This window comes from Pelodiscus sinensis, chromosome 26 (genome assembly GCF_049634645.1).
Source record: "Pelodiscus sinensis isolate JC-2024 chromosome 26, ASM4963464v1, whole genome shotgun sequence".
Lineage (NCBI taxonomy): Eukaryota > Metazoa > Chordata > Testudines > Trionychidae > Pelodiscus > Pelodiscus sinensis.
In genome coordinates this window covers 18,034,373-18,178,551 of record NC_134736.1, presented here as the reverse complement: position 1 = coordinate 18,178,551, position 144,179 = coordinate 18,034,373, and the positions used below count along the sequence as shown (strand labels likewise).

General features: G+C 44.5%; 1 protein-coding gene across 5 annotated transcripts; it reads left to right on the top strand.

Annotated features, from left to right (window-relative positions):
* Positions 1–23,314: 23,314 nt before the first annotated feature.
* On the top strand, positions 23,315–143,452 carry LOC102443365 (ubiquitin-associated and SH3 domain-containing protein B). Of its 5 annotated transcripts, XR_012897781.1 has the most exons (16): positions 23,317–23,987; positions 94,921–94,974; positions 96,158–96,344; positions 99,887–100,085; positions 101,456–101,625; positions 103,381–103,589; positions 116,610–116,745; positions 119,234–119,354; positions 120,966–121,088; positions 123,116–123,208; positions 125,499–125,643; positions 128,848–128,954; positions 134,669–134,778; positions 136,061–136,300; positions 138,478–138,582; positions 139,045–143,449. XR_012897781.1 is itself a non-coding variant. In XM_075909793.1 (14 exons), exons 1-14 carry the CDS (start codon positions 23,951–23,953, stop codon positions 136,196–136,198), a joined length of 1,833 nt encoding a protein of 610 aa, XP_075765908.1. In that variant the 5' UTR covers positions 23,315–23,950; the 3' UTR covers positions 136,199–143,452. The 5 variants fall into 5 exon arrangements, 2 of the variants coding, with proteins under 2 accessions (XP_075765908.1, XP_075765907.1); XR_012897780.1 differs by having other exon boundaries at positions 138,478–143,450; XR_012897779.1 differs by having other exon boundaries at positions 136,061–138,582.
* The last annotated feature ends 727 nt before the right edge of the window (positions 143,453–144,179 follow it).

Here is a 144,179-nt window from a genome sequence, read left to right as displayed (position 1 = left end):
CTTCAGGATGGAATTCTTAAGCAGAAGTGAAACAAGCTTTGTTCCTGTGGCTCACAGTATCAACAAAAGTTCTTGCAAGTAATATTCCGGCCTTATTCTTTCTTGCATGCTTTCCCTCCCTCTCCAGCAGATGGCAAAGTGGCTCTATAAATGGCATCCTTAAACATGCTACTTGTATGCATCACTTGCAGGCTTTAAATCAAAATACACTTAAGCCAAAATAGAAACTATTATCTCAATGCAGAAATTATTGGATGAGGTTCTTTGGCCTGTGTGATGCAGGAAGTCAGATAACCATAATGATCCCTTAAAAGTCCACCAGTCTATGAAAGTGATGGTACAATACGTTGTTCTGTGGCAGATAGATGGAGTCCATATCACTACCAGATACATCAGATAGGATAGGACAGACAGCCCCACTAACCACCTTAAATGTATGTCACATTTCTCCAGGAAAGCCAAGAACATTTTGTGCTGATGTTTCAGTATTTTGATGCTGGTCCAAAGTTGCCTGGTTTCTTATTCTTTTACATCCTGCAAGAATTTGTATATGGACAGGAAAGGAGTATTTGAATGTATACAATACCAAATCAAATGCTTGAGTCATCCCTGATACTATTTTAAAGACACAACCTAAGTAATCTCTTGATGTTAGACTAGTGCGGGCAATAATCTGGTGATGGTTCACCAGGGTTAGCCCCAGCAGGCTGCCGCTGCTATATTTACTTGTGCCTCCACAGGTACTGGCAATTGCAGATCCTGTTGGACACAGATCACTGTTCCTGGCCAGTGGGAGCACTGGGAAGCAATGTGGACCATTACACAGCTTCCTGCAGCTCCCATTGGCTAGGAATAGCGATTTGCAGCCAATGGGCGCTGCGATCACCTGTACCTGTGAAGGAGCCTGCCAGAGGCTAACTCAGGTGGACCAGATCTGGCCTGTGGGCCAGTATTTGCCCACCCCTGTAAATTCTCTGGGGCAGGGAACTGTTGTTTTGTTCTATGTTTGGAAAGCATCTAGCACAGTGGCATCTTGACCCATGATTCTTAGGCATTACAGTAATACAAATAATAAATCATAACAGCAAACAGAAATTCAGTGTAGCTCACTGTGATGGCAAGGTCAAGGCCAATCAGAAGGAGGCCAAGGGGGACATTGGGCCTAGGACTCAAGCTCAAAAGGGGCCTCAAATGTTAACCCTAACTCTGGATATTTCCCTTATTTACTGCTAGCAGAACGAGTACCTTCTCCCTTTTGTTAGGCCACGATTGCGTCTTGGAATATTAAGAAGTGCTCCTTCAAGGGCTGGCATCCCTTTCTGATGGCAGTAAGAAGAACAATATGATCATATCAGACAAGGACATATTTACATTGGAGCATTACTCTGTTAGAAGACAGCTAGTAGGTATGCTTGTTTTAATCAAGCAGAGAGGAGAAAGGCCCACAAACTCCCTACTCAGTAAAGTAAAATCTACATGGATCTGAATCTGGCCTCAAACCCAATCTTCCTTCTCTAGATATTCCAAAGGGGAGGGAGGGAATGGGGCTTTGGTTCTGCTTCTTGTATGCACTATCCAATAATAATACCAGAGAATTTGTATGGTGCTTTTCACCAATACATCTCAAAGCACTTTACAAAGAAAGTCAGTATCATTACCTCCACTTTGCAGATGGGGAAACTAAGATAGAGGGAGTGAAGTGACTTTGCCCAAGGTCACCCAATAGGCCAGTAGGAGATAAGGGAGTAACATCCAGGTCTTCTGAATCCCAGCCCAGTGCTCTACCCAATAGGGAACACTGCCTTAGATGCCAATATCATCCTTCCCTTGGGGCACATCTTCATTCACCACATCAGAGATTGATGGTCTGGCATTCGATTTAGCGGGTCTATATAGACCCATAAATCGAACACTGAGAAAAGCTCCAGCTGGCGCCTGTACTCCTCACAGTCACAACGACTAAGGGAAGCTGATGGGAACGTTTGCTCCCATTGGCCTCCTGCTTTGTAGACAATACCATGCTCCACTTAAGATAAGGCAATTCCAGCAATGTATTATAGGTAGCTGGAGTTACATACCTTAAACTGACCTGCTTTGGAGACTTGGCCTTGGAGAGCAGGGGCAAAACTGAAATGTCTGTAATGCATGATGTCTTCTGGTGCTACTTCTGGTGTCACAAAACATATAGAATACCCACAAATGTGCTAGGTAGGTGTCGGGGGGCTCGCCCCTGTCTCGGGGTTGCCACCCCCATCTGGGGCCTAACTCGGCCCGTCTGGGTCCAGCCCTCAAAGTACACTGCCCCTCTCTTAGGGGAAATACGGCCCACTGGCCTAGTTCCAAAGTACAATGCCCCTGTGCTAGGGGAAATACGGCCTCCCGGCCTAGTCCTCGGTTTGCAGGCCCAGCGGCCTAGTCCTCAGTTCAGGGTTTGTTACCCTGCCCCCCCCTTGCCAGGGTCTCGGGCAGCAGGGGTAGGGGGGTCCGGGCCCTCCCTCCCCACTGGACCCAGGGCCCTGGTAGTGGCGGGTGGTTCCCACCACTGGCTCGGGGGGGCTCCTCCCCGCAACGCCCCGAGCCCTCAGGGGCTTCTCCAGCTCCCCGCCCGGGGTCGCTTCCTACCCCTGCTGGCAGCCGGCCGCGTCCCACCTGTCGCGTCGGTCGACGGGCTGTCGTGGTCCTCCCCCTGGCAGCCGCAGAGCGGGCGGAGTCCGGTCCGGCGCTCGGGTCGCGGGCGGGCGGGCGGCGGCTCCAGCGTTGGGGCCGAGCCCGGCTGAGCCCGGCAGCAGCACGCTCAGCTCCCCCGGCGACTCCCCCTCTGGCCAGTGGTCGCTAGCTCCTGCTCGGGTTGGAGCGTGCCCAGTAGGGCTGTGTGGGTGGGGCCCTCTCCGCCCCCGGCACCAGGTGGTTTCCCTGGGCTTGAGTGCGGGGCGGGGCCGCCCCGTCACAGTAGGACACAAAATAAAATGTGGTCTGTCTTCTAGCAAGTTTAAAATCTTATCAACAAAAAAACAATACATTTCCAACAGCAATTAACTTTTCTCAAAATAAATACTCTTTTGTGTGGGGAAATTTGTTTCTTTTAAAATTTTCTGGTTTTCACAGTACAGGCAGTCCCCGGGTTACGTACAAGATAGGGACTGTAGGTTTGTTCTTAAGTTGAATTTGTATGTAAGTCGGAACTGGTACATATTGTAGGGGAAACTCTAGCCAAACATTTCTCCAGAGCTCAGTTTTATTCTCCCACACCTCACTTCCCTCAGTCCTTTATTCTCAAGCTGAGGTGTCTGCTGAAAAAAGCCGCTCTGCATGTCCCTGGTCTGCTGGGGGGGGGGGTTAGCTTCGTGTCTCCCTGGTCTGCTGTGGGGAAGCAGCTAGTGCGGGGTTGCCTCACCCCGTTTGTAAGTAGGGATCCGATGTAAGTCGGATCCATGTAACCCGGGGACTGCCTGTAAATCTTTTTTTAAAAAAATCAGTTTTTTCAATTAAAAGATGAGCATTACTACCAAAAAATGCATGAGAGGAATTAGTATTTCTTTCAAAACTTTTCAAAGTATTTGACTTTTTACCAGGTAGTTGTTTTCAAACTAAATAAATGAATCACTAATTCTCTCTGTATGTTTTTAGTATACACAAGCATGAGTCATAAATAGTCTATGTAAAAAGTGAATTTCCTATGTGAATGGCTTGAACCTGCATTTAAATGTGCTGAATGCTAAATTACTCACCAAGACAAGGTGGGTGAGCCAATATCTTTTATTGGAATAACTATTGTTGGAGAAAATGATAAGACCTAAAGAAGAGCTCTGGAAAGCTCAAAAACCTGCCACTTTCACCAAAAGATGTTGGTCCAATAAAAGACATTAACTCTCCCACCTCATGTCTCACATATCCTAGGACCAACACAGCTGCTACATCACTGCAAATTATTCACAGTTGCATTGTAATGACTGTAATAGAAATGGCTGTGTCTGTGCTTTCTTAAAGCACAAAATTAGATGCTGATGAGGTTCACCAAGATCCAGTTACAGCTGCCGCTGGAGCTCCGGAGCCAAGTTAACCTCTGCAATCCTAGATGCTTCTAGAAAATCTGAGCAGGGAGGAGCTTCCTGTGGGGGAGATTGGATGTAAAGTTGAATGAGCCAAAAAAGCAGATTTGGGTTGGCTGAAATGTTTTGCAGTTTTGTGTTGAATCTCTACAATCATGTCAGTACAAAAAAAAATTAATATTAAAATTCCCCCCAAGTCCAAATGTTCCCGGAGCACAGATCTGCCCTCTCCACACTTTGCCCGGAGGCCCCGCAGAGGCTGTTGATGCCCATGCTCCCCTCCCTCAGGTATGTGACTCCATTCCCCTGCCCACGTCTAGTAGATTGTTTGCTGTGTTGTTGTAATTGAGGTGGTCCCAGGATATAAGAAAGAAGTGGGTGAGGTGATGTCATTTCCTGTTGGTGGAAAGAACAAGCTTTCGAGTGGAAAGCTTGAACGTTTGTTGGTTGAAACAAGATACTGCTTCACCTACTTTGACCGCTGACATTTGGCACCCTAAGGCAAGAAGCAGGGGAAGATGACTCCTTCAGATATATCATAGTTCTTCCCTCACTGTCATGATTCTGAATGACACAGAGCAATCCCCTGGTTAAAAGATGAAAACCACAGTTTATAGCCAGAGATAAGCCCTTAAGTTAGGATGAGTTTTTGCCTCCTGTGAGAACTACTCTCTAGGAATGGTTATCCCACCAGTTATGCACCAACTTTATAGTAGCTCCATTAAGGCCAGGTCTATACTAGTCTTGGTCAGGTTAAGAAACATAACTCCAGTTACCTAAATAATGTAGCTGGAGTCAACATACCTTAAGCCAAACTTAGCGCTGTCTCCACAGTGGCAGGTTGAGGGGAGCAAACGCTCCTGCAGACTTCCCTTCCTTGTCATGAATCGAGGAGTAAAGACGCCAACCAGGGGCGGTCTCAGCATTCGATTTATCCCGATAAATCAAATGCCAGAAGATTGATCTCCAGTGTGGTAGGTATGGATGTGGACCTAGATTGCATGTCTCTACTTTGTTAATGAGAAGATATGCTATAAAAAGCCTTACTAAAGTCTATATATACATCTACCACTTCCCCATTATTCACAAGGCTTGTTATCCTGTCAAAGAAATTATTAGGTTGGTTTGACATGATTTGTTCTTGATAAATCCAGGCTACTATTTATCACCTTGTTATCTTCTAGATGTTTGCAAATTGATTCCTTAATTATTTGCTCCATTATCTTTTCCTGGTACAGAAGTTAAGCTGACTGGTTTGTAATTCCCTGGATTGTCCTTATTTCTCTTTTTATAGATGGGCACTATATTTGCCCTTTTCCAGTCTTCTCAAATCTCTCCCATCTTCCATGACATTTCAAAAATTATAATTAGTGGCTCAGATATCTTCTCAGTCAGCTCCTTGCATTTCATCAGCCCCTGGTGATTTGAAGACATCTCACTTGTCTAAGTAATCTTCAACTTTTTAATTCTGTTTTAGCTTCTGGACCTATTCGATTTTCACTGGCATTCCCTACGTTCAGCATCCAATCACCCCCAACCTTCTTGGTGAAAACCAAAACAAAAAAGTTATTAAGTACCTCTGCCATTTCCAAATTTTCCCCTCTTCATTGAGTAACAGGCCTATCCTGTTCTTGGTCTTCCTCTTGTTTCTAACATATTTGTAGAATGTTTTGTTGTTATCCTTTATGTCTCTAGGTAGGATCAGAGGAGCATAAAAGTGACTTCCTGAGTGCAGAGAATGCTCCTTTGCCAGAGCTAGAAATCAAAGCAAATCAAGTTGTTTTCTATCAGAAGCCTTCTACTCAAAACAATTTGCTTCCCTCTGCACATAGAATAGCCCCGTGCTGCCAATGAATACCTTACGGAAGCAACAGCAAAAGAGTGAGCATCATTAATCCCAACAAACCATAAAGAAAATATTTCTGCTTCCTTATCCTATTTGCACTAGATTTTTCTGAAAAGCAGACTGGAGTGGTTTTGGCTATAGAGTCTCAGTATTCATTTGGCACAGGCAGTCCTGTAAGAGAGCCAAGTAATGGCCTAGTCAATTACTGCAGCAAGTGAAAAATCAGTCTGTGTGAGCCTTTAATCATGACACAAGGTCTGGAGAGGAAGTCATTTGCCCACATGTTTCTCTCCACTCCTCTTTCCCAGCAAGCACAGACTGGGGAAAAAAAATCACAGAACATCATAAACCTTAGGCCACACACAGTCAACACCGGACACAATGGTTACATTTGATGGGGCCATTCAGTGGAGAAACCATGACTCCAGGAAAGAAATTACCCTATGTCTTCCTCAACCTCTAGTAGAAAGCAGACACTCTCCTTTCAAGCTGTTCTGACCCAGTCCCAGAATACCATAGCTATTCAAACATGGTCAAAGGTTCCTTGGATATTCAATTTGCTCAGCCGCTTTGACACACACACACACACACACATTTCCCAGCACCAACCCCTTTCTTCTTCTTCTGTCCTATAATGATACCAGTGGATTCATTCAGCTTTTGCTGTTGGGATATTCTTAGCTCAGTACCGTAAACCCAGAGCACAGCATGGAACTCTACAAGCTGCATTGAGCAAACTCTTCTCAGTTGAAGGGAAAAAATCAAGGAAATCATCTTTGCTCATGAAATACTTTAATTGATCAGGAAATTGATTGCTGAGCTCATTGGTACCCAGGGAATGTATAATTCCAAAAGCAAGATGAAATATTAACATCAAACACAAGAGGGAGCTAGAGCACCAGAATATGATGTTGGTGAGAAAACATACTAGACATTTAATGCCTTGTTGAAAACCATCTGATCAATAGCCAGATTTTTTAAATAATTTAGAATCCTTACCTAGATAGAATGGTATAAAATAAACTATTTATTTCACTGTAGTTGTTTTGCTTCAGTTCCTTAAGACAGACCGCTGCATCTGTAAGAAATTCTATTAACTTCAAAGCAATTCCATCTGAATAGAGGTCCACTCAAATAGATTACATATCAGCATCACCCTGCGTGCCTGAAGTCCTGCTAGGTATGGTCCCAATTCGGGAAAGTACTTAAGCACATGCATGCATTTAAGTTCCGTGGGACCTGAATCAGGAATCTATATGAAACATTAAAAAAAGATACAGTTTAATTTTTATTTGTCTATATTATTATTATTATTATTATTATTATTATTATCGATCCTATTTATTGACAAACTGGCTTTAAACACATTGGCTACGTCTAGACTGGCGTGATTTTCCGGAAATGCTTTTAACGGAAAAGTTTTCCATTAAAATCATTTTCGGAACAGAGCATTTAGATTGGCATGGACACTTTTCCGCAAAGCACTTTTTGCAGAAAAGCATCCGTGGCCAATCTAGACACGCTTTTGCGCAAAAAAGCCCCGATCGCCATTTTCGCAAATCTGAGCTGTCTACACTGGCCCTTTTGCGCAAAAGTTTTGCACAAAAGGACTTTTGCCTGAACGGGAGCAGCATAGTATTTCTGCAAAAAGCACTGATTTCTTACAGTAGGAAGTCAGTGCTTTTGCGGAAATTCAAGCAGCCAGTGTAGACAGCTGGCAAGTTTTTCCGGAAAAGCGGCTGATTTTCCGGAAAAACTGGCCAGTCTAGACACATTCATTATGTTAACACGGCAGTATAACTAGAAGCAGAATCTGGCCTCTTATTTTGATATCCATAGCACTGTCTGGAGGAGTCCTGTATGCATTGTTGTGGGTTACATCAGACAGCTCTATTGGATTTTATGGTGAAAAACAGGGGAGTTGGACTGCCCTTTACATTTAATACGAAGTTTTCTTCCTCCTATGAGCTGTTATACAATGATTGAAAAATGTTATTGTAAGTTTATCCTTCTCTATTAAATGTTTTAGAGTTCACTGTAATTTATGTAGAATTGTATTACATTTCTATAGAACCCACTGGCTACATCTACACTGGCCCCTTCTTCGGAATAGCCATGCTAATTTAGAATTTTGGAATAGGGAAATGCGCGGGGGAATAAGAGGTCCTCCGGAATAGGGCTTTATTCCGGAGGATCGCGCCAGTCTGGATGCTCTTTTCCGGCTTTTCCCCAAGCCGGAAAAAAAGCGGCGGCCATGTTTATTTAAATCCCACGGGGGATATTTAAATCCTCCGCGCATTTCCCTATTCCAAAGTTCTAAATTAGCATGGCTATTCTGAAGAAGGGGCCAGTGTAGACACAGCCTCTCTGTTCTCAGAAGTACAAAGGACTTTTCCATATGACAATGGGCTGAAGGGCATACAAACAATTCTCCTGAGAAGTTCCTTGGTGCTTTTGTTGGAAGTTCAAATTTCTCATGCTTCATTATTACTGCATTTACATCGCAGTAGTGACCAGAGGCTTCAGCTATGGCCGAGTCCCACTGTGGCAGGCACTGTATACATATGTGTACATTGACAGCCCCTGCTCCAAAGATCATCTTCATTATTAAACAGATGTTTGGGGCCTCATTTTAATTTCCCTGACACTGCTATGAAATCAGCATAACTCAATTGTTGACTTCAGTGGGATGAATGTTCATTTACAATGAAGTGAGATCAGATCACAGCTCAAAAGCAACAAAATAAAAGCATTCATCTCAGAGCTGCACACTGTATTCTTCTCTAAACTAAGGAGTATACAGTGCAGAAAATTTCTCTGGAGTCAGACTGAATGAAAAACAGATGGGAAATGATTTACCAACAGGAAATCGGGTTTTTGTTTTTGTTTGTTTTGCTTATCACTCAAAATCCTAATCAGAAAAAAAGAGAATACGACTGCAAGTCACTTTATACTAAGTGCACTGTACAAATGAAGATACAAAACACTGGCAAAGTAACACATTTATGTCTATACTATGTGTTGATGTTGAAAACATATTTGTATGCTTAACTATGCTACTTTAATAATATTCCTCCAAGTACTGAAGCTAAGCACATGCACACTTTTTCGAGAATCAGAACCTTAGTCTGAATCTGGATACAGCTTTTTGCAGCTGAAAGTGCTGTGTTTGTGCAGGCTACTAATTTTTCAAGATTAGTGCCCTGGTCAGAAAATCAGAATGTGTTTTATCCAGAGCATTGCTTGGTCAGATTAAAGCAGTAGCAATGGAAATCAGTGCATCTTGCGGATTTAGGTTCTATGAGCCATGAACAGAAATGTCATTAGAACTACGACTAAAATGCTGTGTGGGCCCGGTGCTGGCTATCTACACATGGGAGAATGTCACTCAATATTTGGTGGATCAAGTGACACTCTTCTTTATATCTCTTAATTCAAATGGTATTTAAATGGATTTAAAGCTTTATCTACATTTTCCTCTGTGTACACATAAATATACACACACATGCTCAACAGACATACACATATTTTTAAATAACCCTTCTTCTGTATGTGCTACTGGAATCTTCCATTACCCAACATTGCTCGGGGCCTTAACTCGATTAATTTTTGTTTTTTGTAAAATAATATGGGAAAAATGTCCATGCTTCATTTAAATCATTGCTCTGGGACGGAGCTGGGGACTAGGAGTTCAGTACAGGAGGTCCCTGAAATACGACTGCCCGAGTTGCAACCCCCACGCACTTACAACCATTTTTTTAAGTGCAGAAGGGGCTGAAAACCCCCGACTTAAGTCCTCGACCCACATTTGCGATGGCGCACAGCGCCTATCGTAAATGAGGGCTCAAGTTATAATGCCCCTGACTTGCGACGCTTCCCCAGGAATGGATTGCTTCACAAGTCGGGGGCCTCCTGTATGCAGGCTGCCCCAGGGAGAGAGGACAACCCCAGGCCTCTGTCACCTTGGGACCAGGTGAGAAGTGCCTCTCCATGGCTGCTGCTGCTCCAGAGAACACAGCTGGGGGAGAGGAGCATGTTCCCCAGTTGAGGCAGGTCCAGGTACATCTGCCCCTTATGAGAAATGCAGCAAACTGTGCACTTTCCCCTCACTCTGCAACGTCAGCAATGTTCCCATATGAACCAGGGGAGGGAGCTTCAGCCACCTCCCCAAACCCAGTCTAAAGGATGCCTAGGGAGTAGGAGGCTCGGGGCTTGGGCACTCCCAGACCCTTTCACCTGCCTGTTGATTCTGTCTCTTCTTTGTATAGTCTTAGCAGAAGCAATCCCATTCCAGGCACAACTAACCCTTTACCTTGCTTTAAGTTATGATACGAGGAAGCCGTATACTGTATTTGGTGGTCCTAGCTGTTACCGTTTAGGAGGAGTTCTTGAACAAAGGACAGATGGACAGACAGAGAGATAAACTCTTTCAAATATATAGAGTAGATTATATGGTAGTTTCAAGCTAAAAATTGCGTGGTAGCTTTAACAACTACTCGCTTGGGTTACTAACCACATCCAATTACTAAAACCGAAACATTAAAAAAAATATAATTTGCATGGACCTTCCTCATTTGTTGCTGTTTTATTTTACTTTTTTTTTCTTTTCATTTAGATTGCCCAGTGAAACTAGATTAGTCATTTTTGCTATTGCATATAGTCACATTTTCACTTTCTACTTTTTGTGTATTTACACAATGGCATTGTATTCAAAACTGCAGATGAAAATGTTTAAGAAACTCGTGAAAATGGACCAAAGTTATCTCTAGTGTCACTTCCCTGACTTCAGTTTATTATTAATCTCACGGATGTTAGCATAACCCTAGTGATCTCAATGGAGTTAACAGATAATTTCCAGTAATTCTGTTCCTTTAAGAGTTTGTTGTTGGTTTTGGATTCACTTTTGTTTTTGTTTATCATTCCTACTTTTGTTGTTTTAAATCTCCAAAATCTATTATTCCCTAAGGGTACGTCTACACTGCAGAGCTATTTCGGGGTACTGGGAGTATCCTGAAATAGCTATTCCGTGTCTGTTGAAGCAGCCCATTGTTTTGAAATAGATTTTAAAATAATGGGCAACTTATTCTGACATCCCAGTAACCCTCATTCCACGAGGGTTAAGGGGAATTTCAGAATAGCAAGTTATTTCAAAATAGCATCAAAATAAGCTACACAATTTGCACAGCTCAAATTGCCTAGCTTATTTCAAGCTAAGCATGCTGTGTAGACACACCCCTAAACAATTTGAGGAGGATCCCTTCGAGCACATGTAAATGTGATCAAAGTCATCAAAACAAAAATAATAAAACAGAAAGCTACTGTAAAAATAAAAGCCTTTGCAGAAATTCTGCAGCCTTTGTATTATCTCCTGCCAATCAACATATTTTGTCCTGTATATGGCTGAGAGTGGAGGGGAATCCCGGCAGCTTTGTTATTTGTTATCTCACACCAAGCAAATATGTAAGACAGCAATAATAATAAAGACCTGCATGCATACACAGAAACAGACATACAAATATAGCTGATGAACTAGCTTAGGTACAAGATTATTTTTAGTTCAGATGTTCATTTTAGAACTGGTGCAAATAATTTAATTGACGGCCACTGTCATTCTGCTAAAAGGGATGAAGATTTTAGAGCAGAGCATGACAGGAACTAGAGTTAAGCATGCATCTCAGCCCAGTGTAAATGGATTTGATCTTGACATCCTAACTGGTGGCTTCAAGGAAAAGATTTAGAGGGCCTGACCCTGCTTTCCGGAGGAGTTATGCCATAACATTTCTGTAAGAGCAAATATTAGGCTCACAGAAAGCTGAGACATACATCCCCTAGCAAAAATACTACATTCTGCAGAGTACTGAGAGAGAACAGTTTCAAAAATGCTACGGATACACAGACGTAGAGCAAACACAGTACTTTTTTGGCATGCTTGCTATAGCTTGTTTTTAGGGCTGCCTTGATATAAGCTACAGAACTGAAGAGCAAAATAATTTGGGTTGGAACTTCTGTAGAAGCGTAAGGAAGTTAGGCACCCCTCTCCCATTGTATTTCCATGGTATTTGGGAACTGGTGTCCCTTATTCTCCTTTGAAAATCAGAAAAATTTTTATTTAGTCAACTGGCACAGTATGGGCTTTTTGCCCACACTATCTACCCTCTCATCCTGACCCAGGAATTTGTTCATTGTTTATAACCCATTCGATCCTGGGTGTGCCAGCTGTTCCCAAATGCCATAATTCTGCCCCCACTTACACTGGTCCAGTGCCACTCACACCAATGGATCTGTAGCCATGTACCATTGAGGAGAATTCAAGAAGACTCAAATCCACAAATCACTTCACACAGGCACACCAGAAAAGAAAGACTCCAGCTGCCTTGACTCGCACAGAACTCCTCCTTGCCTTCGAGCCAAAAACAGCTCAACCTGCCTGCCAAAGGCTTTTTAAATATTTTAATCAATGATTATGATTATTTATTAGCCAGGAAGGGGATATAGTTGAAAGTTACGCAAGTTCAGAGCCGCACTACACAGCAGGATAGTTCAAAATGATTCAGGTCATCCCCTACCCTGAATATTCTGAATGCGCTTCTTCACAGATCTTTCTTCTCTCGTGTCAATGTGTCTGACGGGAATGTTAGCCATTGAATCATAACTTACTTCAATAGTGAAATCTGTGATTTGCATCTTGACTGCCTGCTCAGAATCCCAGTCCTAGTCAGGATCGGTCTGCCTTTCTCTTTTGGGGGGCAAATAGAGCAGGGTTTCCCAACCTCTGAGTTGGGACCCAAAAATGGGTAGCCATTACATTTCAAAAGGGTCACCAAATGTCTCCCCAGGTGGCTCTGCCCTCCCTCTTCCCCCCAATTTTTGAATCGCCTTGGGTCACCAAGTCTTCCTGAATTGTCAGAATGTGTCCCCACCTGGAAAAGGTTGGGAACTGCTGAAATAGAGGGATGGGAGGATTATTTTTTAATCAGGAAAATATCTCCCCAACTTGGAATAAACCCAGGAAAGTACAATCAAGTTCTTTCTTTTTTTTTTGTGGCCTGTGTGGACTCTCAGGGCCTGATCCTCAACTGTTGTCATAAGAACATCTTCTTACTAGATATTTTAGAAATGTGCATCCATCTATTCTTCTGTGAATCTGTTTGTTCAAGAACTTCCAAAACGGTAAGATTTAGGACCACCAAATTTGCTATGAAGTTTCCTCTTATCATAATTTAAAGCAAGGTGAGAGTTTGGCTGTGCCAGGACAGTGGAATGTGCCTGGAATTCAATTGTTTCTCATAAAATGGAAAGTAATGGATCTAGGATGAGGGACAATTATACTTCAGAATGACCACAGGGGGCAGCGAGAGGCCAGAGATTAGGACTGGGACAGTTATAACCCCAGTGGGCCAGCAGGGGGCAGCAGTGGAGAAATCACAGCTGTATACTATACATTTGAGAGTTTATCTGTTTGTTCGTTTGTTTATTTGTCTGTCTATGTGTCTGTCTGTCCCCCAGCCGGGAGACAATGTGCTCCATCTCCAGCTGTGCGCACTGCAGCTGCAGAGCCCATGGAGAGGCCCTTCTCACCTGCTCCAAGAAGATGCAGTGAGAGAGGGCTGGGGTTGTCCTCTTTCCCTGGGACAGGCTGCATACCCTGGGACCCTTCAGCCCCAGTTCCACCCAGGAACAATGATTTAAATGAAAATCAAAACCTATCTGTGTTAAGGACCTGAGCAATGCCGGGTAAATCTTCTAGCGAGAATATAAGAACGTGACATTATGTTCTTATGAGGGGGTGGATCACTTGTCCATTGAAACCAATAGAACAATGGCAATTTTACACTGGCATTGTATTACATTGCTCTTTCCCTAGTATTCCTGTTGCAATGCCTGAGGCCAAAGGCTCAGTGATCTCAAATGGCATGGTTTGATCTTTAAAGGTGAGTTCTAGGGGCCTAAAGAAACCTGAGTCTCGGGGCAAAAACCTGCAGGCATTATCCTTCCAAAACTTTCTGGACAAAATATCGGTCCTTTGTCTCCTATTGCAAACTAGAAGTTATTTTTGTGTATGCTGGAGGGACTTGGATATTATGGTGATTGGGGAGAAGGAACTATAAATAGTCAAAACAGCGGGATGTCAGGAAAAGGAAGAAAAATCTACCCCCAGGCAGAACCCTATTCAGCTTATAATTTATCATTTCAGGCCAATGACTGCAACATGGAGAGGTGTAAGATCTGGACAAAGTTGTCTTGGGCTCTGAAGCTAATGGGCTTCAGGAATGCAGCTCAACAGCATTCCCCAAAGAGCAGTACGGCTCCAAACTTGCCCAGGTGTGCACGCAAGCTGCTCACAATGTGAACTATACCATGGCACCCAGAAAGACAAGGTTTGAATTACAGAGAAAGCTGGCTAAAATTTGCTGAATTTCTAGTGTTTGGTCAAAAAAAAAAAAAAACAACAACCCAAAGCATTAATTTTTGACTAATTGTTCATAATATTTTTGGTATTTTTCAATCAATTTTAATGTTGACTAAATTTTCCATTTAAATGTAATTATGATGGAAAATGCAAAAGAAGCTTTCGGCAGTTGTTTTTTGCTTGGATTTTTCAACCACATTCAGTCTTTATGAATGTGCATGCATACATACATGAATACCTGTGTCAGTAAAATTACTCCAGTGTGCAAGTGGTTCTAGGATCAAGCCCGAAATTGCTTAAATCACGTCTTATCTTTTAATTTACTGGTTTTTAGATCAGGATTAGACATCAGGCTCATTGGGGAGGGGGTCATCTTTTTGTTCTGTGTTTGTACAGTTCTTAGCACAGGACTTGGTTCATGATTGGCACTCTGAGGGCTACATCTAGACTGAAGACTTCTTGCGCAAGAAGGTTTTACCGGAAAAGATCTTCCGCAAAAACTTCTTCCACAAGAGCGCGTCCACACTGCAAAAGCACATTGAAAAAGCAATGCACTTTTGCAAAAGAGAGTGTTCAGACTGGATGGACGCTCTCTCAAAAGTAAGCTCAGAACAGCCACCAGGGCACCTGTGCTTTTTCCTCTTTCCTCTTTTTGTGCAAAAACCCCCTCTTCCTCGTCCACACACACCTTTTTGAAAAAGAGCTCTTACGCAAAAAGGCGCTCTTCCTCATAGAATGAGGAATATCTATGCCGGAAAAACCTCTGTTCTTTTGTTTTTTTGCGCAAAAATGCACTTGAGGTGTGGATGCGCTGCAAGTTTTTTAGGAAAAACAACCATTTTTCCGAAAAAACTCTGTAGTGTAGACATAGCCTAAGTTGCTGCAGCAAAGCAAATGAACAATAATTATCCGCTGCAGGAATTTTAGAGCTGTGTTGGCCCTAGGATATTAAAAAGACAAGGTGGGTGAGGTAATATCTTTTTCGGAACAACTTTTTTTGTTGAGAGAGACAAGCTTTCAAGAAGGTTTTTCTTTTTCACCAACAAAAGGTGATTCTATAAAATACATTACCTCATTCAGCTAGTCTAATTAATAAGTAAGTAAATAAATAAATAATATTCAAAAGCAGGCTCTTCTATGAGCTTTTTTGGAAACTTCCGGGCCCTTTTTAAGAGGAGGAAGTTGTGAAGGAGGAAGATAACCCCCTGCTCTTGTGGTGCTTATTTCACAATATTTCTTTTGTTAGTCAGTAAACCACTTCACTAAAGCAGAAAGATGGGTAGTTTTGACCTAAATTTTTTAAGAGCATGATCTTGTTCCTGACTAGGCTTATAGCAAAACTCCCACTGACTTCAGAGGACTTCCACCCAAAATAAATAAAATATAACTGGTTCAGTAGCATTTCTTCTACTGTGGAAGGGACTCTAGTCCCCCTTTAAAATGCTTTTCCTGTAGGAAGTGAAGGGATAATATTTATGGTTCACTGAGGACCCCTGCTGTAACATGGTAGTAACATAGCATTTTAGCAAGCTACACACATGAGCCCGTATGCTGCCCAGGAATACATGCATGCATTGTGAGTGGTAAATCAATAGAATTACTCTTAGTGCATAAGGTTAAGCACTTGCATATGTCTTAGCAGGCTTAGGGCAATAGGTGGACGCACAGGTGGAGAAATAAAATAGGCTATGTGTGAAATTTTTCTAACATAGTGAAATTCTTTTAATGTCACACGTTTTGGAAAGGAGCGATTTTTCAGGGGTTTGGAATTTTCCACCCAAACCAAAAATTATTGAATGTGTCAGGATATTTTGGGTTTTCCCTTGTTATTTCTACGTTTTCCCTCATTTTTCCTTCCTCTGTTTTGTCACTGAAGGTCTCGGAAGAAAGAGGGAAGGAGAAACCAAAAAAGATAACAAAATTAAACCATTGGAAATGTTTTTGTTTTCAAGTTTCATAAAAGAAGTATCTCAAAAATTTAGAAAACAGTAAATATTTTGGTTTTGTGTATGTGTGTGTGTGTGTGTGTGTGTGTGTGTGTGTAAAACACGAAACAATGTTTAAAAAAAATTCAACAGAATATATCTATCCTACGGTCACAGAGTGTGATTATAGTTCAAGGAGACATACCCGATCTCTTCTGCAAAAAGCTTCTTGCACAAGAAGCCTGCAGTGTAGACATAGCTGGAGTTAGGTAGATTGAGGCTAGCTCAGGTATGCCTGCTTGAGCTGCTATCACATGATCTCATTGCAGTAGAGACGTACTATAATAGAGAGGCACTTGCAAGCTTTCCATGGCACTGCTAGGTTAGGTGAATATTTAGCTGCCATTACTCTGATCCACTATGACTTGCACACACAGCTAGTCTATGCTGAACCAGCCTGCTTCTTTTTCACCCAGCTATTATGTCTTCCTTGCAGCCCTGATCCCATGATTTGTAGTGATGCCATAAACCTACCCAAAGATTTTGTACTTGCTCAGAGTTCCATAGGCCACAGAGCTAAGAGGGGGCCGTGTTCCATGTCCCATTCTAAATCAGTCCCATTTTAATATCTTTACTTGAGGGACACCGCTAGTTACCTCTCTCCATTCTGAAAACTGACCATTTATTCCTACCCTTTGTTTCCTGTCTTTCAACCAGTTTTCAACCCATGAGAGGACCTTTTTTCTTATCCCATAACAATTAACTTTATATAAGAGCCTTTGGTGAAGGATCTTGTCAAAGGCTTTCTGGAAATCTAAGAACAGTATATCCACTGGATCCCCCTTGTCCACATGCTTGCTGACCCCCTCAAAAAACTTGAGTAGAGTAGTAAGGCATTGTGCCTCCTTTGTCCCAACCTTTGCACCATGCCCCCAGGCCCAGCCTCAGTCCTGTGCTTCCAGCATGCCCCGCCACACTACCCCTGGCCCAGCAAGCTTCACCCTCTTTGCCCAGCAACACCCATGCCCAGTTGCCCCTCTCCCTCTTGTTAGGCACCCTGAGCATGGGCCCAGTTTCCCCGGCTCTAAGGCTGGCCCTCCACCCTTATTGACTTCAGTGGGGATGTGTTTGGGTGCAACAATCTATCTACAGGCGGTGAATTGCTGATGTCATGATTATGAGGATTAGCCAGCAGCGTGGGGATTAAGGGGTTAACTACACCTAGCCAGGTGGAGTGACCAGTAGGAATGTAGGTGGGACTTTCAAACTGGGACAAAGGAATTTGGGTTTTTTCCTTTCTCCCTTTTGTCTCTCTGGGTGAGCGCTCTGCAGCTACAGAGAGGGACAAGCATGTCTCTCTCTCTCCAAGACACCATTCTTCATTTTCTGTAAGTAGGGTAAAGTTTAGGTAGTTTCATTAGGCTTTATTGTTTTAAGGGTTGGGTATGGGATCTGAGATCTGGCACTGTTTAAAAGATGTTTTGGCTTTTCTTTGTAACTAAGTTCCTCTTAAAATCAGGAATAAGGGACCTTTCGGAAAAGGCTTTATTTTCCGAAAGATCCCGTCTAGACTGGCGCTTTTCTCCGGCAAAGCCCCGAGCCGGAAAAAAGCGGCAGCCATGTTTATACAAATGAAGCGGGGGATATTTAAATCCCCCATTGCATTTGCAATTCCGACTTGTCTCATCTGCATCCCTTTTCTGGAAAAGGGGTGCAGTGTAGACACAGCCATGCATGAGTATATTTTGTTACCTTCCTATCTAGTCATTATGCTTGCAACAGGAATATTGTTGTAATAATAAAAGTTCTTTCTTTTCTTTTTATTAACCTGGCATTGGTTAATTGTGTGCCCTGATTTTTATTTTAGGGGTGAGATTTCCCAAATGATCTTCCCCCTGATTTCTTTATCAACATTTGGGTGGTGGCAGCGGAAGTTTTATTCCCAAGATCTAGGTTTTTAAGATTTTGGGGGAAGTTTTATACCAAAGCCTGGTAGATAAGGCTTTGGGGTACACTTGCTGGCCCCCACTTCTGCATTTATCATGCCAGAGTGGGGAAGGAGCCATGACATGGTGGCATAGTGGTGGGATTATTGTGAGAACCCAGGATTTTTAAAAGGACATAGGTTTTTCTTTGAGTGCAAGCTTTGCAGTTTTTTTCTCTTGCTTTTTTCTTTTGTTTTCTGGGCTGCTTCAGAGGGGCAGACAGAAGGTAAAGCTTAAGCCAAAACATCTTTTAAACAGTGCCAGATCTCAGATCCCATACCCAACCCTTAAAACAATAAAGCCTAACGAAACTACCTAAACTTTACCCTACTTACAGAAAATGAAGAATGGTGTCTTGGAGAGAGAGAGACATGCTTGTCCCTCTCTGTAGCTGCAGAGCACTCACCCAGAGAGACAAAAGGGAGAAAGGAAAAAACCCAAATTCCTTTGTCCCAGTTTGAAAGTCCCACCTACATTCCTACTGGTCACTTCACCTGGCTAGGTGTAGTTAACCCTTTAATCCCCAGGCTGTTGGCTAACCCTCATAATCATGACAGCTGAATGCTATAAATGCTACAGTGCATGGTCTGCCGTTGACTATGCATTTGTGCTGTGCCCTGACCCGGGTAAATCCTCTGGGAGCTACTGCAATAACAAATTATTATTATTTCAAGGTCAAGCAATACATCTGGAGTAAAGAAAATCAAGCAGTACCTGGAGCATATCCAGATCCAGTTGAGAAACACAGTCATCTGTGCAGATCTTAGCGGGCTAACGCCAAATCTTGCGCTTGTTGTATTTGCTTATCAGACTTTTCTAGACAGCTGTTTGCAGTATTTATTTCGCTATGGGAGTTAGGGAGTTTGGGTAATAGAAAGGATAGAAGTTAACTTGGGCTTTTACATTTCATCCAGTCCAGCCATGGATCCAGTACAAATGGAAACCTTGGGCAATGCCTTGCACAATGGGGACCAGATCTGTGAGGAGGGCTCCCCGGTGCTCTGGTAAAAAAAGAAGAAAACTGAAACAAAAGGCAGGACTCTGCAGCACTTTAAAGACTAACACGATGGTTTAGTAGGTGATGAGCTTTCGTGGGCCGGACCCACTTCCTCAGATCAGTCTGTGGAAGAAAATTGGCGCAACCGTATATACCAAAGGATACAATCAAAAAACAGTGAACACATAAAATTGACAAATCAGATTTTGGAACAGAGGGGAGGTGAGGGGGGAAGGTCAGTGTCTATGAGGTAATGATATTAGGGGTGATAATTGGGGAAGCTATCTTTGTAATGGGTGAGATAATTCACATTTTTGTCGGTCCTGTTGAAGTCAACAGCAGACATCCAATTGACCTTGAGATCTTCAACCAGGAGATCATTCATTGGCTTGAATGGAATTCCTCCTGATTCAGACCGACCTCCTTGTTTTGAGAACATCAGAGGGGTTCAAAGTGACTTCAGAACAAACATTGAATTGAGCAAAGAGTGTTTTGCATACAATCCCCACTTCAAATGTAATGGGACTTTAGCCTTGCTGTCCCTGTGAGTACACAGACTCCAGTTTAACTGTTGATGGGCTGATCACAAAATGCTGCTCTCTCACACCATGATTTTGGATAAAGCCCTAAGAGAAACACACTGCTGGAAACTTCCCTGCTTTGGCAAGGAGCTGGAGTGGGAGAGCTGAAGGTTCTTTTCCAGCTTTTCTTTCATGTATTTTGTGCCTTGGAAGAACTGCACATGTAACATAAAATTAACAAAAATATTTCTTTTCAATTTCTTTTTAACTTCTATTGATGATGTTGGTAACAATCCTGCCAACCCCAAACATTCAAAAATCATGAGTTGTTCCCCTTCTCCAAGTCCTCCATGACACTGACTTAAAAAAAATCACATTTATAAAAAAATACATATAGGGTTCTTTTTATTCGCCTTCTCCTTAAAGGGGCCAGCCTTTCACGCTTTTCTCTGAAACCCTAAGAATGAAAATCTTACTCTTATTTTTAAATGAAAATTGAGATTCTCACGTAACTCTCTCCAGGAGCTAGCACTTCAAGAAAAACATGATATATCACAAGATTTGGCAAGCTTTATTGGTTAGGGGTGTGAAAGAAAGGGTGACAAATGTCTGGAGAGGGACAGAGAAGCATGTGTGTGGGAGGGGGAATAAGGAGAAACTAAAGGAAAGGAAACAAAGGAGAGATAAGGGGAAGGAGGATGTGCATAGATAGGGTATCTCGAGAATAATCTAACATCCTGCCATCCCTCTCCAGCCTCTGACAAACAGAGACCAAGGACACCATTTTATCCTCTGGCTAATAGCCTTTTATGGACCTAACCTCCATGAAATTATCTAGCTTCTCTTTAAACTCTATTATAGTCCTAGCCTTCACAGCCTCCTCTGGCAAGGAGTTCCACAGGTTGACAACACGCTGTGTGAAGAAGAACTTTCTTTTATTAGTTTTAAACCTGCTACCCATTAATTTCATTTGGTGTCCTCTAGTTCTTCTATTATGGGAACTAAAAAATAACTTTTCTTTATCAGCCCTCTCCACACCACTCATGATTTTATATACCTCTATCATATCCCCCCTCAGTCTCCTCTTTTCTAAACTGAAAAGTCCCAGTCGCTTTAACCTCTCCTCATATGGGACCCGTTCCAAACCCCTAATCATTTTAGTTGCCCTTTTCTGAACCCTTTCCAAGGCCAAAATATCTTTTTTGAGGTGAGGAGACCACATCTGTACACAGTATTCAAGATGTGGGCGTCCCATAGTTATATACAGGGGCAGTAAGATATTCTGGGTCTTATTTTCTATCCCTTTCCTAATAATTCCTAGCATCCTATTTGCCTTTTTGACCGCCGCTGCACTCTGTGTGGAAGTTTTCAGAGAACTGTCCACGATAACTCCAAGATCTCTTTCCTGATTTGTCGTAGCCAAATTAGCCCCCATCATACTGTACGTATAGTTGGGGTTATTTTTCCCGATGTGCATTACTTTACACTTATCCACATTAAATTTCATTTGCCATTTTGTTGCCCAATCACTCAGTTTGGTGAGATCTTCTTGGAGTCCCTCACAGTCTGCTTCTGTCTTGACTATCCTAAACAGTTTGGTATCATCCGCAAACTTTACTACCTCACTGCTTACCCCTTTCTCCAGATCATTTATGAATAAGTTGAAAAGGATTGGTCCCAGGACTGACCCTTGGGGTACACGACTAGTTACCCCTCTCCAATCTGAAAATTTACCATTTATTCCTACCCTTTGTTTCCTGTCTTTTAACCAGCTCTCAATCCAAGAAAGGCCCTTCCCTCTTATCCCATGGCCATGTAATTTACACAAGAGCCTTTGGTGAGGGACCTTGTCAAAGGCTTTCTGAAAATCCAAGTATACTATATCTACTGGATCCCCCTTGTCCGCATGTTTGTTAACCCCTTCAAAGAACTCTAACAGATTAGTAAAACAGGATTTCCCTTTACAGAAACCATGTTGATTTTTGTCCAACAAATTATGTTCTTCTACATGCTTCACAATTTTATTCTTTACTATTGTTTCGACTAATTTGCCCGGTACTGAAGTTAGACTTACCGGTCTGTAATTGCCAGGATCGCCTCTAGAGCCCTTTTTAAATATTGGTGTCACGTTGGCTACCTTCCAGTCATTAGTCTCTGTGGTCCACCTACTGCACCCCTCAAAGTGTGATCCCCTGATCACAGTAGAGGACAAACTTCAGAAATACTTGTCCCACTGGCACTAAAGAGCAAATCACTCATCCTGTTAAAGAAAAAAAAGTGTGTGGGTGGGGTAGGGGGAGGGAAGGGCAGGTGGGTGGAAGAGAACAAGAGTCCTACAGAGAGCAGGTATTAAAGGAAAGATGGAAAGCCACTGGGAACAGACGTGCCATGGACAGTATATGAAAAGTGAGGAAGGATGAGGTGGACTGTGCAGGATGACTCAAAAGCTACAACAAATGGTCTGATAGCACTGTATAGACTAACAAAACATGTAGATGGGATCATGAGCTTTCTCGGGCACAGCCCACTTCTTCAGTTGACGAGAGTTCTGAGTTTAGGATGTGCAGACCCAAAATAAATAGGAGAGAAGGGGGGGGGGAGAGGGGGATGGGAGACAGGAAAAAAGCTACAAACAGGAGTTAAAGTAAGGTGGTGGAGCACTTGGAAATTGCTCTCTCCTTGGCATTGGCCACTCTCAGAAGACACGCTACTACTAGATGGACCATTGATCTGACCCGGTCTGCCTGGCCTTATGTTTCTCTCCTTAGGGGAGAAGCTTAGAAGAAGGGTAAAGCTCCCCCATTCCCATTCTAAAGCCAACGGGGAGTTCCCTCTGCTCTGTTGGGCTTGGCCCTTCCCCCAGGAACCCTCTCTGCTCATTGGCCAGCATGAGAGCTCCCCAAGATTGTTTCCATCTGCTTTCACCACTGCTTAAGAGTTACCTACTGTCTCTATGACTACCCCAGCAAAGCCTTGTCATCTGATTGTCTTAGGCAGAGTGCTGAAGAAGCGGATGATGACAAAGTGCACATTTGTCTAGCCTGACCTATTCCGTGTATTTCCACGGAAGGTGATGGGCAGTTCTGCATAACTCAGGTCCAAGCCATGCAGAATGCGATTATGCTGCTTACAATTATTATTAAAGTCCTCATTTTGATACTGTCCCGCAATTGCTGGGTTTAATTCAGTGGTGAATTGGCCAGGGTGCATGTGAACCACTGCCCTCTCTTGGCTGGAATCAGAATTGCACAACTGTGGGTCATAGATCATATGTGTTAGGAGACTGAGATGTTCAAGCTGTGGGCCCTGTGTTTCTGGAGCAAAGGGAGCTACGGTCTCCCCTGATGTTGAGAATCGTCTAATACGCAGCCTTAAAATGAGAACAGCAAGCCCTAAAATGGCCACGGGTTTGCCAGAAGTAGCAGCCAGCGCTGTAATGTTCGGGTTTTCCAAACAAATGGCCCCTAGCAAAACTTTAATTCTTGCCAGGTTGGGCTTGGATCAGAAAGCAGAAACAAGTCGTGGTAGCTGACACACTGGAGTGCAGCTGTCCAGTGCAAACAAGCCGACCACGGAGGGATAGCTGGAGGAACGGGCATTTTCGGTTCGCCCCCACGACCGGGATCACGGCTGGTTCAAACCCAGCAGTGCTCGTCCAAGCCCTCGGCCACGCACAGACGGTTCAGTGTCTGCTGCCTGGGATAGAATCCACCGCCTGCAGCTTTAAGAGAGGGGAGGGTCCCAGCCGAGGAAAAGGCGAAGTCTGCCCACAAGGGCTTCGTTCGCCTTCCCGCTCCATTCAGAAATTCCTCCCCGCACATTCCCGGCGCCGCGGGGGCCTGGCTCGCCTCTCCCGCACACGTGCGCCGCGGAGCGGGACCGAGCCGGCTGCGCGGCTGACTTTGTGAGCTGCTGGCGGGGGGAGGTGGCTTTACACCAGGAAGCTGTTTGCTGCGCTTCTCCACGCTCAGCTGCGGAGCCGGGCTCGCCCCGATTCAACAGCAGCCTCTCGCCGGCCGCGGCGCGCGGAGCGAAGCGGGGAGGGGGACGCGTTGTTTTTGCGCCGCGCTGCGCGTGTGGCGATGGCTGCGTGATGGCCCAGTACAGCAACTCCGCGCCGCACGCCATGGCTGCCAGGGAAGAGCTCTACAGCAAAGTCACCCCCCGGAGAACCAGGCAGCACCGAGCGGGGACCATCAAGCACGGCTCGTCTCTGGATGTCCTCCTGTCCATGGGGTTCCCCAAAGCCCGGGCGTAAGTCGGCGCGGCGTGATGCCTCCCCCTGTGCTGCAAGGGCTGGGGCGGGGGGGGGGGGGGGGGGGCATTTCTGCACGTTGCTCCGGGAGGAAAGGCGCGTGTGTCGGACCCGGCGCTGGGCAGGCGGTGCGGGCCGGGCTGGTGAGTGCGCGCGGAGCGCAGGTGCGCCCTGCTCCGCGGAGAGCTGGGGGCTCTGCGGATCCCCTGTCATTGCCCGCAGGAATCGCCGCCTGCTTTCGAGGAGAGGCTCGGCTGCCGAGGCAGAGCCACCCACTGCCGTGGCTCGGAGGCGGGGGGTCGCCTGTTCCTTGGCAGGGAGGGGACCGGCTCGGGCAGCGGTTCGGCTCCAGGGCTGCCGAGGCAGGCGCCGCAAGGAGCGGTGCTGGCCGCGGGCCTGGCTGCTGCGCTGCTCCGCTCGGCTCAGTCCCGCTGCGGGCTCGCCAGGCTCGCGATCTGGCTGTCAGGTAGCAGTAGGGGCTGAGCTGCAACGTGCAGATCAGCGTGTTCACGCGACTGTGAAAACGGGGCCAGGCCTCGCTGCTGGAAGGATGCTCCGGTGTCCACCGGCCTGTCTGCCCTTCCGGGGGAGAAATTGCTTCCGAAGTTTCGGCTCCCGCTAGGAAGGGAATTGGGCTTCCACAAGGAGCAATTAGAAACCACGTTCCGTATCCATCCCCTTTTTATTGTTACAATCGTTAGCGCTTCACTCACCTGAGCCGATCGCTGTCAGGGACTTGCAGGTGAGCTAATGGAAGCAGCGTTCAAAAACCCGGCCCTTGGAAATCCAAGATCCGGTGGGTTTTTCGTGCACAGTTTAGCAAGAGTCCTTTGTAATATTTCTTTGCTGTGCTGAAGTCATGAGGCAGCAGTCCTCAGTAGAATGACCCTCCTGCCCTTGTTAAAATGATGGCTGCTGAGTGGGGTTATTTTAGGCTGTGAAACAAACCAGAGGAATTGGGATGACTGCTTGATCTACCTAGATTTTCCTTCTGTAGTTGAGGTATCAGAACTTGGGCTATTTTCTGTACAGTTTTTCTGTATGGGTACACAGATACGCAAATGATGATAAGGACAGACGTCATCTGTGGATTCATATGATGCTATGGCTTTCACTAGAACATACACACACTCAAAATCCAATGTGTGTTTTCCATTGTCCTACTTATTCTCTGTGTCTGTGTGTCTGATCTATAGCCATATATAGAAAGTGGGATGTAGCACTGAAACAGGGATGCTTGCATATTGGCATACTGAGGAAGCAATGACTTAAAGCACCCGGATTGGATGGAAATGCACTCGCTTATTACTCAGCCTAGATGGGGGAAAGAATTCTTGATATGAAAGATTAAAACAACTATTACCTTTTGTTACCTATTTGTTAGTCTATAAAGTGCTACCAGACCATTTTGTTGTTTATTACCTTTGTGACAGTGATGTCTAGTTGGATAGCCTGCTGTTTTATTTTTCAGTTGAGTACCTGGTTACCATATAGTTCAAAGCGTTGCTAAAATGGAAGTTTGCTTCATAGTTGCGGTTCATAAAAAATGAAAGAAAAGCCTAGATATACCAGCCGGGAGATGGTAAATACAAAGAACAGGTAGCAAAAATACTCCCCAAATTTCCAGGGGGGTATTTGGGCTCTGGGGTCAAAACAGCTAGTTCTTTCCCTGCCACATGATACCATAATAGTATATTTAACGGATAAACTTTGTGCCGGGATTGGATGACTCAGTGTATAGTGTGGCTCTTGGCATTGTATTCCAGTCTGCTGAGAATGTTGCAAATAAATGGTTATTCAAATGTAAGTAAGAAGCAAAACAAAAATAAAAGCAGACTGGTAAGTGCTGCTGCCAGTGGTGTGCTATTATGGGCTAATGCACAGGTCGGGATTCCCAAAGTGCAGGGTTTATAAGCAGAACAGAGCATGCTATAGGGATTATTCCCACAGGATTGCTGTTTCCCAGAAGGCGGCTTTTATCCAAATGCTCATTTTGCTGCAAGTGTAAAGGGAGGAGACAGAGGCTGAGATTTTCATAATCAAGTTTCTAGGTACAGCCACATTATAAATGACAAATGTAGTGACACACTAAAAATATATAAGGCTTAATGTCATTGCCATGGCCCTGGGTAGGTCATTTGGCTGATTGAATCTGGGATCACTGGTTCTAAAAGCATGTGCCCCTGCTGCCAAAGCCAGATCTGTTAGCCAAGGTTGGAGCAGGTGGTAGCTCTGCACTTCTAGCTTTTACTAAGGTAATACACTACTGAGTGTAGCCCTGGTGGTACAGGTGGGACTAGCCACCTTGAATCCGTGTTCATCCGAGACAATAGGCACATATTGAAGGCCTGACTCGGAAGTGTAGACATAAGAGAACAGAGCAGGACACTGAGTTTCATGTGGAACATCCCATGTGGGACATCACATAGTTCACAATGGATCCACGAGGCGTCCATTCCACTGGATCAGTTCCGCTGCTTCCCCCACTGTACATGACCCCAGGTTCCTGTGGAGAACACCAGCTCACCCAGGGGGCCAAAAGAGGAGTCAACACACAAAGCTACACAGCTTCCTGTCGCCAACCTCAGCAGAACCAAAAGGGGTTTGGGGGCCCTCGGTAGCTCCGGAGTCCCTGCAAGAGTTAAATGCTGGGTATTTTTCACTTCACAAAGATCCTCTCTTGTGTTCAAACTATGTGCTGTTAAAACATATTTGCTTAGTAACAGACAGAGCAACCTAGCAGCATTTCAGTATGGAAAAAGGGTGTGAAATCTTCTTATGCTTCTAGGGTTTGTGCCAGTGCTGGAAGAATACTGAGAAAAAAATAGAATAGAATCATAGGTGTGGAACAGATTACAGGAATCATCGAGTCCAACCCATGCTAAAAGCAGGACCAACCCCAACAAAATCATCCCAGCCAGGGCTTTGTCAAGCAGAGACTTAAACACCTCTAGGGATGGAGATTCTTCCACCTCCCTAGGGAACCTGTCCCAGTGCTTCTGCACCTCGTAAGGAAATAGTCTTTCTTAATGCCCAACCTAGACCTTTCTCAATGCAACTTGAGACCATTGCTCTTCATTCTGCCATCTTTCTCCACTGAGAACAGCCTCTTTCTCCATCCTCTTTGGAATCCCTCTTGAGATAGTTGAAGGCTGTTATCAAATGCCCCCTCACTATTCTCTTCTATAGACTAACTAAGCCTGAATCCTTCAACCTCTCCTCATAAGTCATGTGCTCTGGCCTCTTAATAATTAGCCTCTCAAATAAATCCACTTCCCACATGTGTTTTCCCCCATCGCACTAGCTTTCTGCAAATATTCTAGGCTGAAATTCATCCATGTCCACGTGAACAGCACAAGGTCTGTGCATCACATAAGCTCTTTGGGCATCAGGGAGACTTAAGGAGGATTCAGGTGGTGCTTTGAGCCTGTGTTGGCCTTCTACACAAGGCTGAATTCCACCTCTAATAAGTTTATTCAAGGGAATCTTCCTTGACAGAGCAATTTTTGAGGGCTTGTTGGAAGATAGTGAATTTCAAATTTGTAATCACGCTAAAGCCAATCACATCCAGCCATGGAACAGAACCTACTGGTACCAGGCCCACAAGCTCTTTGGGGCAGGGACTTCATTTGTACAGCACTCAAGATTTGTTCCTGGCTCAAGGCTCTGCAAGCTACTGTAATACAAATATTCCTAGTACCACATGTCTAATCAAAATCGTTTCCATTTCAGTGCAAACCAAGGGAGTATTTGATCAACAATTTTAAATAGCAAATTTGTTGAAGATCACAATCTGTTCACTCAGTGAACAGTAAAAAAAAAAAAAAAAAAAAAAAAGCATAATTAATTGAATAAGCAATCCCTTACAAATTACTCATCTAGATCTGCTTTTTTTCTCTGCAATGCTTATTTTTTCCCCTTTGAGTACTTATTTAACTGGTTTGGGAAGTAATGAGACATAAGGCTTTTTGCACACTCTGGCTTTTAACAGATGAAATTTTGCATGCTGGCTTGAGTAATTAAATGGTCTAGTTCATGTGCTGCAGATCCTAGGTTCAGCATTGGGGCTTTGAACAATTGTGTACATCTGTGCTGGACCAGATCCAAGAGGGAAGCATGGGGCTGTGCTTTGCACTAGAACACAGATACTGCAATTGAGTTAGCAGCTGTAGGGAAGGAACACTGGAGAAAGGCTTCAGCAAACATACATGTGGGGACCATATCCCATTAGCATTCCACAGATGGAATTTCATTGACTCCACTGCAAATCCTGCTCCAGGACTGAGGGCTTATTATTATTTTATTTGTATTATAGTAGTGCCTAAAAGTCCCATTGTGTTAGGCATGGAATAAACACATAGTCCAAGACAGCCCCTCCCTATCTCAAAGATCTTTATAGTCCCGGTAGATTACATCAGCGGGAAATATAGTTATCCCTATTTTAGAGATGGGGAAATAATGCACAGAGAACTTAAGTTACTTACCAAAGATGCATGGCAGAGCTAAGAATTCAACTCACATACTTGAGGTTCAGTCCAGTATCTTCGTATTCTTTGTGGAATGAGGTTTACCACTTAATTCAATTTAGGGGCTTTATTCTGGAATCCCGTTTCACTGCCACGTGTAGACGCGGGCAATTACTTCGGGCTAGTCAATTTCTAAAATGGCGACTGGCCGGGAACATGCAAATCAAGCGCGGGATATTTAAATCCTGGGCTTGATTTGCAATTCCGGTCACCCTCATTAGCCTCCCTAGATCAATCTAGGGGGCTAGTGTAGATGTACCCTGAGTAACTTAGAAGCCTAAGTCCTATTTTCAAACACATTTTAGGAACTTAAGTTCATTAAGGCCAGATTTTCAAAGGAATGTAGGTGTATGAAGATGCAGATGGGCACCCAGTGGACTTTTCAAAAGTGCCAAAGCAAGCTGGGTACCTAACTCCCATAGCTTTTAGTGCATTGAACATCTGGCCCTTAGTGAAAATGGGACTTAGGACCTTAATCACTAAAACACTCCTGAAAATTTTGCCAAGAATCAGCAAGGTCAAATTCAGAGAGGTTTTTAGAAACTAGGAAGGACAGTTTGTCCTGAAATGAATAGGGAAGCCAAGCGAGTTGTTTGAAGATAAGACCTAATGAAGTAGTCTTATTTTGATAGTCAAATAATATTGACAGAGACTAAATGAATCTATGCTCTAAGGATGGCCCTGCAAAGAAAAAATTATTTCGTTGAACTACCTCCATATAATCTGCATATTACCCTGATACTAGCACTTCTGAAGTCCCGTATAGCTGTTAGTGGGTCCACTACTTATTCCTGAACAATGAAGCAAGGAAGCCACACAGTACAGTTTTTAACATGTCAAAGAAATGGTAAAGCTATTAGTGCATAAAGTCACTAAATATTACAGAGTTGTTTGAAAAAAATATGATTTTATATTCAAGAGCATTTTTCAATTGAGAGTACCTGTAAAAGGCAGCCATCTCTGGGTTCAAACACAGTGGCTGTTTAACAATGCACCCTAATGTTACACCAGCATTTAGGAAAAGCAATTCAGGAAACTGTAGGAAGTTGAAATTGCGAGGAAATGTAGGAAGACAGATTACTGCAATCATCTGTGTTTCATTATGGCCACAACATTAAATATGACATCCCTCACCGTTTCTGAAAAATCATAGAATACTAGAACTGGAAGGAACCTCGAGAGGTCATCAACTCCAGTTCCCTGCACTCATGGCAGGACCACACACCATCTAGATCATCCCTGACAGATGTTTTTCTAACCTGCTCTTAGATATCTACAATGATAGAGATTCCCCAACTTTCCTAGGCAATTGATTCCAGTGTTTAATCACCCTGACAGTTAGATTTTTTCCTAATGTTAAACCTAAACCTCCCTTGCTGCAATTAAGCCCATTATTTCTTGTCCTATCCTCAGAAGTTAAGAATATTGTTTTCTTCCTCTTGTACCTTTTAGGTACTTGAAAGCTGTTCTCACGTCCCCTCTCAGTCTTCTCTTTTCCAAACTAAACAAACCCAATTCTTTCAGTCTTCCCTTATAGGTCACATTTTTTAGATCTTCGGTCATTTTTGATGCTCTTCTCTGGACCGTCTCCAATTTCTCCTCATCTTTCCTGAAATGTGGTGCCCAGAACTGGACACAATACTCCAATTGAGGCCTAATCAGACCCAAGGCCTTTAATTACAAGCTGTCACTCTTTGTACGTCTCATTCAAAAGGCCGTGACTCCCCCAGGGCTATCAGACACTATGCTGGGACACTATTTCTATACCGGACTAGACCCAGTCCTGCAGCAAGCTCTTTGAATGCAGACCCTGGTACTTTGGGGCCCTGGGTGGGTGGTCACAGGCATCTCTGGCACACAGCTCATTGCTGTACCAGGGCCTTAAAGAGAAGAGTGACTCCTATTGAATTGCCATCACAAGTTTTTGCAGTGCTTGCAAAAGAGGCCATCTGATTAAAGTGCTGGCCAAGCCTGTCCCTGTGATAAGATCACAACCTGAAGCGCTGTGGCTGCAGCAAGGCTGTATCTTTACTTGGAGATATTTTATACCTAAACCGCAGCCTAGCCTCTCTTCACATTAATCCGGTTTCTTCAGGAGGCGGGAGGGGAGTCGAGAGGTGTGAAAAAAAGTCATTTCTGTGATCCTGAGAACCAGGACACTTTTGCCTCAGAGACTGGGGAATCTGTTTAAAGATGGTGCATCCTTATGCAAAGGTTGCTTATAACACCCATGCCAAGGTCAATGAGTCATTGGGATATTTGCTTTGTAAGTGGTGGTAGTGCAGAATGAAAGCTTCCCGGTGGAAGTTTTTCTTGCACGCCCGCCTCATTTTAGGGGTGGGGGAAAAAGCTGTATTGCAGTTTGCAACCGTTACTGGGATCCTGCAATTAGGTGTACAAATCGAATAGCATTATGTGGTAAGTTCCTTGTTCCTTGTGTCCTAGAACTCTATATTTCAGGGGTGTCAAACCTTTACAATATCAGGGAGACATTAACAACTTGAGAGGGCCCAAAGGAGTTTAGCCAATATTGATATTAAAACAGGCAACATAACATTTGTTTGTTCCTGTCCTTCCCGCTGTTGATGTGTGTTGGGGGCTAAGGGCTGACTGTGTTCCCTGTCACTTTACCAGTAATTGGAGCAATTAGGCTGGAGTCTGGGCGAAGTGCCATGGCTCTTTCTCAAACACACCAGCCACAGAATAAAACTTTAAACAGGGAGCAGTTTTGTTTGGTCAAACAGATTTTGTTTATTTGTCCCCCTGCACCCCCGATTTGTCAAATGTGTGTAAGACTGGGGGTTCTAGTGCGATGTTTCATGCCAGCATCAATGTTATGCGAGTCAACCGTTGTCAACTGGGGAGGGATCATTGTGGAAATACTGACAAAAGGTTAACTGCCACTGAGCAAACTGGAGGCAAAGTTGAAGATATGTAACTCTGATAAACAGCGAGACCTTTAATAGCTTGACACCGAAAGAGGTTTTAACCATATTTCATTCACATTCTTCCCATCATTTTGCAATTTAAAGTAAATGTCATTTCTTCTTACACAGTAAGAAGTAGGCACTGCAGTTCATGATAGTTTAGAATTAATCATTTGGAGATAGTGACTGCTAAATTATTTCTGCCGACGAGGTGGGAGTGCATTAGATGTATTTTCCCCCCTCTCGATTCTTAAAACTTATTATTTTCTCCACCCCCATCCCAACAAAATATAGACAATTCTTACTCAACGCACTCAAGTCCATCCTTAACTTTGAATGTGAGTAGTTGCTGAGAGCAAAGTGCTCTGTAATTGCCTCATGATTGTAGAAGGGATTTTTTCAGTAACATTGGGGACAGCTGTGTTGCACAAAGCAGTACATTTATTTTCCTAAACTCTACCTTACTCTGTGGGGACAGATGGGATTTTTGCTCCCAAATTTTATTTGTCTTGTTTTGCACTAATATTAAACATTGTTTTATTGACATTGCAGGAGCCCCTCATATCCTGATCATGGCCCGCAACCCGATAGGTGCAATACAAACACGCAATAAAAAGAGTGCCTGCCTCAAAGAGCTTACAGTCTGAACAGACAAGAGGCAACAGATAGATCCAGACAGTCAAACACAGGGAGCGCACAGGAAGCAAGGAGACAGTGTTGGTCAGCATTGTATCCAACAAGAGATTTTAGTCCCAATTCTTCTCATGAATAATACATTAGTGAAATTCACCCGTGTTGAGAGCTGGTGCAAAGGTCTCGCTAGGGGCATCACTATTTTGAGAGTAACGTGGAGCATAAGTGCTGCATCCTAGCCCCTGTACAAAGCTCAATTCCATCCAATGCATGTCTGTACACAGGGGGGTGTGAAGGGTGTGAACACCCTCCATGGTCCCCCAAGTAAGCATGAGAGGGCGCCGTGGCTTCCTTTCTGGTGATCCGCGGATTGAGCTCAGCTCCCCACCTTCCCCCTGCAGCGGGGAGCCCACGCTGCACTGCAGCCTCGCCTTCCTGGGTGGTTGGAGTGCCAGCACCAGCTTCCCACTGGGGTGTGCGGGAAGAGAGAAAGCCCCGAGCCTCACGCGTGATCTGGCTCACGGGGAAGAAGTGCTCTCCCTCTCCCAGCTGGGGGAACAGCAGCATGCAGGCGCTTGTGTGCCAACCGAATCCAGCCAATGGGAGCAGTGGGAGGTAGTGCCTGGGACTGGCGTGGGGTGCAGAGGCAAGTAAGTGTCCCCCACCCCCTCATGCTCAGACCCCCGCACTCCCAGCCTGCTCCTGCATGGTCCCTCCTGGCCAGATACCCCACTCCCAGCTTGCTCCTGCACCCTTCCTCCCTCCCAGACCTTGCACCCTCACCCTCCTTGCATCCCACCTCCTACCCAGACCCTGCACCCTCACTCCCTCCTGTATCCCATCTCCTACCCATACCCTGAACCCTTATTCCTCTCGCTGGCAGCCTTGTCCTGCACACTGAACCCCACATTTTTGTCTCAACCCCAGAGCCTGGGAGGGTCCACAAAATCCAGTAACCCTGGAATCCCAGAAGAGTAAATCTAGCCAATAGGAAGCCTTGAACCTCAGTCCTCCCTGTCCCTCCCCCCCTCCAGTTGTTGCTGGAGCTCCAGAGGAGTCAAGTGTCTCAGTTGGGGGCCACATCAGTGAGGGTTGGGGGTTTGGGGAGGGTTGTTTTTGTTTTGTTTTTTTGCTTCTCATGTGTGGTCTCCCAGGGTATGTCTACACTACCCTCCTAGTTCGAACTAGGAGGGTAATGTAGGCATACCGCACTTGCAAATGAAGCCCGGGATTTGAATTTCCCGGGCTTCATTTGCATAAGCGGGGAGCCGCCATTTTTAAATCCCCGCTGGTTCGAACCCCGTGCAGCGCGTCTACACGGGACTCGAACTAGGGAGTTCGGACTAGGTTCCTATTCCGAACTACCGTTACTCCTCATGAAATGAGGTGTACCGGTAGTTCGGAATAGGCACCCTAGTCCGAACTACCTAGTTCGAGCCCCGTGTAGCCGCGCTGCACGGGGTTCGAACCAGCGGGGATTTAAAAATGGCGGCTCCCCGCTTATGCAAATGAAGCCCGGAAATTCAAATCCCGGGCTTCATTTGCAAGTGCGGTATGCCTACATTACCCTGCTAGTTCGAACTAGCGGGGTAGTGTAGACATACCCCAACTGATTTTTCTGTGGGTCAGTGGCCCCAGACCCAAAAAAGATCCCCCCCCCCCTTGCCATAAATAAAGAAAACATGGGAACCTTTTGTGTTGGACAAAATATTTTACTTTAATATTTTACTTTCTTTAAAATGAAGTTTGATAAACTAACATGAGAAAGTTAAAGTGCTTAGTCTGTCTAATAATTTACATTAACATTTCCTTTCTTACTGGTTAAATTAAACCGTTTGCCCCAGCTGCAGCTCTAGCAAAACGGCTCGGGCATAATTATGTAATTAATGGCGAGTTTCCATTACCAACTGGTGGTCCGTGGAAAGGTTTGCATTGAGCCAGGTGGGCCACAGGCCAGAAAGTTTGAGGACCACTGTGTTAGAGGGATGAGAGAGTGCTGTGTTGCAGGGGGATGGGCAGGTGGGGCTGGCGGCAGCGAAGCAGGGCCAAAGGATCGGTGCCTCCCACCTGCGAGAAATCGCCCGGGCCTGGCCCTGCAGGCCAGTAGCTCTACCTGAATTAACCCCACGCTGGCTTCACCAAGCAAGGAGAGCAGCAGAGGAGGCTGAGGGAGTGGGGGGCCATGGCGGCCGTGCTGCCCGCCATGATCCCAGAAAGGAATTTCTATAAAACCTTTATTACTATCCACATTTTTAGTATGTTCTAACTAAATCATTTTACCAATCACTGCTTCCACTCAAATTTTTCACTAACCTCTCTCATGCACATTTATTGCATGACTATTTTGAACTCCTTTATATTTAAAAACATTGTGGTCCACATTTACAGAAAAAGCACCCCCACAGAAATTCCTGCATACGGGCCTGCTATGTATGTGTAATACTAGATAATAGTTAACGTTTTCATCATCATACGAGATTAAACATAAATGAAGTAAGCTTCCCAGAGCCCATGTACAATGAGTGAGCGTTCTCTCCATTTTACAAATGGAGAAATTAAATCAGAGAGGAGCTTTGACTGGTTTGAAGGCAAAGACGTAGACTTAATTAATTGTTTGTCAAGCTTTTGGAATAAAAGATGCTATAGAATTACTCAGTAATATTCTGATATCTCTAGTAAGAACCACATACCTCTCCACATAGGATTTTATTAGCTTATTTTCCACAAACAACATTTCCCTTTATCACATGCTTGAAATGAGAGTGGTTGGTAATTAAGAGTACGTGTCAGATCACAGTACATGATCAGTGGGTAAACTGCCATCATTTCTGAGAGTCAGAATTCAGACAGTTCTCAAATGTTGGGGGAGGTCCGATTCTCATTGACGTTGTCAGCGCACATGGAGCATTAAAACTAGCCAAAGTGCGTAGTATGTCTAGACCCCAGGATGTTGCACCTTCACGCTTCTTGTAAGGCTCCAATACTCTGCAGGCATAGTATAAAGTGGCCTTAGTGTATGTGAGCATGTATCCTCAGCAGGTGTAAATGGGCAGAGTGCCATTGACTTCCGTGAGAAATGCTGATCAATATCAACTGAGGCGCTTGCTCACAATTGACATCGTTCTGTTTGCACCAAGGCCCCTTTATGCCACAGTGCACTAGCCTAAGGGGTTTCAGAGTACATAAGAATCTGTCCCCAGGCCTTTGGGGGGAAAGCTGTGTCTCCACCATCTCTCCCCCCGCAATATGTTTTACACCAGCAATGCAGCATCTTTGTAAATTGTGACTCACTGCTTCTGTGCCTCACAGGCCATTATCTGCACACCTACAAGATGCCCATAACTGCCCACTGCTCTTCGAGCACCTGGGGGTCTGAGCACACTTTAAAGAGTCACAGTACATAACAGAGAATGCAGGGCTGTTTCCCAGACAGCGGCTGTGCAGCTGGCCTCCTACATGCTGTGATCATTCTGGTCTGAACCATGTCAGTGTAAATTCAGCCAAGTGCAGAAGGCTGTGAGCAGAGACTGACTCAAGATGTCGGTGCCCAGTGCACTGAAGTAGACCTGAAGCACAGAGCTCCTGTTAGGATATCACAGGGCAGTGGTGTGCTGTTGCATCGCAGCAGTGCAACTGAGTGGCAGCTGGCATCCTAACGACCCACAGATCCATATCCGCTCACCTTCTACCCTGTTCGCCTACATTTTCTTCTCATCACTGGCTCCTATTGATCAATGCAACCTACAGCCACAGTGCTGCAAGTGTACAATGAGCAATGGCAAACTCCCATGCCAAAGAAGTCAGCAGAGCTCCATGAAAACATAAGAGTCTTCTTGTTTGGAGACAGCTGCAGGTTCATGGCCTATTACACCACAGTGGGACCTGCCCTTCCAGGGTTTTGTGTGCTTAATTTCAGTTTTACAAAATTGGTCAAATTCTGCAAAAACACAGAGTAATCCTGCAGTATTTCCTGTTTTTTTTTCTAATGTCCTGCTCTTAAAAACAAACAAACACTTACTGGAATTTTCATTTTCAAAATCAAGTGTAATTGCACTGATCCTTCTCAATAGACTTATTAGATGTCTTCTCCAAGAGAAAAGAAATTAGCTTTCCCAGCTGATTTCACTGAAGACTCCTCAAAAATTGATGCATGCCGACTTGGATTAACGTATTTGAAATCCTTCTCAACCATCTGAAACGGATAACGATATCTCAGCATTGCAAATTGTTTTCATGTAACCACCGTGTGAAAGCTGTCATTCAGGGACCTGCATTTTAACTCCATTTGAAATGAAGGGGAGTGGGGAAGCTTTTGCAAGGACAGTACTTCAGTGATTTAGTCATAGATACTTAGAGTATCCGAGCAGTGCATCTTGCCCTGCAGGTTCCTTTGCCAGTGAACTTTAAAACAGATGGTCTGTAGGGTATGTAGATTGGCGCTGCCTCTCTGTGCCTCTTGCTCCACTCATCTGAAGAAGTGGTGCTACAGGACCTCTCCTTTTATAAGCTTCCTTCAAACAGGGTCATTTGAGAATCTCTGCTGGGATTCTTTTGTTGTTCTCTCAGGAAACTCCTGGGACTGGCTGCTGATTTCTCTGCCTTGTGTTTGGTTTTGGGATGAGCCATGCGGGTGCAAATGGGGGTTTAAAAGAAGTGAGTCAAGAGAGTGCCCATTGAAGTGGGAAAATAGACGGGACAGATGGTTCTTTAAGAGGCGTGGGTGACAATGGTGGCAGAAATCTGCTGCATGGAGCTGGTCAGCCCTGTTGTAGCTTTCCCTGCCGGCGTGCACGTAGTGTAAGAGAGCTGGATCTCTCTTAGCATAAGGATTGTGTGGCTGTGTCTACTGAGGGTGATTCGTCTTTAAATATTTCCTGGCTCCAACAGGAGGCCCAGTGCAGCCCCTGTCATTGCTTGTGGTCTAAGCTTCAATTAAGAGCAGGCCTAGAGAACATGGTGGTTGAACGTTCCCACCACTGCTACCACTGATGCTGCTTTACCAGAGATAGCAACAGTGGGAGCACAAGTGTAGAAGAGTTGCTAGTGTTTTGAATGAGAAAAAGGCTTGTGATCCCAGCAGTGCTAAGGCTTTTCAAAGGGCTCAGCTCACGATGACAGTAGGCCAGGAGCTTTCCCCCTTCATTACGGTCAGCAGGGCTGAGCCAGGGTGGTGAATGAGAGGGGAATATACTGTGGGGGGATGAGGTATACCTGGGTGGTCGACAAATACCTTTGATGTTGACAGGGGAGCATCCAGACTATCGCGCTGAGCCGACAAACAACTGATCAGCTGTTTGTCGGCTCAGCGCGGCAGCCATGTAAATTTAAATGAAGCGGCGATTATTTAAATTGCCGCTTCATTTTACTATGTCTGGTAGCCTAATCTACATGCCTCTGGCGACAGAGGCATGTAGTCTAGACGTACCCATAGATTGGCTAGGGTTGCCAGGTGTCTGGTTTTGAACCGGACAGTCCAGTATTTGAGCTTTCTGTCCAGGAATAAGTAAGTTTTATTGTTATCATGAGTATCGGTACATAGTTGTGTACTGCCTGGCTGGTAGACGCGCTCACACTGTGTGAGTGTGCCTACCAGCCACGCAGGACACAACAACACCGTGTGTGGGAGGGCAGGGATGGACTCGCCCGTGCACCCCGCCAGGACCGTGCGCAAGACGAGCAGCATCCCGGGATCTGCGCGCTCCTGGGACAGCCCGGCCCCCGCCGGCCTGTTCCCCCCCAGCCAGCTCTGCTCCCTCTGACCCCCTACTGGCCAGCCCTGCTTCCCGCTGGCCGGTTCCTCCCCGGCCAGCTCTGCTCCCCCCAACCTCCTCCCGGCCAGCCCTGCCTCCCGCCGGCTGGTCTCCCCCCATCCCGTTCTGAGATCATGTGTGTCCAGTATTTTTTTGACACCCATCTGGTAACCCTAACTGTGGCTTACAAGCGACAATATAGCCTTCTGTGTACGAGGCTTGTCCCAGTGCCCGCTGATGTGAGTGGGAAGAATTCCATGGACCTGAGGAGGTGCTGGGTCAAGCCAGAGCGGCCATATGCTGCACTGCCCCTTATACTAATCGCAGGAGACCCGGAGAGGGTGGAGAAGCTGCAGCCATAGCGGGGGTTTCTTTTTTTAATTCTTTCTGACATTTAGAAGGTCAGTGGAAAAGTAAAACAGGAAGTTAGTCTGACATTGTAAGCATTTGAGCACGGGATGAAAATCAGCCAAGGCAGCCACAAGCCCTTGTCTCTAAGCACCAAGCTTTCACACACTTAGACCATATAGCATCTGAAGCGACAGATCACCATTTGAAATATCTCCCACAGATTATCTTTCACTGTTCCTCATGACCGTCACTAATTTTTACTCCACTGACTAAAGGAAATTATCCTCCCTGCGTACTGAGACTTCTCAGCAGTCTTAGGAGCGGTGGCGGCTGCCGGGAACCCCGGGCTCTTTGGAATCACAAGCACCCCAGGACAACCGCCCTCTTTGCCTCTCCTCTCAGCGGATCTGGCCCTTAGTCTCTCTGTGCCTCAGTTGACCATGTGTAAAATGGGGGTAATAGCACTGCCTTACCTCACAGGAATGAAATGAGGATGGATTTGTTAAAGATAGTGAGGCACTCAGATACCATGGCGATGGACAGTCATAAAAGTACCATAGGGAAAGCAAAGTTTACATTGACCTAGCTACGTTACTCAAGAATACGACAAATCCACACACCCTGAACTCTGTAATTAAGCCATGCCTAATCCCTGGTATAGACACAACAAGGTTGATGGAAAAATTGTTCTGTTGATAGCAATGATCACTTGGAGAGGTGGGTTACCCATATCAATGGACAATTTCCAGCTTTGTTGTTGTAGCACCCATAATGTCTGCATGCCCCAAGGTGAAATTCACAGAGGACCATGTCGCGAGGACCACAGGTCCGATGATGTATACCCGGGGGGGAAGGACAGAACCAGGTGGACCGTTTTTGTAAATTAAAGATATTTATTTACGACAGTGATGAATTTATAGTATTTATTCTAAGATTTTTAATAGACCGTGTTAATAATGAATTTACAATATTTATTATATTTATTCTACGATTTCTAGTGAAACGTGTCAGAGATATAAGGATGGGAATGGCAAGGGGAATAGTCTCTATTCTAAAAATATCCAGCTACACTAATTAAATAACAGTGATAACTACAAACTCTATGTACTACCCAAAACAACTACAACACTAAGCTTATACAACAAGAAAAAATCAAATCCTACATACCAATCAAATCCTTCTTACCAACAACCACAGGACATACCACACTAATACCAACCCTGGTACCTTCCCTTGCAACAAACCCTGTTGCCAGCTTTGTCCACATATTTATTCTGCTTATACCATTATTGGACCTAACCAAGTGAGTTATAAGATCAAGAACACATATTCCTGCGCATCCAGAAATATAATCTATGCTATCATGTGCCGAAAGTGTCCGTCTGCTATGTACATTGGACAAACATCTCAGACACTTCGCCAAAGGATTAATGCCCACAAAACAGATATCAGACAAGATCACAAAGAAAAAACAGTTTCTTGCCATTTTAACCAGAAAGGACACTGTCTCAATGACTTAACCACCTGCATTCTGCTACAAAGACCTTTTACATCTGCACTTGAAAGGGAATCCTCTGAACTGTCATTCATGTTAAAATTCGACACTCTCCAAAGAGGATTGAACAAACACTTGAACTATCTTACCCATTATCAAGATAGCTTCCCCAATTATCACCTCTAATACCATTAACTCACAAACATTCCACTCTCCCCACCTCTATCATCAATTCACAGACACTTACCTTCCTTCCTTTCCCCCCTCCCCTGCATCCCCCTCCTGTTCTGCAATGTGATTTGTCCTTTTCATATGTGTTCATTTTTTTTAATTGTATCCTTTGGTATATATGGTTGTGACTATTTTCTTCCACATATTGATCTGAGGAAGTGGGTCTGGCCCACGAAAGCTCATCATCTAATAAACCATCTTGTTAGTCTTGAAAGTGCTACATTGTCCTGCATTTTGCTTTACATACCAACTTACACAGCACACGGAACATTTCAAAGATATCGGTTAGGTTGTGAAGGCCTTGGTTACGCCTGAGAGTCGGAGGAGGTGGCTGGTCGGTTGATCAGGTCGGCAGCGCTTTGAAGTACACGGGAAGGCACATGCACGTGTGTTTCAAAGGCCTCCTCGAGCAAACTGTGCGATGGGTATTTATCCCCAAATCTGCACATCGCTTTCCTGCGCTTCTTACCATATATGTCCCAATGGTCACCAAGTGGGGGGGTCTGTGTCCCAGGGGTGCTAAGGCTTTTCAAAGGGCTCAGCAGGTTTCATGCGACCAGGTAAGCCCCGCAGTTCTCACGCCAAGGTGACGGGTGGGAGAGTCTGAGGCTATTTTCCCCTTTTCACACCTTCCCTTTTTCTATAGGCAATGGTATGCAGGAAGGGTGCGGCCGGTTTCTCCCAAGGAGTACTGCAGCCCACTATAGCAAGAGCGGCCTGGCCAAACTTTTTTACTGGGGGGGCAGTTTTTTCTCTAACAGACCAGAGGACCTACTCATTATTTGAGTAGGGTGAATTTCACCCTTGGTGGGGTTGGGTTTTTTTGGGGGTTGTTTTTTAGTTATAATTGATTAAATTTAAATTAAATTAAATTAAATTAATTAAATTGATTAAAGGTTTTCTGAAGTTACTAGTGATTTGGGATGACCAGTGGGAGGTTCCTTATGGAGACCTTATATCCAGAGAAAACTGCTCAGCCCTTTCCGAAAACCAGGCCCCTCTCAGTTGTCTTAAGATGGGCTCCCAAACCAACTAACCACTTGGGAAAATCCTGACCCCTGGATGCTCAGCTCCAGGGTTCCCTCTAAGCTGCACAGCTTCACAGGTGATTAATCAGTCAGCTCCTTGCACAGAGCCCTGAGCCTCTGACTGGGCAGGGCTGATTAACCACCTGTGAAGCTGGGCTGCTGCCCAGCTTAGCCAGAACACTGCTCAGTTCTTCTGGAAATGCATCTGAAGTAAAAAGTTTTTGGCCTAAGTGACTTCCGTCATGCAGCAACTCAGCTGCAGAGCTGAGTCCAGCTTTCAGCAGTCTGAAATCACGGCTAGATTGCAAACAACAAAAAAATGGCTTCTTATATGGCACTTCAGATTCTAATTGAACCTCTGAACTCAGCAGTAAAAATCAAAAAATGTTTTGTTAACAGAACATTTCAGACCCTTAGTATATGTTTCGTGGGGTGCCTGTTTAGCAGTGGACAAAGGTTTCGCAGGTTGGGGGTAGGTGTGGTGAGGAACAAAACTTATTTTTTCCAAGCCAGTTCTCTTGTGCTTAGATGTAATGAGTTAGTTTTGAAATTGTGTTATATGTAGTTGGCTCTACTACGGAATAGCCTTCCATTTAAAACAACGGAACAATTAATCTGAGATAATGAAAATGGGATTGAATATTGTGACTAGATAATGATCCCTTTTGCTGCAAAGTAAATGTCAAAGCAGAAGACAAGTTTTCCATCACTATATAAAATCCACTGGAAATTATTCTACTGTTCCCTGTTTTTCTTTTATTGAATTAGACAAACATGAAGTCCAGGCTGTGCTCTGAAAAAAAACAGGAAACACTGGTCATTCCCATTCCAAAAATCTGTAAAGGTCTGCATGAAAATCATCCATGTTCGGAGAGCTGGTGCACAACAAAGGCACCACATCAAACCTACGCGGTCCTGGGAGACTGGGATTGGTTAGGACAGTGGTTCTCAAACTTTTTGGGCTCCGGAGCCCTTTACATGCGTAAAAATTTATGCGGCGCCCCAGCGGTCCTCTGATTGTATGTGTTGTACCTATTGATGTTTCCAGTTTGTCAGCCTTGAGGAGCCCTAGGGCTCTGTGGAGCACAGTTTGAGAAACACTGGGTTAGGACAATCGTGTGGTCAACTCCGTAGCCTCGTTTGCCCATCACAGCTCTAATTCTGTTTCCTCTTGGTTTTTCATCAGCTATTTTTTTTTTAATTGTGTATAATGAGTCCTGTTGCTTGTGATGTTTTGCACAATTCAGTTATTTGGTTGTATTTGTAACTAGGGATGTTAAATATCAGTTAATTGAATAGTTGAGTAACCTCATGAATTCTTATCGGTTAGTCGACTATTCTATACTCCCCGGGGGTGGGGCTGGCAGCCAGTGCGCCTCACTCCAAAGGACCCCCTGTCACTCTGTGCTGCTGCCTCTCTAGCAGCATGGGGTGCCAGGCAGGAACTGGTCTGTGAGGGGAGCCAGTTTAAAAACCAGCTTCCCTCGTGGACTGGCTGCCTGTCACCATGTGCTGTTGCCTCTGATAAAGAGGCAGCAGCACGGGGAGGGGGGGGCAGCAGCCCTTGCCTAGGCGGGAGGGTCTGAGCTCTCTGACCCAGCATGAGCTGGAACTGAGCTGGGCTGTCTGCCTGCCTGGCTCCTAATACATTTTAAATGCAGAGCCATAGCAGGGGGAGGTCCTGGACCCAGCGTGAGCCAGAACAGAGCCGGGCTGCTGGCCAGCCTGCTAAAAAGTGTACTGGCGGGAGGGTGGGGAAGAAATGCGTGTAGTCTATAGCATTAATCTATAAGCTTTTGCTTATCAGTTAGTCAACTACACTATTACATCCCTATTTGTAACTATCAACCTGCACCCAGAACAGTCTGTTGCCAAAGCCTCTGACCCAACAGATGTACAGATGCAAAGATTCGCTCTTTTCTGGCTTTTAATTTCAAACACACATATTATGCTATAATAATTATATTCACCACCTACTCAAATTCCAGGTGACTATCCCCAGTGTGAAAATGAGGAATGATTATCCCCATTTCACAGATGCAAAAACTGCCATACAGAAAGACGAACCTTACATTTTCTAAAGTGGCATTTTTGCTTTTTGGGGAGGGGGGTGTCTCATTTTAAACATGCAGGTGCCTATTTCTAGAGGTGCTGAATATCTAGAATCTCTATTTCAGGCATCAGGAAGGTGGTGCTCAACACCAGTTGCAAATTGGGTCCTTTAAGGATTTAAAATTAAGACACCTAAAATTAGAGGCTACTTTTGAAAAGTTGACCCTAACTAACCTGTCCAGAGTCAAGCAGCAAGTAAGTGGCAGTCTGACATATAAAGCTCAGGAGTAAAGTTTTCAAAAATTCCAACGGTGGAATCCAATAAGGGATCGAGATGTTACAATGCTGAACAGCACAGCACCCAGCTTTTAGGCACCTAGAAAAAAAATCACAAGAACAGCACCATGATCCACAAAGCTGAATTAAGCACATGTACAATGAATGGGGAGAGACAGGCCCTAGAATGTGATCCACAAACAACCAGTGGGCTAATAGGGGAGTGGGGAGGAGATGAGATGGCAGGACATACCCCTGTTTCAGAAACAGGTGCTTAAATCCAGACTGCCAGGAGCCATCTAGTCCAGCTCAGTGATCCTCGCCTGTCCCATGGGTTTAGGCATCTCAGGAAAGGCTCTAACAACATTACTCGAAGTGTCTTACTTAAAGCTACACAGAGAGTCCTCGCAAGAGCTGAGATCCCTCAAGTTCTTGATTTCTTCAGGAACAGGCTGCCTGTCCGTATGAGAAAACAACCCCCTGCACCAGCTACCGAAGGATTTAGAGACAAATGTACTTTGTTTTCTGGTTTTTAACAACAGTGTTTAAACTGGTCTCGGTAATGCTTGTAAAACCTTGTCAGTTTCCATCACGTGGAACTGTAGATTATCGTGGGGCAGATTCTGCTGTAAACTTGGAGTCACTCCACTGAAAGCCATGCAATCACTCTGGATTCACGCGGCTTGACACAAAAGCAGAGTTTAGCCTCATGCTCTTATTTTTATGCAGCACAAAATGACCACCACAAGACTTGCTTTATTATGATTATTGCCTGCAATCTTCTAACCATATTTCATGAAGGGGAGGAGGCATAAAACCTAATAAGAAAAGCTTTTTTAAGGAAGTAGATTGTATTATAGGAAATGAGAAGTGATAGCCAGAGGAAGCTGTTCGTTCTGGTTATCAGCTCTAACGCTCATCTCTGGAAATATCGAACTTTATAAATCCATCATTGTAACTCTCAGACGCTGTTAGAAAAGGTCTGGTGGTTTTCTCGCTCTCGTCAGTGTAAGCCTTCCCAGACCATAATTTCCTGGAGCAACACTAATTTCCAGCAGATTTTTATCTTTAATCAAATCATTCTCTCATTTGCAAGAAAGTATGAAATACCCCCAAAAGATGGCCTTGACTGCTGCCGGGACTGTTACTGCATAATTATGGCGTCTCATTTAAGGGCCCAGTTCAGAGCTCACTGAAGCAAATCTAAATGTTCCCCCACTTGCATGCTAGTAATAGCCACATCCCCCAGGGGGGCCAATGCCAACAGACTTGTTAGGCCCTTGGACTGGGAATGTGAAGGACTAGTCCAGTGTTTCTCAACCTTTTATTACACACACACACGCACACGCACACGCACACACACACACACACGCAGTACCTACAGTTTTCAGACACACACCATTTTGTTTTACCCTTGCAACACATTTGTTTAAACTACTTAATTGTAGGCAGGCGAGTGACAAAATTTTTGGGTGTAAAAAGCACAAAAATAATAAAGCGCTTTAAAACTTCAAACAAAAATTTAGTTTTCCTCAAATTTCAGTTGTGTTGACGTACGCGCCAGACTTCTCTTGAGTACCCTAAGGGTACTCGTACCACTGGTTGAGAAACACTGGACTAGTCTACTATCCGATAAGTAAATGCTTATTGGATAGTCAACAGTCTAGTCGACTAGTTGCTCCCCGCCTCTCCCTAGCCCCCGCTGCCTCTATCAAAAAGGGGCAGCAAGTGGGGGAGAGGAACGGATACTTCAATGTGGCAGTGCCACATGGAGCCTGGGGCCAGACCCTGGGCTCCATGCAGAGCTGCTGCTTTGAAACACCGTGTGCAGCCCGGGGCCCACTTGGGTGACTCCCTGCTGACCCCGGGCTCCATGTGGTGCTGCCACTTTGAAACGCTGCAGGGAGCCCGCACCACATGGAGCCTGGGCTCAGCGCGGGAATCCCCAGCTGATCTTGAGCTCCATGCGGTGCTGCCGCTTTGAAATGCCGCGAGGAGCCTGATGCTGGGTTCTCTGCGGCGTTTTAAAGTGGCAGTGCCACATGGAGCCTGGGGTCAGTGACCCTGGGCTCCACACGGCGCTTTTGCCTTTGAAGTGTAGCAACAGCTCTAGGAGATGCCCTGACAACTAATCGAATAGTTGATGCAAAATGCATCGACTGTTCGATTAGTCAGTTACTCGCAATTTAACTTCTTTCCCTCAGGCAAGGTGGAGGGGGATGGGTTGGCTCTATGCCCTGGAAGGGGCAGGGCCTCGGGTGAAAAAGGGTGGGGCTAGGGCCTGGCGCCCCCAGGCAGCCCTCAGGCCCACTGGGAGCCTGCTGCACAGGGCTCCGGGTGTGACTTAAAGCGTCAGGGGCTGCTGCAGTAGTAGCAGTGGCCCAGGCCCTTCTAAATTGTCGGGTCGCAGGGCAGTTGCCTCTTTTGCCCCCACCCAACAAAGCCTAAGAGCCCCACTGCGGGCAGTCGTGCTGCGCTCTGTCAGTAGATGAGGCCATGCAAGGGTTTGCACCAGTTGCTTAGAGGTCAGCACACAAGCATTGGTACCACGCTTGTGTGTAGACAGGAACGTTTGGGGTATGTCTGCACTGCAATCAGGAGTAGACTGCAGCACATGTGGACACACCCAGCTTTGATGGAACTAGCTCGCTATACAAGTAGCAGCACAGCCGTGGCCTGGGCTAGCTGCCAGAGCAAGTGGCCCAGGTCAGAGTCTGCTAGTCCGCCCTGCTGCCCCGACGTTATTTTTAGCAAGCTACCTGGGGCATGCCTACACGTGCTGCTGCTGGGCCTCCCTATTGCTGTGTAGATACAACCACAGACTCCCACTCAGCAAAGCCCCATGGCACATGTCTAACGGCAGGCGTGTGCTTAGTCTCACTGATTGCAGAGAATATGGTGCTGGAACTTCAACCCTTTGCTTTGCCTTATCAAGTCAGAGTAGCAACGTTTTCCACGCACACTGCAAAGCTGGAAGTGATTGAGCAAGGGCAAGGCAGGGGGGAAGCAGCCCCGGTGTTTTACAAAGCTGCGCGCCTTCACATGCACGAAGATGCTGTGCAGCACGTTCCGAAAGCACCTAAACCACACGGACTGTCCAGTGATGCCTGTGTCACTGAAGCACTTCTGAAAATTTCACCTGGCTCCTCCTTAGCTGCAGCAACAGTGCCCTTCCGCTCATACCCTTGGTCTGCAATAGGGGATCAGTCTGAATTAAGATACGCAACTCCAGCTACGTTAAGTCGAATGTATCTTAACTCACACTTTGGTACCATCCACGCTGTGGCAAGTCGAAGGGAGCATGATCTCCCTTCGACTTCCCTTACTCATAGGAGCAGGACTCTGGGCATCGATGGGAGCGCCCCTCTTCACTAGACTGGCTAGGATCGACTGCAACAGCCCCACCATTAGAGCCTATTCTGTATTCATGTAATAGTACAGGAGAGACTCCTTATGTCACCAGTACTAACAACTTCCAAACACATCACACAACATGCTGTAGATTTGTCTGTGTTGCTGTGTGTGTCCCCTCCTTTTGCTGAACCCTGTATTCCTAAAGTATTTTAAGACAATGAAACAGCTGAATCCTGTCCAAAAACACAGTCCCTTCCTTCCTTTTCCTCCTGTCCCCTCCCTGACGTGTATGGGATCACAAGAGGCTGACAGAGAGCAATGCTACTGACCTTGAGCTCAGAATATGTCTGCCTAGCGCAGGAAATGTGTAATAGAGCAGCGGCTCAGAAGTGAACAGAGGTCACAAACCCTCAGACGAATAGCATAACTGCATAACTGATCAGCTGTCGTTTTTAACCGTCTAGCTGTGGAATGAGAGACTGACCATGGACACAGGCTGGAGGGGGTGTGCATAGCGACAGTAGTGAAAGGTGAGGTGCACAGCAAGTGTTAACAGATGTGCTTCCTTGCTCTTTCCTCCTTCTCCATCATGTATGAAACCTCTCCTGAGAGTCGGGGTTTTAAAGTGTTTTTCTGGTTATTTGATTCAGCTGAGGCCAGCCCTGGAAGAAGCCCTAAAGTATACCCCTTCTTCCATGCCCTCTGTGAGCTATTACAGGGGCACAAAGAGCAGAGGGCATCAGGGACACCCCACCCATATGTCTGATGCCCTGATCCAACCCTCTTTTGGGCTGCCAGTTGCGCTGGGAGTGGGACACTCCAATGGGCCCCTTGCCAGCCTCTTCTCATTACTCTAGCTGGCACAAAGCAACTATAGACAGGCCCAGTACAGCACATTTGGGGACCCAGTACAGCACATTTGCTGTCCCCACCCATTTTCCCCCTAGTTTCAAACGTTTTAACATCCCCCCCCCCCACTTCCTGAGCTCTGGTACAACTGTCCGCACCACATCAGTCCTGACCATAGGGCAATGATGTGTCTACTGAATTCTAAATGATTTCAAAGACACTGAGCATTAAATATAGGTGCAGACAGATAAAGTTGAAATTAGGCTGCAATTTGTGGTCCATGTGTGGTTTGCTTCTCTTTTAAAAGCCTGCCCTTGTGTAACAGGGAATGAACTGTCAGCGTTAGTAGCAGAAGCCGGTGATTCTTATTAGCTCAGAGATGCTGGGAAATACCCTTTATGAGAACTGAACTATAGAGCGTAACCAGATGGCTAAAATTTCACGACAGGCCTCTGGTGCCAAGAAACTGGTTCATACCACAGGGTGAATATGTGGGAGCGCTGTAATTGTACAAACATAACCTGCTTTACGACATAGTAGGACTGGTTAGGCTTTAATGTGTTTTCCTGACCACGGATTATGAAGTCCAGATGCGTGCCCAATAACATCTTACATTTATATAGTGCCTTGTAGCCTACAGGGCTGTGCAAATTATAGACTGTGCATGCAACAGCCACTTCTGGGAAGCAGGATATCAACTCAAGCAATCAGTGTAAAGGACACTGCACAGAGGGGGAGGGAAATGATTTGGCTACAGACGCCAGAGCCCTCGCATGCCCCTAATCTTCTGCAAAATGCTTTAAATTTGGTGTCTGTGTATTGCCCACAGGCCCTCTGCTAGTGTGGTTTCTTTTGAAAGACTTGCCGCACACCATGGTTGCACACAAGTTGAAGGGCAAAGGGCAGGGCTGACACTGGTAGGATCTGAGTTTCAGGAAGTAAAAGGGTTTGATTCTGATCACAGTGTAAGTTCAAGAGTGACTAGTGAACTCAGTGGGGTTCCAGGTTTACCCTTGCCATTGTAATTCCCTTGCATTCAGTGACATCTCTCCTGATTGAAATCAGCGGGAGAGATCAGTTAGTCCTTACATGTTTTAAACCCTGTGTTGTGAAGCCATCCTCCGTCCAACACCCCCTGCCCCCTGACTGAGCTGCAGGAGCTGTTATGGGTCAGTTCCTGAATGGCTGCCATCCCCATGGTCAGATAACCTCTCTGACTTGCGTACTATAGTTATTTCTTTCTGCAGACCTCTGGAAGATAAGAATGACCACTAAGTGGTCCTGAAATAAAAATGTTAACTCCTCTCCCCCAAAATCTAACCAAGTTCTTTCCTTCTGAGCCATTACAATGGCTCCGGCTCCACTTGCTGCACAGGAGATCATTCTTCTGGCATTCAATTCAGTGGGTCTAGTAAGGACCCGCGAAATCGAAAGCTGAGGGCACCCTTGGTCAGTGCTGGTACTCCTCAATTTGTGAGGAGTTTGCATTTGTTCCCATCAACCTCCCGCTGTGAAGACGGCGCCAAGCTTGGCTTAAAGTATGTCGACTCGAGCTACGCTGTTTACGTAACTGGAGTTGTGTGTCATCTTTCCAGGCCTCTGTGTGCTGCTAATGTATATTACAAATTGATGGATATTAGGAAAAGTTGCTGTACATGGCATAGGCCTAATTCTTTTAGATGTGTGTAGCAAATGTCATTTATTATTCGAAGTCTATATTTTGATAGCACAAAATATATTGACCACTTTATCCAACCCATTCTAATCCTAGCTTTCAGCAGATAATAAGAATTCAGTAATACATATGGGGCCACATGCATTCCTGCTATAACTCCATTAAAAGTGCTACGCCAGGCATGGATCTGAGCGATGGCAGTTCATAGAGATGTGACAAAAAACATATGGGAAGCCACATCAAAATCAGTGAGCGTTCATCTATGTACTGTAATCACATCATAAGCAACATAATTTAGAGGCCTCTGATCTTATTGATCTGAAAAGGGACTATAAAGATGTAAGTTACTGGAGGAGCCCAGAGAAATACAGAGTTGTGAGATCAATAAAACAACCAGGAGAAGAAAACTATGCTTATGTTTTAGAATGCTACATGCATGTGTGTGGTGAACAACCTGAAATGCTCCACGTGACATTTCAACATATAGAGATTATGCTGCTGGTGGTAAGGGAATTTCACCTCACTCGTCGTTCAGCAGCAGGGTACTTGAACTCTTTATATTGTGGGGGTGCTGAGAGCCAGTAAGCCAAACTAAACCTCATGTCTGATGGAAACACTCCAAGTCGCAGGGTGAGGTAGCACCCGTAGTTCCAGCACTTTGGATCTGCATCCAGAAATTCCCTAACCTTTGGAAGCATTTTTATGTCGCGTTGGCTCTGTCTACATTACAGGCCATCAGGGTTAGCAACAGCTGTCTAAAGATAATCCCTGACTAGCAAGATGCTAGTGCAGTTTCTTGTGGCCAGTACCAACAGGGAAGGGTGGGATTATAAATCCATTTACAAAATCATTCAGTATTTGGGACAGTTTAAGGTACTAAATCTCAGATACCTAATTCCCTCGGGCTCCTTTGAAAATTACAACCTCAACTTGTGAGAGCCTAGTCGGTGGGGTAACATAATACATGGTTCTGTAGAGGTACATAAAACAATGCCCCTCATACAAGCTTTTTAAAATCAGGGGGCAAAACAATCCATTTAAAAAAAAATATTACTCACAATTACAACAGTGTAAATGGAGAAGGAGGTCACTGGAGTTACTTTGGGTTCATTCACACAAACATAAATGAGTGGAGAATCCAGCCCTCAGTTTTGTACGCTGCTTAGTCAAGAAAGGGGACAGTGCAATGAATAGGAGCAGGTTTGAAAGGTTTGTCCGACAGTTAATCATGTCGAATCTACAGTCTGAGAGCAAGATCCTGATATCATTTAGAGTGTGGCCGTTTACTTTCTTCTGGACCATGATTCAGCCCCAAATGGAAAGACCATGTTCTCTTCAAAACTAAAGTGCATTGATGCCTTATAAGCGAATGTGCAGGCCTTTAAAGGCACAAGAGGGTATGGTATCAGCAGCGTGGGTGGCAAAACTACTCACTTCCACTTGACAGGTCTCTTGCCTGTTTATACAGCTCACAATATGGCAATTGGAGTGCCTGACATTTGATGATAGTTTCTGTTCTAAAAAGCTGCAACTTGTCTTCTGAACATATCCTCAGCTAGCCTAGAAAGGAATCACTCCATTGAAGTCAGTGGAACCACGCCCATGACTTCAACTGAGCGACATCTATTAATACCAGTGGAGAATCTGGCCCTTTATGTTCAGAACTATTTTTAACCATCACAGGGATGTGAAAATGCTGTTTTTATGTACCATGTGAGTTAACTGCAAACCACCAAAATGGCATCTCATTCCTAAGAAACTTAGAAACCTAAGTGCCATTAACAGGTCAATGGGATACTGCAGGGTGCCTAAGACATTTTGAAACTTAGTTTTAGGTTTCTAAATCACTTAGGTCCTTTGAAAATTTACCCCATATCTTACCTTTAGCATTCGTATACAGCTGGTCCCCCACCCCCGAGTTGCGAACAGTTGTAAGTCGACTGTTCGCAGTTACGACCAACGCTGTCGTAAATGGCAGACCCCGAATTACGTACATGATCCGCGCTTACGAACAGCGCGGTTGCGTATAACTCAGTGAGGTCCGACTTACGAACAAACCGAGTTACGACCAATTGCTTGGTCCATAACTGGTTCATAAGACGGAGAGAGGCTGTACTACATGACTACTGCACACTGCTGGAATTGAGACGTTATTTGCCTGATAAACTGATACCGGTGGTTATATTGCATGCAGACTGTTGGATTAAATACACAGTTTTCTATAGATTTCATAATGGGTTATCAGCTGATTTTTTTTTTTTGCCGAGGACAATGCTGCTTCCAAGCTTTTGTTGAAGGTTGATGTCGGCTAGAGGAGGACCAAAAGCAGATTTTTCCTCCAAACCCATTTGCATTAGTGGAGGAAAATTTAGATTTGAACTCCCAAAAGGCTATTCTGTCCCTCCAGTTTTGGTTCCAAAATGACAAGGATGAAATTTTCCAGATATAGGCAAAATCCGGATGACCTCACAATACGTCTGCAGAAATCACGCAAGATTTCAGTTCTGTCTTAATTTATAACCAAATAGGTACCCTAAACGTGATTCATCCTGGAACCTGATTCTCCCCTCTAATCTGGATCCAGACACCATCTCTTTGACCCACCCGCTGGACAAAGGGAGTTATTAGTTTACATTTCTTCAGTGGCTGGCAGGGGAGGAAGGGAGTTTCAGGGCAAGCATTGGGAAAACAACGCCCTTTATAGGTTTGGCACAAGGCCCATAACAGGGCAGAGGCGTGTGTGTGTGTGTGTGTGTGGGTGTGTGGGTGTGTGGGTGTGGTATAAATGATTCTTTCTTCTACCACCAAGTGTGCACCAGATGCTGGGATTAAAACTGAAACTTTCTCCCAGTGTCCTCAGAAGGCTGAATGGAATCTAAAACTTGGGCCACTTCAAAGCTCTTCTTCATGCCCGAAGGCTACTTTTAAGTGATCTTGGGTCAATCTTCTCTTAGTAGGTGCAGATGTTACACTCTACAGGAAACAAGTCCTGACAGTATGTGAACAGCCTTGCACAAACAGGTCACTTTTCAGTTCCGGAGCTCAACTGGAAGCCTCTCCAACCACCAAGTATAATAAAGGCAATTTACAAGCTCCTCCTTCCCCTCCAGCAATCACACATCCTGTGCTTAGCTCTTACAATGGGTTTGGTTTGTTTTCTTAAAGACTACAGGAATAGTAAATACTGAAGGAAGACGTCTGTTGGCTCCTGTTGTACTGAATCGCTAGGGTTGTAGATCAAAGACATAAATATTCCATCCTGTTGAATGTGCATGTTGAGCGATAAATCTCAATACTCGTGCAAGAAAGACATCTATAAATTAATTTTGCATTTACTGAGCATCCTTTACTGAGGCTGCTCAGAGTGTTTTATACAAAGTGGCATTAAGAACAATTACAGCCTGGTTGAGGCGACAGTAAGCTAGTATTTCCCCCATTTACCAATGGAGCAGCTGGTGAAAAAAATGCTGCTTTCCACATCCCACCCTTCCCAGGCCCAAATGGAAACTGAGTTTCCAGAATTCTAAATCCTTCTGTAAACCTGAAACCTGCAACTTCTATCCCTGAGCAAAACTCATTTCTAGTGTGAGCTTTATCCCACAGGTTGGCGCATTACAAAGCCAGTTTCTCCTGCCTTTAACATCTACATTTCCAGAGGCATGCTGTGAGTGGGATAGGAGAATAGTGCTTCTGAAGGCAACAAAAAAGGTTCTTTGTTTTGTGTCTCTCAGGATCAGCTGAGGGAGATCAATGCAAAGGTGGTTTAAAACCATCTCTGTGCCACCCAGATTCCAAGCAGATGCAGGGACCAAAGTAATTCCCTGTGTAAGCTATCTCATGTCCTCTCCTCCCCCGAACAGCTTCCTGTTGGCCCAGCCCTGCAGTCTAGCATACACCCTACAATGGGACCTGCAAGAGGCTGCTTACATCTATCTACCTAACATTGCTCCATGCTAAGGGAATTCTCCTTCACAGCGCTGGCCAAGTCTTGAATTGCCTCTGATGAGTTCAAGAGAAAATGCACTTCCTGTCATCAGTGACACCTGATCTGCAAGTGGAACCTGCTGTCCTTTTCTCTGACAGCCTTTGCCTACGGGCAGGGCACAACTACCTCTGCCATGACATGATCCCTCTTGAGGTCAGGAGTGCTGCAGTCACAGCTCCATCTGGCCTTCCTCACCTCGCAGGCTACCTCTTGCCTCAAAATATGGATACGCTCTGTAGAAGGGGAAAATGGTTCCTTACGTCTGCTGCATCTGCACGGGGGAGGGGAAGTAATGTAGCCCTTAGCTGGTTGCATGGAGTCAAGGCACACAGTCAGCTCTGTATGATTTAATCTAGGCAGGTCTTCCTTCATTCTTAGTAAGACTGGTTCTTTACCAGTTTTTCCCTCTGTACTCTTGAGGGATGTGAATTCCTACAATTGCAGCTGAACCCCAAGCAGCGTGCTGTCCAAACTTAGCAAGCAAGGATACTGCAAGATATCAGAGCAGCTCTCTCCTTGCATTCCTTCCATGAGACTTAAGTCCCTGTCTTGATATTTCCAACGTGCTTTGTAATACTTGGTTGAAAGGCATTGCACAAGCGTTACCTTCGAGACCAAAAAGGCCATCATCCCAAAACTCAGTGCCTAATCAGTTAGTGCCTTGAGCTCCCTTTTCAGCTCGTCTATCAGAATATTTGCAGCAATCAGTTACAGGCTGTGTATCTCCTGTGTAAATGATGCCAAATCATTATTTATATACTGGCAGATTTGGCAGGCAGCTGAAAACTCCAGTAGGTAGCCAAGGTCTGTGCAAGTGGCGCACATGGGAGGGGAGACAGGGAAAGAAGTTGAACCTCACTGCAGGAACAACACTGATTCATGAAAGAAAAATCGTTCAGAAAAATGTGATCCTTCATCCTGACCTAACAGTCATCTATGCAACTCTTCTGGGGCCTGAGCCCTACGAGTTCTTGGGTGACCATGTGTTCTGGAAAACCAAGCATGGTCCCAGCATTATGGTGTGTGAGTGTGTGTGTCATATATATATATATATACATACACTGATTGCCTCTTGAGAGGAGCCATCAGCCAGCCAGCTGGGGAAAATGACAGCCAGCTAGCTGAGTACTTGTGCACGTCAGGGACTACCTCCTCTGAGACTTATCACACATTGACACGCCGCCCCATCTATGCTCCTTCCAGCTGCACAAGTCCTCTAGCCAAACCCACATCCACATGTACACAGGCCAGAGAAAGGAGACAGAGGAAGGAGCGGGTCCCCCTTCTTTTCCTTTCTTCAGTGTGCACAGGCCTGTGTCTCACCACTCCTCTCTTTCCCTCTTGATAACTGGCTTTTCACTTGACAAATCTGCCCAGCCCAACCACACAAGGCAATCTACTGAACTTGTTTTCTTCTCAGGCTGTGATTAGCCCACCCTGAAACCGCATCTGCATTTTGAGGGCGTTCAGAAACCTGGACTTGCACCTGCATCTTCATTTTGCTACAGCTCCCTGCCATTCGAATGGGCTGAAGCAAACCTCTCAGGCCCAGACAACCCCCTGTTTTGGTGTTCAGACATCACACTGAAATTTTACATCTTGTGCCTTTACTGTGGGCTCTAGAGAGGATAGTTGGTCAATCTTCTGGTTAATGGAGTTGCTTGGGCCCGGAGTTGTGAGTTCAGGGCTTAGCTCCACCACATGCTGACCAGGGGCAAGTCACTTTGTCTCTGTGCTTCAGTTCCCCATCTGTAAATTGGAGATAACATTTCCATACTCTGTCTTGACTATACGATTTTCAGGGCAGAGCTCTCTCTCACTGTGTAAATATGAAGCATTCAACATACTGGAGCCCTAACATCATTTGAGTACTACCATAATACCAGTGAGTAATAATGCTGTTGGCCATAAGTTTTATGGGCTGTGGATGGCATGAACCTTATTACTGAACACTAATTAATCAATTAATGGTTTCTCAACTATTGAGTTGTGCTGCACAGAGTGTTAGTGAGAATTTATGGTTTGTTCATATAGAAAAAGACAAGTGTTCTAAGTAAGAAAAAAAACCAACCCCCTCCACACATCCTATTAGATGTGACCAGCTTTAAAACCCCATAGTAAGCCACCATCAGCCACTTATGATTGAAAATTAAAGCGACATGCCTGAAGTTCAGAAAATTCCATGCGTGTGTCTGCTTTTCAGGTTATTCCTTTCTACTATGCAGAGAAAAGTCCTAGGAGAAAGCGGTATTCAAAATATCCCTTAAGTATTTTGGCAAAACCAGATCATTTACAAAATTTCTTGCGACTAAGCAGTAGTTTGGGCGTTTATTTGTGTCATTGGTAACTGTCAGCTTTGGGATCTGTAATTACCCTCTCTGTACCATATATTTATAAAGGGGGAAAACAGTGTTTAAAAGGTCATGCTTTTCTTGTTAACAAAATGATTATAGCAGATGCTGTCTGATTTTGCTTGGCTACCTTTGGTGACCTGACTAACACAAAACAAGCTGCATGGTTCATATGAATCCAGATACCACACAGGACGTTGTCCTCATTATATTTCCTAGCTAACTAGAAGAAGGAAGGACCAATTATCTTTGGACAGAGATGAATCTCACTAGGTTCCAAGCCGGAAACTCCAAATCAAATGAGCTCGGAGAAGTAATTTGTTTGTAATTGTACTCACAATATACTAAGTGGACAATCAAGACGGAACAATCCTTCTCCAAGATGCTCACAGGACAGGGGGCCAAAGTAGACCAAAGTCCGGGAAAAGCAGCATATAAGGAATTTCATACAAGTCAACTGGATTCATTGTAGGCAACACAGGAGAAGAGAGTCTTTGAGGCACTTGTGGTGATCTCAGGAGAGTTGTACAAAGCATAGGGGGCACGTGGAAAAAGGGACAGAGTTGATTGTATATGAAATTGGCTAACAAGCAGATAAGGGTGGGAAGATAATTCCGGGGACTCTTGAGCGGCTCTGAAGAAAACTATGAGGTTTGCCCATCGTTCCCTGCACCAAACCAAATGAGCACAAAATCACCCAGGCCAAAATTTCCCAAGCCATTACTGATTTTGAGTGCCCACCTTAGGACACTGCTTTGGCCTGATTTTCAGAAATGCCAAGCATGCACAACTCTAGCTGAAGAGGAGTTCTGAAAATCAGTCCTCTCTTACACTGTCTCAGGTTGAGTACCCAGAAGACTGAGGCAGTGGCTTCATGTCCTCTCTCTCAAATGGAGCGAAGCTTAGATAAGTGAAAGACTAGACAAAGCCTAGATGATCAGCCAGGAGCTATGCAAATATCCTTGAGCATCTTAGTGTCCCCACAGTCTTGATTTATATTAATGTGGTTCTTCAGATGCTTTGTACGGGCACATCTACACTGCAGGGCAAAAGTCGAATTAAGACACGCAACTTCAGCTACATCAGTTGCATAGCTGAAATTAAAATAGCTTAACTTGGGCTTTTGGCTCTGTCTAAAATACATAGCAGGAAGTCTAAAGGAAGAACACTCTTCCTTTGACTTCCTTTACTTCTTGTGAACTGAGGGTCACAGTAGTCAGAGTAAAAAGTTCTCCAGCTCAACATGATTTTGAAATAAAGGCTTGTAATGTAGATGCGCTCTTTGTTATTTCGGAATAATATCAGGATATCATCCTAAGTGGGATATCATCCCGGGAGGTGTGAAGAGGTTTCTTTATGGCTAGATGGGGGAAAGGGGTTCTCTTATACCATGGAGGTTCCTGCATAGAAATGGTTATGAATAATTTCCCTAGTGATTAGGGGTCTGGATAACTGAACACAATGGACAGTGACTTCAGTTGAGTAACTGTTCTAGGTAGGTTAAACTGAATGGTAATTCTGTATTGGGAAGAATTTAAAGCGGGCATTAAGCTAAGGCCGCTGGAGTCAATTCAGTTATGACCAAAAAAATATATTCAAATCCCAAGTTTGCAGAGGCGAGGCTAGACACAGCCCTGCTTATTAACAAGATGATAGGTGTCACAAAAACTACACCGGAGAGGAGAAAAATTCTCCGTTATCAGTAGAATGGATGTCCCAGTAGGGTTTTTCCATCGGTAAGGTAATTCCAAAGATGACATGCTAACTCCTATGGTTACCGTCCTCTTCTTCCTCCAAACTGACCCCCTTCCACTGACTCTGTTGTTTAACTGTGTCCATCAAATTCCCCAATACATTTTTATTGCATTGTGGCAATGAACGCCCTAACTAGGTCAGGGTCTTGTTTTACAACTTCCGCAGCACAAGTTATAATCTTTTCTAATGGTTATAGTACAGGGCTGAGAATCAGCCTGTCTTATTTTTGTTCTGCCACTGACTTTCTGTGTGACCTTAGGAGGGAACTGAACCTGAATGTCCATTTCCCCAGGGACAGTAAATATCTCAAAAGGGCACTATGAGGCATCACTGGATAATGCCTATAAAGCAGTCTGAAATTCTCAGATGAGAGGTGCAAAGTAAATGACAATTGTAGTGAGTAATTTATAAATAAGGAAAATTGAAATGTGTTCCTCTTTGGAACACTGCCCCTTTAAGTCATTAAACACATAACTGCAATATAGACACATTTAAATTAATTGTTTAAAGTTATTTCCAGTTATGTGTGGGATGTACGTGGGAGATGAAGTTGCTACTTAGTGGTTAGAGCAGCCTTAGCCTCTATGTTTCTCTGTTTTTCACACAAATGTTTTTGTAGCTTTTAACTTTTGTATCTGATACAGACTAATCAGCCAGATTTGATTGAGCCTTTTTGAGCTTAGAGTTTGCTCTATATTTAGAAAACTGTTGATGGTTCACACACCTTGAAAATGTCAGCTTGCAACAACACATCCTTTTCTGTCAGTGAAATGAAGAAAAGGCTGGGAAAGGCTAATTGCTCTGGAGATGACTTCTGGGTTAATTGCTTTGTGCAGCTTTCAGTGCAAGGATTAAAATATCAGTTTTCATGGGAGTCTGGAACTATTTTGTAACACTTGCCCCACCTGTAACCACAGCACAAAAATGCTTTTCCTTCCCTTAACCAGTTATGTGAAAGTTCCTTCATGAATCCAAGATTCACCACTGATCTGCCTCTCCCTCTATCACACAGCTACACAAAATTCCAGCTCCAAGAGCCAGGGGGAATTTGCAAAACATAATTATTAACTTTTCCCTTTTGTCTTGTTTATGTCTCCCGTTTACATACAAGGAGCCATATTGTTTGCTAGGGCCAGTTCTCAACACAGAGTATTCAGGAGAATAAAGCCCACATTCTAATCCTACTACAGTCACTAGGAGTTTTGCCACTGAGTTCAGTGCGTTCTGAATTTAACCTTTTGGGCTAGCAGTACATGAAAAGGAATGTTCTCTGAGGTTGTGATCAGAGAGGACCACAGGGAAACTTTAAACTCTGTTGCACCTGGTTTACATACTGCACAGGAAGTGTGTGTGTGCACATACACAAACACACAGACACTCCTGAAAGCTGAATGTATTTTCTCTACATGATTATAAATTTGCTTACATCTGTATTTGCTTATAGAGCCTCACCAACCTGCTCTTGTATTTGCCTATCATGTCTTTAGGCTAGAAGAGGTCCAAAAAGAGCAGGGAAGAATTAACAAAATATTTCCAAGCGTTTTTACAAAAACATTTCAGTGATGTTTTGGAAATGCTGTTTTTCTCCTGCTCGACATTAGCCATCACAACTATAAAATAAATGTAACCATTAGTCTTTTTGTATCTATCTTTCTTCAGAGATGTTAACACTGTGTAACATGGGACAAGCAAATCCAAATGCTGCTCTCATCCCACATCACTAATTATTATTGTATTCATTTCAGGTAGGAATAAGAGATCCTCCGGAAAAGGGCTTTATTCCGGAGGATCGCGCCAGTCTAGACGCTTTTTTCCGGCTTTATCCCCAAGCCGGAAAAAAAGCGGCGGCCATGTTTATTTAAATCCGCGGGGGATATTTAAATCCCCCGCGGATTTCCCTATTCTGACTTACCTGCTTTGCATGCCTTTTCCGGAATTTGGGGCCAGTGTAGACGTAGCCAATGGGTTTAACTTAGCTAAATGGGATATGAGTAAAGGGGATCTGAAAATCATCCTCAACTAGCTGTAGGATGCTAGCAAAACACAGTGGCTCAGTGGCTGGTCCACACAGACGGTAACCGTTACTGTCTGTGTGGACCAGACAATTACTGCTACCAAGCTTAAGGATGGATCCAAAGATCCAGATTCAAGCCCTACTGATATTCCATGCAAGGTGGGCTTTTATGAGCATCAGGGAGGGAAATGGAGTTGTTTACGGTTTATTTAGGAGCAACGACGTGAAAATGAACAAGGCAAATGGTGTTTAAAGGTATGTTGGGCAAAAGCATACTTTCCCATGGGAACTGCTGGAGGCCCCATTCTTTGAACCTTTTAAAACTAGACTGGACAAAGCAACTGAGCAATTCTACTTGGGAAGAATCCTGTGCTGTAGGGAGTTGGACAGGATGAGTAATATGGAAAAGACTTTTCTAAAGATAATACGCTTTTTTCCCAGTCATTTTCAAAAAAATCCAGCCACGTTATCGGGCTCTATTTGTTTTATAATCTTGTATCTATGAGACATGAAATCTCCATTGCAACGTTGTTTTCCCTTTCTTCCTCAGAATGTTTTTATAGTATAGGTTAGGGGTTAGGGTGGGTTGAACTGATTCAGGAAAAAATAAACATCTTTCCCCCCATCAAACTTTCAGCCATTTCTGGAACCCTTTTCAAACAAAACTTAACTTTTTGGCTCTTATTTTTTGCACATTTTGGCTGGGACTAGAGCTGGAATTGCCAAAATATCCCCCTTCTCCCTTTCCCTACACACAGAGTTCTCAATATTTCCAGCCAAAAAGAGCTAGAAATCTTGCCTGTTCCTACTTGATTTCCAGCATGCTCTTGCAGATTTATGTTTCTCATAGTTAAAGAAGGTAGGGACTAAATAACAGGATGGAGAGATGGCCCCTTGGGTCTATGCGCAGTTTTTTCACTTGGTCACCGTGAACAAATCACTTCATGCAATATTCACAAAGGGATTTAGATTTTTTAGGTGCCTTGCTGCCCAGGGGAATCCACAGCCCTAATATAGATACTGAAGCTACCCACGAGATCCACAGGGCGAGTTAGTTATCTAAGACTAGGGAGCACAAAAGAGCCCGCAAGTTAAGCGAGGGGCACCTAAACTAGCTAATAAGAAATTCTGGGAAGAGGAGTCCAGCCCTCAAAGAGAGTTAGTTAAGTGCCTATCCCAGGCCCGTATGCGAAGTGGCGGGGGAGTGTGAAGGGTGCAAATGCCCCCCCCTACACACTCCCCCAAGTAAGAGTGAGGGACCAGCTTCCCTTTGCCGCCCCCCAGTTTCCAGCTGAGCTACCTTCCAGCCTACAGCCTCCCAGGCCTAATGCAGCCCAACGGGAAGGGGCCGGGACCACCTGCTGTAAGGGAGCCCTGGGCTCGGAGCGCAAGCTCCTGGCGTGCACAAGCAGGCGCTGGGCGCTGCCTGAGCAGGGCCGGGAGGCCGGGAATGGGCCTGGGCTGGGCTTTCTAGGCAGCGCTTCCATTTCCTGGCCTGGGAAGTGCAGCATTCACCACCACCTGTGCTCCCATGGCAGCTGCCTCGGCAGCACCTGCAGCTCGAGCCCGGGGCTCCGCATGGGATGTGCCGGGGCGGCAGCCACCACTGACGCTCCCTGTTTGGGTTTCCCTTCCCCCAGCTCTTAGTGCAGCGCCTCGCCATGGTGTGGCCACTGCTGCAGGCCGTGATCATGGGCCTGCCAGGCTCCAGCACGGGCACTGTCTGCTCTCACATCATCAAGCACTTCGGTCTGAGGCACCTGTCCAGCGGGGACCTGCTCCGGGACAACATGCAGAGCGGGAGGGAAGTGGGGTGGCTGAAATGGCCCTCATGGGGGTGGCTGAGCTGGCATGGGGAGGTTCCAAAGCGTAGTAAGATCCTGCCCACCCTCTGAGCCTGGCCATGGCATTGCTCCTGCCCCTGTCAGCACAGAAGAGCTCAAAGCTACCCAGTCCTGTGTGTGACAGCTGTGCTCCTGAATGACATAGGTGTCGCTGCCCAAGCTGTTTGGGTAAGGGGTCCTGCTGAACCCTTGCCCCAGAACCTAGACCTGAACTTGAATTGCCCCTCTGAGATGGGTAAATCAAATCAGCTTGTGGTTTCAGGACAGTGTCCTTCCTTGGCCATTCAGTTCAGCGAGCTCAGGACAGTTTGCCTTGGATGACCTTAGCCATAACTCTCTTGCTCAGGTTGCCTGCCAGCTGTTGCACTTCAGTGGTGAAGCGCTTGCATGCCTGTTAACAAATGTCCAGTATGTGAGACACCTGGTGTATCTTTCCCCCAAAGATGCTGAGAACTCGTATCTCTGACAGAGTTCAATCGAAGTTGTGGGTGCTCTAAAACCATGGCCCAGGGGGATTTCTGAAGACTTGGGCCATAGTTCGTAAAGTGCACTGGATTCTTTGGGGTCAAAATGTGCTATATAAATACATGGTATGATAAATAATAAAACCAACTGGGATGGGAGTGAGTGAGCCCACAAGGAAACAATGGCTCCTTCTCTTTTCAGAGACTCCAGATGCTGGTAAGAAGGGAGTTAGAGTATGTGATGCAACTTGGGGAAGCAGAACTGGTGAAATGCAAGAGAGTTCGTTATGTCACACGTGCTTAAGTAACACAAAAAGTGAAGAGGAGCAGAGACAAATCTTATGTGTACATATAGTTAAACAGCAACAGTCACTTGGAGGCAAGGAGGTAGATTTAGTGTCCCTTATGATTGATTAATCAGTCACAATTGATAATAGTGAAACACGGCTTCTTGGCAGTGATACTGATGACTTAAGGCTTCCGTCAGATTTAGGGCTGTCACACTTTTTCTCATATGACCACATCTTAGCAGATAGATTATCTTGTGAAACATGACCCTTTTCATTCATTATCACATAACATTCCCATGGCATCTACAGTCACACTTCACAGGGAAAAGTAATGGTATTATTATTAGAAGCATTTTTAGCTGTCCTTCAATTCCCTTTCCTAGCTGGCATCATGTAATCAGCTAGTTATCCGCAGGACACCCTCCTGCCTTTCTTATAGTCCAGGGACCACTGTTGAATTACATGTGGGTTAGCCATTTGATTGCAATCTGTTGGGTAGGGTAAAGTACAGTCCTGACATGAATATTGGAAGCTATAAAGCAGAAGGCTTTTATCAGGAACCAGTAGAAAAGGGTTAATATTCACTGTGCAGGCCCATACACCGGTGTGTGTGCGTGAAAGGTGTGGTCTGCATTTACAGAAACACACTCCCCCACTGAAATTCCTGCATACAGGCCTGTATCTCAATTTGGGATTTGTAGCTATGAGCCCTTATTTGGAGTCAGGGGTCTAAACTGTTTCTTGAAAGAAATCAGAGGTGGCAAGGGGGGGAGGAAGGGAGGGAGAAAAACGGAGGGAGACCTCCTGTATAATGTTTCTCCCAGTGGTCGAACTGTCACCTGGGATGTGGGAGGCAGGGCCAGATTCAGTTCCCCACTTCAGCTGATGTGGACAAAGGATTTGGGCTTGGGTTTCCCCACCTTTCAGAAGAATTCTCCAGCCACTGAGCTATGGGATATTCTGGTGTGGGGCTCGCCCTCAACCTCCACTGTGCATTTGGCCAGAATAATTTTGTAGCTCAGTGGTTATAACACTTCCCTGAGAACTGAATTAACCATTGGGGTTAATGTTTATAAGGGAAGGCCTCTCCCACCCTGACTGTTTTATGCAGGGTTAGGCATGTTCAGAGCATGCCTACTGAGTCACACCTTTCATGGGGAGGTCTAGTTTAAGGATCCTGCTGGATTTAGGTATGTGATAGGTGCCTGGGCACCTAGACTGAGTCGTCTGTGCATATGTTCACTGACAAAGTGAGACATATCAGGAATTTTAATGGTGGATTTCTGGCACGCCCAGGATTAAGTGACAGCTGAGCAAAAGATTTGTGACACTTAGATGCTGGATGTAAGCATCTGAAGTGGCAGTTAGATGCTTGAGTTATTTTCTGGATCCGTCACTCCACTGTGCCTCAGTTTCTCCTACTATACAATGGGGATACATAATTATAAAGGCAGTGAAGGAAGTTTCTTGGCTACACTAGGCACGTGGAAATTATTATCCAAATGAAACCAGTGCTTCAAATCCTTTGATATTTACCCCATCCTGATATAAAGAAGTATGGTAGATAAGAATATATATGTACCTTTTAGGCTAATATATAACTGCCAACACACTTGTGGTTGTTTATCCTTTTAAAGTATGCATGAATATATATCTCACACAAAGAAAAGGAAAAAAACCCAAGATAGTGGTTAAATAAAGCTTGTGTAATTACCTACACTTTTCCACTATGAGTCACAGTAATTTACTTGTAATCTAATACTAAGAAGTTCCAAGTTTATGTTACTTTCTATGATAGTCAAGTAAGTATCTCATAGGAATTAGTTTATTGTATCATTGGCATGGGATCCCTGCTTAGGAGATGTATTCTTTGTCCTGAAAGAGTTAACAGTTTGCTTAAATAATTGTCATCAGACCAAAATACATGTTAGACATGCGAGCAAAAGAACAATGCAGCTATTGTATTATAACCACAGAACTTGGCACATAGAGAAGCTTGAAAGGGAATCATGTTTTGTTTATTACGGAAGCGATGAAATCAAATGAAAGGTTATTGTCTGACTTGAGAAGCAAAGAAGAACTCCTTTGTAGGTGGAAGGTTGCAATCTTTGGGTGAGAGGAAGGGCAGAAATTGTTCCATGTCACAAGCTTTTGTCCAGCTTGTGCTTGAGGATAATGAAATCAGAACTGCAACAAGATGAGCCACGAGAAACCATGTTCTTTATGGATTTCCATGGAAGACCAAAATCTTCAGGGAGACTATATAGACACAGCTGACTGCAAAATGGGATTTTGGGGGCTGAAAATGTTTAGATTCCAGGCTTTTATGGGAAACTGGCCATTTTACAGGAAAGATGCTTTCAATGACTATTTTCATTTTGCCAAAACCACCAATTTTCCATTAAACAAACAAACAAACAAACAGAAATTCAAAAGAAAACTTGCAATCAGTCCTGCTCTATGGCACTGTCGTATTCCATCTTTAATAGCTGGGAGAGCCATTTAGTTATCTGATGGAGTATCCAGGAGCCACAAACATCACCTCATGATGAGGCTGTATCTGTACAGCTCCATTAGCCAATAAAGTTCCTCCTCTCCTGGGAGGAGCCAGGAAGTTACGCCCAGCCTGGCTGCAGGTGCTGAGCACTGCACACCTAAGCGTCTCTTCAGTGGCAGTGTCTTTATGGAAATGGCAGGAGAGAGAGTCTTCAGCCCTGCCACTTGTGGACAGAGAGCCAATGAAGAGGTACAGCTCCCACTATGCTCACTCTTCCCATGGGCTGAATTTTGCTCAGATATTTTACTGACCTCAGTGAGTTGAATTGGGAATGAGAAAGTATAGGGTGGCATTTCAGGGTCTGGCTGCCATCTGCATATGCAGCAGGCTTGGGTCTCCTTGAGGGACATGTGTAACTTTCTTTAGAGGCTTAATAAAATGCCCAGATGTTGCTGAGGTGGGTGGAGGAGAGGAATAAAGCAGAGGAGATTTTAGGAGAGAAATTGCCATACGTTTCGGACATTCAAGCGGTACACGTTGCTAGGCTATACATGGGCCTCATTGAAAGCCTAGTGAAGTCAATGGAAAGAGTCCCCTTGATTTGTGTATGAAGACTTGAGGTAGGTGTTTTAATGTAGCCTAGAGAACATGGCACCCAACCCCTATCAAAGAGCACTGGGAGACGGGCACCTAAGGGCCCCTTTGGAAATTTCAGTTTAACAACTGCTACCGTGAACTTTCCTCTCCTATCTTTGTCACATCTTGTTTTAAGTTAGGTGGGTAAGCTTTTCATGGCAAGTGTTATGTCGGCTTGTGCCCTCGGCACTGTGTTTGATATGACAGCCGCCATCTTGGCTGATATCAGTGATGTCTAGAGTTGAAAGTAGGAGCTGCTACAGCTTGCCAAGGCTCCTTAGGGCCTGTACCTGACCTGCTTCTTCTGTGGATCCTCATCATAGATAAGGGATCTATCACACACACGGGCTACTGAAATACAGGCAGTAATCACCACAGACCAGATCAAAGAGCCCAGAGCAATCCTTCCCCTTTCTGAGCACCTGACATTCAGTGTAACATCACAACACCATAAATAATTAGTTGTTTGTGTAGCACTCTGAAGATGTATATGTAGCAGTGAAAGTAACTTAAAATTTCTTACAGGTACTGTCCTATTTTGCAACCAGGGTACCTGCCAACTCTTTAAATAGCTCCCTGCTGGCTTTTGACACAGCTCAGCCAGAGCTGTGCGCCCACTTACTTTCACCTCTGTATATAAGGCTATAAATGCTTCATGTTAGAAGGAGTAATAAAACTAACACTTAAATAGCACTTTTCAGTTTAAATAATGTTATAGCCATCGACTTCCTAAGCCTCTCAGAGCTGTGTGAGTTTGGTTAGTGTTTGCTCAGTTTTCACATTGATTGGTCAGCTCGTGGGAAGCAGTAGGGTCCTATAGATAGGCCTTGGGTGTCAAGAGACCTAGGTGGATGTGAGCTATGGGTGTGCAGCACCTCGGAGGTTCTCACCCCGAGAACGACCTGCAAACAGCTAGGGGAGTTTGGTCTAAATAAGGAGTGATGAACTGAGGCTTCTCTTTGCATTTGCACTTTCAAATCCTTGAATAAGAGGCGGTAGAGGAAGGAAAATCGTGTGAGTAAGGAGAGCATGTCTGTGCAAGTCAAGCTGCAGCACTGTAGCTCAGACACTATAGTGATGGAAGGAGTTCTTCTGTCCCTGTAATAAATCCACCTCTCTGAAATACAGTGGCTAGGTCAATGGAAGAATTCTTCTGACATCCTTGCAGTGTCTACACGGGGCCTTAGATTTGCTTAACTACATTCCTCAAGAGAGTGAAATTTTCATGCCCCTGAGTGACAGTAACTAGGTCAACTTGACTTTGTCATGTAGACCACCCCAAAAGGTCTGAACTGAGCTGGCTCAAATATCTGCAGCAGGCCCCCCTGTGACAAGGAGAGAAAATACTTCCTTTCTCCCAGCCATGATACTGAATTCTTTGTGCAGGACTGGTCTTGTACTGGGTACAATGAGCCTGATTTCAGGTGTGGGCTACTACTCACTACTGTATTACAGATAAGGAGTGTTTAATATTTTATATTATTATAAAATTCAGCTGTGAACTGACTAAGTCTCATCCACACAAAACAATGTTTCTCTTCCCCAAGAACAAGCCCAATTTGCCCCTTTCAATGCACACGTACATATCAGTTCAAGTGGCCTAGGTTTGGGGAAGTGAAGTAGAACAACAATGGTATCTGTAGTGCACCGAGCCTCTTTAAAACAAATTAGACTCTCTCTGATGTTTCCCCTTCTGCCAACAGGTTGACTCCAGTAGCTGGGGCTTTAAGACAACACATCAAATATCACATTTGTGATGAAAATCACAAATCCTGGCAACAATGCAAATTGCACATAAAAGAGCATTAAAAAATACTGTAAAATATTTCACATCCTTGACACATTACTGGGTATTTTTTAATCCATATTTTCATTTGAATGATTCCCCCTATAAATTATCTGCTTAAAAAGTGGTTCATGTCACCTGCAAAACTTTGAAAAAAGCATCCCATTTCCGAAGCAATTTTGATTCCTCCCCCTTCTTGTGTTCAAAGGGGATTTTGGGGGGGTTTATTTCTTTGTTTCCTTAGAATTTATGAGGAGTAATTTAATTACAACATGGCTGTTCACCCAGCACTGTTCCATCTTGCAATGTAGACAAAACCTAACCATGATTTTAACTGTGTCAAGGAACTGGCATACTGCAGCCAGCTCCATGCTGATGTTTGTAGCATAGGCAGGCCCTAAGATGCCGTCCATGCCTGCAGTATGTTCCTCAGATGACAATCTTTGGCAACATTGAATATATTTAGGGCTTGGTTTTGCAAAGTGGTGAGCACCCTCCACAAGGGCTAAAGGCCCTCAAGATGTCAGAGGATTTCATCTTCAACTGGAAACATTTTTACACTTGGGTACATTAGGTAGAACAGCTAAATTCAAAGGTGCCTAAATAAAACTAGGCTGGTTTTCAAAGATAGATAAAGACTTGGTGCTCCCGTTAATGTCATAGGCTTTTATCAGTGGAGGGGAAGGGGGGGGAGAACAATCACTTTTATTTAGCATCCTGCTCAGGAATGTGGGTGCCTGGTTTTAATGACCCAGGTTTAAAATTTCAGCCTAATGAATTAAATCTGTCAGTGCCACTGATATAAAACTGTCATCATCCCACATGCATATGAACACAAAGGTCAGACACCAGACTGGCAAAGTGGGAGGAAGGCCCGGCTCCACACCCCCGGGATGGGTGGGGCCAAGGACAGAGAGAGTGGCGCTCCCGCAGCAGTTCAAAAGGGACCCCTCCCCTACCCTGTCAGCAGGCCTCGCCATCAGTGAAATAGCAGCCCGAAAAAGCCAGCAGAGCTGGCCCTGGGTTGATCACTTCCATTTAAGCAGCTGTTCTAAAGGCCTTTCAAGCCAGTGAGAGTTTTTCTGCTGGCTTGAATGGTTTTCCGAAGAGTCCTTTAGTGACAAATAATCATAGAACCTCTCTCTTACATAGCACTTTTTATCTCTAGAGCACAAAGCACTGTAACAAAGAAGGTGAATATCATTATGCCTGTTTTACAGATAGGAAAATTTAAGGAACAAAGAAGGGAAATGAGTAGCCCAAAGTCCTCCAGCAGAATAGCTGGATAGAGAACCTATGCCAGTGTACTATCTATTAGGCAACACAACCTCCCCGGAGTAGTCTTTGCACCTCTCTCTCCCTGAATTGTGCGTAGGTTCCTTTTGTTGAAGCTGAGGCGCTCAAGCACAGAATAACTACCAACTGTCCCCTGCCATCGCCTCTCTTTCTCTCGCTCTTATTGAGATCTGGCAAACAGGAATCCATGATGTCACAGGGAGAGGAAAAGATATGCAAGGGGAATTCAGGAGATTTCATGTGTAAGTGAATTTCTGAGCAACAAAGATCCTGCAGTCATGCAAACATTGCTGACAATAAACAGGAGAGTAATCAGAATAGTCTCCAAACCATCAAGCCCTCTTTAAGTATGTCACTTGAAAGGAAAGAGGATATAATCTAAATAATGCATTAAAAAGGAGCAATATAATTTAGGGCAGGGGTGGGCAAGAGGCAGCTAGTGGGCCGGATCTGACCCGCGGCTGCCTCGCTGACACACGCACTAGAGAGCAGCTGCTCCCCTTTAAACAGTGGGGCTGCCAAGTGCTAGGCAGTCTGGGCTGGGAGGAGGAAGCTTCCTTCACTGACCCCATCCCTCAGCTCCCATTGGACAGTTTCCGGCCAATAGGAGCTGAGAAATTTTGCTGAAGGCAGGGGCCGTGAATTAAGCCTCCTCACTTCCCCACTCTCCTTTCCCTCCCTCCCTTTGCTAGAGTAGAGCTGCCTCTGATAGAGACAGCAAGTGGGGGGAGGGGAGAAGCAACTAGTCAAGGGACTAGTCAACTATCTGATAAGCTTATGCTTGTTGGATAGGTGACTAGTCAATGACATCCCTACCCTGCACCCGAAGTCCCAGCCCCAGATCATAACCCCCTCCTTCATCCAAACTAATTCTTAGATCTCTCAGTCCCCTCAGCATCCCAGTCCTCTGTCCCAAGTTCCCTTCTATACTCCATCCTCTGTCGTAGACCTTGCACCCCCTCCATAGAAGTGCAGCCCTTGACCACTTACCAAAATCTTGGAGTGCCCCCCCCCATTAAAAATTATTGCCCACCTCTGATTTAGGGATTATAATACAAATAACTTAAAATTCATATATTTCATAGCAGCCTATGAGTGGGAATAGTTTCAAATGCTATTGCACATTCAGCAAAGGGAGCGCAAGAGTACAAGTTTTCTTTTTGTAGGTCCTACATAGACAGAAGTTATAATTCTTTATTTTTAGGTTTATCATTAAGAGTATGGTGTTTATATCAATCTAAATAGAATGTACATACTATATGTATATAGAGAATTTGTGTGTGTGTGTGTGTGTGAGAGAGAGAGAGAGAGAGAGAGAGCGAGCTCACATGACAGGTATTTTCCACCTTATTGCAACTGTTGTGAGATCAAGTTTACACTAGTAAATTCCATCTAACTGGGTCCCCAAGATGCCATCACTGGTATGAATCAATTACATAAAAATAGGAAATGTGACTATCCCCTGGCTTAGTTATATAAACATGAAGAGTAGATTGTTGTTGAATATTTCAGAAGCACATTATGTGAAAGAAAACTACTTTGGTTCAGATAGGTGCTTATTAATGGTGTCACTTCAAACATTACTAGGTTTACAGTTTTTACTGTAAGGCACACTCTCATAGCAATAGCACGCAACTTTTTCCAGTTTGGAGCAATGTAGATATTCTGAGGCACATGGGTACAGTAAGTCTATTTCAAGGAGCTATTTGAGGCTGTCATCCTTTAGATATGCTCCAGCACACCATAGAAGGAATAATTACTGTCCACAGGTCAGCTGGCTGTACAAAACTGTGCCTTTCATTGATACTGGACTATGTATCTAAGGGGACTTGGCAAGTTAATGATCTAGAAATGAAAGTCACATTTCAAAACTGGAAAAAAAATCCTTACGTTTTATAGAATATTCTTATAAGCCTGAATTGGGTATTATAGACACAGAATTCTAAATTTCCAAATAATTTAATGAAGGCTAAGATCCTATTGATTTATTTTTGAATTATTGTACAGAAATTTAGAGCAGGGATATAATTTTCTACTCAATTCTATAGGGTAGTACAAAAATACCTTGCCCCCAAAGGCTATGTTTACACTACGGCTACATCTAGACTGGCATGATTTTCCGGAAATACTTTTAACGTAAAAGTTTTCCGTTAAAAGCATTTTCGGAAAAGAGCGTCTAAATTGGCATGGACGCTTTTCCGCAAAAGCACTTTTTGCGGAAAAGTGTCCGTGGCCAATCTAGACGTGCTTTTCCACAAAAAAGCCTTGCTCGCCATTTTCGCGATCGGGCCTTTTTTGCACAAAACAAATCTCAGCTGTCTACACTGGCCCATTTGCGCAAAAGTTTTGCGCAAAAGGGATTTTTGCCCGAACAGGAGCAGCATAGTATTTCCGCAAAAAGCACTGATTTCTTACAGTAGGAAGTCAGTGCTTTTGCGAAAATTCAAGTGGCCAGTGAAGACAGCTGGCAAGTTTTTCTGGAAAAGTGGCTGATTTTCCGGAAAAACTGGCCAGTCTAGACACAGCCTACGTGTTTTTTTGGAAGAGGCAATGCAAATGAAGCGCTGATTAGAATTTTGTTGCACTTCATTTGCAAAATCTATTCTGATCCGTTTTTGTACAAGAGGCATTTGTGCAAAAACATGCAGTATGAATGTGTCCCGGAGAGGTATAAGGATCTTGCACAAAAAGGGTTTTTTTGCACAAAACGGACATGTCCACACTGCATGTTTTTGCACAAAAACCTCTTGCGCAAAACCAGATCAGAATAAGTTGTGGAAATGAAGCATGACAAAATGCTAATCAGCACTTCATTTGCATTGCCTCTTCTGAAAAAACACATAGCCAAAGACAGGTGATCATTTACTATTAAGTCTTCTTTACCAGGCTTTTCTAAAAGGGGCAGCTAGTAGAGTATAAAGATATCATGAGTCCCATGAAAAAGAGTGTTGCCTGGCTTTAACTACCAGAACTTTCTAACTCAGTTGATAGTTTGGAGAGCACATTATGTGCAGCTCACAAAAGGCCTTCATGTGCTGGGTGCTGTACAAACACATAGTAAAAGAGGAGCTCTGCCATGGGTGGTTGGTGAAGGCACTGCTGGGGGAGGTAAGTCCCTAGCCCCACCTCCAGCCCTGCCCCTTCTTCTGAGGCCCCACCCCTATGGGGCCCCAGTGTCCTCAGCCCGGGGGAGGGCAGAGGGTGTGTGGTATAGCCCCAGCTCCGGAGGAGGACACCCCAGCTTCTCCAGCCCCAGAGCACTGGGAGAGGAAGGAGGGGGCTCTACACAGCACGGCCTCTCCAGCCCTGGGGAGGTAGGGAGGCAGAGGGGGAGACATGGCCCCAATCTCCCCAGCCTCGGAGGAGGTTGGAGGGCACGCGCTGTGTGGCCTGGCCCAACCCTGCCCTGCCTCGCCAGCCCTAGAACATACCCTCCTCCCGAGAATGCCTACAGCAGGCGTTCTGGGGGCAGATTGTGGGTGGGGCCATGCCTAGTGGTTTGGGAAGGAAGAACTTTCCCCTGACTTACATACCAGATGCCCATGAGCTCTGCCATGGACAGATTATACTCTAAATATACAAGACAAAGGATGGGATTTAAGGGATAGAAAGTACCAGCAAAAGACTGAGAACCCAGTCATATAAGTCATTAAGTGACTTATCTGTGGCAGCCAAAAAGATTCCCAAGGGAGCCAGATCAGGCTATAAATACAGATCTCTGAATCTCAAACTAGTTTCTGAGCCATAGCACCATTTTTCCTTCCCCCTATGCCCTGACTCCTAGAGACCCCTAGGTTAAAATTCACTGTTCCACCACTCTGCCACTGATTCACTCTGTGACCTTGGGTGAGTCACTTAATCTTACCTAGACTTGCTAAATTGAACTCCAGAAGATCCATCCCGGCATCATTGATCTTCTGTTTAGTGAAGACATGGCCTAAAGACCTGCTTGAAACATTTCTGAAATATCTGATGGTGGGAAGGAAGAAAGCCAGAATGGGTTTTCCTCCTTCTTCCCTATTTCCTGCTGCTTCATGCTAATTACAAGTATTAAAAATTTCTGGCCTCTGAGACATATTCTACTTCCCATGATTCAGGTGGAATTTGGGTTTATCTCAATGCCAACTATTACTATGGATTTATACCAGTGTAATCAAAAGCAAAATTACACCTTTCTCCAGCAGCTCTTCACACTGTGCTGTTGTAATGTCACTTTAACTGGGAAAAATAAACCTCTAAAAGATGACAAAGATACCACTGTGTGCTTGTCTCCACCACTGTTCAGTGGCCTATTTTAAACACACTTGATAGCTTGGGCCAGGAACAAGGCTTCTTCTGGTGCTAGGATCCTGCTGAAAAGCAGTGACTCCGCTAACATGCTCTCTCTCCTTCCCTCCCCCACCCCCAAGAGCTGTAGGGCAGATAGCCTTGGCCCTTAAGGTGTTTGCTCCCAAGCTTCAAACTCTTGCCTGGCTAGGCTTGTTTGGAAATTAAAACCTTGACCCTGCAATCTTATCAATATGGATGAACACTTACCTAGAAGGGGTCTGCCCATACAGATCTGATCAGATTGTCAGGGATACAATGCTCTTTTACAGGGACACACAATACTCAGAGATAAGAAGAATTCGGGACAGGATTGCTTAATGTTAGTCCAAGATATAAGGCCGGTTCCCTGTAAACTGTGCTTTCTGCAGCTGCTCAAGAGATTCAAATGGCACCCAAAATGCCGACAGCTAGGTTTTTGTTTCTATCGGTAGTGCACATTTGCACATGCCTCAGTACATGCTGAAAATTTATTCTGCACATGGATGGAAAAAATCTGCACGTGGATGAAAAAGATTAGAGGAACATTGTAAGGCAGCCTTTGATTCCCTAATTACACACAACTCAAGCGACAGCGTCTGGGGAAACTGCACTTTTGTCTTTTTAAAGTGAATATAACAAGGGACAACAATTGTAGAGTGGGATTTTCCAGTGTCCAGGGGTCAGCCTAATTCGGCCCATATCAAAACCAATGGGAGCAAAGTCAGGCTAATGCGGAACACATCTAAAAACCCCACCCTAGTTAAGCAATTCAGTGCAGCAAACCAGCTTACTATTTTTGCTGCTTTTTCTTATGGGGTGGGGGCAATGTGCATATGCCATTGTCTGCTCAGAAGTTAGTGCAGGGTCAAGTCCATTGTTTACAAATACCCAAAGCCTGGGCTAAGAAGGAATAGCTAATGCAGCATTCTGTTTTGTCTCTCGCAAACAGTATACGCCCTGGCAACGCCATGCGTTGGCTGTCAACATTACTTCGGACAGTTTTAGTTGTATCTGGCATAGAAAATAGGTGCCCAAGAGCTTTGCAGAGTTAAACGATGCAATGAGAGAGTTGAATTCTAAACAGAAGAAGAAACAAAATGGCTTAGGAAAGAGGAGAAAGATGTGATTTGAAATGAGAGCACACCAAGGATGCAGAACTCCTTTTAGATGGAAGAAGCTGCAGAGCTGAAGAATTTACTGCCACTGGTGATGCATAGTGCATATATTGGTACAGTTTGTGCACTTTTATGCTAATATTCCTGCAATTTTTCTAACTAGGGCTTTTACTGACATAAATATATCTGTAAAATAAAAAAAAATCACATCCCTAACTCACAAACCTATGCCAAGTAAAACTTTAAATGTAGATCATGAAAACACAAAAGTAGGTTTTTAGCTCTCATTGCAGAGAAAGTCTTGAAAGTGGGACACAAAGGCACCTGAAGAGCTGAAAAAACAGACAGCAAATAAAAAGAACACACCTGTATTTTTTTTAAAATCTCAAGCTCTTTAAGCCAATTCACCATGTTGGTGGGAACTGACTTATGATTTTTTAATACTTTGGATTGGCAATGGTGCAGCAGCACTGGTCTCCAAACTGTAAACAGCATGCACCTTTCAATTCCAAAGAAATGCATCAGACAGTGCTTCTTGGAAGGATGGGGTTGATTTTACTTTAAAATTTTGCTTTTAAAAAAAACCCACATAGGGGACTGTCCCTTCATTATAGGCACATTTAGTATGCATGATTTATTTAACATTTATTTAAGGTTAACTCCTTAGAATGCTATGGCAAAGGCTTTGTATTTTAATAGATTTTGTCTCTTCTGCCTTAGCTATCTTAAAACACCTCCTCAATAGTTATTGCAAAGGAAGCCAGCATCAGTCTAGACACTCAGTCATAGCATCATGCATAGTAAAGCAGCCTCTCAAAACCAGGAGAGTTTAAGAGCCAGTTCTTTTTCTCCCTGGCTACGTATCTACACTGGCATGATTTTCCGGAAATGCTTTTAATGGAAAAGTTTTCCATTAAAAGCATTTTCGGAAAAGCGCATCTAAATTGGCAGTATGCTTTTCCGGAAAAGCACTTTTTCCGGAAAAGCATCCGTGGCCAATCTAGACACGCTTTTCCGCAAAAAAGCCCCAATCGTCATTTTCGCAATCGGGGCTTTTTTGCGGAAAACACTACTGTGCTGTCTACACTGGCCCTTTTCCGGAACAGTTTTCCGGAAAAAGACTTTTGCCCGAACAGGAGCAGCATAGTTTTTCCAGAAAAGCACTGATGATTTTACATTAGATCGTCAGTGCTTTTGCGGAAATTCAAGCGGCCAGTGTAGACAGCTGGCAAATTTTTCCGGAAAAGCGGCTGATTTTCCGAAATAACTTGCCAGTGTAGACACAGCCCCTCTGTGTTGAGAGCATGTCAGGCCTTTACTAGATGCCTATCTGTTTTAGGCTCATGGTTATGTGCAAGAGCCATCAGCGTAGCAAGTGGTGTTTTGTGAAGCTTCACTATGCTTTGGTTGAGTACCACTGCTGTTGTGCAGAACTTCCTAAGGCTACAGGTAGGCTATGTCTAGACTGAAAGCTTCTTTCGGAAGAAGAGATCTTCCAGAAAAACTTCTTCCAAAAGAGAGCGTCCACACAGCAAAAGCCCATTGAAAAAGCGATCTGCTTTTTTGAAAGGTAGTGTCCACACTGAATGGATACTCTCTCGCATTTCAGCTCTGAATACTATGGATGGAGTGGCCACTAGGGCACCTGTGCTTTTACCTCTTTCCTCTTCTTTCAAAAGAACTCCCTTTTCCCTGTCCACACATGCCTTTTTGCAAAAGAGCTCTTTCAGAAAAAGGCTTCTTCCTTGTAGAAAGAGGTTTACCAATGTCGGAAAAAACCCTCTGTACTTTTGATTTTTTTCTGAAAGATGTGATTTCAGTGTGGACGTAAGTGAAGTTTTTTCAGAAAAACTCTGTAGTGTAGACATACCCGTAGTGACAAACTCTGAAGTGGCCTACATGCCATCAACCACCATCTAAAGAGCAAGGTGTTTAGGTGCAACCATGGTAGATGGCAAGCCGGCCTGCAAGAAAGGGGCATTATAAGTCATTGGTTGCCTGGTTAGTAGGATGCAAAGTGCAGTGCCCCCAGGTAGAATTGTGACGTAGTGACACTGCTAGCATTTCGTTTTCAGGCAAGGAATATTTTGCATTTCTTAGAAAGCTGGCAGGCTATTGAACATTCATGCAAAATAGCTAGACCTGGATCAGTTGTAAAATCACACATTATTTTAGAAACACTCTCCCACGACAGTTGCTTCTACTCCAGAGCGGGGGAAGAACTATGCTATGGCAACCAGAATATGCTAGCGTGACTGAAGAGATGAAGATGGCAAGACCTTTGAGTGAGTCTCTCACCCCAAACTTGACTTCATATGCAACCCTTCTCGTGGGGTGAGGTGCTAAGCGGCCTTCGAGGTGTGATGTTCTCCCAGAGAGATGCTTTATGGGGGTGCTTACTGTCCATCTTTGGTGGCTTAGTTAATATGGGTATGTCTACACTACAGCGCTATTTCGAATGAACTAATTTCAAATTAGTTAATTCGAAATAAGCTAATTCGAAATAATGCATCTAGACCGTCTGGCCAGAGTCTACCCCTTTAAGGGCCCGGGGCTGGGGGAGAGGAGAGGAGTTTTTCTGGTTTGGCCCAGAGTGGCCACCAGGGGGAACTGGGATGGGCTGGAGGCCCCCTAATTCGAAATAAATGTCTACACACCACTTATTTCGAATTAGCTATTTCGAATTAGGTGTTAGTCCTCGTACAATGAGGTTTACCTAATTCGAAATAAGGGCTCCCCTGTTTTGAATGTATTTTGAAATGGCGGTTTGTATGTGTAGACAGCTATTACAGTTAATTCGAAATAACGTCTGTTATTTCCAATTAACTCTGTAGTGTAGACATACCCTATGATGCAAAGTACTGTGCCCTCAGTGCTTTGCATGAGACTAAAATAAGGGTACTAATACTTCACACTTAGATAACACCTCTCATCTGAGCATCTTGGTAGTCAAAAAACTTTACAAAGGTAAGGCCTCAATCCCCCCACCTTTACTAACTGGAGAAGCCCCACAGACATCAATAGAACAGCTTATATAAGAGCACCAAGATATGGCCAAGAGATATTCTTATTCTTTTAGGGATAGGTGAGTGTGCGCAGGAGTGACTTGGACAAGGCAGTTGGAGCTGGAAATAGAACACAGATTTCCTCTCACTCCTCTGCTCCCTCAGACTTGTGGTCTCCCAGACGATCAGAGCACCATGATGTTAGCCGGGGGGAGAGGGAAGAACAAAGAACAGAGCTAGCTTCTGGGACTTGCACAATCTGAGCTCATTTTGGTTCCAAATGTGAAAGACAACCCTAAATGCAACATGGGACTACTGATGTCCGAGCGCCTCCAGAGCCAAGTTTTCAAAAGAGCTTTGCTTCCATGTAGGCACCTCAGTGAAGTGACTAGATTTTCAGTAGTGTTCAGCAGGGGTGCCCAGGCCTCTGGGAAAAGGGTGTGTTTGGGGGGGGGGGGAGGTGTGGCTCTGCTCCCAGAAGGATCAGGGCCTTATCAGCAGCTCTTTGCTCCATCGTCGGAGCATGTTGCAAGGTGTTCCACCAGCAATTTTAAGGTCCTGGGGCTCTGGGCACTACAGCTGCTGCTGGCAGCCCCGGGCCCTTTTGAATTGTCATGCCGCAGGGCGGTGGCCTCCTTTCCTTCTCCCTCCCACCCGTCTCATCAGCAGGCCTGGTACTCAGTAGCTCCCATCACTCTCAGTCAGAGATACTGGGCACTTACAGAGCTTCTCTAACCTGCAAAAGTTACCTCACGTTATTGCCCTCACGCCAGCCTTGCTGGAGTGAAAGCTACCATGCTGCTGAACAGCATCTGACATACAAAGCATCCTGAGAGCAACACAGAGTGGCTGGATCAACTCGGTGACTGCATTTGTGTGGCCTTGGGTGGAAGGGGTAGGGCTAGAGGCAGCCAGCCCTCAGCTCCGCCTGGACCCTGCCTTGGAGGACTCCAGCAGCAATTTAAAGGGCCAGAGCTGTGACTGCCACTAGTACTACAGCAGCCGTGGCAGCCAGAGCCCCGGGATCTTTTAAGTCGCTGGGCTTCTGAGCAACTGTCACATTTTCCCCGTCTGTCAGTGGCCCTGCATCCGATTCAGGTCAATGAGATCACATCCATGAGTAAAGACTATGCATGCTTGTCAGCCGACGGTCAGGGCAGTGTGTGTGTGTATGCTTCCGAGAAAAGGTTTAACGTCCGTGTCTTTACTGCTAGGACCGGGGTCCCATCGCAGAGGGTGGCCAGCAGGCCAACAGACGCCCCGTTATATAGGAAGAGCTTATTACACCTTAGATTTTAACTGCTAGAACACAAAGTTCCTTCGCAGCGGGCAGCCTGGGAAAGGCTGGAAAGGTGCCCCAACGGATCTTGTCACCTGGGAGTGACACAGATCCAAACGCCCAAACTCTCCCTATGTCTGTCCCTTTATGACCAGCTGAAGTTCTTTTAAATTGTGCTTGGTTCTGTTACAGCAACTGAAGGAGTCAGGTTAAAGCTTAAACAGTTACAGGTTTATTAAAAGACTTATAAATCATATGGTTACAATGGCTATTGCTCTATTTCTTAAATGCTAGCAAATATATATATATAGGTCTTAAAAAATGATCACAGGAAAAAGGTAAAGATAGAAAATAGAAATAATGGTACCAAGTGACAGCTTACTCTTTAAAGAGCTCTAAGTCTATGTGTATATATATACTTAAGCAAAGGACCACATCCAGGTACAATTTTTACCCCTTTCTGTGCCTCTCGACTCCAGCGTGTCAGGCCAGGGCCGGTCTCTCAATTCCTAGGAAAGACGAATACGAGGTGGGCGTCCCCTTGGAACCTCGGGAGATCAAACACTAAACCCGACCAGCAGATAGATGGTAGATTGACACTCAGAGAAAATGCGCTGCTGGACCCATCTTTATACCCCTGGGGGCCCGTATTCTCTTTCTTATCTAAGATGCCGAATTGTACTGGTCCGTTTTGTGGCGCCAGTTCTTACAAGCAAGTTTCAAGTTAATTTACACTTGCAAGAGAGAGAACTAAATTGTGAGTACTAGACATTTTTTTACTGGGCGAGAGATTCCTCCCCCCGCGGATGGATGTGTGTTCGTATCAATATGGGTTTCAGTCAAGGGCACTCCTTGGCAGCCTCTTGGTCAGCAATTGGCGTATCTCTGTTTACAGCCATTCACGGTCACAGCAGCCTGGGCCTTCTGCTCTGTGTGCCCTGTATGCTCCAGGCAAGCAAAAATGGATGTTACAAGGGGGTTCCTGTCTGGCTACAATGCTGCTTGTAAGTCTTAACAAGGTCTTGTCCTACTTCAGTTCTGGCTTTGATAAATCCAGAAAAGTATTTGAAGAGAAATGTTCACTGCATTTGTGAAAAGTTTCTCGCTCTGCTTTGGGATTCTTCTTTAGCTTAGCATTTCTCAGTATTGCTCCTCATACCGTTCTTTATTTCGTGGTCCTTTTTTACACTTCATATAGATTATATATCCCCTCTCCCCCATTTGCCTTGGTCCAGCCCCTTCTATAGTTGGAAAAACTTAAAAAACAACCAGTAGTCTAGCAGCACTTTTGAAGACTAACAAAACATGTAGATGGTATCATGAGCTTTCGTGGGCACAACCCACTTCTTCAGATAACCCACGGAAGCTCATGATGCCATCTACATGCTTTGTTAGTCCTTAAGGTGCTGCTAGACTATTGGTTGTTTTTTAAATTTTTCCAGTTATAGATTCACTTGGCTACCCCTCTGAACTCTTCCATAGTTAGACTTCATTGCTCTCTACTCTGCTTATCTGAGGAACTGGGTTTTGCCCACGAAAGCTCATGATACTATCTATCTATATTTGTTAGTCTTTAAGGGTGTATCTACACTGTAGGGCTTAACTCAAAATATGCTATGCAAATTGAGCTATGTCAATTGCATATTTTAATTTGAAATAGCTAATTAATAAGTCTACACAGCCCTTATTTTGAAATAGAGCACTCTTCTTCCAACTTCCCTTATTCCTCATACAGTGGGGGTTATAGGAGTCAGAGTAAGAAGCCCTCCAGCTTGACAGAATTTTGACGCTATTTCAAAATCACTGCCTGCTGTGTAAACACAGACTAAGTTATTTCAAAATAGTGTTGCAGTGTAGACATACCCTAAGGTGCTACAGGACCCCTCATTGTTTTTTAAAGTTATAGACTAACATGGCTACCCCTCTGAGACTTCAGATATTTCAAGGTGTAAATCTGAAATAACTTCATTGAACTCAGCAGACACCCTCCAAATTTACACCACTGACACTGAGATTAGAATTTGGCACACAATTTAAAACTTCCAGTTTGCCAATATACAACGGCAAAATCATTTTACTGTTCTATAGACTCTACTACCAAATGATTTTAAGGCTGATGGTGTGGAAGGGAAAAGAGGCAAAACATGGCTACAGTCTGGGTCTTCCATATTTATTGTAAAGTCAAAGGGTGGGTTTTTAAAAAGGACTCAGTGTTACATAAATCTACTTCTGCTGGTATTCAAAGGGAGTGGAGTTAAGCCAATGGGGAGTCTTAACCAAAATGTTTTGATACATCTGTGTTTTACTGGTACCTTTTCAACATCTTGAGTCAAGCCAAGGTTTAATTTAATTATGGAGATATACCTAACTCATAGAGCTGGCAGCAACCTTGAGAGGTCATCAAGTCTAGTCCCCTGCCCAGACCAACTACCATCTCTGACAGATTTATCCTGGATCCTTAAATGCCCCCCCTCCCGAAGATTGAATTTATAATCTTGGGTTTAGTAGGCCAATGCTCAAACCACTGAGCTATCCTTCCTCTCAAGGTACATAACATCTGAAGAGAAGTTGTCCTCTCTACCATGTCCATTTAAATCTACAGATGGAACTTACTGTCTTAGTCTTACGGAAATTTCAATGTGATCGTTAACTTTTTAAGGGTGCATATGTAAAAAATGAGAGGTGGAGACAGCAGTTTGATCTCTCAGACAAAGGAGGCACATTCTAATAGTAAAATGCACCCTGTTGCCAGCATTATGCCGTGGCATCGATTCAGCACTGACTCAGTGGGAAGTGTCTCTCATACTCTGAGTCACTCAAGCACTCTATGTTTGCCTTAGAGGTCTCCCTTTCAAGCATTGTGCTGGGTTGAATCTACTTAGCTTGCACTACAAATCCCCACTAGATCCCAACCCAATGAGATAGCATTTTAAAACAAATGAAAAAAGTTCCTGAATGGAGATCTCCAAAGCAAAGTTTCTGTGTTGGCATCTAAATCAACTATATTAATATCCCATACTTCCTTCCACCTTCCTTAATTTCTCAGACTTCCTTCTCATTGCACTGTGTGTGTCATTTTAGCTGGGAGCTTGTGGTTAGCCTCCTTTTGGGGCATCCACTTCCCATTTTCCATCTTGTGGGTTTGCCTTTTCAGCAGTGTTGCCAGACCTTTCGTACTATAACCCTCATAGTAAACAAATGCTTCCACAAGAAATGGGATTAGAACCACAAACTAAGGACTTGATTTGCGTGTGTGTAGTTTAGTGTTTCTTAAACATTTTAAGGCTGAGGAACCAAACAATATTTTTTTTTATGAGAAGCACCGAGGATTTTTGGTTGAGCAAAAAAAAAAAAAAAAGGTCAGGAGGAAAAAGTGTTGGGGGTGGAGTTATTGAGGGGGAAAAAGTCGCCTGTCCCTTTTTGCAGCCATTTTGAATTCTGTTGTGCTCCACAGCACACGTCCGACTGCCTCATGGCACCGTGAGCCACGGAACACAGTTTAAGAAACACTGGTGTAGATTCTTTGCACTCCTACACAAGTCAGTTGAGGGGGGGTTTACATGCACAAGAAGTACAGTGAATGTGGGTTCAAAAAAGAACTGGATTAGTTCATGGAAAATAGATTCATCAATGGCTAGGGAGGCCCAATTCTGTCCATTCTTCCTTTATACAGATCCTCCATTCTTTATCGTTTGCAGCTTGTATGATTTGCTAACTTCCTGGCAAGTTTGGCATTTGTTTTGTTTCTGCAACGATGGGGCAAATATTTAAACATTTTCACTTGATATGGGCTTGACACAAAGTCCTGGATTCAGACCCCCTGAATCCAGTCTCAGTGGCAGTTTGGATCTGGATCAGAACCTTCTGTCACAGGGTTCATAGCCAATGTCAGAGTTAAGACTGACCCTTTATTTTCAGCCTCTAGCTATTCACATTGATACTGATCTCTTCTCTCTATTGATTTCTGTTGAGCTGGGAAGACCTCCCCATAGCTCATTTGTTAGCCTTTGTGGAATGAAGTATTTCTCATCATGACACATGCTAGGCTGGGTTAGGGGGAGTTAAACCACAGTGTCTCCCAATGCTGCTGATGGGACTTGCACACAAAAATCTCCTTGCATCACACTGAGAATTCACCCCAGGAAATTACTAAGGTGGCAGCTTTTAAACTTGCAGTTCCTGGTGAAGCTCTGTGCAACCGACTTCATAGAACAGCATCTGTCTGACAAATTGAGCAACTATACCGCCCCCAAACTTCCTGTTTTGAAACCTTGAAATACTGGAAAATGTTAACACCGACACTTTAAAATGCTACTTGTTGCATTTTTTCTCTTCCCCCTCTGTGATACAAAAACTCCATTCAGAAAGAGAAACGTGGGGCTACTCTAGGAAATGGCCACAGAGGGGGGAAAAGTGTCTCTTTCTCTTGGTTCTCTCCGAGAGAGATGTTAGTCTGTCAGAATGTGTTTAGCAAAGTCTGCTCCTCTCTAGGTTCTCGGTGGAGCCCGGAGCCAGGTGTCAGGAGACCTCCCTCCCTCGCTCTTCGAGGACTCACTGTGAGATTCTGGATAAGTCACTGCCTTTCTGTGTCATACTTCCTTCCCCCTCCCGCCACTCTTTCCCAGTGTTCCCTGTAAGCAGGGCACTTGGGCAGCCACCCAGGAGAGATTCAGGTGTTGCCCTCCTGATTAGCAGAATGCTCACAGCTGGCATGTGTTTCTACTGGTGGTGCACATCTCTTTATGCCTTGGTGCGCATAACAAAATGTATTCCGCCCATGGATGAAAAAAATAGAGGGAACACCACCCCCTCCTCAATTTGAAAAATGGAGATGGTTACATACTTCTTATTTCTGTTATAGCAGCGTCTCCTGGCCCTGATCAGCGAGTGAGCAAGCGCACGATACACACACCTAATGCAATGATGATCTCTGGCCCCAAGAGCTGACAGCCCACCTATAAAACGGGAAACTGTAGATGAATGCAGACAGACAGACAGACTAGAGTGCAAAATAACCAAGACATAATGATGGTTAGCATGTTAAGTAGCAGCTGCCACAGGCAGCAAGTCCATTTACTTGCTCTGTAAAGCTTCATAAGAGATCCATGACCTGTCAAAAAACCTCCTATAGTGGAATCCTGCTCTATAGTGGAATCCTGCATAGTAAAAGGCCCTTACTATGAGAGACAGAGATGGTGCAAATCTCTGTTCCATTCCAGGTCACTTCTGTATGGGGAACACAAAAGTAAGAGAGAAGCATCACATTTGTTTTCAAACCCTGGAAAGGAACTTATAATCAATATGACAACTGCTTCCTTTTCTGGCTATCACGGTCACTCCAGATGGTATATTTGAGCATATTTCGACCTCTAAGTTCGCTCCTTACAAAGACGTTGTCTTCCTGATTAGCTAAAAATGTATTATTAGTATTTGTGAAAAAGACTTGCTCTCTCACGCTGTTAAGAAAAAAAACATAGCTCAAGTCTTGGCTGCTGTGCAAAATATTGGATGATATTTAAAGGCTCTGTTATATCAAATACAATATCTTTAGTACAATGAGTTCTAATTCTAACTACCCCTTTGCCACAGAGGTATAACATTGGATTCACTCTCTTATTACAACGTGTACACCTGAAAGCATGTGTACTAACAAATGTAACAGTTTGATGAATCTTACTAAAATTCAGATTCCTGTAAATGAGTTTGCAGAGGTCAACATTACCTAATTTCTCTATTTAATGTCATCTAGCAATTGTAATAGAGAGGAAGCTGAGTTAGTTTGATCTTGCTAAAACAAAAGGAAAAACAATGTAGTACTTTAAAGACTAACAAGATGGTTTAATAGGCGATGAGCTTTCGTGGGCCAGACCCACTTCCTTAGGGTCTGGCCCACGAAAGCTCATCACCTATTAAACCATCTTGTTAGTCTTTAAAGTGCTACATAGTTTCTCCTTTTGTTTTAGCAATTGTAAACTATTGATATATCCAGTATTCCTTTTCTCAGTGTCTGTCTGAACCCAAATATTGAAGCTTTTGCAGTTCAGCTTCAACTAGCCAAAGTGTCACCAACTTACACAATTTCATCATGAGTCTTGGTATGTGGGGTGTTTCTGAAAACCCCAACACCTGGAGTCATGTTATTTTCAGAGGCTGTGTAGTCTCACTAGACTGGGAAAAAGGAAATGCTGTTTCCTCCATTTTAGAGGCACTAAAAGGAACAGAATACACAGGATTTTGATGGAACTCTGCCATTGTACAACAGTGGAGAAATTGGCTCTAAATAACTTGCCCAAGGTCATGCAAGGAGTGTGTGCTAGAGCTGGGAACTGAATCCAAATTCTCTGAGGTCCAAGCCACTACTTACCCGTAAGTCCATACTGTCATTTACAGGAGAGAGAAAAAAGAATGTGTATCTCTTTAAAAACATCAAATAACTACAGGTTGGACCTCCCCAAACCAGGACTCTCTCATTTGGCAACATCCAAGGTGCAGCAAGACCACGAGTGTTCCTGGGCCAGGGAGTCCTGGCTGGGAGCCCCAGGGGCAGGAGGGCTGGTGGCTCGGAGCCCGGCAGGGCTGGAGCTGGGATCAGCGCTGGAGCCCCTGTAGTGCGGCAGGGGCCAGGGATTTGGCAGTTGCGGCAGTCACAGCAGCGAGACTGGGGCAAGAGATGCTACAGTCAGAGCTGGAGATGCAACAGCTGCAGCAGCTCTTGTAGCGGGGCCTGGGGCAGTCAGGGCTGCCGGGGCCACAGCAGCCCAGGGGGCACAAGGGCGTCTAGGGCCAGCAGCGGGGAGGGAAGGTGGTCAGGGGATCTAGTAGCAAGGGACCTCCTTTAGTCTGGCAAATGCCTTCATTCGGGACCGGTCAGGCCCCAAGGGTGCCTGAGCAGAGAGGTCTAACCTGTCCTAGTTTCCTCTAATGATCCAGTATACTTTTTTTTAAATTGTACTTCCCTCTTTCTTGGCTTGATTTAGCAAGCTGGCAAAGCAAAGAACTGAGGGGACATCTTGGTGCATGCACATGTGTTAAGGAAGGAAAAAATTCCAGCAGCACATATGAATCTTCTGCTTCCAAGAGGTTATGTAATATGAGAGAGAGAGAGAGAGAGAGAGAGAGAGAGCACGCACGCACACACAGTCCCCAATTCTTCTGCACTTAAAAATATAGTCACATGGCAGAATTACATTTTGGGCAGCTGGACTGCCCCCTCCAGAAAACATCATTAATTACAGCAACTAAAAATTCACCATCTGATCAGCATGTTTTCCAGTCCTATTTCTGGTTAGGTTTCCTACTTCCCTCTATTTTCTATTAATTGGCTTTGGTATTAATGTGTCCTGAGAGGCAGACGCTGGCTGCTCAGGGAAACGGAAGGGGGGGAAACCCTGAATCTTACTGTGTTCATGAACTTTCTATAAATATTTATTTGACCTAAGGGATACAATCTTGCCGTCTCTCTCCAGCTTGTGCAGCCACTCTGCAATACTGCTCATTTGAAAGTTTCTGTATTTCAGAGAGGGCAGACCTTTGCCTAGCTGTGTCCCCTTTGGGGTATTTGTTGTCCTAAATTAGAGAAATTTTCCCAAATTGCATGTGTGTATTTTAAACAGGTCTTGTGATTTAGCAGCAGAAAATACACCCCTGCCTTGTGAATGCTATCATTTGGCCAAACGCTAGGGAGGAGTGTGGGTCTCGCATTTTGTGTGAAAAGTATAACAGCAGAAAAAGCTAAGATAGTATTTAAGGAATGGACACAAAGCCCCCTAAAGGGACTGAAATGTACTTGTTTGGCTAAAACAGTGTTATAGCATGGGAATCACTTGCCTGCAATAACACCTATGTAGTTTAGTTCTTAAAATGTATGCAAAAGAGGAAAAGCTTATTCCTTTCTCCAGCACCCAATAGAAACTGAAGCCTTAGTGATTTCTGTGTGCATTGAGACTATCTATAGAGATTAGGTAATCTAAACAGGCAACAGAAACAACATCACGTGATTTTGGTGACCAGCCACACAGAGCAAATTCTGAATACTCAAAGGATCAGCCTCTTCAAACTGTTTGCAAAAACCCATCATGCCCAAGTATGTCTGTAAAAAAAACCTAGGTTGATAAATTATTCATGAATTTTAACATTTCCCCAGCCACCCATCAAATAATCAAGAAATAAGATGGCCTGAAAGTATCAGGGACAGATATTCTGTTTGTACAGTTTTTCTGGAATGTTCAAGTCTCTCTTGAATGCAATGATTAGGTGGCCATTTCCCCGCCGCTGCTGGTGAAAACGATGAGGCGATCAATTCTGAAAAATGAATAGTCATTTAAAAAAAAACTTGAAGGACAATTTGAAAACAGAAGTAAAGCCCAAATCTGGCAATTTAATTGTTGCCAAGGAAACATAATGGCCTTCCTTACTCACCAAAGCTAAGACCTCTGCCACTTACACTAAAGGCATCCTGCCATTTTCTTTCAGCAGTAGTAGGTGGTTATGGCTGTAGGGGGAGAAGCCACTAGGGAGGAGACCGTATACATTCCAACCTGTTCTGCTGCTGAGCTTAATGTCGAAAAGGTCTGTATCCTGTTATAAGTCCCCTGAGCCAGCAGCATTGTATTTTCAATTCTTTTGCCATATAGCACATCAAGCTGGAAAGTTAAACTTTAAATATAGAGATATATTTAAACAGCAAAAATAAAAAATATTTTATCGTAACAAAAACACTATGCTTCCTAGCACTCTTCTTTTACACAGACCCATTTAGCATATATTATGACTCTATAATTCTTACCCCGCTATGTCGGGCAGCTTCAAACCAAATCTAATGTTGAAGAGAGCCAGATTTTTCCATCATGTTTAATGCAGTTTCCAACGAATCCTTATTTATGCAGCTAAATATTTTATGAACCTGAGATTTAGGGGCTACTTAAAATGATGAATTCTTCCCTCGTAGGAGCTGTGTTCACCGATAAGAAATTCATAGAGGCATGAGGCACATCTTAAAAATAGGAGAAGTAGTTTTTCTTCCCATAGTGTCTCTCATGCTTGTGCTCATTCACAAATCCCTCAGTGTTTGCGTGGGCTGATGGCTTCATGGTAGCTGGCTCAGAAATAGAGAATATTGGTAGCATATTGTGCAGACACACAGGGTGGACCATGTTGCTTTTGACAAACATGCAGCACAAAGTGTCACTGGGGGGGGGGGGGGAGGAATGGCCCTCTGCTCATATTACAGTTTTCGAAGAAGAGTGATTTCTGGGACTTTGCATGGTACTATTGCACTGATGGCATCTGGGGGGGTGGGAGAGAAGGAACAAAGGTTTTTTTTAAGAGGTGTGATTTTATAATCTTTAGCAACAAATGTTAAACTAAGGTCCTGTTGACTGACACAAATTCAGAAACTGACAGTATGTACCTGGGGTTGGTAAATGCCTGTTAAATTGCTTCATTATCATTTTAATGGCTCTTTCCCAGGTCTGATGTTCGGCTAATAGCTCTAGCAGGCTCTTTCACTTTTAAATTAACTAGATCCTCTAGGGAGGAGGCAGAGCCACTCAGTGGAGGCCCGAGCCTGCATGGCGGTCAATGGCCTATACTCAGCCCTAGGTGACGGCCGAGTCGGCCTATACTCACGGGCCACTCCTGGAGCCACTGAAGGAAGAGGCCAGGGGTGGGCATTAAAACCCAGTGGTGCTCCAAATTTTCAAGTGCCCTATGCAACTGTGAATTCTGCATATGTGCAAGGATGGCTCTGAGTGGACATATATGGGAATATTCATGTGGGTCTATATAGCTTCTAGGGGGACAGTTTGATTATATCTTAAATATCAGTTTTGGATAAGCTATACAATTTCTGGAACTGTAGATTCTAAATCTGTTTTCTAAGCTCTATGTATTTTAAAGGGTGGGGGAGGAGGGAGTTTCAGCAGGTGATATTAAAACAGGAAGTCTCCATTGCTCTGCAGTGCCTAAAAGGCTGGAGTGGAGTGGAGAAGAGGAGGTATTTATCTAAATAAATGAACTGAAAAATTATTATGAAGTCAGTACATTTGAGCATGTTTTTAAGTCTTTTTCTGGAGCAGGGCTGGCACTTTGAAGGACAGATCCCCTATACAGGCAAGGCAGACCAAGAGTGGGACATAGGAGTGATTATTATCCCCATTTCACAGATGGGGAACAGAGACACACAGATTAAATGGCTTGTCACAAAAGATGTCTGCGGCAGTGCAAGAAACTGAGCACAGTTCTGCATTCCAGTTGAATACCTTAACCACAACATTCTCCTTCCTCTGGATTTGAGCATCCTGGCCCCACCCCAAGTTTTGCATATGGTGCTTAGGACAACAGTCACTTGTATTGTTCTATAAAATGCAAAGCAGGCAGAAGTTCTTCTCCATAGAGAAAGACACATTGCTGTTCCAAAAATAGCAGCTTCTCCTTTTCCCTTTTCCATTGTGCAATTTCATTCTGAAGATGAAAGGTCCATTTCCATAAGTACATGTTAGCTGCTAATTTGTTACTCCGCAAGCTGCTGCCCCATTGATAGCAAATGCAGGCTCTCTTTTAAACCGGGCTCCCATAAGAAAGCAGAGCAATTATCGAGAGGAGAAAAGATTTCTATGTGCTGTTACTGAGACAGAAGTTTCTCTTTATGGTTAATGCATCATTCCCTTACAGTCATTTCCCTGAAGTAAATGGGCTTTGGCCATTATGCTTTATGTTTATTGACATGTATTTCCAAGCTGAATTGACATTCCCCCGTTACTGTTTTCTCTGCCATGAAAATTACCGGAAACCCAAATCCTTTTACAGTAATGAGTTAAGTTGTGTAGTATTCAGGGCTATATACTTTTCCATTAAACAGCTGTGGGCTTTAATGGGTAGTGTGTGCTGTAACTTATTAACTGCTGAGGTGTTTTTCAGCTGTCCCTGTGCAGGGATACCATTTATACTGTGGCCCTGCAAGCTCAGGGTTGAGACTTGGCTGGGAGACTTACTAGGAACATTTTAAGTGTTGTTTGCCTCGTGATTTTGACTTGATATCAAATTGCTTGCTTGGTGAGGTTTTAATGGGTATGTGGATGATTGGTGAGCCCAAAGATTTGTGATGGGTGAGAAGCTCATGGCATTTGCAGAAGAGAGGTTAGAAGTTAACAAATTCCACCTTGCCCATTCTCAGTGCCTTCTGTCATTTCATTTGGATGTAGCATCCTCATCACTTACTGCTGTAAACCCTTGTACTGTGTTGTTGTGTCCACGTGTCCTTATTTCACCACAGAGCTGGCTGCATGGGATGGTGGATGAAGTGACTCCTTGTGCTAAGTTTGTTAAAAACCACAAGGCTCAAGGAATTGTAATGCTCTGTGAAGCCTCTCCACCTGTAGGTCTCCAGCCTGAGGCGTTATTAACAACCTGTAATTTTCATCTCATGGCTGTTGGGTGACGAGTCAGAATGAAGCTAGGCTCGGTCTAGGGGCTCGGTCTGTAAAAACCATTTCACAAAAAAACCCCAATTGCAACCAGCCTCCACATCAGACCACAAATGTCAACCTCATGTGCCTATAGCTAAGCACCTAATGAGGTGACCTGACTGTGGATTTAATTGATTTTCAGAGAATATGAATATCGTTCACTGGTTCCCAATGCAGGTGGTCAGCAGATGTAAAAATCAGGTCATTTATGTAGGTGACTGCATATAAATGTACATACCTAACTGTCAGCAGCCAGTGAGCCTGCATGCTAACAGGGCTGCAGAGACCAAGCCCCGAGGAGTGTCTCTTCTGTGTCCGAGTGGATGGCTAAGGAACAGGGCGTTTGGGGAAAATTCTTTGCAGCCGCTGTTTTGTGGCAACACAAAGGGCTTCAGGCTGAGGCCTGGTTACCTTTCCCTAGCACTATGAAAAGAAAAAGTTTCTCTGTCTCTAATGCTGTGACAGAAACATGCCTCACACTGTTTCCTTTCTTGCACCGAAAATTAAACTGGGCTGTGGGGGTGGAGCTGTGTGTGTGTGTGTGCAGGGCGGAGGAGGGGGAAGGGGAGTGGTGCCTTACAGAACCAGAGGGGTAGGGAGGGAAAAAATAATTTACCTTCTGAAATTGCTCAAGAACAAGGGTGTGTTTGGCCCAGACTAACATTTTTCTTCCGGCCTTCTGGATCCCTTGAATACAAAAGGCAGCAGAGAAAGAGCTACTGTCTATTCTAACAGAGCTTTATTGTGCCACTCATTCCAAGAAAACATTCACAGCTTCGTGAAGAGAGTGGGGGAGGGGAGCTGGGTGGCAGCACCCTATGTCCTGCTATGCCATGCATGGTGCCTCAGATGATCTGTTCTGGGGTCTGGAGAAAGTTAATCAGAGGCATGATCCAGGCTGTTAACTTGCACTATGCGTTGGAGAAACGGCTCCTTTCAAAGCAAGTAGGGCTTTGCAGGAAGTACATTTTTAATGTCAATGGAGATTTGCTGCTATGCATACAACAGAACGAATAGCATTAGATTCACCATAAGTATCGGTGGTTCTTAATCTTCCCAGATACCTCTTTAAAAGTCTGATTTGTCATGTGCATCCCAAATTTTACCTCCCTTAAAAACTGCTTGCTTCCAAAATCAGACATAAAAATACTAAAGTGTCGCAGCCCATTATTACTCATGAATGGCCGACTTCCTTGTTTTTGCCATAAAATTATAAAATAAATCAATTGGAATGTCTCACTTATATTGTATATAGAGCAGCGTAAACAAGTCATTGTCTATATGGATTTTTTAGTTTGTACTGACTCTGCTTGTGTGTTTTATGTAGCCTGTTGTAAAACGAGGCAAATATCTAGATGAGTTGATGTACCCTCTGGAAGTCCTCTGCATCCCTCCATGGGTACATTGACACCTGGTCTGAGAGTCACTACTATAAACAAGGAAGGAAAGGGAGGGGGAAGGAGAGTTGTTTTGTTGTTCTGAGGCCATTTGACTATAAGTGAGTAGAAGAAGCTGAGCTAATGAAATTCTAGGGTCAGAAATGTAGCTGGTGTAAATTGACAAAGCTCCACTGAAGTTAATGAAACTATAAGGCTGTGTCTACGCTGCACCCCTTTTCCGGAAAAGGGATGCAGATTAGACCAGTCGGAATTGCAAATCCGCGGGGGATTTAAATATCCCCCGCGGCATTTGCATTTACATGGCTGCCGCTTTTTTCCGGCTTGGGGATAAGCTGGAGAAAAGCACCAGTCTAGACACGATTCTCCGGAGAATAAGCCCTTTTCCGGAGGATTTCTTATTCCTACTTTCTGTGTCCAGGGGCAGCTCTGGCTCCATATTGCAGAGTGCTGTGGTGTCCCGAGTGAAGGCAACCAGAGCACATAGAGACAAAATGCTTTGTTGTCCCTCATCGAGGTAGGCAAGCAAGCAGAGAAAGCTGAGAACTGGCTGTCCAGTGGGGGTACCTTTAAGCAGAGGCCTCAGATTGTGTGGCTGCTGCCTGAGGCTAAGTAACTCCTGACCTGATGCCCTGCCAGACCTGGTTCCAGCCAGCCTTAAATGCGATTCAGCGTCCACTCAGTGTGGATGCGCTATTTCGAAATAACTTATTTCAAATTAACTATTTCGAAATAAGATATTTCAAAATAACGTTGCAGTGTAGACATACCCTCTCATTCATGCATGGCTGTACCCATGTATTAGTAATGCTTGGTGCTTGAGCTGCGCTATTCCTGAGCGGATATCAGAGTGCGTTCAAAAACACTAACGAGGGATAGACAGGGAAACTGAGGCATGGCAGATATGCACAGTGAGCCATTAGCAGAACTACAAATGAAATGCCCGATAGCACTGACCCCATTCTCCTGCTGTACACATTCAATTAATTCCCTTCCAGAGCCATGAACCCAGAACTGCCAGCCTCAGGCCCTTTGCACTCATGTCCTCCAACCCCAGAGGATACACTTATCTCCTAGCTTACATGAACTGTCGCCAGTCAGCTTACAGATGTCAGGAAGCCTTCACTTTACAATAAACCATAACATAGCACTTAAGTTTGAGGGTACCATTGGAGGCCAGCTAAGAAACTGAATAGAGTTTTTCCTGTTGTGAGGCAAATTTTTATTGCATAGAGTTCTGAGACAGCTTATGCCATCCATAGAACAATATGAAGGCAGCTGTCTAGACCCGTTTAACAACTGGGATATAAAACCAGCCACTACCTATGTTGGTTCCAGCTCCATGTTCCTTGAGGAAAGAAGGGCAACAAGCAGAATCATTACCCTCACAGAAACTGTACATGTAGCTGAATGCTTCTGCTGCTCGATCCTGGGAAAGATGCCACTGTGCGTACATGATTGATTATTCAAGGCTTCAGAGCCCTGAGTTTCAAGGATGCAGACCAGCAATGGGCAAGCTAGGCTAGTTAGTGGGCTGCATGAGTGACCCTTCTTCATCTTTATAGATTATCCTAACTAAGACGGACTCCCAGGATAGAGTAGTTTTGCTAACAGCTGTTGCATACCTAGAATTTGGGAGGGGAGGGGTGCCGACTGAACTATAGCAGCACTTCGATGGGATGCAGAGGGAGCGCATGGCTCTCACAGTGGCTGTGTCTACACTGGCCAGTTCTTCCGGAAAATCAGCCGCTTTTCCGGAAAAACTTGCCAGCTGTCTACACTGGCCGCTTGAATTTCCGGAAAAGCACTGACAATCTAATGTAAAATCATCTTTGCTTTTCCGGAAAAACTATGCTGCTCCTGTTCGGGCAAAAGTCTTTTTCCGGAAAACTGTTCCAGAAAAGGGCCAGTGTAGACAGCACAGTAGAGTTTTCCGCAAAAAAGCCCCGATCGCGAAAATGACGATCGGGACTTTTTTGCGGAAAAGCGCGTCTAGATTGACCACAGACGCTTTTCCAGAAAAAGTGCTTTTCCAGAAAAGCGTCCTGCCAATCTAGATGTGCTTTTCCGAAAATGCTTTTAACGGAAAACTTTTCCGTTAAAAGCATTTCCGGAAAATCATGCCAGTGTAGATGTAGCCAGTCAGTGTTGTGTGCAGTTAGCATGGACCTCACTTCACGTGCCCTGGCTTGAATGGTGTGCCACTTTAGTAACACCGGTAGGAAAAAAACCTGTGCGGATGGAAACCAAAGGGATCTGGAAACCCTGTGCATGAGCAACATAAACAACATGTGTCATGGGCCACACACAGAGCCCCGATGGACCATGCAGCCCGTGGGCAGGTTGCCCACCACTGATGTAGACTCTCTTGGAGTCCCTTTTATTCTTAGGAGAGAGCTGTATGTGCCTAACTAGGTCCAGTATCCTGTCTCCAACACTGGGTGCCACCCTGCAGTAGGGGATTACTAGATAGCCTGCTCCCCAGGGAAGTTTCATCCTGACCCCCAATTGTGAGAAACATGAGATTTCTGTCCTTTCCAGAGTTCTTCAAGTTGTAGCATACACAATTATATCCATATACACATCTATTTCCTTTTAAAATCCTAATGAGTTCTTGACCTCTTACCGTAGTAATTGAATTCCAGAGCCTAATTGACCATTCCAGGGATAACTGCTTTTCAGTGCATTATATAAATAGGCGCTATCCAACATTAAATTGCCGTGTATTGATTTCCTCCTGTATTGTCCTGACTGCTCAACAGAACACTTTGGTGCATTTTTATTCAATCTTTGTTAGAATAACAGGGAATAGTTATGCTCTTAATAGAGAAATATCAGAACAGGAACATGATCAGTTTAACAAGAGTTGCACACATTTAGCAGTTTTTCCATAGTTTTTCCAGGCTGAAAATATTTGCTTTGTGCCCCCTGGTGGTGGTTGTTTTTCACTGTTCTTAAAGCTGCCTGAGGCACCCCGACTTTCATATCCATCCACTTTGATTTTCATGCTGATCAAAAGGCCAACAAATAGATCATTTTAAAATCCTGGTAGCGATAGATCTGAAATAAAGGTGTTCCATCTATTATGCAGCCCGCTAAGTGAAAGAAAACAGATATTGGTGTCTTGTGTGAACTGATCGAGCAACTTTTAATTTGATTAAGCCTGTCATAAGGTGCATTTAGAATAGATCCAGATTCCATGCAGAATCTTCACATTTAGGTAATGGTGCTGATTTGACAAGTGAAATGCACTATGGGCAGCTAAGAGGTTGCACAGGGAATAGGAAGTTATTTTTGTAAGCAGAGGGAAACCATATTCCCCGTTTTTATAAATAAAATACTGCAGTCCTTTCACAATGAAAGCTCAAAGAGAGAACACACCTCCTAAGCTGGATATTCTTGCAGTGATGCAATATGTAAATGCCATGTTGCCAACCCCACATGTTCCAGAATCACGAGTCAGATCTCAGAAAGTCACAAACTTGGCTACAAACTCTTATGCGTTGTTTTTAAGTTTGGGGTTCTCTCTGTTGGACTCCTATTTCAAGCCTTTGGGGTGTGCTCAGGTCACTTTTTCAAACTTTCTGTGCAACTGTGAGCACTAGAAACTTCCTTTTGCTTAAAATGAGTGCTGAGACCCCCACATAATCATGTGCCTCCAGGAGCCGGGGCATCAAGTGCAACATTAAATATCACGTATCAGAGAATCTGCAAAAGCGGCGAGGAGTCCTGTGGCACCTTATAGACTAACCGAAGTGTTGAAGCATAAGCTTTGCCCACGAAAGCTTATGCTCCAACACTTCGGTTAGTCTGTAAGGTGCCACAGGACTCCTCGCCGCTTTTATTAAATATCACGAGGCTCATGATAAAATTGGAAGATCTGGCGTTCAACAGCACTCACCTGATGAGAGGAAGTAGTGGGTAGGATTGGGAAGGAGCAAAACTTCAGGCTGAGTTTGCATCAGCTGAGCAGAATGCTCCTGTTTGGATGACGAACAGGGACGTGGAGCAGTGGGTGGGGCACCAATTCAGGGGGTGCGTCTCTGGGTCTGGGTCTCTTCTGGTGCTGTGCTCCACAAATTGAGTTAAATTGGAACGTTCTTAGAGGAATGCAGGACTCAGCAGGAGTTAGGACATCAGATCTGGCCCTTAGTGATTGCCTCAGTCTGCACACCCAGAACCACAGAATATTCCTGATGAATTGCAGAGTCCAATGCAAGCAGCCAATGTTACTGTCCCCTTTCTGTCTACTCCTGGTAATACTAACGCTGGAATATTCTTTTCCTCCCCTTCCTCAGACAAAAAGCCCTGGCATCCACTGGCGGAAGAAGTGTTCAAGCAGCATGTGACTGGTTGGTATGAAGTAATCATTTTAAAAAGTGGAGAAGATTTATTTAAATTATTTTACAGATATAATGTGAATGATTGTTGTTTGTGGATACCATGGGGCTACGTCTAGACTGGCATGATTTTCTGCAAATGCTTTTAACAGAAAAGTTATTCTGTTACAAGCATTTGCGGAAAAGAGCGTCTAGATTGGCAGGACGCTTTTGCACAAAAGCACTTTTTGCGGAAAAGCTTCCGTGCCAATCTAGATGCGGTTTTGCGCAAGAAAGCCCCGATCGCCATTTTCGCCATCAGGGCTTTTTTGCGCAAAACAGTTTTTAGCTGTCTACACCGGCCCTCTTGCACAAAAGCATTTGCGTAAGAGGGCTTTTTCTCGAGCGGGAGCAGCATAGTATTTGCGCAAAAACACTGACAATCTTACATTAGATAGTCAGTGTTCTTGAGCAAATTCAAGCAGCCAGTGTAGACAGCTGGCAAGTTTTTCCGCAAAAGTGCAGAAAAACTTGCCAGTCTAGACGCAGCCTGGCAGTTCCTGGGGGGGTAATACTAGCAAGATCAGGGCTTGGTAGTGTAGGCAGCATAAGGCATTTGGTCAGAGACAGGTCCTGCCCTGAGATGGTGACAGTGTCAAAAGGCAAGGCAGATGACGGTGAGAGAAAGGAAGTTTTATCACCTCCACTTCACAGTTGTGGAACGGAGCAAGTATAAGATCTAAATCTTCTAAGGTGACAAGGGGTTTTGGGTGCCTTGGTTTTGAATGTCTGCACTGAGAACAAGTTAAAGGTCATGATCTTCAGAGAGGACTGAAACATCTGCCTTCTAGCAATCAGGGCCCATTAATGTGTTGGGGAGGGTGGTACTCAAAATTATGAAGCTCTTTTGATGCATGGTCACCCAGAGAGTCCATGGTAAAGCCAAAGATTGAGCCTGGGTCTACTGAGTCAGAGTCCAAACTCTTAACTGAAAGACCAGACTTTCTCCTTACTTAATAACTAGACCACTCTGGACATAGAGACAGTAGGAGTGCACAGCAATTCCATGCCTGGTCCCTGGGAGATCAGTGGCCCCAGAGCTAGTAATACGGGGTGTGGGGAAGAACTCTGATTTTGGTTATTTCTGCTTCAGTATCTGCCTTTTTATTTAATCTCTTATGAAGCCTAGCCACCTCTTCCTTCCTGTCTCTCTCAGGTTGTTCTCTCATGTGGGGGACCCATTCCTTGATGACCCCCTGCCTCGGGAATATGTCCTATACCTGCGCCCCACCGGTCCTTTGGCTCAGAAGCTCTCTGATTTCTGGCAGCAGTCGAAGCAGATCTGTGGGAAGAACAAGGCTCACAACATCTTCCCACACATCACTCTGTGCCAGTTCTTTATGGTGAGCCTGCACTACTTCTTCAGTTGCCATGTGCATCTTGTTTAGCAGCAACCATTGCCAGGTTCAGGCAGGTTGAGTTACAGGTTTCTCCAGTCATCGTAAAATGCTTTGTGCTTGTGGGAATTCAAGGAATATTATTGCTTGGTTTGCCTGATGCATGTCATGCTGGGAAGCAAAATGGTTTTTAAGCGAGTCAATTCCAAACCATAACTGTCTTAGCAAAATCATATCATTGGAGAGGAGGCCCTTGAAATCCTCTGAAAAATGTGGTAGGGTTCTAGGAGATGGCATCTGCATTGAACTTCTATGCGGTATTTTATCCGGGGATCTTTGTAAGTATGAATTCAGTTTCCCAGCACAGAAGTATCGCTGAGGACATTTTACAGATGAGCAAAATTGAGCCACAGAGGAGTGACATGATTTGCTCATGGTCACACAGTAAATGACTGGGACTATGTCTAGACTGCAGGCTTCTTTCGGAATAAGCTTTTCCAGAAGACATCTTCCAAAAAAACTTCTTCCAAAGGAGAGTGTCTATACTGCCAAAGGGCATCGAAAAAGTGATCTGCTTTTTCGACAGATAGCGTCCACACTGAATGGATGCTATCTCACATTTAAGTTGTGATTACTATGGATGAAATGGCCACCTGCGCTTTTTCCTCTTACCTCGTCTTTTGAACTTCCTGTTCCCCATCCACACATACCTTTTTCCAAAAGAGCTCTTTTGGAAAAAGGCTTCTTCCTCGTAGAAAGAGGTTTACCAAAGTCAGAAGAGCCCCTTTGTTCTTTCAGGTTTTTTTTTTTTTTTTTTTTTTGAAAGAACGCGACTGCAGTGTGGACGTAACAAGTGTTTTCAGAAAAACTCTGCAGTGTAGACATACCCTGGCAGAGCTCGAAAGAGAATTCAAGGGCCCCTCGTACAAAATGGGTGTCAGTCACAGACCGGCATCAATTTGACCTTAACGACTGTCACATGCATCGCTAACATCATCACTACCATTGCTCCCACATGTCTCACTAGATAGAATATACACTGATGCTCCTCCAGAAGTCCAGTGTTTGATTCTTAGGGTGGCCACATCACAGCCTTATTCGTCGCATGGCTGGTCTTTCCCTACAGAAAATCAAGTCCATAACCACTTAATCTCACCTACTCTCCTTCCATACCTATCTGTAATCCTCACCCCCTATTTAAATGTTCTAGTAGCTCAAAACTCAAATCTGTGTGGCTAACCATGGGCCATAAAATACATTATTGAACAAATATGTTTAGCCTGTTTCTTGTATCTTTATGATAAATATTAGCTACTCAGTAGAGCAAGGTCGTTTCTTTGACTCAGAATTATAAAGGAGCTTGAAGTGCACCTTAAAAAGCATGCTAGCCAAAAACATCTTGTGGGTTACACACATAAATCACATTTACTGTGTGTTACCTATTGACTGTGCTATAAAGAAAAATGGGAAAAGATGCTAAACATTTCCTTTTGCTCTGACAGGTGGGACAATATCTGGCATAGTCTGTGCAGAACAGAGTTCTGTTTGTGGGTTTTGTTCAAAACAAAATTGTGAATTGATATTATTGGAATCCTGGGTGACTGCTTAAAGCTTGACTCTCCCCATATGGCAAAGAGTGGTGCTGTGGCAGCTCCCATGCAATCTGTCTCAGAGAATCTCTGAATGTCAAAGTATGCCCATAATGTGGAACAAAGTGTCTGGTGCTTTAAGATGACAGTGGTAGAGGTTTCCCCAACTCAAGCCTCTGTGTTTGGGGCATTCTAAGAAATCCAGCGTGTATAAGTAATGCCAGGAAATAGATTGCTGTAACACTTAGTGGCTAAAAGAGTCATTTGGTGGAAAAGGAAATCTGCTATTTCCATCCCCCACACACATTCTTTCATTGGCTGACTGAGCTAACTAACACTGCTCTCATGGAAAAAGCTAACACAAACCTACAGAGAAACAAGCTCCAGCTATGGAATGGAGCTCTTGAGAGCTTTACAGACAGACTCCGGTGATATTGGGCTTCTAATGCATCTTTTTTGGGGAGTAGTGCAGGAGATGTTAGGGAATTATTTATCTTATAAACACTCAGGGGTATTTGCCTATGAATATTTCATATTCTGTTGCTGTTACAACTGCATTTATTCCTGCTGTGTTTTCTTTGTATTTGACTACATAAGAATGGCTATGATAAAACTTCTGAAAGATAAAATCAAAGAGCAAGACATCTGATATCTGTCTTCTAGGAATCATAAAGAAGAGAAAAACAAGTAGGGGATTCGTTCTTCCTTCTAGAAGGTCACTGATGTAACTAACTTTGCAAGGCTCCTAATGTGATTGATGGGCATTTTGGAAATAAGTTAATCACTGATGCAGACCTGACTTGACATGAGTAATTAGAAATGGGTTGATTTCTTGGGAAACAATATTGGGGAGACAAATAGATCAGCAATCTGTCAACAGAATGTCTATACTAGCTAAGATAAAGGGGAACACCTAGGCTGTGTCTAGACTGGCAAGTTTTTCCACAAAATCATCTGCTTTTGCGGAAAAACTTGCCTGCTGTCTACACTGGCCACTTGAATTTCCGGAAAAGCACTGATGATCTCATGTAAAATCATCAGTGGTTTTCCGGAAAAACTATGCTGCTCCCGTTTGGGCAAAAGTCTTTTTCCGAAAGACTTTTGCGCAAAAGGGCCAGTGTAGACAGCATAGTACTGTTTTCCGCAAAAAAGCCCCAATCCCGAAAAAAGGCGATCGGGGCTTTTTTGCGGAAAACCGCGTCTAGATTGGCCACGGACACTTTTCTGCAAAAAGTGCTTTTACAAAAAAGCATCCTGCCAATCTAGACGTGCTTTTCCGAAAATGCTTTTAACGGAAAACTTTTCCGTTAAAAGCATTTTCGGAAATTCATGCCAGTGTAGACGTAGCCCGAGGGAGTCATCTACAAATGGACAAGATAACAATGGATAGAATAAGCCTGGAGGTAAGATGAGGTAAAAAATAAATTGCTTATGGATAGCGCATGTTGTCCTGGGATTGGTTCCTACAGAGTTCCAATCCTAAACCAACCCCAAAATGTAAAGTCAAAGCAAAGTAATGACAAACATACATAAAGTAAGAGTGGTGCTGTGTATTTTAGGGGGTGTGATATGCTTATACCCACCCCCATGTTTGAATCTAATCAACTCCACCTAGCTTTGCTGTGTGCCTGATTGATAACATGGCAGATGAGCTAAGTTCTTGTGGAACCAAGTGGAAGAAGTCTTGGGGAAACCCCAACAAATAGATCTAGAACAAGTGCAATAGGAGAATGAATACAAATCCATGGAAAAGTTGTGCTTGTCTTATTTGTTTCATGTTTGATGAATACACTGTTTCTTTACATTCTTCTACTTTCACAAAAGTTCAAGCTTTAAAGCCATTTAGCTCCATCACCTTGAACTCTTCCTTTCTTCTCTAAATACATGCCAAGGGTATATATGGTCCCAGGGAATGAATTCCCGCTACCTAAGGAACTTCTGTCCTGCTTCCCTTGGCAGTGTGAAGACAGCAAGGTTGATGCGCTTAATGAAGCCCTACAGGCCACAGTGATGCGATGGAAATGCAAATTCCCTGCTCCTCTGCCTTTGGAGCTCTACACATCTTCAAACTTCATTGGGCTTTTTGTCAAGGAAGACAGTGCTGAGGTCCTCAAGAAGTTTGCTGCTGACTTTGCTGCAGAAGCTGCTTCTAAAGTGGGTGAGTACAGGCCGTCCCTGCTATACGTCCAAGATACGTTCCAAAAAACGTGGGCGTATAGCGAAACAATGTAAAGTGGGGAATTTCTTTGATTTGAGTTCAAGCGGCTGACTTTCATTTGAGCAGATTTTTATTTTTTCCTTTTTTGTTTATGAGTGACATAAGATTGGGGAATGGGAGGACTTCTAAGGAAACAGTTCCTAAATTCATCAACGACGTTAGTGTGGAACCGAAGTATACCAAGGCGACGTACACAGGAAAAAAATGCCCAAGGCAGGCATTTGAGAGTCCCAAGTGTTGTAGCTTGACTAATGCCAAATATGCCTGATATGTCATGGTAAAATGTATCTGCTCTGCTGCCAAAATCTTTGTGAGCAGGTCATGAGCGAGCCTTTCGATGGGCTGTTTTAAAATCAGAGCCCAGTCCTTAAGAGAGAGCTGCCCCACCAAACCTGGCCTCCTTGTTAGCAGCATAGACTGAAGACTGGGTGGAGGTGAAAGTCAGGACTAACTTTCCCCCAGAAGTGTCTTTCCAAATCAGGGTGGAGGCACTTTTGGGAGGCAGTGGCGCTCCCTGAACAGCGTCCCTTCTGTGGGAAATACTCCGGGCCAGATCCTCAGCTGGTGTAAATTGGCAAAACTCCACCCAAGTCACCAGCTGAGGATCTGACTGAATAAATTCATTTGATTCCCAAGGTTGGTAGTCACACTAAGGCTGTGTCTAGACTGCATCCCTTTTCCGTAAAAGGGATGCAAATTAGACACAGCGCAATTGCAAATGAAGCGGGGATTTAAATCCTCCCCGCTTCATTTGCATAAACATGGCTGCCGCTTTTTTCCGGCTCGGAGCTTTGCCGGAAAAAAGCGCCAGTCTAGACGCGGATCTTTCAGAAAATAAAGCCTTTTCCGAAAGATCCCTTATTCCTGATTTTAAGAGTTTGGCATCTTGGTCACGACCAGAGAACGAACCAGGGATCTCTGTGCTAAAAGCATGATCCTAAGACCTGCTAAACCTTGGCGCTGCAGGCAGTAGCAGATTCCTCTCTTCTGCACATCAGGTGCACAGCCTGGGGAAGCAGAACGCAGTCTCAACTGGCAGTGGGTTATACAAGATTTCATGAGGCACCCTGTCTTCACCCGTACCAAGTGCTCCTCTAATCTAATGCTGAAGGGTCAGACTCAGATCGGTGCCAGTGTGCAGGTTGATTTCAGAGGCCGGAATGCACTTGTCTCCCCTTTACTAACTGGCAAGTTTAGTTCAGTGCTCTCGTAGCTGTGGGGCGAAGGCTCCGGGGCCTTTGAAAACGGAGCAAGAATCTTGTGTTAAACGTGACAGTCGCGTGCTGTTGATCACACCTTTCTCATTGCAGATGTGCATGTAGAGCCCCATAAGAAACAGCTACACGTGACATTGGCCTACCACTTCCAAACCAGCCACTTGCCCACGCTGGAGAAATTAGCTCAGAACATCGACGTCAAGCTAGGATGCGACTGGGTCGCTGCAATCTTCTCTCGAGATATAAGATTTGCGAATCATGAGGTAATTTTTGGAGTCCAGAAATCCTGTCACAGACAATTGCAGTTTATTGCATTTTACTCGGATCTCAGGAATGTGGCCACGCTCCAAACGTGAGACCGGACACTGCGGTGCTGTTAGTGCACGTGCTAGGCCCTGCCCCAAGGGGTTTTCAGGCCAGAGCTGCTCAGATGTTTGCTTTGTGATGAAAGTTGCCGGGGGAAGGGGGAAGGAAGGGAGACTGCAACGGGAGCGGCTTCCCCAGGGCTCAGTAATCCAAAAGGGCCACTGCCACAGCAGTGGCTGGAGCCCCACCCAGGCCCTTTAAATCACAACTAGAACGCGGCGCTGCGCAGTTCTGAGAACTGGCACAGGCAGGCTGCAGCAGCCCTCTCCATGCAGCGCTGAGGGCTGGCTGCCCCAGTACTGCTCCTTCGCCCCGGGCCCGGCGAGGCTGACAGCAGCGTAGACTGAACATTGGATGGGGATGAAAAACAGGACTAACTTAGCTGCAAGTTGCTAATGCAGAACTCAGACATGCCAGGGGACAGCAAACCTTTTGTTGGAGTAGAGAATGGCTGTGGATATTTACAAGGAAAGCTGCTGATCAACATTTGACTCCACTTCAGTTGGCAGAGAAGGTTGCTTGCCATTCTGTGTCACAACCTACAATAGATGCTGGCTCCCAGCTGGCAGAAGAGAACAGCTCAATTGTATTTAAAACATTTAAAAAAAAACCTCCATCCCCACAAAAACATTTTTGTTTAGTTATACGGGGGGAGGGGGAGTGCCCATTTGTAAACATATAATAAAACAAAACAAAACTTTTTAAAGTCCCATCTGTGCTGTCTTGAACATTGCAGGTTATATCTGTACACCCACATCCCAAATACTTGCTCAGCTAATTCACACACAGGCATGAGCATACAACATGGGACATCTATTTTCATCACATCATAGTGCAACAGACAGGAATAGAATTCAAATTCTTTGCCACTTCTCCACCTGCCTTCAAACCTGAGCCCATTCATCTTAGGAAAGGATTGTAAAATGAGATGGTCTAGGCAGTACATTCCTCGTCACCTTTCATTTTGTTTTCTTAATGTCCTTACAGTGAGTTCTGAGAGCAGAATATCACGAGTTCAAACATATTAGCCCTGTGACAAAGGGTCACTGCCTCACCTTTAAAGCCAATAAGAAGTGATAAAGAAGGGTGTTCTTTTACTTAGGACAAGTAAACACATCAATGATCCTTGGGAACCTCATGTGTGTAAAAACCCAAGTCCCCGATTTAGCTATGGACCAAAGCAAATGTATATCTTTAAGCATTTGCCTAGAACCACTGACGTCAAAGGGATGCTTCAAGTTAAGAACAGGCTTAAATTTTTTTACTGAATCAGGGAACAAGAAATTATTTAGGAAAGCACAAAGAACAGCATGAGTAGGTGCAAAGGTAGGAAATAGGCCAATGGAAACTGAAAATTTCCTGCCAACGAGAATTAAATACTTTGCCGCTGGGATGTGGCAGGCGGCACGCTCTAAAGATGTTTTTATTGATTATAAGCCCAGAAGGGACCACTATGGTCATCTCGTCTGACCTCCTATTGAAAACTAGACTGTTTCTCTTTTACTGGCTTAAGAAGGGTTAATGGTCTAGTTGGGGGAATGCAGTAGACAGCAGGGCAGAGGCACATGCAAGTTCATTCATTCAGCCTTCTCGCATGGCCCAAGGTTCCTTAATGCCCTTCTTACATGCTCTCTCTTGCTCCATCTCCCCAGACGCTGCAAGTGATCTACCCCTACATCCCGCAGAATGATGACGAGCTTGAGCTGGTTCCAGGGGACTTCATTTTCATGTCCCCGGTGGAGCAAACCAGCACCAGCGAGGGTTGGATCTATGGCACGTCCCTGGCGACTGGCTGTTCTGGCCTGCTGCCTGAGAATTACATCACAAAGGCAGATGAGTGTGGGACCTGGGTGTTTCATGGGTAAGCAATACTCCGGTTGTCTTTCTGGGCATAGGAAGTGATAGTGGGATTTACCTCCTGCAAATGATAGGAGCATACAGTCACAGAATAGCAGGCTCCATTCCTCTTCATGACACCAGCAACCATACAATGAGTCCAGGTGTTCCACCAATATTATTCAACGGGTCACCAGCAACTAATATAGGAGCAGCACTAGATGGCAGGTGGAAAGGCACAACCTCACAGTACGAGGGGTGGGGAATTAGGAAGCATGCTTTCCCATAAGAAGTTCTCAGGCCTTGTCTCTGCTTTCTGGGAGATAAGGTGGGATTTAGTGGGTCTACTAAAGATCATGCTTATCATGCCCCTGTCAACTCTGGTAATACACCGTGTCGCAAGGAGTAAGGTAAGTCAACATGAGAGTTTCTCCTGGCGACCTGCCACAGTGGGGCTGTCGTGGAAATTCGAACTACTCACATAGCTGGAGTTGGGTATCTTAGTTTGACTTTGTCCCTAAGGGTACGTCTACACTACATGCCTCTGTTGGCAGAGGCATGTAGATTTGTTTATTCAGCAAAGGTAAATGAAGCCGCAATTTAAATGATCGCGGCTTCATTTACATTTACATGGCTGCCGCGCTGAGCCGACAAACAGCTGATCAGCTGTTTGTCGGCTCGCGCGCTAGTCTGGACGTTCCCCCTGTCGACATCAAAGCCCTTTGTCGGCAGCCCCGGTAAACCTCATTCCACGAGGAATAACGGGGCTGCCGACAAAGGGCTTTGATGTCGACAGGGGGAACGTCCAGACTAGCGGCGAGCCGACAAACAGCTGATCAGCTGTTCGTCGGCTCAGCGCGGCAGCCATGTAAATGTAAATGAAGCCGCGATCATTTAAATCGCGGCTTCATTTACCTTTGCCTACAACCCTAATCTACATGCCTCTGCCGACAGAGGCATGTAGTGTAGACACAGCCCTAGTGTAGACCTGGCCTAGGTGGCAAGACCAGGAGCATGAGCCATAAAAGTCTTGCAGCTCTCTTGACAATGGAATGATACAGACCACACATTCCTGCAAGACCATTTCTCTGGGGAGGTTAATGCCACTGAGTATGATCCCTGAGCATAAGGCTTGACTTAGATTCCCTAATATATTTAGGCAAAATAGCTGCCTAGTGGGATTTTCAGAAGCACCTGGGAACTTAACTCCCTTTGGGGATGTCTACACTAGCCCCCTAGTTCGAACTAAGGAGGCTAATGTAGGCATTCGAAGTTGCAAATGAAGCCCGGAATTTAAATATCCCAGGCTTTATTTGTATGTTCCCATCCAGTCGCCATTTTGAAATTCCACTAGCCCAAAGTAACTGCCCGCAGCTACACACGGCAGTGAAACAGTAATTCAAACTAAGTCCTTAGTTCGAATGAACTGTTACACCTCATTCCAGGATAAGTAACAGTTAATTGGAACTAAGGACTTAGTTTGAATTACCGTTTCACTGCCGTGTGTAGCTGCGGGCAGTTACTTCGGGCTAGTGGAATTTCAAAATGGTGACCAGACAGGAAGATGCAAATAAAGCCTGGGATATTTAAATCTCAGAAAATCTGGCCCTTTGTGACTAGCCCTCCCATGGCGACACAAGACAAGGGAGGGAAGAAGGAAAGCATCTTTTTGGCCACTATCTCTCTAACGAGGCATTGCGCAATTGGGCCTCCAGCTTTTACGTTTTTGGTGAGGGAAGCTACAGCGTTTTGGGAGGGAGGTTACAAACCAAATATAGACGTGTCTTATTTAAAACTTCAACCGACTCCCAAGTCTTCAGAGGAATGGTGAGTAAGGTGGGAGAGTTAACAATCCAGCGCTGGCCACTGTGTTGCCACAAGAGACGCAGAAGCATGAAACTGACCAGGAATACAAAAGGAGCTGACCAAAGCAATCTCCAGGTTGAGGGAGATGCAAGAAACAAAACAACAGAAAGGTTCAGGCTGGTTTTTGTTTGTTTTTTACCCTTTCAGTTTTAGTCACATGTGGTGCGGTGAGCAACAGTTGTACACCCAGTGGCTAGTTTCATCATGTAGCTTTGAATCCACATAACAATGCAAATGATCACACCATGCAAACAAGACCCGAATTCCCCCAAGCCCAAAAGCCACATTCCCTTAGGTGGGCACCAACATACAACTTCAAAAAGAGAATGGCTTGCAATCTGCAAGAGTCTCACATTGCTCAAGTCTGAATTTTACTAAGGTCTCCACAGGAGGCAAGGGCCATCCTTTATCTCTGCAGGTATTTACATAGTACCCTTCTCTCCCACTAATATCGCCATTCCTCCCACGTAGATATGGGGTCATGTTCACAGCACCCCCATGAGCCAAAGATACATCTCTGGTAACTAAGGCTCAGAGCAGTGAAATGACTTGACCAAGCTCAATCAGAGAGTCTGTGGCTGAGGGGAGAATGTTCATCACAGTGTCCTAACAAGACCATCCTTTGTCCACTAAAACTTCATCCGCTGCAATGGGTTTGCAGTCTGCGTTTGCACACTGAGCTACTCTATAGCAAACTATCTGAAATTTACATTTTTGTCAAGGTTCCTGGAGGAGTTTTGGCCCTGGGCACCAATACATTAAAAACGATTGCAGGTTGAAACTCTCCAGTCCGGCATTCTCTGGTCTGGAAACATGGTCCCGCATGATTTTGGTTAGCCAGATGTGAGGGCAGGGGACTAGGCTCAATGACCTCTCATCGGTGTCCCTTCCAGTTCTAGTGTTCTGTGATTCTGTGGCCACTTATCCTGGGTGTGGCCAAGTCTCCCAGGGTCCCATAAAGATTGTTTCCAGCCACCAGTCCTGACTCTCAGTGTTCTGTGCTGTTACTTAGCTCTAAACGTCTTCTAAGAAGCCAGTCAGCAGCGGAAGTGTTGGTAATGCTACTAGGCAATATTGACTTCCCAGGGTCAGCAGATTCTCTGGTTCAGGACCAGTCAGGTGCCAGACTAGAGAAGTTCAATCTGTATTATTATTATTATTACTACAGTAACTAAAAGGGAAACAAAAGTTTGGCAATTCCAGCAGCAATTTGCCTCCAGGAAAGGGAGGAAAGGAAATGCTCCTTTTCCTGATTACCATTAAAGAACATAAATAACGAATCAAAGCAGGCAATATGTAACGTTTATCAAAAACAATATTATATACTCTGAAACAGACGATTTTACATCATAGATTTCCACAGTGCATATTAGGTAATTAAGTGTCAGAAGAAAGCAAACTAAGGACAAGTTAAGCTCAACTTTTGCAGCGTAGTGCAATGTATTGCAGCCTGGATTTTCATGATCATCGAAAAGCCTCTAGGCATTCAGACTAACTTTTCAGGCACAGAGGGCTCTGCGTTTCAGCATAGCCAATCAAAGGGACCAGAGATAGAAGTACTGGCTGTGGTTCTACGGCTCTGCTCTTGGAGAACACGGCGTCCCAGTTCACTGAGTTATGATCCATGTGTCAAGCATTTGGGGTGCTCGGGATCCGAGGCGTAGGCTCGTTTCCATCTCTGAAACAGGTGGCATGTGGATGGAACTGAGGCTCACACTGGGAGTACTGGGCAGCCCTGCACTGGGATAAAAGTGATCATGACAGAGAATATTTTCCTGCTCATCACAATAAACATCCTTGATGAAAATACAGCATGTACCATCCCAAAGGAATGCTGAAGCACTTCGACAAATTCTTTGTACACATCACCATCCCGGCATCCCAGCCGCACCCCAGAGCAATCAGGAGAAGGCAAATTTTAACCTATGGCATCAAAGCAAGTGCCATAGCTTATAAAATAGCATCTTTGGTGTCCAGGACATAACCTGGCTTTTGAAGGTCTCCTCTGAAAGAAGGTCTCCTCATTTCACGAGGAGTAATGGTAGTTCAGACTAGGACTAGCGGACATTTAAAAATGGCGGCGCCCGGCTTTATGCAAATGAAGCCCGGGAAATTCAAATCCCGGGCTTCATTTGCAACTCCGGTTGCCTACATTACCACCCTAGTTCGATCTAGGGTGGTAGTGTAGACATACCCTAAGGGACTTGAATTGGTATCTGAACACAGAGCTGGGCTGTGCAATGGAAGCTGCATGGACAGAAATGTCTCCATGCCCAATAAGGCAGCAGAATGACAGAGGAATCATTTCTCAGCTGCCAGGGCAGCAATTCCTGAAGGGCCTCTTAGCCCCATGATTGGGATCCCTCATAGCCCTATAAAATTGTGCTATGTGCATGGCCAGTGGGTTTCAAAGACTAGGGGTGGCTAAGTCTCTCCGCCTCGCTCTGCCTCTCCCCTGAAAAGCAGCAGTGGCTCAGGTTGGCCCATGGCCCAACACTCAGGCTGGATGGTGGCCCAGGGATCAGCTTGAGGCTCCTCCGGCTACAGGAAGTAAGGGGGATTCAACGCTCCCTGAAGAGGAGGTTCACCTGCTGCCCGTGGGTATGTGGAACATAGTGTGTGTGTGGGGTGGGGGGGAGCACATCCCTTGTGTAGGTTCTTCCCATCCCAGTGCCATGGCAACCGAGAGCCCTTCATGTGGGGAGGGCGTGAAGAGCAGCACTAATTGATCTCTACAGTCAGAATTAGAGGGTGAAGCAGTGACGGTTGAGAATTGCTTCACTGGACACGCTGCATTCAGACTGGCGTAAACCATTGCAATGCTATGAGTGTGGCCAGCCCTTTATCCTGCCTCTCGTGCTATTTGGTGTTACTCCTACAGCCCCCAGCTTCCAGAGCAGCAACTAGGTGAGACTCAGCTTTTGATTTTTAAAGTGTGTAAAGCAGAGGTCTCAAACTCCCCGCCCGTGGGCCAGTCCTGGCCAGAGAAATTGCCCAATCCGGCCCAGAACTGCCAGCTGGCCAGGAAGGGGGGAGGTTGCACATGTCAATTACCAGCCCCTAAACCCCACCCCGACTTCCCCATGATCCCCAAAGCCATGTGCTCAGGGGACATGGTGCCAGTGAGGGGAAACGGGTGGGGTGATGATGGGAAGGGGCAGGACTTGGGGGCCAGTAGCGGACAGAACCCCCCACCCACTGGAAGCCCCGGGCCAGATTATGCAACTGTGTCCGCTGGGAATGCCCACAGGCAAGTAGTTTGAACCCTGTGACCTAAAGTTTCTAGCTCTCCTGCCCATGAAAGAAATTTTGAGAAAGTGAAACAAAGATTTGGGGGGAGGGAATGTTGAGGATTGGCAATGTTGAGGATTGCTCTGTTAAATCCAATGAAAGTTGTAGCCATCCATGCAGTCGGGGGCCCGATTCTTCTCCCGCATCAGCTTTACACCAAGGTCACGCCAGTGACTACAGTGGGAGTGCCTGCTAGGTTTGCACTAGCCTAAAGGAGATGAGGGTGCTTTTCTGGGCAAACCCCTCATCTTTCTGTGTCTCGGTCCCCCCCGCTGTACAATGAAGATAATAGCCCTTCCCTACCCCACAGACAAGTTGCGAGGCAAATGAATTAAAAGTTAAGAGGCGCTCAGATACCATAACAATGGGAACCAGATAAGAGCCTAAGAAGTAACAGAATCAGGCTCCTTTGGTTTTGCTGGTGTTCCCCCAATATAAGGGATGTAGAAGAGTTTGCAAGGCAGGTAACCTACTGGCTGTTCTGTAACCAAACCAGAGCATGTTTGGCTCACTCCCAGGAGGAAAGCATACCTTTAGGCTGTGTCTACACTGGCATGAATTTCCGGAAATGCTTAAAACGGAATACTATACCGTTTTCAGTTTTTCCGGAAAAGGAGCGTCTACGTTGGCAGGCTGCTTTTCCGGAAAAGCCCTTTTTCCGGAAAAGCGTCTGTGGCCAATGTAGACGCGCTTTTCCGGAAAAGAGCCCCGATCACCATTTTCGCGATCGGGGCTTTTTTCCGGAAAAGACTACTGGGCTGTCTACACTGGCCTTTTTCCGGAACAGTGTTCCGGAATAAGGACTTATGCCCGAGCGGGAGCAGAATAGTTTTTCCGGAATAGCGGCTGATTTTGTACAGTAGAGCATCGTTGCTTTTCCAGAAATTGAAGGGCCAGTGTAGACAGCTCGCAGCTTATTCCGGAAAAGTGGCTGATTTTCCAGAATAAGTGGCCCAGTGTAGACACAGCCTTAGGGAATACGGACCTCGTCCTTCCTGCAGTGTGAACTGTTCTGGCTCAGCAGTGGGCAAACACTGGCCTGCAGGCCGGGTCTGGTTTGCCAGAATTAGCCTCTGTTGGGCTGCCATTGCTATATTCACCTGTGCGGGCGATTGCAGCTCCTGTTGGCCGCGGATTGCTGTTCCCAGCCCATGGGACCTGCAGGAAGCTGTGTCCGAGGCCAAACTTCCCAAAGCTCCCATTGGCCCGGAACGGTGATCTAGGGCCAGTGGAAGCTGCCATCGCCCGTACCTGCAGAGGTGCAAGTAAATCTAGCCAGGGGCTAACTCTGGTGAATCGCAGCTGTCTTATTGCCCACCCGTGGTCTATCTGTATGTACTGCAGCGGAGCTACTCTTATTTATGCCAGCTGAGGATCTGACCGTATGTGATAAAAAAGTGCTTCCCCTCTGCATTATTTAAAGGCTTAAGTCCTTTCCTTCTAGCAGTGCTATTGTGCTATAACAACTCAGAACAAATCTAAGCCACACTACAAAAAAACAGCCTGTCCCAAGTCCTTCCTGGAGGAGAGCTGTCTGCAGGCTATTCCCTAAGCGCCCATTCATCTCTGCGAATTACTTCACTGCCAACTCAGAGTGAGAAACTCTCTGCCCGCAGCAGCGTCCCACGGAGGCTGAAAGGGAAGTGGGAAGCCCAGCAGAACTAGCTCGAGGCAGCTTCCCCACAGGAGCCACAAAACCAGATGTGCAGCACTGTGGGTCTCTCTCATATGTGAGCCTAAAGGGACAGGGCTGTGGAAACCTGCCTCCTATTGTGATTTTGTGGACTCAGCCCAGCTCCACTGGAGGCTGCTGAAAGCTGGAGGCTTTGGTAGGTGCCTGAGCTGCTTGGCTCAGGTTTATCTTGTTTGCAAAGGTAAAGGTGCTCTCCTCCCCAGCCAGGGCCTGCAAATTGCTGCATTGGAGATCACCCCGCTCTGTCTGATGGGGCTAGAGCCACTCCTTGACTCCTTCAACAGGCCTCGTTGGGCACCGGGTCCAGGAGGGAAGAGAAAAACTCCTCAATTCCCAAGCCAGGCTCAGTCATCACTGCTGCAGCACTTGGACTTCCGTTCCCCTTCCATGCCTCCAGTCCCTCTTTACAGCTGATAGATCCACTTCCTGGTGCTCCCATCTATCTAGGGGCCAATGAGCAGGGACATGGGAGGAACACTCTAGTCCCACACACACCCCCAGTCTGTAGAGGCTTTACCTGCAGCAAAACTGGTAGGGACCCTTTTGGCCTGCCTCTCCGCAGATCCTGCACCCGCCTTCCAGGGCTACCCAGGAAAGGGCACACTTCGCCCCCAGGGAAGAATCAGTGCTGGTGGCAGCAATGTTGTGAGTAAGGCAGTTGACATAGTTGCCTCACCCAGAAGATATTTGTATCTGGGCTCTTCCAAGGAGTGAGCTACGGGTGGAAGATGACAAACTTGAATTGGCCTCAGTGGTTTCTGTTTTCCAGGCACCAGCAGCGCAAGAGAGACATTGGCAAAGTCACATTTATGGCTCTTCTGCAGCCATGAGATACTGGAGGTTGCAGAGAGATTCACTTGTGCCTCACCATAATTCTTACCCATTCCTAGCATCCATGAATGGGTCTAACTATGCTGCATGAACTTTAAGGAGGGATAGACGGAGAAAAAGCCTTGAAACCGTGAAAGAGCAATTGCTCAGAGATAAAGGGAGAAAAGACCGCACTATCAAACGACCAAGGCAGTGGGATATAAATGCTATTGCTGTTGACCATCTTCAGGGATTGTGAAAGGACCAAGCATAGAATCACAGAATACTAGAACTGGAAGGGACCTTGAGAGCTCATTGAGTCCAGTGCCCTGCCCTCATGGCAGGACCCAGTACCACCTAGACCATCCCTGAGAGATGTCTGTTTAATTTGCTCTTAAATAAACGTGCCAGCTGCACACTGCCGTCCATACCGAAGGGGTCTTGGCTGTGCCTTTCATCAGTACGGCCACTGTGGGATTCAGCACTGAAGAGAAAAGTGACAGAGCTTCTTAAGGGATCCGAGATAGGCTCCAGCATGAAAATTTCCCTTAGCATATAGTTTGTCACAGTTGGGCATGTCACAGTTTAAGGACAACTACGCTTGTGGTCCACCCAGCATATGCTACCTACCCTCACTCCCAGCCGTCACCTCTCTCGAGTGGAGACCTGCGTCTCTGCCTCCCTCCTCGCAATGATGTTGGTAAGGCTGCACTGTTCCTTGCCTGCTTTGCTCAGCAAGGCAGATGGCTCAAGCAGGTCAGTGTCTGTGCTTTGCTTTCTCTTCAACCATTGCCATCAGCTATCAGTCCCCACACAGCTCTTTGTAAGCAAGCACATTTATTTTTTTTTTCAGATGAAAGCATCACAGAAAAAACTTAAAAAAAAAAAAAAAAAAAAAAAACCCCTGACAAGCATACTTAAAAGCTTTCTAGAGGTCACCCCCAAGTCCAGCTTTAGGTTCTGGTAGGTGTAAGTCCTTCCGAATCCCCACATTGTAGCTGTCTCTGATTCTGAGAACCCTGCCTGGGCAGTTCAGCCATTTCTTTATGTGATTTGAGCCTTTGTTCTCCAACCTCCGGGAACATTCACCAGTGAACAATGACTCAGTGCCTCAGGGCATAGCTTCAAAGGGCTGGGATTTTGCACAACGGGATACAAGGAATTTTTCTCAACCTTACCCGAGGTATTTCTGAGGAAATCCAATTCATACAAATAATCCCTCAAGTGTACACCTTTGAACTTTCGCAAGATACACATCACTTCCCCCCTCCTCTCCAATCCCAGCCCACCAAAATACATAAACTTTGCCTTTAATACAGTGCATCCTGAAGATACTTTAACTTAACTCAACAAGGTCTCCCAGGGACACTGCAGGATTATTGCCTTATCTGTCACAATTCAGATCCAAGCTTTTGGTTCATACCATCACTAAGATAGGGGCCAATTGCAAAACAGGGTCTGGATTTCAACCCCAGGCAAGGTGAGCTCATCTGTTTGCCACTGCCCTGTGTACCTGTAAATCTCTCTTAAAAAGCAAAATCCATTCTGCCATGATGCTTCCAGTGTTCTGCATAGACATTGCAGATTGTTCTCCTAATCTCTGTCTAATCATCTCTCCACTCTTCAACCGTAAGGTCCTGAGAGCAGGGATAATTCTTTGTGTATTTGGAAAGTGTTCAGCACTTGGTAGGAGCTGCTATCTTCTTCTTACTGTATATTTAGAAAAGTGCATGTCTGGCTCTGTGTCCGTCTGTGAGTCCGTTTGTTCAAGGACTCCTCCTGTATGTAAGAGCTAAGATCACCACATTTTGATTTGGATTCCCCTTATCATAACTTAAAGCAAGGTCAGGGTTTGGTTGTGCCAGGACAATGGGATATGCCTGGAATTTGATTGTTGCTCATAAAATGGAAAGGGGGGGTCTGGCAGGAGGGACAGTTATACTGCAGAATCACCAAGGGAGGGCCAGCAAGGAGCCAGAAATGGAGACCGGGACAGTTATACCCCCACTAGGCCAGCAAGAGGCAGGGGTGGAGAAAGGGACAGCTATCTACTTACTATCTACTTCAGAGAGTTTGTCCATGTGTCTGTCTGTCCGCCAGACAGGGGGCATTCTCCCCTTCCCCTATGCTGTGCCTATTGCAGCTGCAGCAGCCATGGACAGGTGCTTCTCACCTGGCCCCAAGCTGCTGTGGTGGTCCTTCCCCCCCCACGGCAGCCTGCACACTGAACCCATCATCCCCAGCCTCACTTCAGAGCAGTTATTTAAATGAAGAAAAACAAAACTTATATGAATTAAAGATCCGAGCAACACCAGTTAAATCTTCTAGTAGGAGGAGGAGGAGTAATAAGCCCTGCCTTCCTCCTGGCAAATTCCAGGGGGACCAGACCTGGGAATTTTTGCTTCAGGTATGAAGAAACGTGTGTGATGGCCCTTGAGATGCCAGTCCAGTGCAGCTCCCTGGCTGTGCGGACGTGCCTTTCTGTGGGCAGGGATCAGGACAGAGTCTTTCACCATGCTCGCCATTGCGGTACCTCACACTCCCCTTTTTAAGAGTTACTGGGGGCACCCAGGTGCAGTGTCCTGCCTGTATAAGAGAATCATTGCTATGCCCCAGCCCAAATATTTATTTTTTGTACAAAACAAGTGGGCATTAGGACTAAGGGCATGATGTTTTTTGTTGTTTGTTGACAAGGACGATACAATTCCCTGACCGATTACCTACTAGCAAACACAGGTGACCTGTTTTCTTTCACTGTAGAGAGAGACCCGTTGGAGCAAGTCAGGAGTTTTCTCCTGACACATTTAAAGCAATTCATCCAAGTGCAAAGGGAAGGTGGCTATTTCTGTGTCAAAGCAAATGGCAGCACACATTAGCCCACCAATTATTTTCATTGAGTAAGAAAACTCACATCACAGCAAGATCCACTGTAATCAATAGAGGGCTGGTTGCGTTTCTGTAATTGCCTGTTGTAATTTACTCCCAAGGATGTTGACCCACACTTGAAAATCTAGCTGGGATGCCTTTATTTGTCACATGCACCATTTGATTAGCATATTTAATGAAAAAAGAAAGTGATCTATTCTGTCCCTGTGGCTATGTTTAGCAGCAAGCACTGGCAGCAATAAACAAACCCTGTGGTGCCCACAGCAGACGGGAACCACTGTGGGAGACAGTGAAAAAGTGTGGGAATAATGGAATTGTTTTGAATATGTGACATACCTGTGAAGGCCTGGACCATACAAGCTACTTTGTGTGGGTTTATCCTGCACCTATGCGGAGCAATACGCAAAACCGCAGTCTAGGTTTGCACCGTATTTTGTAAGGAGAGAGAAAGCCCCTCTTTAAGGAGATGATACAGCTCATCCTTTTTATCTCACACCAGTTATAAAACTGGTGTGAACTCTGTTGACTTAAATGCAATTACTCACAATTGACACTGTCGTAATTCAGAGCTCAACTGCTGTTATTGTTTATGTCTCTTGCATGTATCAGAATTGGATATTCCAATGATATTTATTGTATCCATCTCTGATGACCCCTTAAATGCAGCCTCCTGGACTGGGAAGTTAGTTTCTATAAAATTCCATAATTGTCACTGTCCGCATGTCACACTGAAGCCTAGAACATTGAGTCAGGGTGAAGCCATGGAAACAGCTACAAGCATGGCGAGGGCTCTTTCTGATTAGCCTATCACCAGGGGTAAGTGATACTGGGATATCCCTGGGAGTTGTGGTCTGTTACCGTCCAGTTTTGAGGTTCTCTCCGCCATTTTGATTTTACCAATTTGATCCATTCAGTGAACTGCAAGAAGACAGGTATCTGTGCCATGCCAAGGGTCCTAGATCATTGTGATATTAGAGGTTCTACAACTACTTTGAATACAACCATTTCATTGGTTGTATGAGGAAGAGAGCACACATGGTAGATTACTTGGCCCAGCTGCCACACCCAGGCCCACTGATCGGGGGGGAAAGGGGCAAAGGGGGCAAGTGCCCCAGGCCCATTAAATCCCTGCTGGAGTTCCGGGCAATGAGCTCTGTGTGGACCAGCAGGGGAGGCTAGCCTTCTGCCTGAGGCCCGGCCCTTCCGGGAGCACAGAGCTGGTCTCCCGCACTTCACCCAGGGCCCAGCAAGTCTCATGTGACCGCATAGGCTTTGAACTGCTTATTTACTAGGGTACCCTGCAGTAGTGCTGAAGGATCATGACCAGGTTGATCCCCGTGTGCTAACCCATATCAGCGGAGATCCAGTGCAAAGTTGTCGAGCAAAAAAAGAAAGAAAGAAAACGCGGCTTTTTGTGGCTTTTTGGCCACATCAGGCGCTCGCCGGCCAATGCCATCTTTAATTCTCCATCTTTAATGGCCGCGCTGGATGGCTCCCTTGCCCAGGCCAGCAGGGAGCTGAGAGGAGAGGGCCGTTGCCATTTTTGGGAGCACGGGGGCAGCTTTACGCGCCATAGGGGGAGGGCTTCGCAAGCCACACCCTGGGGGGGAAGAGCTGATGCAGCTCGCGAGCCACGGGTTGGCCACGGTTGTGCTAGGCGCTCTACAGTCATATATTAAATGAAAGCCCGGGCCCCACAGCTAGCTGAAGACTTCCTCCCAACCTGTTTTTTTTTAGGTTGTTCTTGACTACAGTGGTTCTCAACCTTTTAGGGCTCAGGACCTATTGGCAAAGGCTGCTGTGACCGAGTAAATAGCTGTGGTACAAAAACAGCTGAGTTACTAAATACTCCCATCCCACGATATGCAATGCCCACATTGACGTACTAAACCTTAAGTGAGTGCATCAGGCATGTCGCGTGGCGGTGGCTGGAGCTCTTGTCCCACAGGGTGAGAGGTGCAGCTCCCTGCTCGGGGCACCGTGGGGCCTGGGGTCGCAGTTCCACTCGCTCCAGTGTGGCCTGGTGAGCCCCCTTTCATGACGGAGGGTCAGCTGGGTCAAGCTTGTGTGGTACCGCAACCCCATGTACCAGGTCTAGAGCAGGGAGCCAAACCCAGCCAGACCTCCCAGGACTGAAACTGCTTCTGTTAGGGGAGTGCAGCACCAACTCTGCAACAGCCTCCACCACCAGCCACCCCGGGGACAAAACCCAGTTACCTCACTGGGCCTCCTACGCTACCCTTGGGCACATGCTGTAGGTCTAGTGTGGGGTGATGACTCCTGGATTAAGAACCCCTTTCTCTGATGAACTGTAGAGTTCTTTGGGGGCGAGGAGACCCCTTACTCTGCATATGTGCAGCACCAAGCACATACTGAAAAACAAGAATAATAAAACCACTTACTGCCCTGTCTCAGGCTCTGGGAATATCCTGGCACGACTCTGAGGACAATAGGGGCAAAGAAACATTTGCTAAGCAAGCCTGTCTTTATTTGTGACAGCTCTTACTCGATTCTGAGTACCAGTTCCACTGCATCCCCTCTGGCCTTCAGTGATGGAGCTCTGGAGAGAAGACAGCAAGAAGATCAAGGACCGGGGGACACAGGGCCATTCACTATCATCTGCCAGACAATGCAAGTAAGGATTCATGCCAATGTGAACAACACAACTAACTTCCATCAATTTGGTTTACCATTAACTAGTGATATAATTAATATAAATAATTATTAATAATTATATCTCAATTAGTGATTTGTAATTGGGGTACCTCAAGCTTTGTGTACCCCGCTTTTTATTACTCAAATTAAAAATTATCAGTAGGGAACGTCTCTGTCATATCAGCTTTACATCCCTTGCAATGGAGCCTTGCATGACTCAATGCTTGTTACGGATGAAGGCAGTGATTCTCGCAACCCTTTCCATCTTGCGACCCCATTTAACACAGCAAATAGTATCAGGATCTCCCCACTTCCCACCTAGCAATGCACAAGAAAAGCTGGTCATGTCCCTCAGACTTCTTGGCCACCCTGAATTGGGGAATTCATATTAAAGCCAGGTGGTACTGGAAGTGAGTCCATAGAAAACATGGCAAGACAGGAGTCCCAGCCTATGTCAGAATCTGGATGGGCTCACCCACAAGGACATACCAGCCTACGAACGGGTAACAGAGTCACTCCTTTGCTGCTGGGCTGCCAGTTTGAATCCAGCCTCGTGCTGGAAAGCCATTAGGGCACGCTCCAGAGAACTGTCAGTGCACAGGTACGTCTACATTGCAATTAAAAACCCGCAGCTGGCCTGGAACAGCTGACACAGGGCCTAGGCTGAGGTGCTGTTTAATTGGGGTATGGACATTTGGGACTAGGCGAGAGCCCAGGTTCTAGGACAGAGCTACTCAACATGCGGCCCGTAGGCTGTCGGCCCGCAGTGCGGTTTGGGTTTACGCGGGGCTCAACATGCAGCCCGTGGGTGAGGTCCTTTGAATATGGCCTCCACTGGGAACACGCCACAACAGCAAGTCAATAGAATGGTCTTTTGTTAATATTCATTTTAGTAGTTACATTCCTGGACTCTCATTGCTCATGAAAAGTGCTGTCATAAGGCTGGAAATTGGGTAACTATTGCATTTTATTAAAACCAGCAGAACTGACTTAAATGGGGCCTGCTTGTTGTGTAGTCTTGCCTTAACCTTTATATTCATGCCTGTCAGTGTGAAAGAAGCTATTTGCATATATTTGCATATATATGCATGTATATGCAACCACACTTAAGTTGCAGCCCTCGGCATGTGCTGTGAGTATCATTGTGGCCCCCGGGGCCTCCAAAGTTGAGTAGCCCTGTTCTAAGACCCTCAGAGAGGGGATGGTCACAGAGTTCAGGCTGTAGCCTCATCCTGAATGTCTACATCACAATTAAATAGCTCCTTGCATGCGCCCCAGAGCTCTGAGACAGCTGGCACAGGCCAGCCGCCAGGATCTAACAGCTGTGTAGACATACCTGTAGGACTCAGCACAAGGGAGAGTTCGTGCCTCAGCTTGCTGTGCATTAACTGCTTGTTTAGAGAAGCCGTTGAATCAGCTGGCTGTTTGGTGCCATACATAGAATGAATTGCTTTTAATCCTGCTCCCAATGGGCAGCTTACCTCTTACAAAGCTGCTACCAGTGTTGACAGAAGGGTCAAGTACTGAACGGGGTAGGCAGAAACTGAACTGTGGAGGTGGTCAGGAAGGAGACCCACAGGCTAATGTGGTGGGAGTTAGCACTATTGCTGCCTGTGCTGCTGTGGATCCAATACGTGGGATTCTCCAAAAAATGTCAGTCCCATAGTATGTTTATTTTTAAAAAACTGAGAAGCTCCTCGCACTCCTCCCAGTAGCTAAAGGGTCACCCTGTCAAGACCAGAGGGGCTTAAATGTTAGATTGTCCAGCTTTGCAATTGGTCTGTAGTATCCTCATACAACATTGCACCGTAAGGACAGCCATATTGGGTCAGACCAAAAGTCCATCTAGCCCAGTATCCTGTCTTCCAACACAGGTGCCCCAGAGGGAGGGAACATCTTCCCATTCTGCATGTCTACTCTGGTTTTGCCAGAATAGTGAAACTTAAGAATCCTGAAGCTTTCTTTGTGCTAGTAAAATTTACTTCCCATGCTAGGATACTGGGCTAGATGGACCTTTGGCCTGACTTATGTGGCCAGTCTTATGTATGTTCTTGTACGTGGCATTGGAATCTAGTCTCATCTTGGGATACATCAGATGAAGAGGTTCTGTGTGGTTTTAATGGCACATCTTCATCAGCTTGTTTCACACTAACAGCTCGTTTACATCAGATTTGACTGGCTGTGCTGGAGAGCTTGGGTTCCAATTTTAAGCTGGCTTTAAGGTAACATTACAGACCACACACTCACAAGATCACATCTGTCCTCAGAATACCGTAGGGTCTTATTCTTCTTTCATGTACACCACATTTACACTGGTCTACAATATTTACTTCGGTGGAATTGCCAGTGCCATTTGTTTATACTATAATTAAGTCAAGAGTCAGGTCCTTACTCCTTAATAAACTGGAACTAAAGGAAAGGCACTTGGATTTTCATCATGGCCAAACATCCTGTCACTTTGCTTTCAGCCCCTGAGAGTAACCAGCCAGCCAGGGCCTCAAAAACGATTCCTTTTTGTCTGCCGGCATGGGGAGAGAATGGATGTTGTGTTTGGAAAGTACTGGTTGTCCCAGTGTTTTGATGCCAAAGGTGAGTCAATTGCTGCAGGAGCTTTTGGAGTGGAGAGGAGGGTAGAAAATGCACAGAAAAGCTCAAGTTGATTGTCTCCTGAGCAAACTCAAACTTATAGGGGGAGGCTAATGGAGATACCATTTTGACACTCTTAAGTGGCCAGGAAAGGGAAAGTGTGAAATATCAGCATATCTGCTCCTTCTCCGCGGTCTTGAATTAAGCCTTTGATTATGGCCTAGTCTTTACTCCCCTCTTTCCCCTGGTGGATGTAAGCTACGCAACATCAGCTACATGAATGAGGTAGCTGAAGTCTGTGTACTTACTGTGGTCTCTTCCATGTGGTAAGGTTGGTGGGGGCTGCTCTCTGGCTTCTCTTTTTGTCCTGGTGGATTACCAGAGTTGATGGGAGAGTGCTCAGAGATTGATTTATTGCTTCTAAGCAGACGCAATAAATCGACCACTGATGGATCAATTGCTGCAGAGTTGGTCCACTGTGTAATGAAGACAAGCCCAAAGTAGCAATGTATCATAGCAGGATTAGGCAATCAATCAATCTGTCCATCCACATTCATAGTGCAGTGGCAGTAGTCACAGACTACAATACAAAGTGAGGACAGGCATGTGCTGGCTGAATAAATACTATGCTTGACCCCATTGGTCTGCCCTTGCAGTTGGAATGGGAAATCATCTGAATAAACCGTCTCCCTGAAACAAAACCTCTCCATAATCCTTCTTATGTGTAAGCTAAAGCCATTCCTACCCCAGGGATATGCCTTGGGTTTAGCCATTGGCAACCCAGCAATTGGGGCCCAATACAAACTCTTAGTGCAGACAGGCAAAGTCACTCTCTTCACTGGTAGCTCTTAACCCTAAATGAAGCCAGAGTCAATGACACAAGAGCAAAACACAACTTAGAATAGTTTGCCTTGTCTCACTAGGATTTGCAGCAATGCTAATGGGTGGTGACTGATGACTGCCATTGGGGCAATTCCACAATATAGACAAAGCCTTAGTATTCCTGATCGTAATAAGTGACCCATAGCAATTTCAGGCATAGTTAGCACCTGAGATGTTTGAAATGTATTCAATGATTTTTTTCCCCCATCAGAAAATATTGATTTGCTGAAACTAACCCTGCTTGAGAGACAGAGACAGCTGCACCTTATCTTTTAAGAAAAAAGTTTGAAGAAAACTTGAAAGTGTCAAAAACTCCTGTTCCTGACATTTTTTAAACAAAAAAAAATCCCAATTACTTTTCATTTAAAAAATGAAACTAAGTATGATTTAAAATATTAAAAGTTTAAAAAGTCAAAATAATATAATTAAACTATTTTGATATGAAATGAAAATGAAACATTTCAATTGGCCCGAACTGAAATTGTTCTCAGATTGCTGTGGAAATCCTGAAAATTGCCATGAAACAGTTCCTCCTGATTTGGAACAGGAAAAGTTTTGGAATTCTAGGAGGTGCTCCCACAATGTGAAAACTCTTTCCCACCCAGTTCAGGTTAACATCTGTTGTGTGCAAGCTGTTGCGAATGAAGGGCTGTTATGGGCATGAATCATGCTGAGTGTTTTTCTCAATCATCCACTAATTCCAACACCTGCTTCTAAACTTTCCCCTAACAGGAAGATATATGCGTACAAACCTGAATATGCCTCACAGCTTACCTCAAAGAAGTGGTGGTTTCAGAGATTATGAAAAAGATGCACCAATCACCGTGTTTGGTTGCACACAAGCAAGACTTGTTGGTAAGCTCTCGTCCGCTGATTTGCACAAGGAGCATTTATATCTCCTCTCCCACATGCAAGAAAAGAAAGAGCAAGTGCAATGCGGAAAAATTCAATCAGATGCCGGGGGGTAAAAGAGTTTAGAGAAGTCAAGACCAGCCTTCAAAAAATTTCCTCAATTCAGTTAGTAAAGAACTTCCTTTAAAGTCAGCCTGGCCCCATTCAGTAGCTACTGCGGCAGGAAGAACAATGCACAAAATCAAAGCAATTAGATATGCAGCTGCATAGCACATAAAAGTGCCCTATAAGTTTGCCATACTAGAAGATTGTTGATAATGATGGTAGTGAACGGCTGCAGTTACCATGACAATTGCTGTATGCAAAATATGTTCCTGACTTGATTTTGACAAGCTTCATTTTGGGTCTGGAGTTTGCAGCACAAATGTTATTTTATCTCCCCAGTGGGGTTCGTATTTATACTGCCAAATATAGCTCAAGTCAAATCAGGCATCATCCCCTTTCTGTTCTTGGCCTGCTTCATAAAGGCAATCATATATAGGCTTCCATCACTCGACTTTTACAGAGTATGTTATTTACCGAGTGCAGGAACAACCCTTGGAAATGTAACAGATTTTGGTTTACCTGACGTGAGAGATCTTTAAGGATCTGATTTTCAGAGTACTTTCTGAACTTCAGGCCTCTACAAGGCAGCTCATGTTGGGCACTCACAGACCGAAGCACCCAAGATTACTACACACATGGAAAAAATTAGGCTTTTTAAATAAAAAAGAGAGGATAATAAGAGTCTGGTCAGACTGCAGGGGCAGTTCTCAAGGAAGGTCAGTAAACCCTAAGCTCATAGTACTAATACTAATTTGTAAGCAATGAGAACAGTTTGCTGGCTCTATGAATTAGGATCCAAGTGAGAGAAATATATATACAACCAACACTACCCTACATAACAGAGCCCGTTAGCACGGTTACAGCACGCCTGCCATCTACAGGCGAAAGCTCTGTGCTGCATAAATGCTAGTGTGACCATGAAGAGGCCCAAGAGCTATCATTTCCAACACTCCTCTGATATGGTTAGCAAAAGGACAGCTCAGAAAGAAGTGGTGAAAGATTTCCATACACCTCTCTTTCAGCTGCACATTCCCAAAGGTTAAAAAAAAACAGTTAGACAGACGTACAATTATAATTAAACATTTAACAAAGTATTCTCCCTCCATTTCTCGCCCCTATCTATTTAAAGTATAGCTTTTTATAGGGCAGGGACCATCTTTTACTATGAGAATGAACAGCAGCTTGCACAATGGATTCCCTGAGGCACTACTGTAATATAAATAATCATAATATTGGGCCTGATTGTTATCTTACCATCACTGGTTTACACCAGGTTACCTAAGTTAGAACATAAGAACGGCCAGACTGGGTCAGACCAAAGGTCCATCTAGCTCAGGGTCCTGTCTGCCGACAGTGGCCAATGCCAGGTGCCCCAGAAGGAAGGGACAGACCAGGGATCAAGTGATGCTTCCCCTGTCACCCATTCCCAGTTTCGGACAAACAGAGACTAGGGACACTATCCCTGCCCATCCACATTAGATCCTGGAGCCATGGTAATTTGCAGCAGATGAGGCTCTGGACTAATGAGTTAAGTAGATTCCTGATTTACATGAGTATAAATGAAATGAGACTGTGGCCTGTTTTATTTTCCCCATGGATAAAGAACAAATACATGTTTTCAGTGTAGGAGGGTAATCTAAAATAGAGACTACTAAAAGGGACTAGAATCAAGTCACCAGGAGAGAGCACAGTATGGGTGAGTCTGTCCTGAAAAGGACAGTACACAGAAAAATGGATCCATTTCACAACTGTCTGCACAACACACACTAAAATGAAAGCTGATGGATAAACAGGTCTACAAAAAATAACCAGTCCAACTGGAGAGCTTTGTTAGCTTCCTGTTGTGTTACGAATACATTTAAGTGCACATGCTGCAATTACTGTGATTTCCAGTCGTATCAGTGCTGCAAAACCTGTGCTTGCAGGTGAAGCCTTGCTTGAAAGTAACACAGTGGTTGACCACATCTACTGTTCCCCGTCGCTGCGATGCGTACAGACAGCACACAATATTCTGAAAGGTAAGAAGCAGACAAGTGGGAGAGTCTGGAATTTTCCTGTTTTCTGGGAAAGCCAACAAAGGAACCCCCTTTGTTCCAATCAAAGGCCTCAAAAATATAGCACCCTTCTTCCCTGAACCATACAGGTTAAATTATTAGGTATTATGACCCTTATACTTGGGACATGAGGCAACTACAAACTGAGGCAGGAAATGAATTTTCTTTCCTCTCTTACATTGCATAGCATTGCTTAGGAGTCAGGCTCAATATGAGGCTTTCACTGAAGTCTGGAGACAAGCTATGTGGGTCAATGGCTTGTTTTCATATGGTAGTGCCCATGTCCAAGTGCCCTGACTAACACTGCATTGTTCTCAATCCAACAACTTCCAGTGACCTACGTCAGTGGTGCAAATACCCCTAGGGGCACACAGAAACCCTCCCCAGGAGCTGGTACATCAACTCATCCAGGGTATGTCTACACTACCCCGCTAGTTCGAACTAGCGGGGTAATGTATGCATACCGAACTTGCTAATGAAGCCCGGGATTTGAATTTCCCGGGCTTCATTAGCATAAAGCCGGCGCCGCCATTTTAAAAAGCCGGCTAGTGCGAACCCCGTGTACTCCCCGTGGAACGAGGAGTACAGATAGTTCGGAATGGCTGCGTAGTTCGAACTATCTAGCCCGTGCCACGTGTAGCCGCGCGGCACGGGGTTCGCACTAGCCGGCTTTTAAAAATGGCGGCGCCGGCTTTATGCTAATGAAGCCCGGGAAATTCAAATCCCGGGCTTCATTAGCAAGTTCGGTATGCATACATTACCCCGCTAGTTTGAACTAGCGGGGTAGTGTAGACATACCCCCCGATATTTGTCTGGCTTGACAACAGGCTACACAAAAAGTGCTAGAAAAATCAATACAAACTAAAATTTCATACAACATACATCTTGTTTATACTGCTGTATATGCGATATACCGAAATGTGTATATTTATATTCTAATTGATATTTATAGTCCTGTTGATTTATAACATAAGGAAGTCAGCTATTTGTCAGTGCTGTGACACTTGTGCTTTTATGTCTGATTTTATTAAGCAAGTAGTTTTTAAATGAGATGAAACGTGGGGGTATGCAAGACAAATCAGGCCCCTGGAAGGGGTGCAGTGGTTGGGAAAGGTTGAGAGCCACTGCCCTGGCCTAAATCATGTGTGAGCAACTGAGCACATACCAGTGTACGGAGTATTACAGGGCGTATTCGTGGGAGACGGGTTGTGGGCCACATTCATGGGCATATGCTTTTCAACTAAGCAAAGCCCTCTGCAGATAGCTGCCTTCCTTTGATTATAGTCTCATTAGGCATTAATTGTGCATGAGTGCTGTGGGTAAGCCCAAGATTGGGGCATACTGCTTAGACTGCAGATTCTTCAGGGCAGGGCCTGCCTTTCTGGTATATGTTTGAACAAGTACCTACCACGCTGGAGCCCTTAACACTGCCTTGTAGTTTATAGGTGAGCCTTAGAGAGGTGAGGGTTATTACACCTTTCCACGGTACCCAAATACATCTTTCGTATGGTACGCTATATGTATATTTAGTGTTCAATACATCCCCTTTAACGTCACCATCCCAACGCAGATGCTCCGAAGTACGGGAAGTGTGTGCTCCCCCTGCTGGTCTTTCACCAGTAAACAATGCTGATGTTATCAAGAAAGATGCTGCTGCATAGGAAAGCAAAGGCTAACACATTAGCTCCTTTGTCAATGGTAGTGTAAGGCGTGCACGGACCTGCCATTGTTCTGTTCAGAGCCCTCAGCCTACTTATCGCCTCTGAACCCTTCGACCATTTAGAACATAACAGTCCATGCAAAATAAAAAGCTTTATCTAGACTAGGGGCACATCTGTAGTTCTAACAAAATACAGGACTACGTAGCACTTTAAAGACTAACAAGATGTTTATTGGATGATGAGTTTTCTTGGGCCAGACCCAATAAACCATCTTGTTAGTCTTTAAAGTGCTACATAGTCCTGTATTTTGTTTCAGCTACCCCAGACTAACACGGCTACATTTCTATCACTGTCTGTAGTTCTGTGCACCTAAGTGGCACATGCACCTGAAATTCACATATGAACAAGCAAATACTGGAGTTTTTACATATGGAGCTGTGGCTTCCAACCTCAACCAGTAGAACCATGTATTGATTACTAATCAAAATACAACAAACTGGCCAAAAACCTCACCCCAATCCTAAATCCTCTTGTCCCCAGGCCTTTCCCATGCTTCCAAGGATTTCCCATATTTTTTTTTCTTTTTCTTTCAGGTTTGCAACAAGAAAATAACTTGAAGATTCGAGTAGAACCAGGCTTATTTGAGTGGACAAAATGGGTCTCTGGTACTACATTACCTGCCTGGATACCTACAGTGGATTTAGCTGCAGCCAATCTGTGTGTTGACACAGCCTACAGGTAGCTGAACTTGGGACATGTCACTCTCATAGAGTTTCCTTAGCAATGAATAATCTTTCATTTAATGCTGAGGAGAGAAGGAACAAAATACAGGGACTAAACCTGCCTTCTGGATGAGCTGTTGGCCATCTTCATACCCCTTTGTACAGTCCCTAGGGCTGCTAGGCATTCCCAGCCTACATTAGAGCAGGCTCGGGTCTGCTCTAATTTGCACTTGCTAGTAATGGTGTCCTAGAAAGCAGGACTCACTAGAACACTAGATCTGTCCTTGATAAACTCTGCCCCTGGAGCTAGGATTCCCCCATTCCTGTGGAATCCTCATATGCCCCATCAGTGCTGCTGAGCTGTGCAAGGTGGGGCATTTTATGGACCAGGGTGTAGCTCTGCATTTCTCACCACATTTCAGAATGTTGGGATTGGAACTCTGCCGCCTGGGCTCACCCACCTCTGCTAGTTGAATGGAGTTGGTTCTGTGTGGGGCATTGATAGCCTGGACTAGCTAATTCATTACCTCACTCACACTTACCTATACTACTGATGCAAATCTTGGGTATGGATTTGGGTATTGACTGCATGGTTGGAGCCCTTATTTTACACTTGGCAACATGCTGAGGAACAAGTTAGCATCCACCAATATTTCAAGGCCTCTTTGGGATAGACTTTTGTCGTCTTTCCACTCCCAGTGCTGTCATTGTCTTCCCCCTCAGGTAGCCCCGCCCTATCCAGGTGGCAGCCAGCTGAGACCAGTCACTCACTGTTTCATCCTAGCCATCTCTTCACAGGACGCTGGTCCCAACAACACTCTTGCCTTTGTCCATCCCCATGACACCTCTATTTTAGGCCCATATCCTTAGTTGGTATAAATCAGCATAGTTTTGTACCAATTTACACCAGCGGACGAACTGGCCCGCAATTTTCAATTTTCCCCTGGTGTTTGTACTTCCTTCCTGGGCTACTATTTCATTGTGGCTGGGACAGCAGACAAAGTCCACAAGAATTGTTAAGTTAATGGTTAATCAACATAAGAAGCCCCTGCAGTGGTCCCACATTCCTGTTTTTCATACCCACATTTGACACTGCCAGGTATAAAGTGCCAGATAAGTTTTCAGTTTCCCTTCCAAAAAGCTCACATTCCCCAAAGTGGGTATTAAAATGTTACTGGAACAAATGCAGAACACATATGGTTTTTTAAACTTTCAATATTGTTGCAAATGAAACTCTTAATAGAGAAGGCCCTTTTCCCCCATGACTGTCTCCTGAGGCCTTAGAGCCAACTCCAGTTTCCTTTTTTTATCTGTACATGTACAAAACACAGGTGAGATGTTAATACTACTTAAGGGTAAGCACTGATCTTTGTGCCTTCCATCAGGGGAACCTAGACATTAACTGCTAAATCCTCAAAGGCTGCTCTGAGTGAAGGATCCTTTATGACTGGTGAGATGAAGGCTTTGTATCCCCACCTGGTGAAAAAATTCAACAACAGGTTTATTTTAAAAAAAATTGTTTTCATCAGAATTGAGATATTCATCAAAAAGCCTGAAAACAAACATCACTTCTACTTTTCAGCAACCAAAAGCTGAACATTTTCAGTTTAAAATTTTCCATATACTAGACTGAAAATGTTTTAGTAATAGAGTTTTCTACAAAAACTCAAATTAATGATGAAGCCAGAAAAGTTTTCATTTACATTTTCTTCTAACTGAAAAACCATTTTCCCCTCAAATAAGGATTTTGATGGAAAGTTTCTGATCATTTCTAATCTTTTTAATTCTAAACTTTTAAAACATTGGCACACTATGAGGTTTTTTGTTTGTTTTGTTTTGTTTTTGTTCTTTTTTTGTCTTCTGAAACTTCCCTGATGCTCCAAGACTTTTTGAAAAATCAACAATTGACAGTCCAGTAAACTCCTAAGCCAGCTCTTTTAAAACTCTATTAACCCCTTTGGTGTCAGCAGCTTCTGCTGTTGAATACCATTGTATTTAGCCTCACATTCTCAGCAATTGCAAATCACAGCTCCCCGCTCATACCAAGGGAATTTCTGTTCAAAATGTGAGGACACAGACACATGCTCAGTGCCTATCTGTGCTGTAAGCACAGAGAGGCTAAATAAAACAGCTTGGTAGGAATAGTCCCCGATATCACACAAGAAGTTAAAGAATAGACAAGATGACCCCCTGGGTTTGCCCTGCCTCCAAATCTGTGATTCATTTATACTAAACAGCTTCTGAAAAATCCCAGAGAACTACATTCTAGGGAAATGTCATGTGGTCTTGGTCAACACACAATCACATTAGTGAAATCTCAGGATTATTGTGAATTCTCATCAGCAGTTTTTGAGAGGACGGATATTAAATGCAAACCCAAAGGCCTCAGGTAAAAACATTCCCACCTTATAAATAACATAACACAGGAAATTTCAACACATTGGGGTTTGGTGACAACTTACACTGAAGCTGCTTTTTGTGGCTTGCCATATCATCAGAAACCCTGAATCCTTCCATTACACCAGAGCGACTCTCTATTTTAGGATGACCAAGTAGAAATAAAGCAACCAAAGCAAAAAGCCTTTGTAAGCATTCGGGGCTAATTATACCATCCAGCTGCTTATATTTTGTCCTCCCTGCCTACAAATTAACTTTTTGGGTCTGTGGAAATATATGGTCATGGTGCATGTTGCACCTAAATAGAGATACTTAACACTGCACTTATCCCCAAAAGGGTATCACATTGCCAGCTCTATGCAAAACAGTGGGACCACAGGAAAATAACCGGTTCAGGAAACATAAAGCTTCATGGAAGAATATAAAGTATATTCTCCTAACAAAAAAGGAAACCAGTCTGATGGTTAAACTAGAGGATTGGGTGAAATGCCTGGAGCTTTAGTCTACTGCTGTAGGCGATGAAAGATTTCCTCTGACACCAGTGGGAGTTTCTCATGTCCTGGGGTAGAAAGAGGAGACAGGGCTCAAGCGATAGGCCGTACATGGGTGCATGAAGTCTAAGGTTCAACTCCTATGGAAGGGATCCTTACACAAATACTGAAGTCTAAGGGGTTGAGTTATTTAGAAAAACAGTGGGAGCTCTTGTGTGACACATGGGCATTGACATATATGCTTTCAGTCACCCTGGGTACAGGGCCTAAGTAACTTGCATTCAAAATCTTCTCTCTCACATAAAATGTTCTGTTTGTTTTTCTGCCTGTAGACCTCATATACCAGTCAGCAAATTAGTGGTTTCAGAGTCTTATGACACCTACATAAATAGAAGCTACCAAGTAACGAAAGAAATCCTAAGTGAATGCAAAGGCAAAGGTAAGTGGAGGATTGCAGCCATTAGGAGATTGCTGGTACCTGTGGAGGCGCAGATAAATATAACAATGGTGGCCCACCAGGGGCTAATCCTGGCAGACTGAATCAGGCCGATATTTGCCTAGCCTGGGCTAGTTGCAATCTGTCTCAACAACCTGTGCCTGAATCCTTTCATGCCACAGACACTGAGCATTCAAAACCTGGGTGAAACGGTGTGATGCAGGCCCATTTCTAGGTAAAATATTCTGCTGACTGTTAATACCAGGTTTGTCCATAGTTCAAGTAGAAACAAGTGGTCACATGAGACCCTATTGTTTTAAGGGGCCTACTGTACAGCCTTCGCAGGCTTGCAGGTTTTCCTTGTTTCCACTGGTTGTGCAACAGCTCCACTTCAAAGCATTTCCTCCCTCTCACCTCCACCACTGGGGCCAAAAGGAGAACTTTTGTGGGCCTTTATATGAATGTACTTGCTACTGCAGTGGCTTCGTATGCCCCTGAACAAAACCGATTTTTTTTCCCAAATAAAATATTGAAATCAATTAAGGTGAATAAAAACTGAACCTGAAAAGTACTGGGATAGTCCTTGAACCCCAGCTGTTTTACTTGTCTGTTTTTCATTAATGACCTTTTCCCGAGGTTTTTCAGAAATGAATTTGTCCCCCAAAGCAGATAGAAGAACTCACAGTGAAAACATTGGCCTCTAAAGAGGCTGACAATTTGTGCATGCCCAACTTGAGTCTCGTTAAAAGGCCTGATTTTCAGAGGGCAGGTATTAAAGGCTTTCTGAAAATCTTAAAATAGCTCACATTGAGCACTGGGACACTCAGATTCAACCACCGTGTTTGAAATTCTTGGCCTTAAGCTCTTTGCCTGTTTCTCCATCTGTTAAATAAGGATAATCATGTCTGATATGGATATTTGAAGATGGAAAGAATTTGGTGGGATCTTTGGGTTTTTATACCATTGTTTTCTTTCAGCACATTCGATTCGGCAAAGTTATTCTATCAAATATAGCGGGTGGATCATTTCTGAAAATCTGGCATTTTGTGATGACAAAAAGAAAAACAAGCATGAAAATATAATTCCCTGAAAAAAAGGGGTGAATCCCAAGCAATTTCTGGGTTTTTTTCAACATTTTGCAGTCATTAATTTCTTTGAAAATTCCATAACTAGCTGTATGTTGAGTTTTTTAAATACGATTCTAAAATAAAATAAACTCTGGGTAATGCTTAAGAACTGCAAAAGCAATGGTGTGCATTGACATGGCCAAAATTGAAATTTGGGGAAAAAACAATAGAACCCCACTTAAATCTAGGCTATGTCTAGACTGCAGGCTTCTTTTGGAAGAAGCTTTTCCAGAAAAGATCTTCTGAAAAAACTTCTTCTGAAAGAGAGCGCCTGCACTGCCAAAGCACATCGACAAAGCGATCTGCCTTTTCAACAAATAACGTCCACGCTGAATGGACGCTCTCTCGCATTTAAGCTGTGCTCACTGTGGATGGAGTCGCCACCAGGGCACCTGTGCTTTTTCCTCTTTCCTCTTCTTTCAAAAGAACTCCCTCTTCCCCGTCTACGTACGCCTTTTCTCAAAGAGCTCTGTTGGGAAAAAGGCTTCTTCCTCATAGAAAGAGGTTTACCAATGTCGGGAAAACCCCTCTGTTCTTTTGATTTTTTTTCAAAAGAACATGATTAAGTGTGGACTTAAGTGAAGTTTTTTTTTGGGAAAATGGCCATAGTGTAGACTTGGCCCTAAAGGCTTGATCCTAGAAGTGCTTCCAATCAAATGTAGTGTTGATAAAATAACAGTACAGGTTAAGAATGTTAAGGACTCCTCGACTATACGATAAGCAAATGGTTATCAGATAGACGAGTCGACTAGTCGATTCTCTCCCCCCTTGCTGCCTCTATCAGAGGCAGCAAAGGCGGGGGGAGAGAAGAGAGGATACTTCAAAGGGGTAGCACCACATAGAGCCCGGACCGGGGCTCCGTGTGGCACTGCCACATTGAAACGTTGCAACGGGCTCTGTGGCACTGCTCCTCTGAAATGCCGCCTTGGCGTTTTAAAGCGGCAGTACCATGTGGAGCCCGGGGTCAGCTGGGGACTCCCTAGCTGACCCCAGGCTCCCTGCAGCATTTCAAAGGGTCCCCCGCTGACCCCAGGCTCCATAAGGGTGCTTCCGCTTTGAAATGCCACATGGACTCTCGTGCATTTCAAAGAGTAAGTGCCCTCGTGGAGCCTGGAGTCAGCGGGACTTCTCCCTGGCCCTGGGCTGCACGCAGAGTTCCACATTCCTCCTTTGAAATGTACAAGAGCCCCAGCGGGGCCTATCGACTAGTCGAGTAGTCAATGGAAATTCCATCGACTACTCAACTAGTAAATTACTCGTTAGTTAACATCCTTAGGACAGGTTGGATCTGTCTGGTCTGGCATGCTTGGGACCAGGTTGGTCCCAAACAAGGAGTTTGCTGGACCAGGGGAGGTCAATTCTGGCCTCCCAGCCACCAGCCTCCCCAAGCCTTGCTATGCTCCTGGTGCCAGCTACCACCCCCTGGCTGCTGGCTCCACTTCCATCCTGCCACGCTACCAGATCTGGCCAGCCCCCATATTGCCAGCCCTGCTAGACTGTCGGACCCAGCCAGGCTGCTGGACACCAGCCATCTTGCCACTAGACTCAGCCGAGAAGGGTCTCTGATTTGGCAACATCTGTGGTTCAAGCTGTATTACTCAGTGTAGCAATCACTATGCTCAGAATAAGGATTTGCTGTTTGGAACCCCAGATAACATTACATTTGTAGATTATAAAGACAGAAGGGACCACTGATAATCTCAATTGATCTACAAAACACAAGCCGCCGAATTTCACTCATGGATTCCTGCATCAAGTCTCAGAACTTTGATTAAACAGGTACATATCTTTTGGAAAGCCATCCAGTCTTAGCTGAGGGCTTGTCTGCACATAAAACGTTACAGCTGCACCATTGCAGATGCACCACAGTGCGGTAGCACTTCAGTGTACATGCTATCTATGACAACGGGAAGCATTGTCCTATCAGCTATCCACCTCCCAAAGGCTACATCTATACTGCAGCCATCTTTTGCAAAAGCTTATGCAAATGAAGTGCGGAGTAGAATATTGCCACGCTTAATTTGCATAATTAATTAGCAGCCTTTTTTGCGCAAGAGGCTTTTGCACAAAAAGGAGCTGTGTAGATGGCTCCTTTTTGCGCAAAAAAACTCTCTTGCACAAGAGCCATTCTTCCTCATTTTTTCAGGAAGAACAGTTCTTGCGCAAGAGGGGGTTTTTGTGCAAAAAGGACCCGTCTACACAGCTCCTTTTTGCGCAAAAGCCTCTTTTGCAAAAATGGCTATTAATTAATTATGCAAATGAAGCATGGCGATATTCTACTCACGGCCACCCAGGAGCAGGTGTGCATGAAAATCAAGGGGGTCCACTGAGACCCCCGACCCTGAGCCCTCAGCTTACAATGGCCGTACTGGGTCAGACCAAAGGTCCATCTAGCCCAGTAGCCTGTCTGCCAACAGCGGCCAACCCTAGGGACCCCGGAGGGGATGGACCGAAGACAGTGACCAAGCCATTTGTCTCGTGCCATCCCTCTCCAGCCTTCCACAAACCTTGGGCAGGGACACCACTCCTACCCCCTGGCTAATAGCACTCCATGGACCCAACCTCCATGACTTGATCTCACGTCCCTTTCAACTCTGTTCTAGTTCTAGCCTTCACAGCCTCCTGCAGCAAGGAGTTCCACAGGTTGACTCTTTGCTTTGGGAAGAACAACTTTCTGTTACTAGTTTGAAGCCTGCTACCCATTCCTTTCCTTTGGTGTCCTCTAGTCCTTCTTTATGGGAACTAATGAAGAACTTTTCTGTATGCACCCTCTCCACCCAACTCCTGCTTTTAGAGACCTCTATCCTGTCCCCCCTCCGTCTCCTCTTTTCTAAGCTGAAAAGTCCCAGTCTCTTTAGCCTCTCTTCATATGGGACCTGTTCCCAACCCCTGATCATTGTAGTTGCCCTCCCCTCTCCCACCCTCTCTCTTCCCCTCTCCCACCTCCTTTTCCCAGTCTCCTCCAGTTTTGTTCAATAAAGACAGATTCCATTTTTGAACACAATTGTCCTTTATTTTGTACATCAAGAAAAGGGGCTAGGGAAGGGTAAGTGGAAGGAGGTAAGGGAGGAATGGGGTACGAGCCCCCGATGGGGAGGACTGGGCTGGCTCTGCGGGCTTCTGGGTGTGGAAGCTCTCCTGCAGCCCCCCAATTGCCCCCTCTCCCCAGATGGCAGCCTGCGGCAAGTGCAGTCGGGCTGATGGCCGAGTGCTCTGATGTGCCCAGTGTGGGTACTCAGGGCACTCCAAGCCAGGACTGCTTTGCAAGTGGGACACCCCTGAGAACTGTCTGTCCGGGGTGGGGGTCGGGACCCTTTAAGCACAGCCCTCGGCTAGCCTGAGACAGCAACTCCATGCTCTAAGTCCTCCTCTGATGCCCTGCCGGCACTGCTTCCGGCCATCCTTAAGCCTGGTTCAGGGTCCACTTAATGTGGACATGCTAGTTCGAATTAGCAAAACGCTAATTTGAACTAGTTTTTTAGTCTGTATCCGTTAGTTCGAATTAGCTTAGTTCGAATTAACTAATTCGAACTAAGTTAGTTCGAATTAACATTGTAGTGTAGATGTACCCTATGAGTGTTAGCATCTCTGTTAATCAGGGTGATTTTATTTAGACGACTGACTAAACTTTAGACAGCTTGGGTTTGAAAATCTTAAAAAACAATGAATGGTCTAGCAGCACCTTAAAGACTAACAAAACATGTAGTTTGATATCATGAGCTTTTGTAGGTACAACCTTCATGTTTTGCTTGTTTTAAGGTGCTGCTAGACCATTTGTTGTTTTTAAAGTTTTTCCCAGTTACAGACTTACTCAGCTACCCCTCTGATGGCTTTGAAAATGTTGGCCAGAACTAGGGCTGACTGAAAAGTATAGTTATTTTCCATTAAAAAATTTCAAATGACATGAAATGTTCTTTTTAATTTGAAATAACTTTTGCTGAGATTCCACCCCTCCTCCCCCAAAAAAATCTGGATCATTCGAAAAATCAAAAATTTCAAAACAGGCAAAATCTTTTCACTAAAATATTTGTGTTCTTCACAAAGCTGTTTGTTGTCCCCAAACCGACAAATATGAAAGAATTTTCAACCAATTCAAGCTGTGAGCACTCTGAAGTATTATTCATAAGCAGTATTTTCCCACATACATCAACTGAGTTGTTCTGTGTAAAATGTAATCTATCGTTAAGAGCCTCAAACTAATAGAATTTGCCTTGGAAAGTTGCAGGCCCACCCCACCAAAAGCAATGCTGGACCCCAGAAATAGGCCCCCTGCAGGCACAAGCTGAACCCACATGGACGCACTCTTCCGGACATTTGTGTGGTGCCCAGCAAGCTGCCAGCTGCATTGCTGGGCACACTCTGCTGGCACGGCCTGGGCTTCCACATGGCCACTTGGCTGCCTTCGCAGTACCACTTCGTGAATGCCTAGGAGCCTTGCGGCCCGTCTGGGTGATTTAAAAGGGCGCAGGGCTACTGCTACTGTGGCAGCAGTGTTCCCCTTATATCCCAATCAGCGACACTGGACTATTGGCACCGTCAAACTTTTTTCTCTACATTCCGAGCAATCTGTGTTTGTTCGTTTTGTTGCAGGAAATAACATTTTGATAGTGGCTCATGCTTCGTCTCTTGAGGCCTGTACTTGCCAGCTCCAAGGCCTATCGCCTCAGAATTCCAAGGACTTTGTACAGATGGTCAGAAAGGTAATTATCAACAGATAGAAAAAAAAATGAAAATCTCCTTATGAGCCAGAGGAGACTTTGTTTCTAGTGTCTGATAATTCCGGCCATTGTTTGAGCTTTGCAAGCTTCAGAAACCATGCGAGTAGAGAAGATTGGTTTAAGAGGCTTAGCTTATAAGTCCTTTTCGCAACAGATAACAGGAGAATGAATACTAACATACAAAGGGCTTCATGGCTCAACTGCACTTTTATGCTTCAGGGTGATGGCGCTTTATGGTCTGGTCCCCCTTCTTGTTATAGTCAGGAAAGTGATTTTTAAAATGTCATTGTGAGCATCCAGATTTATTCCTTTTCCTTGACTTCATGTTAGGAGATAGTGCTGTGTGTGCCACGCCCGCAAGCACAACTAAGCAGCTGGAAATCCGTCCGCACTCCTTCTGCCTCTCATTTCATTACCTTTTCTTATACAAGCTGACCTTTGTGTCAATAAATGAGCCAGCAGAGAATGCAGGTCACTATCCCATTGCTGTATTGACTGTTAAGCCTGCCAACGAGACCTGGACATACACACACATATTGCTGTGTCCCGAAGCTTATCTAGTGGAGATTGTAACGTAGGAGTCTGGCCCTCAAATATTTTATGTTCACAGTGAAATGCTTTTAAAAGTATGGCTGCAAAAGTGATTTTTTGAAGCTGGTAGTTCAACTCAAAATGGAAATGTTTCAGTTTTTCTTGCCAAAATGAAAAGCTGAAAAAAAATTGTTTTATTTTTTTTCATGTAGAACAAAATATTTAGTTCAACTTGAAACAAAATGTCTTTATAGCTCAAGCTATCAAAACTCCTACGCTAAGTTCTAAAAGTCCTAGGTATGAATCTACCTGCAGGTGGTTACAAAAACAGCATTTTGTTTGTTTTTGTACTTGGTTTTTTTTTTTTAATATTCTCAGAAGCACATTTACCTAAATGTCAAAATGAAACATTCTTTCGAAACAACAAGTAAAAATGTTGATGGTTTTTTGTAATAAACATTTCCTCTTTTTTTTTTAACCAAAACTATTTGCTGCATTTTACCCAAAACAGCATTTTTCAACAAATGAATTATTAAATCTGAAAAAATTCACCCAGCCCTAATCTCAATGTTGCTCCTGACTCCTGCTGTGTGTCAGAATATCTTCTGCATTTGAGGTGGGATGTTGAAATAACTTAGGAACATAAGTATTTGGGCTCTTTTGAAAACTGCACCCTTGCTCTAGATCTCTTCCTTCTCATTGCCTTTCTGTATTTTAATATTTCCTGACACAGATTCCATACCTGGGGTTCTGTTCCTGCGAAGAATTGGGAGAGACAGGCATTTGGCAACTCACAGATCCCCCTATCCTCCCTCTCACACATGGACCAACTGGAGGCTTTAACTGGCGAGAGACCTTACTACAAGAATAGGCAAACCTAAACATACAAAAAAAATGGCCTTTTTAAGCGTTGGCGAATGTCACTTATTCCTTGTGTTTAATGACAGTGGAAATAATATTCACAACATTTTAGGTGAATTGTTCACAAAAACATTCTAGCATATCACCTATAGAATCACATTCATGCAAAAAGTTCTCATGTAAAACTGGGTGAATATAAGAAAGGGCTTATATGACGGAAGAATATAGCTATATGTCTAGGCTTCTGCACTGCAGGAAATGTCTATGTTATCCTAAGGCTAAATAGCCTGGATGTATTTTTCATCTTGAACTGAACTCAGACAACAAATTTTCACTGCCTTCTGCACCATGTTAGTGACATCTAGGACTGTGTGAAAATAGTGAATTTTGCATCTTTTTCATTTGCAAAATGTTGCAGGACAAATATGTGCAATTTTGTTCTGGGCTATGTTGGCATCTTCCCCATTACTCTGAAATTTTGCTAAATAGCAATTTTGTTTTCCCCTAAAATAGCTACACTGCATGTGTTCCATAAGATACTTTGTCTCACCTCCAGAAGGAAAGGGGTTCTCTATTCCAATTATAGACTGGCATCAAATTATTCCTTTTCATTATCATATTTGGTGGCTACATATTACACAGGTGTGTAGGTTGCAGTTGCTTAAGATAGACTAAAACGCATGATGTTGATATGCATCAGCACACAATTTTGAACTTCAAAGCTGTCAGAGATGAAGTTCTCACATGAAAAATAGCATCATTTTTCAGTGACGAACAGGCAATTTTGCTAAATGGAGATGAAAAGAGCACTCAAAATGTGAAGGTTTTCTGATTTTCTTAGCTGAAATTTACTGCTGTGCACAGGACCATAAAATCTGTGCATCACTCAAATCCTGTTTAAGACCCTCATAATAGAGATTTTATATGCCTTTTGCTGATTCCTCTGTAGAGACGTGTATTTCACACCTTTGTGAATATTTCTTAGAGCTTTAGTGACTATCTACAATAATCAGCCTTCACTGTGGATAATGACACAGACAAAAGGAAATGCTTGTAATTCAGATTTAAGGTGGAGGGTTATTTTGTGGTTGAATTTTGTTTATTTGGGGTTTTTTGTTTTGTTTTCCCCCTTCCTTTCCTTAAAATTTAAAGTGCCACCTGTCACACATAGAAAGCAGAACAGTGATTGAAAAAAGTAACACATGGGCCCATGAACATGTTACGTATGAGGTGATTTATTTCATGTTTAGCTAAAATCTTGATCCCACTGAACTCATGAGGAACTTCTAGATCAGACCTAGTGTTTTAAGTCCAGCATCCTTTCTTTGGCAGTGGCCAACATCAACTGCTTCAGGGATAACCTGCCTCCAAGGAAAGTTCCTTCCTGACCTACAACAGTATAGAGGCTGTCTTATGCTCTGAACCATGAGGGTTCTCAAATTATTTTGTAAAAATATTTACTATTTTAGGCTCCAATTCAGGAAAACACTAAAACACATGCTTATTATGGGGGTTAAGCTCTGTCCTGAATAGTTTTCCTGGCCATAATTTATTCTCGTTATCCATATAAATGTCCATTTTTGGGAGGAGGTGATAATCCTGTTAAAAGGTAAGCCTGTCAGTAACTGAATTCCCATCAATTTCAGTGGGACTGGGATTTGGCCACACATTCAGTATTATCACAGTGACATAAAATCAGAGGGCCTAATCTTTCATGTGATACAGGCAAAAGGCCCACCAGCTTCAATGGAAATTAAGTCCATATGGCAACGGCAAGATCAAGTGCTAGGGGTTTTAAGCTAAGTTTGGTCTAGTTTGTGATTCCTTGCCAAGGAATATACAGCAAATCTGTATAGAATTTAAGTCAACAAACAGCTCATCTTGTGCAATATGTACATTGTCATAACCATAGCAGTAGTCTAATATTTGTACATTTACAATATATGTAATAAATGGCAGGACATCAATAAATGCATTATTATACCAGGGATGTATACTGAAAAGTCAGGGAGATAACTTATGTAATGACAGAAAGAAACTGCATCAGTATCTAAACTGCATCAGTTATATTTCTGTCACATTTTTATTTTAATTATAATTTAAACTATTTTTAGCTATGTACAGACATTCTAAAGAGTGTTTATTGCTTGTTTTCCTTCATGCTTACTGACCACAAACTCACAAAGGAGTTTATTTAATTAAATGAATAAACAGACAATCAAACCAAAAATAATTTGGGTTTCACTGTATATTTAAATTCCATTGATAACTTACTGTTTTATGCTTCAGGCTTGCAAGAGGTTGGGGTAACATGCAATATGAGGAAAAGCTATCCAGATTTGACCATTGTTAAAGAGCATTACGGGAAGTTGTTTAGACAATAGCATGTAACAGGTATGGAACAAAACCTGTATTTATAGACTGTTGAATATTATAGTAATTGATCTTTGCATAGAGTTAGTATTTAAAAAAACGTGTTCTGTTAGTGAAGGAAAAAACGTTAAAACATTCTCTTCTTACAAAAGTATATTTTTAGATGTTTGGAAAAGTATATGGACAATTGTTATCTGATATCATGTTTGAGTTTCAGGTGTCAGGAATTTCAGAAAAAAAAATCTTGTTTTCTTCCAATATTTTGTTGTCTAATAAGGGTTTTGCATTAAGGAAACTGGTGCTGATACGAATCTTTGTTTAAAATGCATCTTACATTATTTAAATGCATAGCACTGGGAAAACCCTGGATATTTTAAAAATGTTTTTAATTAGAATGTTTTAAAAAAGAGCATCGCTGCTTATATTTTACTACGTTGCTGTTCATTAATATGTATTTAATGTATCTTCGGTGTCTCGTCCCAGGGGAACATTGGCCTGATGCAGCTGAAATGAATGCAATTCCTTCTCTGGACTTCATGGCAGTGATTTCAGGCCTGCTCAGTTCAGTCTGAACCCATAAGGAGTGACAATGGCTCTTAGACCCTTGTACGGCTAAAGAACAAGGCGGGAAATCTTGCAAGAACAAGTTGTTCTTTAGAAATCGTTAGATTGGGTCTGGTCAGAAATAACATGAGAATTAGTAGCATGTGGCTGGGGCCTGAGCACAGCAGTAGATAAAGGGGTGATACCCAGCAGCCTCAGGAGGGGAAAATTGACTATTTTTATATCATTTTTCCATTTTCTTTGATTTCATCAAATGTTTCAGTCATGCTCAGTGGGAGCCTCCCAGATTTCAGGAGCCTTTACCTGAATGTTTTGCCTCCTTTAAGTGGAACAGTTTGGGTTGCAACAGTCATGGACCCTGATCCTGCAAGCCAGGGTGACCAGCTGTCCCAATATTGGCTTTGTCTTCTATATCTGACAATCCTGCCTTCCCACCCTTCAGCCCCCCAAAATGTCCTGATTTATCACACTTGCTGTCTGATCTCCCTCCTGCAAGCTCACACATGCATTCCCCTTGCCCTACACCAGGGGTGGGGAACCTAAACCCCAGGGACCAGATGTGGCTCCCAGCTTGCCTGGATCTGGACCCCTGAGGCTTGCTGCCCCTCCCCCAGCATTGGGGAGTCTGCACTCATGCTCCACTCCCCCCTGCTACCTCCACACAGGGCCGGAGCACACAAAATCTACTAATCTGGGCCACCCTAGGCTCTGGTGTGCAAGGGGAATTTGGGGAGTGTCTGTCTGGCTTTCTCCTTCTCACTTGTGTGAAGCTTAGGGATGTTAAATTGCAGCTAATCAGCTAATTGAGTAGTGTATGGAATTTTGACTACTTCCTGCTCCTCACCCACCCTGCGGAGACAGTGCTGGAGGGAACCAGCTTTTAAGCCAGCTCCCCCGAGCACCAGTTCCTCCCCAAGCGGGGAGGGAAGCGAGTAGTCGACTCAACTATCCAATAAGCATGTGCTTATCGGGCAGTGGACTAGTCGACTCCTCCCTTACCTCCCCAGTTTGGCACCCAACTGATTTTTTCTGTGGGTCAGCAGCCCCTGACCCAAAAAAAGTTCCCCGCTCCTGCCCTATACAGAGCCCACTGCAATATATGAAACCTTACCTAGAACACTCTAATCTGTGTCAGACAAAATGTGCATAGTTTCCAGTAACTTTAGCAATATACTGCTTTGTCCATTGTCCGTGGGAATAATCAGATGTGTTAATGCAGGTATCAGGTGCTACATTTTCATGAGTTTCCCTCAATATCAATATACTGGTAGCAACAGTCGATTGCTTACATTCTATAAGGCCTTGTCTTCATTCCAAGGAAGATCGATGCTGCCACAATGGATCTTCTGGAGTTCAATTTAGCAGGTCTAGTAAAGACCTGCTAAATCAAAGTGAGAGGGTGCCCCCTTTGGCAGCTGGTTCTCTTTGTCCTGCGATGAGTAAGGGAAGCTGATGGGAGCATTTGCTCCCATTGGCCTCCAGCTGTGGGAATGGCAGGGAAACTCGAATTAAGATATTGACTGGAGTTGCATATCTTAATCCAACCTTCCCCTTTAGTGTAGACCTGGCCTAAGTAGTTTTCAGGCCAGGCCTTATCCACTATACATGGATTTAATCTACTGAAATCAATGGAACTATTTCCATTTACATCAGCAGAAGATGTGACCCATTATTTTTAGAATGCAGTGTTTTCCATTACATGGAATCTAAGCAAATTGAAAATTAATGGCCAACTAATGGCTAGCATTTTTTTATTTTTTCCTGTGGAATTAGCTTCTTTTTATTATTATTATTACGGGGATAATATATTAAAACCAAAGAGTGAGTGATATAAAAAAAATCTCTTTCTGAAGAAAAAAATAAATAGTTTTGCCAAACAAAACTAAAACCAACTTTCCCCCACCCCTCAAATGGGGGGAGAAATAATTCCAGAGTTAATACCTAATATATTATTTTTATCAACAGACCTGTCTCCTTCAGGTTGTAATACTGTAAGGACTTAGATGTTGTCTGCTTAACTGCATATTGCGTGCCTCTATTTTTAAAGAAAGTTCGGGATATAGTTATTATTATTATTGGCAGCATTTCCACTAAACTAGCTGTTAGCATACTATACTGATATTTTTTATTTCAATTGGCCCTGATTCAGGAAAACATTTATGCGTGTGTTCAAAAGCTGTTGACTTCAATGGACATTAATGAGGTACTTAAGAACATTCCTGAACAGGGATGTTCCCTTGAATTAGGAACTAGTTGAAGATGAAATTAGATTCGTTCAGGTCTGTTCTGTTGTGAACATCATTCTTTGTTCAGTGAATTGAGGCATTTGCTTTTACACCTACCTGCATTGCTACTTGAGTATACCATTTAAAAAAGTGATGAATTGCTCCTTTAAATTTACACTAAATAATGAACATCCTCAAACGCAGATGAACTACAGTTCATTCCAGCATCCTTCAGAGCAGTGGCCAACTCTACACACACTACTGTGAACTTTGGTAGCACCCAGAATTTGCATTTAAATTGCAGTCCTGTCCATGCATGAAGAGGATGGGAGGAAAATCTCAATAGCTCACGTGTGGGATACGGGGAAAACTTAACATCTGCTTAAGTTAATATTCATTTTAACAAGAGAGATGTAGACTATTTTAGTCCATCAGTTGCCAAATAATTTTCACATTTAAACACAGGATTGAAAATTGATTTGCAGTACTTCAAAATTTAAAACATATTGAAAGTCAGTAGGAATTACTGATTATAAATTGAGCCTAAACGTAGAGGAAAATATTTGATTCTTAAATAGATAGGAAATTATGCCAGGAGCAGGCACATTTAAAATGATGTATGAGTGAATAATCAAACTGTAAATGCAATTGGCTACATACACTCTAATATGCCACTTAGTTGTCATTGCTGCCTCGAATATCTGAACACATTTACTGATTGAATATTTATGAAAATACATATAAGGGATTGGAAAATATATGACCAGATCCTTTTTATTAACTTTTTTTGTTGCCACTAAAGGGTGCTTCTACACTGCAGGGCTTAACTCGAAATAAGCTACACAAATTGAGCTACATCAATTGCATAGTTTATTTCGAAATAGGGAGGATATACACAGCACTTATTTCGAAACAGAGCACTCTTCCTCCAACTTCCCTTATTCCTCCTAAAATGAGGATTACAGGAGTCAGAGTAAGAAGTCCTCCAGCTTAACAGTATTTTGACACTATTTTGAAATAACTGCTTGCTGTGTAGATGCAGACTAAGTTATTTTGGAATAACGCTAGTTATTTCGAAATAGTGTTGCAGTGTAGACATAACCTAAGAAAGTACTTTCTGAAGTTTCTCTCTGTAGGCAGTTCTAAAAACTTGATGTTATCAATGGATGAATTTTTTTTTCATTTTTAAGCTGATGTATTGTTATGTTTACTATGTTTTCAGTGTGATCAGATTGTATTTATTTGAAAAAAATGTTTAACTTTAAAAAAAATTGTATTGCCAAAAAATCACTGTAATTACCTGTGGCATCTGTATTTGTTTTATTTTTTTAATCTTCTACTTCTAGTGCTAACAACTGTTGAAACAATCATGCCATTTTAATTTGCTTGTTACATTAAATGGACTTCTCAAAAGTTAAACCAAATGGCTCACAGCTGATTTAATGAAAATGACACACTCCCACAGTAAATCTTTCCTGTTTACAGTTTTGTGATGTACTACATATGTAGTCCAAGCAATGAGTCTGAAAGCAAGCATTCAGGTAAAGCCTATGGATGAAACACACCCTTGTGGATAGAGTAGAGGGCTTTGGTGTGATTTGCTGGTTTTCTGACATAGGTCAATTGCACCCTAATAATTTAGAGCAGTGGTCTCCAACCTTTTAAAGTATGCGATCTCTTTTTGAATTTAAGTGCAATCCAGGATTTATCTCAAACTCCAGTACCTTTGCCCCAACTCCTTCTTGCCCCTATTCCAAGGCCCCTCCCCTGCTCACTCCATCCTTTCTCCCTTTCATCAGGCAGGGGCAGAGGTTTGGGGTGCAGTCTCTGGTCTTGGACTAAGGGATTTGGAGTATGAGAAGGGCTCTGAGCTGAGCCTGGGGCAGAGACTTGGGGGGTACATGATGAGGACAGGGGTTCATGATGCAGGCTCCAGCTGGACACTGCTTACCACAAGTGGCTCTTGGGTGGTGGTGCAGTGAGGCTAAAGCAGGCTTACCCCTGCCCTGGCCCTGCACCACTCCCTAAAGCAGCCAGCAAACTGAATCCCAAGTCCTGTTGTGTACCCCACCCCCGTTCTGTGGATATAGAATACAGGGTGGGAGAGGGGAACAGCTCCAAAGCAAAGGGCAGGAGTTGCACAGCAGTGGGGGGAGACAGCTGAAGTGCTGCACTTGACAGCCTCTTGGCCAAACCAGTCAGGATCACCTCTCAGAGGCTCCAAGATCTACCAGTAGATCCCGATCTATTGGTTGGTGACCACTGATTTAGAGTAGTATTTCTCTGACTTTTCAGATTGCCTTAGAAAAGGGGTTGCAGATATGTCCATGAGCCCCTTCTTTTTACATTGCATGTAAGAGTAAACAAATTATGGCGTTGTCTGAAGTTACTAGCACTGCTCTATTTCAGCTATGCAAATAACGTAGCTGAAGTCGATATACTCACCGTAGTGTCTTGCGTGCGTAAGGTTGGTGGGGGCAGCTTCTTTCGTCGATACCAGCTACTCTTCTGCTATTGGTGGAATACCAGCGTCGATGGTAGAGTGCTCGGAGATCGATTTATCACATCTACAGCAGACATGATAAATCAACAATAAATGGATCAATTAATACAGTGTTGATTTCCCCATGTAGTATAGACAAGGCCTATCAGTGATTATCAAGGCTTATCATTATTAAAACAAAAAGAGAACCTTGAATGGGAAGGGCTTGTTTTGTTTTGGATTGTAGTAACATTTTCCACCCCCCATGCCTCCTCTTTTGTGCTCTGATTTTGACTCTCCCTTGTCTTACCACTCAGGTTATGTCTAAACTACATTCCTCTTTAGAA

Bases quoted from the DNA above. Each gene is read 5' to 3' on its own strand.
- LOC102443365 (XM_075909792.1), top strand. From the start codon at position 23,827: ATGGCCCAGTACAGCAACTCCGCGCCGCACGCCATGGCTGCCAGGGAA. The intron at 100,086-101,455 runs GTGAGTACAGGC...TTCTCATTGCAG, and splicing joins AGAAGCTGCTTCTAAAGTGG to ATGTGCATGTAGAGCCCCAT. The intron at 123,209-125,498 runs GTAAGAAGCAGA...TTTTTCTTTCAG, and splicing joins AGCACACAATATTCTGAAAG to GTTTGCAACAAGAAAATAAC.